Source organism: Microtus pennsylvanicus, chromosome 4 (assembly GCF_037038515.1).
Source record: "Microtus pennsylvanicus isolate mMicPen1 chromosome 4, mMicPen1.hap1, whole genome shotgun sequence".
Classification (NCBI taxonomy): domain Eukaryota; kingdom Metazoa; phylum Chordata; class Mammalia; order Rodentia; family Cricetidae; genus Microtus; species Microtus pennsylvanicus.
The window spans coordinates 116,908,683-117,050,170 of NC_134582.1; the positions used below are offsets into that span (position 1 = coordinate 116,908,683).

At 42.3% G+C, this 141,488-nt stretch overlaps 1 protein-coding gene across 4 annotated transcripts; it reads right to left on the reverse strand.

The window, feature by feature from the left end:
* Positions 1-7,099: 7,099 nt before the first annotated feature.
* Larp4b (La ribonucleoprotein 4B) lies at positions 7,100-83,095 on the reverse strand. Of its 4 annotated transcripts, XM_075970259.1 has the most exons (18): positions 82,955-83,095; positions 53,930-54,048; positions 51,933-51,992; positions 41,232-41,379; positions 40,638-40,778; positions 34,986-35,064; positions 33,335-33,471; positions 31,751-31,854; positions 29,070-29,180; positions 28,088-28,141; positions 27,758-27,967; positions 22,368-22,474; positions 21,794-22,045; positions 16,300-16,345; positions 15,525-15,689; positions 13,156-13,280; positions 12,954-13,062; positions 7,100-10,807 (listed from the first exon to the last, which is right to left on the reverse strand). In XM_075970259.1, the coding sequence occupies exons 2-18, from the start codon at positions 54,008-54,010 to the stop codon at positions 10,520-10,522; spliced, it is 2,217 nt and encodes a 738-aa protein (XP_075826374.1). In that variant the 5' UTR covers positions 54,011-54,048; positions 82,955-83,095; the 3' UTR covers positions 7,100-10,519. The 4 variants fall into 4 exon arrangements, with proteins under 4 accessions (XP_075826374.1, XP_075826372.1, XP_075826373.1 ...); XM_075970260.1 differs by lacking the exon at positions 21,794-22,045 and having other exon boundaries at positions 7,601-10,807; XM_075970257.1 differs by lacking the exons at positions 51,933-51,992; positions 53,930-54,048; positions 82,955-83,095 and adding an exon at positions 46,547-49,732.
* Between the last annotated feature and the right edge of the window lie 58,393 nt (positions 83,096-141,488).

Sequence of the window (141,488 nt, forward strand, 5' to 3'; positions counted from 1 at the left end):
CATGAAGCCCTAGGGCCAAGCCCTAGCACCACAGAGAATTTGCATGGTGCCCCAAGCCTACAACCCCAGCACTCACGAGGATTTGAAGTTCAAGGTCATTTTCAATTAGTGAGTTAGAGGTCAGGCTAGTTTTGGACACAGAAGACCCTGCCCTTGCTCCCCGCCCCAAGAAAAACAACCAAATCAAACAAACAAACAAAAACCCACCACCCACCAATGTTAAGCAAAACGAAACAAAAACCAAACCTGTTTCATATTGATGCAAGTTGACATCAGTGAGGTTTAGCCTGCTGAAGAGGAGGAAATATTTTGAGATCAATTTCATCAGCTTCTTATGTTTGATTCTGGTTACCGTGATGATATAGTCCATGATGGGGGGCAGGGAGTCATTACAGCAGGAGCAGGAGGCAGCTGGTCACCCTGCACCCATAGTTAGGAAACAGTGAACAAAAGGGAGGCTTAAACCTCCAGGCCTGCCCCCAGGAGGAACCTACTTCCTCCAGCGAGGTTCCACCTCCTAAAGACTCCAAACCACCACCAGCTGGGAACTAAGGGTTCAAATGAGTCTGAAGGAGAATTCCATATTCAAACCGCAACACCATGGGTGCCTCACATGCTAGAAGAAGATGGTTAAGTGGCTGATAACTTTGGGAATCCCGGTCAAAAGCAAATTAAGAAGGAGATAAGTTTAAATTATGAAAAGTAACTTAAACAGAGTAAACAAAGTAACTAACAGAACAGCGTGGCCCCTGGGCCTCTGTGAAGGGCACTGCCACACAGAGTGAGGGCATTTGGACTAAGGAGTTGGCAGTTCAGAGGCTTTGCTATGGAGCAATTTGGTGAGTTTGAGGAAGAGGAAGTGATAGTGTGGATGCAGAAGGGCTAAGTGGTCGGAGACGGAGTCAGATGCAGGTGGCGGACAACTCCCACCTGCCTATGCTGCCATGAGGGCCCGAGGAGCTGAAGCCAGCAGCCCACACAGCAGGATTCAGACCGCAAGGGGGATCCTTGGGCTGCTGGGAGGAGCAGGGAACTGGAGACCATTTAAAGGCACTTGCGAGAGACTGTGCTGAACACAGGTGAAACATCTGAGTGTTTTCTGGAACTCGTGACTCGCTTGCCCAAGACAGAGCAGAAATGGCTCAGGATGTCTCAGGGTTTTGAGTGAGTGATTAAGGATATCAGAGGAAATGATGCTTTGGAGGCAGAAGTTATAGAGAATGGGCCCTACTTTGGGAGTATTATGTCAGGAGTATGCTGAATCCAACTAGGCATGCCAAGTAAGAAGCTCAACACCACCAGTCTGGCAGCCGGAGGGCTGGTGGGATGGGGACACTGGAGAATTTCAGATATCTACTCTGGACACTCCAGTACAGCCCTGGTTTGGGTTTCTATTGCTGCGATGAAACAGCATGACCAAAAAGCAAGTTGGGGAGGAAAGGGTTAATTTGGCTCACACTTCAGCATCGCTGTTCATTACTGAAGGAAAAAGTCAGGACAGGAACTCAACCAGGGAAGAATCCTGGAGGCAGGAGCTGATGCAGAGGTCACCGAGGGGGAGTGTTGCTTACTGACTTGCTCAGACTGCTTTCTTAGAGAATTCAGGACCACCAGCCCAGAGATGGCCCCACCCACCGTGAGCTGGGCCCGTCCCCACTGATCACTAACTAAGAAAATGCCTTACAGCTGGATCTTCTGGAGGCATTTTCTCAACTGAGGTTCCCTCCTTTCAGATAGTTCTAGTGTGTGTGTCAAGTTGACATTACCAACCATCACAGTTGCTCTTCTTTTTTTCTTTTTTATAAGACTAGATTTTATTTTTTTTTAAATAATTTATTCTATGTGCACTAGTGTTTGACGTGCATGCGTGTCCGTGTGAAGGTATCAGATCCCGTGGAATTGAAGTTACAGACAGTTGTGAGCTGCCATGTGGTTGCTGAGAATTGAACTCAGGACCTCTGGAAGAGCAGCCAGTGATCTTAAGCCACTGAGCCATCTCTCCAGCCCCTTGCCCTTTTATCTTAATGTGCTCAAAGCCCCTACTGGCCCTATGTGGTCCAAAAGTCCATTTTCCTAACAGCAGGGATCAGTCCCAACTCTGACCAATGAACTAGGTGTGCAGTCTGCTGGCAACTCTTCTTGAGCTCAAAAAACCGTGGAAAAGGCTGTCCTCCCTCTAGACGGTGGCATGCGTACTCGTCCTACCTCAAACTGCTGCAGCGTTTCTGCTGCCTGCAGAAGCTGACCTGATGGTGGCACGTCAGGGCTGTGGAGAGCATATGTCCCTGAGGCCATCACTGGTCTTCTTCAGAGACACAAGGTGCTGCTGCCCACACAGGTGCAGGCTGAGAGTTTTCAGGTTGGGGCATTCATGATTATGGAATGATAAGTCCTGTGATTGAATACAATCACAGGTATGAGCCTGGGAAGATTACCTAGTAAGACAGTGCAGACACAGAGGATCCTGTAACGATTGGACTTGGGGGACGGGGAGAGTCCAGCAGTGGACTCTGGAGGAAGGGGGGTGGATGTTAAGCTGAGAAAGTCTGAGGACTCGGGGCACCAAGATGTTTCTATCCTTTGTCCTTGGATGTGATCCTCAATACTTACGTTCTATGGGAAAACTCGGGAGAGTAGGACCCATCCACTCATCTCTTCCGAGAAACCTAGTTACAGATTGTTTGGCCTGGGTAAGATGTCTACACCTGCCAGAGGATCACAATCCAACCTCCGTCAAACGGGCTGGGTGAGAACGGTTTCATTAAGAAAAGGCCTTGGGAGTGCCATACCCCGAGCCAGACACGTGGAATGCATTCTGCCTTTGGGAGCCTGTTAACATGCAGACTCTAAAGTCAACCATGTCTTCTGCACTAGCTTGGCTCGGGGTTTTGCGATGTCAGAGTCTTCTGTTTCTTCAAGTTCTATTAAATACTAGGCCCTGTCTTCAAGATGGCTGTTCGTAGTCTCTGCCATTCTAATCTTAAACTTAGTTCAGGAGACAGATCCTTCCAAAGCTCCTGCACGTCATGTGATGTCCCTGACAGGTGGTTATGGGCTCACCCTAAAGCAAGCAGAGTAGCCAGGGGAGTGCAGAGTGTGGCTTGTGAGCAAGCACTCTGAAGACAGTGGACAGTGGTCAGTGAGCCTGAGGAACGACGCTGGGGTGAGGTAACGAACCGGTGTGTGTGTGTGTGTGTGTGTATGTGTGTGTGTGTGTGCGCACGCGCGCTAGCTAGGAGAGAGAGGGGCTCCAAATGCTTACAATGACTTCTCAATGGCCCCAGGAAGTAGTCAGTTAAAATCTTACTTACAAAAAAAAATAATAATAATAATGCCGCCCACGGGTGATGGTGCACCCCTTTAATCCCAGCACTCGGGAGGCAGAGGCAGGAGATCTCTGTGAGTTCAAGGCCAGCCTGGTCTACAAGAGCTAGTTCCAGGACAGGCTCCAAAGCTACAGAGTAAATCCTGTCTCAAAAAACAAAACACCCCCCCCCCCAAATGCAGCAGGTTGACAGGGATCACACCATGAATTAGAGACTACCCAGGAGAGCCTACCTGGCAAAGGTAACTTGATGGGCTGCATTCATGACTCCTAGGTATGAATTTAGAATCAGTAAATTATAACACGCAGAAATGCAAGAAGAAAAAAGGAAGGCAGACCATGGTCTGGGGAGATGGCTCAGCAGGTAAGGGAAATTGCCACCAAACCTGAGTTTAATCTCTGGGACTCAACTGGTGGAAATAGAGAATTGTCCTCTACCTTCTGTGCCCACTTCCCAAATAAATAAATGTGAAATATTAACAATAATGATGATGATAGTATTAAATGAAAAAACCAACAGGAAGCAGAAAGCAATGGGAGTAGAGAAATGCCAATCACTGTAATTATAAATGTGCTAGGAACAGCAGGCAAAAGACAGGAAATGGCGGGATAGAACAAACACAGTCATTACATCCCATCTACAAGCAAGTCATTTCAAATACGATGGTACAGGTGGGTTAAAAAATAAAAAAGGAAACAGTGTGCCATATAAACGTGGGGGGGGGGGAAGACACACAGAATTGGTGAATTAGTATCAAATAAAGCAAATTCTGAGCAAAGGAAATTTCCAGGGGTCCAGGAGGGGGATCCTTTCACAATAGAGGGGTGGATCCAGCAAACCTAAACACGTGCACATCAGGTAACAGAGGTTCAAAAAACTATAAAGCAAAAGCCTACCTATGCTGCAAGAGAAAATAGCAAACACGGGGCCAGGCATATATGTTACTACAGCTGTTACTCCACCTACAGCGAGAGACAGAACCAGACAGATATGTCAGCGAGGACAAAGAACCAGCCACCCTCTTATCCCAGAGGATACAACCTTTACAAGGGGACCACAAGAGCTGTAACAGCCCTCACATGCTTCCAAGAGGACCAAAAGCATCATGTCCTCTGGCTATAATGGAATCATTTTAACAGTCTGAAACAGGAAGGCAACAGGACAATCCCCAGCTAGGTGGAAGCTGAATTACACATTCCTAAATGACCCACAGTACAAAGGGGACACCAAACACATACAGAACTAGGGTGCAACCGGAAGGAAGCTACCGCTTACATTAGAAAACAAGCCCCTGAGCCAATAACCCCAAACCTTGAGCAGGAAGAGGAGCAAGATGAACCCAAAGCAAACAAGAGGAAAGGAAGACAAGCTTCCCCACTGCAGCCAAAGCCTGCTGGCTCTCAACAGCTGCCCGCGTACTTGGCGAACATGCCAATAGCACCTCACGCCTCATGTTTACAGCAGGCCAGCAGAAGGCTGGCTGTGTCCTAACTTTGCAAATTCGGCTCTGGTACTTCTCTTGATGTGGACTCCAGTGGTCCTGGAAGCAATGGCCACAGAGCAGGCTCTGTGCAGGAAGGTACTGGGTTCTGCACTGTTTTCCAATTCTGTCACCAGGAAAAAGCCTGCCCTCTCAGCCATTATTAGGTTGGGTGGGCCTATCGAGAGACCGCTGACAATTAAATAGGAGCCCTCCCTGCACACCGTTGGGTAGTGACTTCTAGGGAGCTGGGTCTTCCCCTCAGTGTAGGCCTCAACAGCCCAAATTCTGTTTGGAAGGAGGCCATGCTCTGAGCTTGCTTTCCCCACCCTCTACTTCTGTTCTCTCTGCTGTCTGCTGGTTTTCTCGAGACTTCACAGCTCAATCCTTAGAATAAGATGTAAACCCAATGCTTCCGTGTCAGGACACATCATAGGTCTGAAGAATTACAAACAGGCCAATACCAAATCCCAAGTCACTAAGATGCTAAGCGCTACAGAACAGATGTGTCTTCTATAGTAGTCCTTCATTCTCCAGACCATCATCCAAACTGGTCCAACCAGGCCTCTTTGGTGGTCCTGGGATGGAGCCAGACAACGAGTTTTAGCAAATGTTCTTCCTACGGCCAAGCTGAGGACACACTTAAGTACTATGGGGTTGCCACAGCCAGCCTTCCTTAGCTCAGGACACTCTTCTGCCATCGTGACCCCATGGTTCAGTTCCAACAGGACCACCCCAGTCTCCCCTCCTTCCAGTTTCATGAAGGCAGGGCTCAGCTTATCTGGCCGAGCAACCTAGGCCAAATGAAACCTTTCCTGAGAGCACAGAATCTATAAGCACTGGACCTAGTGGGGACCCTTTCTTCTCTGAGTTCCCTTTCTACAGCCCCTGGTGAAGCAGGAAAAGTCCATAGCCTTGACTCTTCAGTGGGCTCATAGTTTACCTGGCTCAGGAACTGCTTGGGTCCAGTCAGCTGTCTACGGTGCCACTTTTTTTTTTTTAAGTCTAATGTTACAATTCTCTAAACTAAATCCTCTAGCATGGCAGAGGGGTAGGAAATACTTGATACCTCCCAGTATCCATCCACTCGTTTAGCCTGGTTTATGGACACAGGGCCATCTAGAATAAAGACCGCATTTTCAGCCTCACGGTGCTACTTCTGTCAGCTGTTTTCTCCAGCGGTTAGGGAAAGGATCTTTAAGATTAGGAGAAAGCGAGGATGAGCTAGTTAATTTCAAACTTCTCTGTGTATGCACAAGGTTTGGTTCAGAGCTAGCGGGTCACCAGAACCACCCAGCCATAACTAGCAGGCAGTCCACAGGGCTGTGATAATCCCGTGAATTACTGAGCTTTGTCGAGGGTAAAGCTTCGTTACAAGGCACAGCAAACTAAGTCACACACCAACTATTTATTTATTTATTTTTTTGGTTTTTCGAGACAGGGTTTCTCTGTAACTTTGTGGAGTCTGTCCTGGAACTAGCTCTGTAGACCAGGCTGGTCTCAAACTCACAGAGATCCGCCTGCCTCTGCCTCCTGAGTGCTGGAATTAAAGGCGTGCACCACCATCGCCCGGCCCACACACCAGCTCTTTCTAAATTCCTAAGGCCAGGCTGTACACACAATCAGCACACACTAAGGTAAGTACTGAGTACCTTCCTACTCAGTTACACACAGCATTCGGAGAACAGGAAGTAGGACGGAGCTTCTCGTGGACGGAAAACTGCCTTCAGGGGACACACCCACCTGAACATGGGGTGAGCTGCAGAACACAAACTCTTGGGAATATGTCTATTAAAGGGAATGGTGTCACGGAAACAGAAAGAGCGAGGTTAGGTGGACTGAGGTGCATGTAAGTGGTCACATAAGGGAATAAAGGACATCACAAACCTGGGGAAATAACTCACAGTTGAGAACCTGGAAGCTGTGTGGTGGTGCACGCTCAATCCCAGCGCTCTGAGTTCCAGACCACCCTGGTCTACACAGCTAGTTTCAGGCCAGTCTCAAAAGAAACAAAGACACACCGGAGTGGCTAGAGAGATGACTCAGTAGTTAGTACTTGTTGCTTTCCCAGAGGACCTGGGTTCTGCTCCTTGCACCAATAGGCTGTGGGTGGCCAACTTATGTGAGGGGCTGGAAGACTTTAAAACCTCAACTAGATTTGGGCCCCTGTTTATCATCCTTATGCAGAGTGATGGGAATATAGAGTGAAGCAAGCAAACAAACAAACAAACAAAAATCTTAAAAAAAATGTATTCTTGAAGAAAATTTTAATTTAAAAGAATCAAAAGAAAAATTGAACAGTGCCTAAATCTTTTATTTTTCATAACCTACATTTTTCAAATTAGACAGTTTTACACTGAATGACACAAAAGGAAACTTAAATTACCAATAGTTTACATGTAAGCTTGATTCCAGTCTTAATGAAAAGAAGAACAGAAACAGAAACCCTCAGGCAAGCTTCCACGTTACACTCCCGTGCTGGGACTCGCAGCTGTTAGCGCTCCTGGAATCTTCGATTGTCTGTTGCTTTCCGTATAACAGGCTACAAAGCACACAAACCCACAACTACAGCTCACTGAAGGGGACACAACGACATGTATGCACCATCAGTCGCCTGCTGTGACACACTGAACCAGTTCTTCAATATCAACTGCAGAAACCCTATTACAGCAATGTAAGACTTTTTTTTCCTTTTTTTTATTTTTATTTTTATTTTTGCCACCCACCAGTGGCAACCAGTGATGCAATGACAGGAAGATCCACAGAGACACCATGACACTGACTACTGAGAGAGGGATCACTTGAAATCCAGGTCTGGTGAAATGGGGCCAGATTCCTATTCCATATTTCCATATGATAATTAAGTATCATCACACAATTTTACAAGTTAAAAATGTCATTGTGACTGGTATCTCTGATTCTACACCTTGAGATACTGAAAGGAATGAGTAAACTTAAAAAATAGATTATGAAAAGCACGTATCACGCTTGCTGTGTGTGACATGGCAAGAGTCTGCATGCACCCGACAGTTTCCTATTGTGGTAACTCCATTGTTTTCTGAGTGGAGAACCTCAGCCATCAGGAAGCCTCTGCTTTGACAATACGCAGATATTTGGCATATCACCTTTGCTTCCTGAAAAAGAGTGCTATTTTAAAAAAAAAAAATCACATCTGAGCAAGGCTTTAGTTCCTGGTGCCAGGCTGTCACTGGCTAAGCAGTGATTATAGTGTCCCAACCTCGTGCACATGCCCCCCTGCCCTTGCATGCGGCCACTGAGCCTTACACTTCCAGCCAGCAGACAGCAAGCACCCCCAGCTGGCTCTGCCACTCACGCTTCCTGCTGCAGTGCTCAGCCTTGGAGAAAGGACTTCTCATTAAAAATCAGGGCTCCTCTGCGAGAGCACCCTCAGGGATAAGGGAAGCTGATCGTACTCTGGCCCCCCTTCCAGTAAAGCTGTGATGTGAAGGACCTGGGGACTCAGGTTTGCCTTTCCAGAGAGACAGTATCTGCTAGTGTGGGTTCAAAAGGCTGGTTGTTTCTTCTTCTTCATCTTCTTTTTTTGTCAGTGATCTGACATCTACAAGGAAGTTCATCCTATGTTCCTTTCACAGGCATCTGAAAGAGCACTGAGTATACTCCTATGTAACTGAATGACAGTTGCTCTCAAGGAAATGGTCACATGCATCAGGCATCTTTGCCTCTGGCAGGATAAATCACTTAGCAAAGTATGATTTTAATTAGTACATTTCTGTTTTTTACTTTCATCGGAAGATCCTGCCAGTCTCTGCTCTCCATACTCTCCTTCAAAACCTTTAAACTTCAGATATGATCAGTATGCACTTACATACTTTTTAAGAGTATGAAAACATCCAAAGGCTTTTAATAAGACTTTCCATTTCCCTTTTGCAGCAAAGAGGCAAAATCAGTTCAACACACCAGTATAAGGGGAAAAGAAAAACCTTAACAAATTAAAATAATACTCAAACCACAACATTTAGTTTATCTACATCCAGCTCAACAGTAACATTTATAATATATCAATAATTTTTATCAGATTCTTCTTTGTAGGGTACCTTTCTCATATGCTCTGATTATTTACACTGTACAGGCAGAGCACACTCCCAAGTGCACAGACTTAACACAGTAGCGACTATTTGCACTTACAGGATTTTTCAACAGTCTGAAAAAAGATCACTTGTTGAAGCTCTGTAAGGTATGTTACAAAAACCACTGGAGTTCTTGTACAACAGTATGCGTACTCAGCAAAACCACCACCAGGAGATCGATCCGCACAGCCACTCCCACCAACCCAGGGGCCGGTCTCCGTGAGCTCTAAGCTGTCTTATACAAAAGTTAAGGCAAAGTCATTTTCAAGTTTAAATAAAATTCAAGTCTTTAAATATTGGATGGAAATAATTTTTTTCCTTAAAAAAAAAAAAGAAAAAAAAAACAAAACAACCTTCAGTCTTATTAAATAGCATTTTGTGGAATAAGCTGTATGGTTACACTTAGCAGGAAATATTTTAATGTCTGCTGCTTAGAATACTTAAAGAAAAATTTTAGGCATTTTAAAACAAAATAATTTATCTGTAACTTTATTATAAACTCACTAACTTTACTGCACTCTTGTTCTTCACAAGTGCAGCACTTCTTAGAAAGAATCAACAAGACCCTCGTCTTGGAGGTCAAAAGAGCAAGGATTCTGTCCTCCACTAGTCAGAGGGGAGACCACAAACACCACTCTCTCACGGCTAGAGACTTCTAAATTCATGTGCCGATGCAGAGGTACAGGAAGACATCCACACAGAGCCGGTTAAGACATGACTCTCCAGCAAGAACGTGGGGGAACATCAACAGAGCAGGCACTCGAGGCTGGGAGCCAGGCAGCCTGCTCACAGGGACCAAAACATCATGGTACAACTTCATGGTATGATGTCAGTGGGCAACAGAGATTCTAGTTTCATCTAGGTGCTATTCACAATGTGCTTTGAATTTATTTTACATAATAGCCACTTGGAACTGGAGTGAGAAGCTGGTTACTTGCTCGCAGGACATCAAAACTCAAAGGTTCAGTTCTTTCTAGGGTGCTCTTTGTAGGTTCATTCTGCTCACTAGGCCAAAAAGAACTGTATATACATATGTATCTTTTTAAAGCTAGAATTTCCTGTTAACTAACGGTTTAGATGAAAACACAGCTCCTGTGCCAGTATGTCAGGCCCTGACATTGCCAGTCCCTTGCTCTGTGAGGCCAAGGCTGCCCCTGCTTGCGCTATCAGCCCTCATCCATCTGTTGGGGACACCCTACCCATTTGCACTTGCAGACCAGTTGTTTAAAAAAAAAAATGAAGTAGCGTAGTTCCCTTAATTTAGAAAAACTCATATATAGCTTGCATTCAGAGCCACGTGGAGGCTTAATAAAAAATATCCATTTGTTAGGATAAATACATTTTCTATCCTGAAAAACAGACTTCTGCGTCACCTCCAGTTAAGCACCAACCTAAAATAAGGTTTATATTATATAATTAAATCCTGAAAAATAGATTCTTTTTTTAAGAGGGGAAATCCAACTCACAGAAGGAAAATAACTTGCAGGCAACCCATGGGCCTCACAGACACTGCAAGCTCCTAACCAGCGGCTCATTCTGTACTGAGTGGGAGAGCTTCGTTTGTGGTGAATAGAGCTCTTCCAGACCCTCCCAGCATCCAGCTTTCACTGAGGAGACTTTGGGGGAGTGTTCTGTTCCCTGTTCAGACGCTTCCCGGCAGCTGGAGGCGAAGGTCGGCGCCCAGGCTGCCTCCTCTGATCTTTGGGGGCCCCAGGAGTGGACTTGAGGGCAGGGGGCTCTCTGTATCTCTCCACAGGTTCAGCAAGCTTCTTCTCCTCCTTCCCACAGGCGACAGTGTTCGGCTTTTGTTCTTTTGGGGGTTGTAATGGGGAAGAAGGTGGCTCTTTACTTGTTCTCTGACAAATCTCTGCATAACTGGGCTTCCGCAATTCCTGGAAACATAAAATGTGGGATTATGGGTACAAAATAGCAGGGATGGTAGTTCCTTCAGAGATGAGCAACATAAAATCAAATTTTAGTTTTTAGTATAAAATTCTATCTTCATTGGTATTTTCACTTTTAAAACGTTCACAAAATTCATTACTTTTGTCATGTCCATGGCAGCTAGTGACCACCATCAAAGCTCTGGCCACTAGCACTGTGGACAAGTGTAGAGGATCAAGAATTCTCACTATGATAAAGCAAATTGTGGTAGTTTGAATGTAATTGGCCCCAATAAGTTCACAGGGAGTGGCACTAGTAGGAGGTCTAGCCTTGTTGGAGGAAGTGTGTCACTGTGGGAACAGGCTCTGGGATCTCTATGCTCAAGCTTCGCCTAGATCAGTTCACTTCCTGTTACCTTCAGATAAACATGTAGGGCTCTTAGCTCCTTTTCCAGCACCAGTCTGCCTGCACACTGCCATGACCTGCCACGGTGAGAACAGACTCAACTGTAAGCCACCCAGTTAAATGTTTTCCTTGATCAGAGTTGCTGTGGTCATCACATGTCTTCTTCACAGCAACAGAAACCCGAGCTAAGACACAGCTATCAGTCCAGTTCTAGGACTTGATGACTGTGTCAGTGTGGGGCTGGAGTCTGCAGAGTCTGAAACTACTCTGGAAAGGGGAAGGTGACTGAAGAGGAATAATATAACAGTGCTGGCTCCTGGAGGAGAGGAGTCTGAACCATGAATGGATTTCCTTGAATTATGTTAGATTTTGGCTTTTTGTTTGTTTAGGTGCTATAAATCTAAATTTCTGTTAAAAGAAAATACTTTGAAAACATACATTCATTTTTCGAAGCTAATCATGTTTTTTGGATAGAGTTTGGTTTTTCATTTTGGTTAAAATGAAACAAATCACTCCCTTTCCTTGCAGTGCACTTTCCCTACCAAGACACACAGAGCTGACAATGGCTAACAGACACAAAGGCCCAGCAAGGAAATGGTGAGCCAACTCTGCCCCCAGCATGAAGCCTTTAGGCATTCTTGAGAAATATGGTGGCCTAAGAGGCTAAAGGAGGGAAAATAGGCACAAACCCTGCTTCCCTTGACCCAAGACTGGACATCTGCAAGTGCTCTGCTTACACGGAATGAGCTAAGATGGTGTGACAGGGTGGTCCTGTGACTCTTATTCAATCATTTATTGAAATAGTATCTTATGGAGTGCAGGCTAGCCACAGTACGTGACATGGGCTTTAACTATTTACTTACTTACTTATTTATTTATTTATTTATTTATTTATTTATTTATTTATTTATTTATTATGTATGCAATATTCGGTCTGTATGTCTGCAGGCCAGAAGAGGGCACCAGACCTCATTACAGATGGTTGTGAGCCACCATGTGGTTGCCGGGAATTGAACTCAGGACCTTTGGAAGAGCAGGCAATGCTCTTAACCACTGAGCCATCTCTCCAGCCCGGGCTTTAACTCTTGATCCCCGGCTTCCACCTTCTGAGATGCAGTCTTACTGAGTATGGCCCTTACACAGAGCTTGTGGAAATTCCATCTTCCTGCTTCTGCCTCCCAAGTCTTGGGATTACAGGTGTGTGCCTTCAAAACTAGTGCAATTTTAACGTAAAGACTTACCTCAGCACCAAGCTGAGAAGATGCTAGGTCATCAAGGACAGAGACTACTAAATCTGAGGACTCGCTGCCTCACTCACTATGTATCCCTAAGCTGGCTGCACCTTGCTATGTAAACCAGGGGCGTCAAACTTGTAGTCACTGTCCTGCTCTGTCTCCCAAGCACTGGAACTAGAGGTCTGAGCCACCACACGTGGCAGAAACACTGGGATGTCAACAGGGCAAGAGGACACCAAGTTGCTCTTTTCAGTCATTCTGCTTAACTATTTTTCATACATATGACATACACAGTAAATGAAGAAAATGATTGAACTCCACCACACAGGACAGAGTTGGGGCCTTGTTATTATCCGAGAGATCCCACACTGACACAGAAAGGCTCAGTGACGTGGTACAGAGAAATGAAGGCACACACAAATGACAATCAATCAAATTAGGATGACTAAAGATAGGCCGAGGCAGGACATACACAGAATGCCCGAGTGCCGGGCAAGGCAGGCGAAAAACTTACTGTTGCTGCTCCATTAACCTGCACTGATTTGCATGCGGTTGTAGTAGGGGTAGAAGGGAGTCTGTCCGCACTGTGGGAGTCCCTCTGCTTTTCTGCCACCTTGGGATCCCTGTGAAAATGCCAGCTGGTTTAACAATCACATGTAACATAACAGGTCACCCCACCTGTACATGGCAGAGGCAGGTAGAACACAGATACTTACTCAGGTAAATGGACTGGAGAAGGGGAACGTTCAAACGCTGCTGTCACAGCACAGGGCGCTGGCATGGAAGGCTCTCTGGGGACCACTACAGGAACAGTATTTGTGCTTGCATCTGCACTGAGGTTCTGAAAATCATTAAGTAGCAGTTTACGAGTTGTCAGATCTTTGCCTAAGGAGTTAAGAGTCTAACCATTAAAACCATGGTGATCTCTAACCCATCTGGAGAGCCTCCTTCCCAACCCCTGAGTGACTGATACTGAATGGTGTCTTCACCCTTGAAGCCAACAGAACCAATAGTATCCTACCAACAAACTGCCAAGCCCCAGCAGAAAGACATAGGAGAAGAAGCCCCTAACAACATAACAACTACATTTTGAGATTGTTATCTGCTGGACAGCACTCAGTCTTCTTGCTCTCAGCAAATGCATGGTAGTTATCCATAAGCTTGTCTTCTTAAGTGCACAGTTACCAAACATACCATACTCATCTGACATGTCAGGGCTCCCCCTAGCAGGGACAAGACAGTACACTATGATTCACTCTTGTCACTAGTACAAAACAAAAACTGACACAGATATCCACACCTACATAATCTGAGTGCCTGGTGCTGGGCTGAAGACACACATCCACAAGAGCTCTCACCTGAACTACAGACCACCATGGAAGCAGGTGTGCAATCCTGCTTTAGCCAACTTAACAGGCAAGTCACTAAGCTAAGACCTGAGAGAATGAGAAATTATTCCATCAACGACTTTCTCAGTACAGCAATAATTCATACAAGCTTACTCATGGTATGCCATTAACCCAGTATGTGATTTTAGGGCAAGTAAATGGTTATAAGTTTAAATATAAAAAGATAAAATTTACTAACTGCCTTTCTTTTCAAAGCATATCAGTTCAAAGGTAAAATGAAGTATCTGGAGGTGCACTTGGGGAGAATGGCACAGTTTAGACCCCTGTTTGGGGATGGGGTGGGGAGTTAACCAGAGACTGAGATTCTGCTGGGTTGAGGACCAGAGGTTCTTATGACTGCTCAAATGAAAGGAACCTAGCTTACTGAAACACAGGGCAGCCAATGACTTCCTATTTGTAACAGCATGCTCAGATCCAACATATGTTCAACTCTGCCTCTATGTAAACACAGACACATACGACACACTTTACAAAGAGTCACAATCCTATGTCAAGTCCTGGTACATTTTTGCAGATGTACCATCCCTGGCAGCAGTGTAGGCTGTGTAACTCGGCCACAACCCAGTACAGCCTTTCAGAAAGCACAGAAACTCAAGTGCATTCAAAGCAGCGACTGCTAGGATCCTTTTACCAATCATTCAAGAAGACCATAACTTGAAAACGAGACTTCATAACTGTTGGAATGCATAATTCTCTGTTTTATAGGACAATTGGAACTTACTAATGTGGACATTAAGATCTGTAATTTCTAAGACAGCCCAATTCTAACATGCGACACTTACTAGATAATATAGAAGAATCTTGGAAAATATAGTTTCCATGGCTAAAAAAAGAGCAGCAATTACCATCTCTCAACACGAAACCTTTACTAAACTCTTTACCTGACCTTAGTCTCAAGATACTGTATTCAGCAAAGTCATCGCCCTAACTACTGTGGTGTGGTGCCCCGGCACCTCAAGGCAGATGTATGATCTGATGTACAGCCACAGCTGACAACTGTAGCAGAAGGAATACCTGGACCAGGACCAGGACTACTCTACAAGACCACCCCTACCCCAGCACTTAGTCACACTTTAGTAACTAGGCAGAAAGTCATTTCTCTGCATGTCCCATAATCTTTAAATACTGATGCTGGCAGGGGAACAAATCCCACTTCCAACCTGTGTAGCTAACTAAGTGTATTGCAGGAACCCTGGAAAGGAATTTCTCTGAACTTTAGTAGTTCACCTAAGACTAGCAGTGATGACTACCACAGTGCAACCTTGTGGTAGCCTAGAGTTTGCATGAAATCACCAGACCACAACAAAGTAACTCTAAGCTTCTTGCTACTTACACTATGTAGATTCCCAAAAAACCTGTCTTATTTCTGGTGTAATTCAGATTCCTGTGTCTCATTCTGTGTTTTGCGAAACAAAAAAAAGCTTTAAACTTTTGTCAACAACAAAAATTAATCTAAGCATCTGTACAGCACAGGTCCACAGTAGCCTCAGCAGATAGCATGAGAAGGACGGCTTGACCCTGGCTCCAGCACGTGACCAATGCAAATCACCCAAACCTCACACCTCCCTCAATTATTTTCTCCTTTTAATGTGTGTGAAGAACCTGAGCCAGGTCCCTGCACAAAGTCAGTGCTCAGAAAACGTCGACACACGTTACGGCTGTGACACATAGCTTACTCTTTCTTTAGGAGATCCTATGATCAAGCTGGAAAGCCTGTTTTCAAACAAGTCCTCTGCCTTCAAATTGCCTGCAGCTCCAGGTAACGGGGGGAAGTTGGACAGACCCAGTTCGAAGCTCGGTGATGGAGGCTTTGGTGGTGTTGGAGATTGAGTCTGACTGCTCTGCAACACAAGGACACCCCAGAAAGTCACACAGTGTGGAGACAAGGGCAGCACAGAACGCAGCAAAGGATCTTCCAGCTCTCATCTGTGTGAAACGTCTATAAGTGTTGCACGAGTCATTTCTGGGTTCACCTAACTTGAAATTTAGGCCATTAAAGTTTTGTGCAATGTTCCTCCTCCTATCTTAGTCTTAATCCACAGAATTAACTCTCATGCTTGCTTATTATTAGACTTAAATGTCTTGTAAAAATGAGCATTCGGAGCTAGAGATGGTTCAGTGAACAAGGTTGCTTGCTTTGTGAACAAAAGGACCCAAGTTCAAATTCCTAACACTCAAGTAAAAAAATAAACACGGCAATGTGTCTGGAACCCCAGCACTGATGGGCAGAGACAGGATGATCACAGGAGCTCACTGGCAGCCAGCCTACCTGAACAGTGGGCTTCAGTGCTCTAAGAGACGATAAGCTGCAGGCTGATGAGACACCTGAAGTCTCCTTCTGGCTCTTATGTTATCTAAGTGTATGGGTTCACATGAGTGCACACAGGCAGACACATAGAAGATGCATGTGAGCGCACGCGCATACACACACACACAACTTTATGTACTCACTGTAAACTTCTCTTCTCTTTTCTTCCGATAACCAAAGGAATTTTTCCTAGGAGTAGAAAGCAAAAAAAACATTATTTTTATTCAAAACAGTATGCATCAATTCAGTCAGTCTTTAATATTTTTAATCTTTCATGAATAAATTGATTCTAAAAGTCAGCTTTAAAAGGACAATCAAAACCCAGGCCTCAAAAAAAAAAAAAAAAAACAACCCAGGCCTCATAGTACATGCCCATAAGCTCTATATTGGGGTGGCTGAGGCAGAGAGATTACGAGCGTATGGTCAGCCTGCATTAGATCATTTAACAAGATGGTTTTACTGTCTTAAACAAAAGTATTAACAACAAAAATTCAAATGTTGAGAGTACATCATTAAGTTAGATATTCAGACATTTAATAAAAAATAATTTTTCTAAAACTTATCTACTGGCTACTTAGAATTTTTAAGATTTGAATGTTTAAATGTCCCTTCAGCTGGAATGATAAGATATATATACAAAATCTGACATCAAATTATAGGTGAGCAATTTAAAATATGAGTCAAAAACTATGATTATTCCTTACTGCAAAAGTCACAAAAGAACCTCTAAACCCTGAGAGGTCCCTAAACCCAGGCTTGCCTTCCTTATCAACAGCAGTCAGACCCAGGGCAGCAAGGCTGGGGGGCTGTGCCCTGCAGCACTAACTACAGTGAGCACAGAATCAGTATTTACAACACCCTGGATAGGTCCATGTGGTCTAACAAGCCACACATAAATCTCAACATGCAATTTCATTTTTGTTTATCCTTTCTATCATTTTAACTGAAGAGACTCCCCAAAAGCTATGCATTATATAAACTTAAAATGAATTTGAACATTATTAACTACTTTATTTGTAGAAAATTTAAGAAAATGCTTTGGCTTAGGTGTAGGTCCTATTAATTAGAAGAAGAGGTTTGAGGGAAGCTCTAGGATACAATATCTGGAGGGGAGCCAGGCTGTCTCTGGTAGAAAATTGACTCTCCTTCTGCTGAGCTAGCCTAGTGGGGTTAAACCCCTGAGCACAGAGGAGGTATCAGGCCATAAAGGCGGGCATGAGCAGCGACCTTCAACCTTCTGGAACAGGCCCCTCAGTCCCATAATGGCCAGGCCTCTGGGCACGTGGGTAAGAGATGAACTTGTCTGGTATGGCGCAGGCACTGTCTTAAGTCACCAGGAAGGCTCCACTGCAGGTGTCTGTCCACTAGTACCAACACCATCTGACAACAGTGTCCCTGTCAGTGGGGCCCACAGAATGCACGACTGTCCTGATAGCACCTCGACAGCCCACTAGGAGCCTACGGGTGCAGCAATCCTATGTAGTGATAAGACGTCTGGAACACGCTATCAGTGCCCCTCCCTTGACTGCAGAGTGAAGAGAGCCGAAGGACTGATGCTCACAGTGGATGATCTGTTGTAGCAGAGACATGGTTTCAGCACCATACAGTTTGTACCTGGGATACTGGGCACTCACATTTTGAACCCCACATGGGGATACTTCTGCTTTGTGATCTAAGACAGGTTCAAACGACATAATTTTAAGATTGCTACCTGGCATTTGGGGCTTTTCACTATACTGACCTTGGCATGCAGAAAAGTAGCAGATACATGACTGAAGCCTTGAAGGTTCTACAGCAACAGAAAAAGCTAATGGGAAACAGACCCTCAAGGACACGCAGTGGAAGAGGAAATGTGAACTCTGCCAAAGAAGGAACTAGATCACCCCTCCTGTTTCTAAATAGGCTCTCTGGACACAGGCCATGCGCTGCAGAGAGAGGAAGCTACACACCAATCCTGGTTTTACCAGTCCATGGTTCAGAAACAAGGACTGAAAGCTACACACGTTCATGGTTCAACATGCGCACACTCCTGTGTTAGATGAGTGAGGTGCTCCAAGTCCTTACGCAGATTGAGAAGACAGCGAGAGTCCTCACTAGGACAAAGCCTGGTCTTCCTGTTCCAGTGGCTTCCTGGAAGCCTAGACACTGCTGCGAGACTGACAGCGACTATGCCACCAAAGAGAGGCGGGTTAACAAGACACTATCATGTCTCAGTCCTACCTTTTTATTTCACTTTTTAAATTGGCTGGGATTTTGTAAACTCTGCTTTTCCTCTGACAGGAGGCTTTGTTAAGCTTTTATTAACAAGGGTTAAAAGGACATGTGAACTCACCCTTCAGCTCACACTCTTTACACTGCACCCGGTGAACCCAGGAGGTCTCTGGCCCAGGCTCCCTATTCTTAAGATTAAGCTTTTAAGAATCTAAGCATGACTCTTGGGTTTGTAGCTGATACCTGATGCCACTATCTCTGTGTTATTCAATGCTCCCCCTTTGAATTCTCAGTTTCCAGTAACTGATTTGGTATAAAAATGGCTGGTGTAAGGTCTACTAAGCCATGGGTGCCTGTAGCCTGTCTCAGAACCTACCACAGCCCCAAACATGTTGGCACCATCTGTAACAGGAATTGTAACCCTCACTCAAACTGGCCACAGTATTCTCTGAGACTGGGTCCAATGGATAGCAGGTTCCCTCTTTTTAATGCTGCGAGGGTTGCAAGAGGCAAGGAAGCTGTAAATGCTGACAGAGGCTGGCTTCAAAATTCTTCAAATTAAACTTTCCAACTGCATTAAAAGCAAAGAGATGCTCTCCCTCCTTTTCTACTGATATCCTTCAGGGTTACTAGCTTTTACAAGTGGACGCTCCAGTCAAGCAAACATTTCCACAATACTGAATGAATTATACAGGGGCTTACAAGTGTCTAAGTGAAAAGAAGAGCCATATGTCTTTCTCTTTAAAATCTAGAAATGACTAAGCTGAGTGAAGAAGACATGTCAGAGCAGAGAAGCTGAACCCACCACACCATCAGCCAGTGAACACATGAACGACAAGAGAGCTCGCTGAGCTTCCTGCTGGTAGAGAGGATGTTCCAGTGACCCTCACTCAAACCGGCCACAGTATTCTCTGAGACTGGGTCCAATGGATAGCAGGTTCCCTCTTTTTAATGCTGCGAGGATTGCAAGAGGCAAGGAAGCTGTAGATGCTGACAGAGGATGGCACATGACATGCAGGAAAAAAGCACCTTCGTTACACCTGAGCACAAGTGAAGTAGCAGGCACTGAGGCAGAGGCTGCCGTGAGGTAACCAGGAGACCCAGCAGCCATCACCTGTGGAGGGCCGCAGGGAAGTCAATGCCTAGCACTGAAGCATCAATGGACTCGCTGATGCTCTACCAGGGACTAATGTAGCTAGTGACTATTACAACATGGTGACTGAATATTTTAAGAAAGTATTGAAAATATGTTACTCAAAGTAAAAGATTCCTTTCAGATTACTATTATTTGCTACTAATGCATCTGGCCACTCACGAGTTCCACAACAAGATTAATATTAATGTTCACAAAAAGTAACACAATATGCATTCTGTAGTCACGGGCCAAAAAATAATTTCAACTTCTACATCTTACTGTTTAAGAAATACATTACATAGGTGCTAGGGAGATAGTCAGTCATAAAATGCTTATTGCCCAAGCCTGAAAACTTGAGTTTGAGCCTCAGGACCCACATTTTTAAAAGCCAGCACTGGGACTAAGGAGATGTTCACTTTTTAAACTGCCTGTAATGAACGCATGAGGACCTGAGTTTGGCTCTCTAGAACACACAAAAGCCAAGTGCGGCGGCTGCATCTCTAACTCCAGTCCACACGGGGAACAGGTATAGATCCTGGAACTTCACAGGCCAGCAAAGTCTGCTCAAAAGACCCTGTTTCAAAAAACAAGGTAGGAGAAAAAGACGGCTGGCATCGTCTCTGGCCTTGACACAAGCATCATCCAAACATCACAGATTCTCAAAAATAAAAATGCCAAGTAGACACGCTTACAGTACTGGCATTGCAGTATTCAGGAAAGGGGAACGCTGGAGTCAACCAGCTTGGCCTAATGGTGAGCTCCAGTTCAATGGCAGACACTGTTCTCAAAATGAAGGTACATGGGACTTGAGAAGCAAGACCCAAAGTTTATAAACGTAATACACGTAGCCTGTTTACCCCACTAATAAAATAGGAAATTACATTTCATGGACAACAGTGACATTTCTGGAAAGGACCCACCACTGCAGGTGCTGTTAAAATGCCTGTGATCAACGGGAAGAGGTCAAGACAGCAACATTTTGGGCTTCAGTGAGCCTCAATAGCTTTCTCACTGTGACCTTCAATGGCTGAGGGGCTGTTTCGCACACAAGTGAAAAGACAGTTTCTTGAGGTAGATCTACTGCTGCCCCTGTCAGTGGTGTGTATGGACAACAAGAGGCTGAGACTACAGCTGGGTGATAGGCAACAGCAGGGGGTGAGAGGTTTGGCTTCCAATATACAAATTCTGTGAGTAAAATAAACAGCAGTGTATGCTTTGTAAAGCAAAGAAAAAAGGCACTAGTGTCTTATTCTTGGGCCTTGCACACCCATCCCAACCGTTAGCACCCCAAGTCACTCAGCACACTAAAATAAAAAACTTTGCCGTGACCCCTGCTTTAATGTGGTAGCCTAGACCCAAACCTAGATAGGCCGAGGTTCTTGGCCAGCACCTGTCAGAGGGCAATCCTGACAGGCTTTACCGTATGAGCAGCCGGCCTAGTCAACACTGGGTAGGGTGCAAACTCTGAGTCCCACCTGTGTCTTTTCTAATCTCACCTCTTTGGAGGAATGGCAGAAGACAAGACAGCAAGCAAGAAAGAAGGAAGTGCACTAGAGGTCCCAGGGAGAAGGAAGTGGAAGCACAGTAGTTCACATTCACAGCATATGGAAAGAGCCCTAGCTAACAAGAAGCACCAAGGAACTATCTGCCCAAGGATGGAAATGATGTGACCAATGGCACTGCTTCACAACAGCAGCTTCTGTTTATGAGTACGTTTAGTAAAAATGAAATTTAAATGCTGGTTTGCCTGGCTACCAAACTCTTGCATCTGCTGACTATATCCCATTGCCACCTCAATCCTATTTTACTTATTTTTGTGGAGCACTAGGCATTGAAATAAGACCTTGTTTATACTGAGTAAGCACTCTATGGTGAGCTACAAGCTTAGCCCTTCTCACTACCAGCTGTAAAGAGAGCAAGGCTAGGAATCTGTGGGACACACCTTGGAGGCTCCCTCTGTTAAAGGCAGCGACCTAAAAAGCCAGGGCTAACAGCCAAGGTGAGACTGCAGGCAGGACGAGCAGAGATTAGACACTGTACAGCCCCTACATGCCAGCTGCAGTGTTATGAAAGAAAATGTTATGCTTTTAAGACAAAACAAAACACGGAAGTCTCTGCTCTAAAACCCACTACCCTGAGGAATTGAGAAGCCTTTGATGTTTACAGCCTTCTATTTAATTTTCTGAAGTGTATTAGGATATGATTATAAAACATCTAAATTAAAATGTGAAATATTAGTAGTTCATGATAGGTACATAATATCTGCTTGACAAAATATGCGAGTGACTTACCTTCCTCTCCCTAACCCAGGAGAGGATTCAAGACTACTTGGCTCCACACGCCCAGTTCCAATCTCTCTCTTGGCATAAGCTGAAGGGTTTTGTATTCGTGTTCTAGTTTGCCCTGCTTGCCTCGTCTGTGGACTCCGGACACCATTAATTAATCGATCTGCAGTGAAGTTAAATATTGAAGGACTTTCTAGCAGCCCAGGCCCTCTCTCTGTACTAGGAATCGCATGGCGCAGATGAGACTTACTAGGATTCCTGCAAATGAGATGTTTGTATATGCTGAGTTATAAAGCAATCAAGGAGTATAGAATGAGCATGCTAATGTGAAATATGTATGTCAAGATCTGCTTCCTACTTAGTAAACACATGGTAAACGTTGTCCCCCAAGCCAGAATCTGCTCCTTACTACTAGCAGCCAGCTTTGGGGTTGAGCCTTTCTATACAATTATATATTATATAATTTATATGATTACAGTTTTAAGCTTCAGGAAATTTCATCTCTGTTGTCCCTCATTACAAATAACCCGGAACAGTGAAAATGAAGGTCGCGAGCATCGGAAACATCCTGGGAACTTGCCTGCTTCTAGGAGGATATTGTCTGAGTGATGTCAGAGGAGACGCTGCAGGTTTGAAGGTCGGAGATGTAAACCCATTTATAAATCCAGTACTTGGAAATGGAGTTACCTGAATTCATTAACAAAAAACAGGCATGTAAAAACATAAGACACGAGACACTTCAATTGGATTTACAATTGTATCTTGGGTAAACCAGATCATGTCTTCCTCTTGCCAGAGGTGTTAATTCCATGTTATGCTTAAAAATAACTGCAGGGTAAGGAAAAACAAGATTATTACAAAATGCAACGCCTAGTGAGCATTCAAGCCAGAGCTAGTGCTAAATATTTTCTCCCTATCTCCTTAGGTAATCCTTATAGTAATCAAATGAGAACACCATAGAACAGAACCTTGCCCAAACTCACATGGGAGTCCTGAATACAGGCATTGCTGATGATGCTTAAACTAAGTTAACTAGGGTTACTACCACCAGCCTGGCAAGACATGATGATCCTTTATTCTGAATAACCTTAACACAATTCAAAGAGCTCAACGTTAGAAGTTCTCACATACTTATTGCTCTTAACCATGCAGGTATCACTCCCACAGCCTTTGGCAGGGATTTCTTTTCTCTCCCGCTCTCTCTCTTTAGGGTTTACTTTTGTGCAAGACTTGCTGTAAACAGCATCCTATTTTTAGACTATAAATTTTTTTCCCCAAGTAATTAAAGTGGCACAGAACATATAAATATAATAATATAAATAAAGTTCACAAGAAAATAACAGGCCATAATGACCTTAAAAGTTTAAAAGCTTAAGTATAGGATTTTAAGTACCATGCAACAGTTTTTAAAATCTTGAAACATAAAAATAGGGTAAAACTCAGTGTGGAGGGCTCAGTGGCCCCAGTGCATACACAGGTATCACCACGTGACTTCGACACTTGGATACCAAAGGGATCCCTCCTGAGAGTTGTCCTCTGTCCTCTAGAGTTCACCTGTCCTGGCATGTATGTAGCTGGACATGGCATGCACGGAGCACACACACACTCACACACACTTTAAAGGTGAAGGAGAGGCTAACTCCACACTCCTGCTGTTGCACATGGGCTTAGAATAATCATAACAATAGTAATTACAAAATTACAAGATGGAAGGGTGAGAGCACTAACTTTTTGGCTTCTGGGGGCATGTGGTTTCAAATGTTCTCCAAGTAAATGACATTATTTCCAAGAAACTTAGTTGCTTGGGGCCTTCCAGTCTCTATGAATGTTCACTAACATGAAAGAAATAAGCACAGGTTCCTACATAGCTGGAACATGTGAAGACAAAAGGGTGGGAGACCCCAGCAGTTCTTTTCAGCACTAACTGGAAAGCAGAAGCTCTATTAAAATGGGCATTGGAGCTAGAGCATCATTCCCTGATTACAAAATTTTAAGTAACAAAAGAAAACATTTAACAGTTGTCAAGGAAGATCCACTCCCTAACAAAACTCCACAGTCCATGAAAATTACAGTGCTTAAAAAATATTTCCCAGTTACACAACAGACAGGGGATTAACATCTTTGAAGAAATCTAAAATTAAACACCAAACCCCAAATCATTCAGCTAATAAATGGACTAATGAACTGAACTCTCAGTTCTGAGAGGAAACACAGATAGCCAGTAAATACTTAAAAACACCCAGCAGCCTAAGCTACCAAGGAAATGCAAAAACAGATTCTTACCCTGGCCAGAAGGGTTACCACCAAGATATGAACAAAGACAAATGCCAGTGAGGACAGGAAGTAGGGAGCTCTAACTGACTGTTAGTGGGAATACAGATGGAAATCAGAATGGAGGGCTCTCAATAAACTTAGAATACCGCATGACACAGCTGTATCTTGGATATTACATATCTATGTTTACTGCTGCTCTACTATAACAGTCAGGAAACAGAACTATCCTATAAGTGAAGCAAACCAAACTTAAGACAGAAACCATGCTTCCTTTAATATCTGAAACCTAGATTTGGGGATCGGGACAGTAGGTAGGTGCGGGGCAGAGACATGAAACTAGAAGGCAGCTCATGAGAGTAGGAAGGGCTTTAAGAGGGAAAAGAGATTTAACATGCCAACACAGAGCAGGTGAGATGATCTGAAGGAAGGAAGGAAACCAGCCAGAGAGGAGAAAGTGGTGGTGGGAGGGTCAGTAGAGAAGAGAGATTAATGATAACAAAGTATAATAATACACAGGCCCCAAAATGCAGTAATAAACCCATTACACTTTGTTGGCTAACTTAAAAGTTAAGGGGAAAAAAATACAACCCACTAGAAAAGCCACTTAATCCAGACCAAAGTTTTGGAGACTTTAAATCTGGTAAAACCAGCCAGGTGATGGTTGCCCACACCTTTAATCCCAGCAGAGGCAGGTAGATCTCTGAGCTCAAGACCAGCCTGGCCTACACAGTGAGTTCCAAGATAGCCAAGGATATACAGAGAACCTGACTCAAAAAACAAAAACACAACTGGCAAAACCAAAAGATTAGTTTAAATTTGGAATTTTACATAATACCTATCTCAGAAAAGGGCCTGGATAGGAAGGCCTAAGTAAAACAACAGTGGCTGACTGAGGACCCCAAGAGAGGCATCTAGACAGTATGACAGAGGGCGACAGAGTGACCCACTGCAGCGTCACCTGGGGAAGAGCACTAGCAGGAGGAGGCAGAGCTCCACTCCAGATCTCTTCTGATGCTCCTGGGAAAGGGAACACCACGGCCAAGGGTCCCTGTTCATACAAAGCACACTACGGGAAAGGCATCTTTCCTTCTCATCAGAAATCACTCTATAGTGACAGGCACATCTTCCCTTCTATCAGCCTACACAGCTGTGCGTTCCCATCCATGTACACTGGTACTCAATCAGATCTGCCTTGGCCTCCTTCACCTCTTCTTCCCCTCTTTTTCCATGCTGGTTTCTCCCTCTAGAATAGAATTTCTTCTATATTCGCATCTTTAAAGAAATATAGACCTTTATAGCCCAAATGTATGAGAGAAAACACATGGTATTTGTCTGAATGTAACATTATTTTGCTTAATGTGATGATCAATCCATTTTCTTGCAAATAATGTGTTTTATTCTTTCTATTTATATTCTGAATAATATTCCATTGTGTGTGTATATCCATATCCTTTACCTACTCACTCATTGATTCCCAAGCCCTGTGCACCACAACAAAAATAAATGTGCAGCTATCTTTGTCTGTAGATTTTTATTTCACTGGATGTATGCCACCGGTGATATAACTAGATTCTATGACAGTTCAACTTTTTTTCTTTGCAGAATCTACATACTGATTTCCACAGTGGCTACAGTAATTTACATTCCTAGCAACTATGTACGAGGAATCCTTTTTCCCAGCATCTTCACCAGTAGATCAGCATGCCATTATCTCCTTCATGATAGAGTCTCAATGTAGTTTTTAATTGCATTTATTTCATGGCTAAGAAAGTTGAGCAATCTTTCATTCATATATATATATATATATATATATATATATATATATATATATATGAAATATAGCACATGACCATATTTATACTATGTGTACTATTGTGAAAGACATATCTATACTTGGGGGTTTATGTGCCACAGCACACATATGAAGGTCAGAGATCTTTGTAAAGCCAGGTATCTTCTTCTAAATGGCATGTATTTAGAGGCTCAAACTTGTGCTGCCTGCCTGGCTTGTGCAAGTAATTTGCCAATTACTTATTTGTTCTTCTGGTGTTTAATTTTTTAGTTCTTCGTGTATCTGGGAATTAAGCCTTTGTTGGATCCCAGTACAGACTGTCTTTACCATGGGGAATTGCTTCTTTGCTGTGTAGAAGCTTTTAAATGTGAAAAAACCCTGTTTGTCTACTCTTTCTGTTGTGTTCTATCTGAGTCACTGGAGTCCGACTTAGACAGTTTTTCCTTATGTCTCCATGTATTTTCCTCTGGCCATTTCAAAATTTTGGAGATAGACATAATTTTGAATTTTAGTATTGATATACCAAACATTTTTTTACTACAGGGGTTCTAGACCTGGGGGGAGGGGAGTGATATTGGTCTCATTGAGAACTCCTTTCTAACTCTGCCTGTCCTGCACACAGCTAAAGAGCTACCTTTAAAAAAATGGAGTATGTTCTCACTTCTTAACTCAAACGTTCTAGATTACTTCCTACAAGGTCCAGGTAGAAGTCCATGTGTCTATAGGGACTCTCTCTCATAAGGGCAACTTACTACCTGTGCCCCCAGTTATCTGCTCTACTCAGAAATAAAAGTTCATCTGTAGAGACCTGGCTGCTTTTGCACACAAACGCTATCCTCAGAGCTTCCTTTCTTTGACCCTTCTCGTAAGTTTACATGAACATGAAACCAGGTTAAGTGACAACACAATACTCTTCAGTCTTTGCTCTAGGTTTAAAGCCTCTTTCTGATTGTATCTGCTTTTGCAGTAGCAGCTCCTGGGCATACTCATTTTTTCACATTTATCCTCATATTTCAAGACCCACATTTTCAAGTCTGAACAAGTGTCTCAAGTTCCCGCTTCTCTATATTGCCACTGCTTGCCTGCCAGTGAACAGTATTATCTCCAGCTGATCCTGAGACCCTCCACTTGTTCTCTGATCTGGTCCACAGCCACATCCTGGACATGAACTCTTCCAAAGCTAATCCCTTGATTTCTGCACTCTGACCATTATCTTCTATGCATCCTCTCTTACCTTTATTACATCCAAATCTCTTACGCAAACCTACAGACCTTTCTAACTGGGACCGCTCATTTTCAAGAAATTTTACTACACAAGGTTAATTTTTTGTGTCCTACCTCACTAAATTAATGAATCCAAACCAACTTTCTTGGAATCCATAGAGCAAAGCTGGAGAAAAATGACTGTATGCATTATAAACTTATGAATTTCAAACACAAACCTTAACAAAGGCCAAAAATTAATCATGTTACCTAACCCTGAGAACAAAATGGTTTGAGAACAAAAATGGTTTTGTGAGAGAGAGCACTTGCCCTGCTTTCCTGGACTGTTGGGAATCCTCCATGACAGAGATCCTCATGTCATGTCCTTCTGTTCAGGACAACAGTTAGCCTCCAACTGGTAGTCTTTACAGCACTGTGTCGCAGAGAGAATATGACAGGAGGCAGGAAGGCAAGGATCACAGGATCGATGTTTTTCACTGCACAAGACTCTATCCTTATTCCCTAATTAAATTTAAAATCTACACCATAATCCCCATGTCTGGATACTAAGCAAACTGTAGGCACCTGGTTCTCTTACTAGATTGGGATTTTAAACTTTCAAAGTGCCTAGTACAAAATCTAAAATGTGAGTCTCTGTTAAGTAAATTAAAAAAAAAAAAAAGCGAAGGAAAAAGACTTACCAAGGGTGGATCGAGATAACTATGTGTTGTTGACCACGTCTGGGGGGCAATCAGGCCGTACAGAGGGAACTGCTGCTGGGGGCTGTACACTGGAGGTAAGTAAAAGGACGTAGCATAGCGCTGCTGCGTGTAAAGGTTCATGTCCAGAGGTCTAAATCCATTCTTTGGCAAAAAAGTGTTTATCGCTATTGCCTTTGCTTTTATCCGTGCCTGTTTGGAGACATTTAAGTTCCAATTATAACATTTAAGAATGCTGATCAGATAAAAAAAAAAAAAGGAGGAGGAGAAGGAGGAGAAGAAGAAGAAGCAATAAGCAATGGTCTTACTTACCCTAATTGGCTTTCCTTGAAAAGTTCTGACTTCTTCTCGAAGGTATTTGTAAGCCTAGGGGTAAGATCATCCAAAAGACCATTTTGTCAACTTTGTAAATTAACTTTATAGCTCAAATAATCATATGTATGAGTGACTACAGCAGACAGGTTCCAAAAGGGTGACTGATTCCTGGTACCCTTTCAGACACAGATCCCTAAAAATATCCTTATTATGGTACCTGAACCCCCAAATTATTGCAAAATTTTTAAATATTTAAATATAATTTTATAAGTATTAATAAATATCATATGAGCCTCCCCAAGCAACAAACTAAGACTCCTGATCTAGAAACAAAAAAGGAATGCCTCCTCCCTCATGTTAATCCCAATTTGAAACTGGGATTATGTAGTATAGGAAAGGAAGTGCTTGAAAGGAAAGAAAAAGACTGAACTATTCGAGCCATTATTACTATATAGCTCCATGCTCATCTGCAAATTAAATCTTTATCAAGCCCCGACTTCATGCAGAGGCTCCTGTTTCTCTTGTGCTCACCTCTCCGATTCCCCAGGTAAGCTGCAAGGATGCACCACACGGTGCTTCTTCCCTTTTGCTCTTTCAGGTTTTTCTGTATTTTTTTTTCTTCTAAGTCTGATCGCACAGCTTAACATTCATACTTGCTGGTATGTTTTCCCTAAATCAGATACCTCCTCTAAGAGCACAAAACTTCAATACCTTTAAAAGCACCTGGCTACACAATAGATGCCCTTCACAGGTCAGGGGTAGGTTAAAATTTTCCCACTTTTCTCTTCTCAGATCTGAGACCAGATCTGATTTCCTGAGACTGTTTCCTCACATACACTAAAGAAGTAATGTGACATGCTTTCGGTAGTGCCACAGAAATACACCTGTGGGTTCCTAGAGGCTCAGCATCCTAACTTCTGCTATGTATTCACTGATGGTAAACTATGTACTTCAAAGGCTGGCAAAGGAATGCACTTACCTGCTGTGCATCAGCTTCTGTTTCAAAGGTAATAAACCAATTATCATTATAGGCAAATTCACAGTTTATAAATTTTGGTAAATTATCTCCTTTAAATAGTGCTTCTACTTCCTATAAGAAACAAAGAAAGTTAGAAATTAGTCCTCACTTTCGCTACTTCTGGTCCTCATCAAATTAGGGGGCAAAGGTATTCCCATGCTACGCTGCAGCGATGGTGCAGCTCTGTCCCTCTTTCAGAAACACCGCAGGGAGCACCGCAGGATCACATGCCACAGAGGAAGTCATTACCGACAGCTTTCCCTCCTCACAAGGAACTGGAATATGAACAGTAAGGGCCGGGGATGTAGCTGGCTTGGTAGCATGCCTTGCCTAGCGCACAAGAAGTCCTGGGTTTGATCCCCAGGAGCACATAAACTGAACATTGTCGTACATGTCTGTAATTCTAACACTCAAGGTGGAAGCAGAACAGTCAAGTTCAGGGCCACTTGGGGTACATGAATCCTTACCAGAAGAGGGGGAGGAAGAAAATAGTGTTTATCAGTAGGCTGATAAACACACAATTTTATTTTAAAAGATAGCTTGAAAAACAAAAATGTTAGCTGAACTTTTGTTTCTGGCCAAACCTGAACTAGATTTACAGTCCCGGATAGAACAAGTGGAAAGATAAAACATGTGCTATAGGCTTTTTAAACACCTGGCATTAACAGGCTGGGAGCCTTCCCTGAGAGAACATGAATAGAGTGGGCCAACAGTGCCCAGCCTAGGGTTTCCAGGTCGCAGGATGGGCAAGTCTCCAGAGCTTTGTGGAGGGTTCTCTCTAGGCCACTGGCCAGAAACTAAACAACTAAAATGGCCAGGCAGAATAACCCTACAGCCAGCTCACTGGGCAGTCAGAGTGGCAAACCTCAGCTCAGAGAACAGAGAGCAAGTGAACAAGAGTGCGCCTGCGCCCGTAGGAAAGCCGCTCTCAGCCACTTTACAAATGTGCTGAGAGCAAAGTGGCGCCAAATAATTTCTTGCCTGTGTTTTGGAGCTGGGAATCTTGCTGTTTGGCTCAGAATAGCCTGGACTCCTAGGCTTAAATAACCTTTCCTGCCTTAGACGTGAGTAGCTGGGACTACATGTGCACACCACACAGAGGATCTTAACTGCATCTCAGAATATCTACTGGAATTCAAAACTGTTCAGTACCTAGTAAAGTAATAATCACATAGAGAAACAAAAAGTTGGGCTATAATGAGAAAGATCAATCAGATTAACCTTATAATAAAACAAATGGCAATGTTAATAGACAAGAACAGCGGAATCGTTACTGAAAGTCCATCTCAGAGGCCCAGGAAGGGGAAGCTTGAGAGTGATCACCTTCAAAGCTATGCATGATACTATCTATAACCAAACTGCTTAAACAAAGATACAACCTTCCAAGAACCAGAGAAAAAGATGTGTAATGGGGAGGAACAAAGGAAAAAGGAACCAGAGAAAAAGATGTGTAATGGGGAGGAACAAAGGAAAAAGGAACCAGAGAAAAAGATATGTAATGGGCAGGAACAAAGGAAAACGCTGACAGGTGTTTTTCAGCAGAAACAATGCAGATTAGAAGAGAACAATGTGATTAAAATACAGGAATCAAAAACACTCCAATCCTGAAACGTAATCAAGCCAAAACAAAACAAAACAAATAAAAGGGGGGAAAAAAAGAGAAAAGAAAACAAAATCCCATAAAACAAAACTTCAAAAACCAAAATCAAAAACCAAACCAAAACAAACACCCTTTAATGAGTTCCAAATCAGGATTCTCTCAAACACACTAAAGTTGAAAAAAAGGTTTTTCAGTACCAATATGTGTCCTGAAAGTGTGTATCATAATTTATCTCAAAGGAATTAGGCAAAAAGACAAAGAGAACCTGACAGAAAGGTCAGAGACAGAATTGCCCAACCTTCAGACATTGCAACAAAGCAAACAGCATCAACCAGGTTCAAAAACCAAACACAAACATAAAATTCTCATCCCATTTTAAGTTTATGGTTTTGTGTTAGATGGCATCCTAGTTACCACATACTGCATGCAGGTGGTGGGCTGCAGACCAGACACGCCTGAAAGCACTAAAGATAGTAAATATCAGGGCCAATCATGGTGGCACAAACCTAAAATACTAGCATTCAGGTGGGTAAGGCAGATCATGAGTTAAAGCCCTTAAAAATGAGACCTTGCCTCTAAATAACCAAACTAAACCAATCACCCAACCAAAAAGAGTTATACCTACGGAGACAAAACAAACAAAAATCCCAAGCCCAAACAAACAAGAACAGCAAAACAACAGAAGCAAACAAAACAAACTAAAAATGATAAAGAGCGAGCAACATCATATACTCTCCCCACCTAGTACTCTTATTTCTTAACCCATTCAATCTTCAATTTCAAACTCCTGAAATATGCAAACCCTATTATTTTTTAAAATTTAAATATATAGAGGAATCCTGAGACCAAAAGGCATGGCAGTTATTCTTCCTACAAGTGAATCACACTGTAATTATTAGTGTATACACCCTGGGAAAACGTTGTTTCTGTGAACAGTTTTTCTCAAGCCCTTTCAAAAACATGAAATACACATGTCAACAGATGCCAACAACAACACCATCTCAGGACAATGTCAAGTACCACAAGTAGAGGGATGACTTACTTCCACAGGGGTAGACTCAGATATTTCACGCAATATTACTATGCACCGGTTTTGATTTGGCCTTACTTTCTCTCCTTTCTCATCCACTTGGACTAAAGGTAATGCTGTGAAGAAAAAAAAATGATAAAAACACACACATTACATGATACTCCAACAGTATATATGAGCGCTCATCAGAGAAACCCGTACACATGACAAATTATTAAAATGTTCAAAACCAACCAACACAAGCTACCAAACCGTTTAAACCCATCTAGAATGTTGAATTTTCAAAATGAAGGAACATGTTAATCTAAAAGATCCTGCAAGAGCTACCAAATATACACAAAGAGGTGATGGTTTGTAGATCAAACAGATGAAATACTAAAAGTGCTAGCCATAGGGTTAATGGTTTTCTCCTTCCTACAGTAAAATCTGACAGCTCTGTCAAATACCCAAGAATAACTCAATAAACAGACTTAGTGTAGTATGGACAGACAGAGCCAAGTTGATGGTTCTTTAAACTAGATCGGATGGAATTAAACCCAGCTACACTCCTCACGTCTATATTCTAAACGGCAATACTGGAAAGTAAACTACTGCCTTAGGAAATGTCATTTAATACTTCAAATTCCTACTGATCATTATGCTTCAGTCTTCAGCTTTTTGTATAAAGAGAGAAAAACAAAAAATTTTATTTGTGACTAGAAAATCCAATTAAAAGGTTGACAAAATGGCTCAATCAGGTAAAGGCACTAAGCGCTCAAGCCCATTGACCAGAGATCAATCCCCAAAACTCATCCCAAACTTTGTCCTGACCTCCATGTAGCACAGTGGCACATACAAACACCCCCCCCCCATGATAAATTTTAAAAGACATCCAACAAAGCTCTAATGGAAGATATCTAAAGCTCTTTTAATAATACTATTAAGTCCAATGCACACAAGAAAACTTTTCAGACAACTGTCTCATCAATGCATAGGGAAAGGGCAGCATAGACAAACACACACACACACACACACAAAGAGGATAGTTTGTGAGAGAAGACTTTCATTCAGACACGGTAATGTCCAAACATACAAACATTTGCAAGCAATATGGCTGTGCTGGCCTATGCGGCACACTGCACAACATATTCTTTGTGAAGAGCCACTGTATACAGCTGTGCCGCATCCACAGCACTTCCAAGGAAAAAAACAGGAAAAATCGTTCACCTGGAATTTGTAGTTTGAGTACAGAAAATGAATTTTTATAATGAAAAACAATTTGACTTAAAAGGAACGCAACATATCACAGCAAAGTCTGTAAAGAAGGACTCATACAAATACAGCACAATTTTGATACAAAAGGTAACACTGTATCCCTAAAGCACTTATAGTGCTTACTGTGGAGTGTTTAAACATTCACATTATGTGTCAAATTTCCAAGAAACAGCTTCATTCACAATAGTTAAGGAAAAAAAAAATCATAGTATTTCATCAAAACTTAAGTGCCACAAAGGTACCCATAAGTCTATCTGATGGCTTCTGGTGAAGAGGTTTCTAGTAAGACAGATAATGTGAAGACAACAACAATCTTTTCACTTTAAATAGGCATCTACTTACATCTTAGCACTTCAACAATCAAATCCACATCAGTACTCAGTTTCTTGATGTGGTCAAGGTTAGCTACCGTTGTAATTGGCACATACTGGTCACTATCCATCTGGGAGATAAGATACATGTCGCTAGCGAGATTCTCCCTGTTGAAAGAAAGCAAACTCTTTTAACTAATATTTCTTTAAAAGAAGTTTCACCAGAGGTATCAATGTGGTGTGGGACAGGTTTGGGGTGAGAGCGGAGTCTAAACTCCATCTGATACTTGCTCATTTGATGCAATCAAAAGTAGCCAGTGGATTAATTCTTGTAAAATGCAGTTATAGCCAGGCATGGTGGCACATGCTTTTAATCCTAGCACTTGGGAGGCAGGTGTAGGTGAATCTCTCTCTTATTTGGACACCAGCTTTGTCTACAGAGCAAGTTCCAGGGCAGCCAGAGCGACACAAAGAAACCCTGTCACAAGAACCAAAGTAAAACAAAAAAATGCAGCTATAGCTCACCTTTGTTCTGGACAGTATTTGAGCAATTTATTAAAAATTGCACATTTTTTTCCAATAAGGAAATCCAGCTAAAAGCCACAAGAAATATAAAAAGGTTAAAATGAAGTTAGTGCCCCAAATGCACCATAAAGTCTGGACACATGTTAGAGGCACTGCAGATTGGCTCTGGCATCTAGGTGCCATAGGTAACAAGAAGGAAAAAGGATCAGCACCGTCAGTCAGGGCAGAAGGTACAGCACACCACCAGCAATTAGGAAAAGGTTCCTGGCATGTGGGCCAAAGAAAATGCTTCCTGCAAATTCTCATGAAAAAGACTATGTGTAATGTAACACAGAAAATCTCAAAACACCACAAAACTAAAATACAGTAATGGGTTGCTAGGCCTTTTTACAGTGTCTCTCAGTGAAGGTCAAACAGTCAGAGTAACTCACTTGAGAGGAAACGGCTTATCTCTTGACTCAGGTGACAACACTTACAGCTATGGGAGGACTACACCAAGGTTTATGAATGGCAGGGAGCTGGGCTTCACAATTTGGGACTCATTTTTACACCATACCATTTGCTAAAACTCAGTACTGTATTAAGTCATGATGAGAAAAAGGAAGAAAGGAGGCCCAGGCATTGTTCATTCATCTTAAACAGGAACTCTTGGTGTCCTCAGAGCTACAGGGGACTTCACCTGTGGCTAGTTACCTACCTTCTTACTCAAACCCATCCACACGTCTACTAACTGAAAGGTTCATCACTACTTTAAAGGTTCTACTACATTTTTCAACAACAACAAAATGTCATTTAAGGTAAACAAAGTCAAACATATACCTAAATGTGGGCAATATATGCAAACAAACCAGCCCGCTACAGCAGTATTTTGGCCATTTATCTGAAGGCTCTTATGGAGGACTCATTTATGGCATATTGCGCTTATGCAACAATCCATAGTGAAGTCTAGACAATCGTCACCAAAATGGATCTGAGGCAAACTCTTCGGCATCCCTGGCCTGAGGGTCATCACCAGTTCTCTATAAAACTTCTGGTGAATAAACAGGCATGAAATTAGTTAGTTATAAACATACTACTATGAAAACTCACATTTGTGGCCATAACCAGTGTGTAATACAAGAAATATTAGGCATTAAAAAAATTACAAACAGCCTTACCTAGATAAACAAAATTCCAATGTTTTTTTAAGCACTTCCCGAGGGTCTTCCTGGCTTTCTGGTTGAGACTCATTTCCTCCTATATAGAAGAAATAAACAACTCAGAAAAAAATAGCTTAAAATTTACCAAGCAGTTAATTCAGTACAGCACTCCTGTGTTCTTGCCTGTGTACATGCACAGTAATATGAAAAATGCTATTTTACCTATGAGAAAAAAGTAAACTGTGAAAAACAAAACCAAATCATTTCTCCTAAAACAGAAGTTAAGAAAACAAAGATTGAATTTCATTAACAAAGTTTAACAGCAATTTTGTCAACACAGGCTTCCTTGGTGTTTTGCTTTACTTCAAAAAGGATTTTTCAGGTAACAGACAAGAATACTGACTGACTCTAAATAACAGCACAATATAAAGAAAAGAATCAGAACAAAGAAATGATAAATACAGGCAAAACTTAACCACCCCAGATAGAAATAAATAAAAAGGAAGGGCTGTAGATTGTTGACACACTGGCCATCTGGACTAAACTCTATGGGAGAATCCTCATGAGAAGACACCAAAGAAATCAGATTCTCAGACACAAAACTCTTTCTACATCAAAAACAAAAAACAAACCAGCTCAAGAAAGATGTCTGCTGGCTGTGTAGGTATTTATGTGTATGGGGTCACAGACATCAGCAGGAGAGGCAGTGGCCTCTGGCAGAGTGAAGTCGAGTTTGGGCTGAAGGCCCCTGCCACCCTTAGCTCTCAGGATACCTTATGAACTACTCTTTAATATCACAGAGATGAAAGGGATTGGATAAGTAAAGAGTGCTTGTACATATGTCAGCCAAGTGAACACAAAAGACACTTGTATTCTAAAAGTCAAGGTTAAAGACCATGACAAAGCAACGACAAAGCAGGAGAATTCAGAAGAGACAGTTGAAAACAGTGTTACTGAGCTTCCACAAAATCCATCTTCACCAGCAAAACGGAATTAAACTGCTAAAATAACCAAGGAACAAAATAAACAAGACCATAAGACCTGGAAGTGAAAAAATGACATGTCAATCCTTGATCTGGAGGCTTGCCCTGGTTATCTCATTTAAATTTGTTTTCCATTCTCCAAATTGAAGAGATATTTATTTGTTACAGGAATTGAGAATTCAGCCTAAATGAAGCAAGGCCTCTGTTCTCAAGTGGCCAACATTCCATTGAGAGAGGCAGACAATGGACAGCTAAAGGAGCCACTGCCGGCATAATGAGACTGAAGTGACCCAGAGGAAAACAGCCTGGGCAAGCGGCCAGAGCAGCACAGTGCTGCCCCACATGGAAGGTGCTATCTGAAGCAATGGAGGAAAGTGGAAGTCAAGTTCTAGGCAAAAGCCCTGAGAGTCAGAGTCAACAGACAGACAGTGAAGTCACAGCAGGATAATTGGAGGTTAACACAATCACTGAGGGTAGACGACCATTCAGGACTCAAACCACCGTAGCCAGGTAAGGAAGACAAAAGGTCTGCCACTTAGCCCGGGGGCATTTTAACCTTCCTCTCTGAAGCAATAGGAAAGCCAATGGCTACAGAGAGATGTGTCTGAAGGCCCATGATGACTACCATGTGGGAAGTAGAGAGGGCAAGAGAAGAAAATTATTTAGTGGTGTGAAGGAATCACCAACTAAAAATGACACAGGGGTTGGAGAGATAGTTTAGTTGGTATGTGCCTGTTGTGCAGGCCGATGAGGACTCGAGTTCACTCTCCCACACCCACAAAACTAAACTGAGTGTGATGGTACCCATTTTCCCAACACTGGCTGGGTGGAGATGGGGATGGAACAAAGACAGGCAGATCCTTGGAACTTTCTGCCAACTATTGCAGCCTAATACTCAGACCCCACTGAGAAACCTGGAATGACTTCTTCCTGAAGAACAACACTGGGGGTAGGCTTCTAGTCATATGTACACGTGCAAGACATACTCATACATACTCATACAGACACACAAAACAGACATTTTAAAAACCAGGGTGAGATATAGCTCATTGGTGGAGTGCTCCCAAGATTTTAGAGGCCTAAGGTTCAATCACCAGTACTACAAGGGAAAAAAAAAGAAGGAAACAAAAAGAAGATCTAGTCAGAATAAGGTTTTTAAAAAGAACTGGATAAATGCAATTACCAAACTGTAAAGACAACTATGTGTAACCTTTTTGTTGAAATGACTGGATAAACTGGGCTTTGCTGGAATAATTCAGGGTAAAATAGTAGTGAGCCATATAAGCACATAGAGGGACCACAAATGCATATTACTAAGCAGAAGCGGTGAAGCTCAAAAGGCAAGCAACTCAAGGAATGATTTCCCTCTGGTACCCTGAAAAAGGTTACAAAGACAAACAAAACTAATTCCCTAAACAAAACAACAACAAAAACAAAAACAATGACTGCCCAGGGCTGGGGAAGAGGAATTGATACAGAAAACACAGCAGTCTGCTTTGACTGTGAGATTGTCCATGATATTACACACTGACAACAAATGTTGTTATATGCTTGAAATGTAGAATACCAAAAAGCAAACCTAATATAAATTATAAACCATGGGCTTTGGGTGATAACGATGTTTCTATACAGGCTCATCAGTTGTAAACACAACACTCTGGGGAGTGATAGTGACGGGGGGGGGGGGGGGACACGGGACGGGGGGGGACTACACAGTGTGTGGGCAAGCACATAAGGAAACTATGCTGGATTTTCTGTTCCATTTTGATATGAATTAAAAACCGCATCTTTAAGGGCGGTGATGGCATGCGCCTTTAATCCCAGCACTTGGGAGGTAGAGGCAGGTGGATCTCTGAGTTCGAGGCCAGCCTGGTCTACAGAGTGAATTTCAGGACAGGCTTTAAAAATACAGAGAAACCCTTTCTCAAAAAACCAAAACAAAAATAAACAACAAAACCCAAAACAAAACAATAACACTCTTTTAAAAAAAAAGTAATATCTTTCCTAAAAACTATGGAGTCCCTGTACCCTAAATAAGACATCTACATCACACCTTCCAAGGCTCAGGTAACATAGCTGAAGATGGAGGGTAGGAATATAATCGCCAGAGGTTGGGGAAGAGTGCTGCCAAACAGTGACATGCACCTCACTGCAGCTGTGGTGACAAAATTGAGCCTGTTATCATTTCATTTGCTATGAGTAGGGGAGTGAAATTCATGCAGCTATCCCAAGTGTTAACAGGTACTGGGAGAAGGACTATTTCTTTGGTAATACAGCCACTGATAAGCTACCAATGTCCCAGTGACAAGCCTCAACTCATGTTCAGGAAGTGAGCCTAATTAAACCCAGCAGGTAAGACTCACAGTTTGTTTTTTTGTTTTTCAAGACAGGGATTCTCTGTATAATGGCCCTGACTATCCTAGAACTCACTCTGTAGACCAGGCGGGCCTCGAACTCAGAGATCCACCTGCATCTGCCTTCTGAGTGCTGGGATTAAAGTCATGTGGCACTACTGCCAGGCTAAGAATGACATCTTAAAAGAACAAAGATTCTTGAGACCATTAGTCATGGAAATTCAAGCTTAATCACAGTGAGCTCTGCTAGCTGCTTCCTTGGAGAGAGCGTCTGACTGAGCTCCTGGGAAATCTGGGCCCACTGCAGTGGAGAGCGGCTTCACAGTTCCTCTCCTTACCCTTCCCTTCCTTTGGTTTCACTCCCCAGTGTAGGGCGTTGAATCCAGGACATATGCTAGCATTTTACAGACAGATTCAAGTTTTGTAGATCACACCAGACACAAACCTGCAGACAAGGAACCGCTTTCTTGCCATTACCTATAAGCGTTTCACATCAGCATACACCCTGGCTTCCAAAGAGAATTAAAGTATTTCTGCTTTTCCTTCCAAAAATAGCTTTAAATACCCCTTTTACAAAGAATAAACTTTTTATAATTTACACTTTCTAGACATGTTCACCATTCCCTTGTTTTGGCATCAAAAAATCAGCTTCAGTATCACTCTTCTCCATTCCAATGTGCTGTCACTTCCATGTCGGTAACCAGTTAGTGCTGGGTAACAAGGAGGAGCTGATCAAAGCAAATTGCTACATGCTGGTGAACCCTTGCTTATATGGAGGTTTAAATCACTTAAATTCAAGAAGGCTGATTCACATTTACCTCTCAGAAAGCAGCATGGTTTGACTTTTTTCTTTATAAATTCTTACCTTATTCATTTGAGCAGATTTTTTTCATATTTAAAAAAATTATTTTTATTTTATTTTTAATTTTGTTATTTTTGATTGTTTGGGAATTTTATACCATGTACCCCAATCCCACTCATCTCCCAGTCCCTATGTATCTGCCCCTCCAACCTGCAGCACCCCCCTAAGAAAGTCAAAAAAAAAAGATGAATAGTAATAGAAAAGAAAAAGAAAACTATTTCGCTCCTCCACCTTTCCCACTTCTTTATCCTAGTGGCATTGGGAAGCTGCTGTCTATCACAGTTCACCCCTCTGTCCAAACAGTTTTACTTGCAAATGCTCATTGTGTCACTGGAGAGGTTCAAGGCCTCTGGCCTTGGTCCACCATCAATACTGGACCCCCAGTGACATTCCTCTCAGATGTCTTGCTGTTGCCTGGAGTCACGGAGATCCTGCAGCTCTGGTTCCGCAGCATCCCTTCATACACTCCAGTAGTCCAAAGGGGTAGATATTGGGGTATGCCCTGGATGTGTGCCATGTGTGCCTGGGTGGCAGCTGACTTGGTTAGTCCAGGCCACAGGGACAGTTCCTCTAGGGTGAAGGGCAGAGCCAGCTCTCTGGGACAGGGTGAGGTGGGACAAGCTTTCCCAAGGGTGTGTGAGAGGAGCTCTATTAGGGGCGGGGGCAGCTTTCCCCTGAAAGTTGATCACAGATTTAAAGCAGAAGGTTTGACCATAATTTAAGAGACCCAGTGTTTACAAAACACATTTCCCACTTAAGTGACAATGCTGAGTTTTGTCATTATCTGAGAGTCTTAAACTAAATGTAGTTTCTGTGGATCATTATGTTCCACACAGCAGAAGCCTGCATCTTCCCATCTGCCGACTCCATTTCCTGATCTTCCTGTCTGCTAACTTCATTTCCTGCTCACTAAGGTAAGGCTTCCCTATACTTCCAAATGCTGACAGAGAGCAAGGCAGACTGAGACAGGACTTGATTTAAAACTTGAGGCAATTACACACTGCAACAATAAGAAACAAAAATAAGAAAGGAAAAAATGTACTCAACAGGTAACTCCCCAAGTTTCTTCCTTTCTTCCTGACACTCACTGCACTGACAAGGGGACACAGTTCAAATCTTCTGGCTTCCCAGACTCTGCAGTGAAATTTCAATTGCCTTCATTTACCACTGTATTCTCAGCCCATCCGACCTGTCTAACCTTCCTCAGTCCAAACACTAACTCTCCATCTCTGTCCATCTGGACACTTCACCCTGTAAACACCCTCGTGCATCTCATAACTCGATGCCATTTGTCCCAGAAGCTAACTGATAATCTCCAGCACACCTTCCTCTCCAGAGTCTCATTTCTGAATCCACCAGTTTCAAGGAACACTAAAAGGAGGCAATGAAAAATACATTGTTTAAAGACAGAGTAAGAAACTAAAGCATAAAAATTAACATAAGTGAAACCAAATCCATAAAGTAGGCTTACCTGTCTCATTACTTTCAGGCAAAGGTTCGTACTCTGAATGGTCCAGAGCCAGAGTGCTCATGTCTGTCTGTTCTGCCTCCGGTAAGTCCGCGAGTGCCGCATTCTCATGACTTTTGTCTCCATCGCCATTGGCATCCAATCCTAGAATTACAATTTTATCCCAAAAGGCCATGTTAGAAGAATAACTTTCTCTTAAAATAAAGCTTACATTAGTGGCTACTCAAAGTTTTTTAATTGGATTATAAAAACTCCCAAGGATCTAAGTCAGTGGTCTTCAACCTTCCTAATACCATGACCCTTTAATACAGTTCCTCATCTTGTGGTGTTCCCCAACCATAAAATTACTTCATTGCTACCTCATAACTATAATTTTGCTATTGTTTTGAATCTCTAATGTAAATATCTGTGTTTTCCGATAATCTTAGGTGGTTGTTTGACCCCCAAAGGGGCAGCAACTCACAGGTTGAGGGCTGCTGCTCTAAATATTACCACAAACCCGGGCACAAATATGACTGGATAAGATAGGTTAAAATGTTAAGGAAGGCAAAGGTTTAAAAGCAGACTGCTCCAGGTTTAAGCAGGCTCGCTACTCACCCTGCTGGTCACAGTCTGCAGGATGGCCAGGGGCCTCCTCCCACGCGGCATCCACACCAACAGCTGCACTACTCGCTTCCAAACGGAACATATGAGTCCCCCATACTTTTGCATTAGGATTTAGCTCTGAAACTTTAGTTGTTGGGACCTAGAAAAGATTTAAACACACACACATATAGATATGTATATCCTAAGTTCAACCAAATGCTGTTTTGTTAGTTTATAATTTAAAAAAAACATAAATTAATGTTAAGAGAATATAGGCTTAAAGGGCTAACCTAGCTAGTCACACACACCTTTGGGATGAAATGAGGATCAAAAAAAAAAAAAAAAAACCAAACCAAACCAAACCAACAACGAAAAATGTAGTCAGCCATCCTTACAAGGCCGCTACGCACTGCAAATTACAGACTCCTTCATCTCACCAAGCTCAGTCTCAACTGTGTAACTGACTTCCCCTACGACCTAACACAAATCCCAATTTATAGATTTACAAATTCAATACAATGTAGATGGAAACATCTTAATTAGAAAGTTCCAAGCACATAAACGAGAGAGAAAAACTAAAGCTCCTCCTAACAGCTAAGGCAGGAAACACCATACACTCTCAGCAGAGCTACTGGCTCCCATTCCTGAGAGAAGCCTCCTTATCACCTCGGTGCCTTCACAGCAACTCCTGGAGCGACTACAGGTGGCTGCAGGTGATGTTGACCCTTCTAATCTAGGGCTCTCACCTGTGCTAACATCACTGGGGCTTGAGTCCAGCATCCCACTGACAGCTGTGCAGTTATTTAATCTCTAGAAACATCACCTGACAGTGTGGTGCTGGTCTCACTTTCTAAAGTGAACAGGAGTCTTTCTCGTCCTTCCTTCTCTCTCTCTTTTCTTTCCTCTCCCTCTCTTTTTCTTCCTTTCTTTCCTCTTTCTTATTTATTCATTTATTGTTTTTTTTTCTCTGCACAGGGTTTTCTGTATAGTCCTGGCTGTCCTGGAACTCAATCTGTGGACCAGACTGTCTTTGAACTCAAGAGATTCGCCCACCTCTGCCTCTGAAGTGCTGGGATTGAAGGCGTGCGTCACCATCATCTGGTAGGATTTTTCATTTTTTTTGGTGGTGGATAATTGCATAAAAGTATTTGGTAGTGAAATGTAAAATCCAATGTGAAGCTCCACAGGTTCTGAATGGCTATTCTAAACTGAATGAAAGTTCACTGAGGTTTATAGACCTAGGTTCTAAAACTGCATGATGGGTTTATTTGCAGGTACTTTTAATTTTTTTAAAAAAAGAAATTCAGATATTCATAATAAAAAATAATGTGATGGAGCTACTGGCTAAAGGCACTCAGCACGAAGCTTGGTTCCCATAGAGCACACGTTAAAGCATTAGCTCACTGGTTACAATGACAACAATAGCATCTGATGCTGGAGACTTCGAAGATTTCCAGCTCAGAGTATCAGAGTACTCTTATAGGACCTTAGGTCATGTTCAATTCCAGACACAGCTGCTTACTGTTTCTAATACACCAGCACTTCTGTACTTCAGTCCAGTTTGTCTAGCATACTTTGATTTCCTTTCTGACTACTTGTATAAACTTTTAGATTAAGCCCAATTCTCTTCCCAGTACCACAAATCACAAAATCAAGCTTTCCCATTCCAGTTTCATTCACTATATTAACAGAGTCTCTTGTCACATGCACATGCTATACATTTTTTAAGTTCCTAATACCAACTAATGTTAATCACTTCCATTTTTAGTACCTTTTGCAGCAGACTAGCATGAACAATATATGTTCTGTAGTTTATAAAGACAGATTTCATGGCTTCCTGGCTGTGGAGTGCCCACAAGCAGCACTCAGAGTTATTATAGCATGGCATGGTTAGTCTTCCATGTGTCTCCACCTGGACTGTGTCTGTGGTCTATGTAACTCTTAGGTGGCAAACACCAGACACACTTTGCTTACCACTGTGTTGCTAATATCCAGCAGTATTTAGAACATAGTAGAAAAGTACTTGGGAAATATGCTGAATGAATACTTAACAAAGTAACAGCACAAGAAATATACATTTTCCACAAAACGACATGGTTTTAGCTCACATATGACTCAGACCCTACTGTTAAAAAATTATTTTTTAAGATTTATTATGTATACAACATTCTGCCTTCATGTATGCCTGCATGCCAGGAGAGGGCGCCAGATCTCATTACAGATGGTTGTGAGCCACCATGTGGTTGCGAGGAATTGAACTCAGGACCTCTGGAAGAGCAGCCAGTGAGTGCTCTTTAACCTCTGAGCCATCCCTCCAGCCCCCTGGTAAGAAATTATTACATCTTAGATACTGAAGTGATGGCTCAGTGGTTAAGCATATGCCACTCTTTCAGAACATCCAGGTTCGATTCGCAGTACTCACAGAACAGCTAACAACCGTGTGTGTGTGTGTGTGTGTGTGTCTTCAGTTCCAAAGGATCTGACACTTTCTTCTGGCCTTCTTAGACACTACACTTACACGGTGCAGGCATACATTCAGGCAAAACACCTATACACATAAAATAAACAAATCTTTAAGTGGGGGGACCTGGGGAAATGGCACAGTGGTTAAGAGCACATGTTGCTCTTGCAGAGGACTAGAGTTTGGTCTATGTGGTAGCTCACGACCTCTTCTTACTCAAGTCCAGGGAAACCGAAGACCTCTTCTGACCTTCCTTAGCACCAGGTACACACATGTTACATAGATACATGAAGGCAAAATATTCATGCACATAAAATAATAAAACAAATCAATCTAAGTAAGAATTTGCCAGGTGATGGTGGTGCACACCTATAATTCCAGTCCTTGGGAGGCAGAGGCAAATAAATCTCTGAGTTCAAGGCTAGCCTGGTCTACAGAGCAAGTTTCAGGATAGCCAGGATGACACATAAAAAAAAAAAAAAAAAAAAAACAGAAAACTTTTAAAAAGGAAAAAATCATTATTCTTTAAGCAGCTATACATTCAAGCCAGCTATGACTTTTGAATGCTACACAATTTTGAGTGGTTAACTAGGATTCAGTAATAACAACAGAGATCTTACATCCTGCATTCTTACTACAATCAGAACAAGCCTAACAGGCAAGTATCACCAGCACCCCCTTTCACAAGAAAACTAAGACCAAGAAAAGTTAAATAATCTGCCAATGGTAACGATGGTAGTTAGGAAATTGTGCTCTAATTTAAGCAAACACAAAACATTCAAGAACTGACTTCTCAAAATTCACATAAAAATATTTTTATTAAAGAACAACCTGCTATTATTTACTTAAAACATGGTGTATGAAACTCGTGAAGGATTATAAGAATCCTAGTTTAATCTGCCTGGCTCAATGAGCCACAATTCCCCCCCACCCCACACACACACACTGAAAATTTGTGGGTTGGAAACAGTTATTAAAACCAGAAGCAAGCTGACCTTAGCTGCCACATTCTAAAGTGATTGTACCTAGAAAGTCAACACTGCTTCTCTCTGAAGGATGAGGCATCCCACCAGCAGGTTCTGGTGTGCTGTACATTCAAAACACTATGCTTTTCTTAAAAAAGCACTGACTCACAAATTTTTATTTTACAGATGTACTATAGAATGGTCTTGCCAACAGGATATTGAACAGAAACTAGAGGAGTGTCAGAGAGGAAAAAGTAGATGGGAAAACTAGAATAGGTGAGATAATGGAGTAAAGAGTTGGGAACACCTCAGGAAAGACTGAATTCTGAGTCACAACAATGCTATCTCTGCAGAGATACAGCAGCCCAATATAAAGTTACTTCTATAATACCTATAACAAGATTCTTAAATTAAGTTTTGAAAGTTAAGGCCAACACATTAAACACAGTAATACCAGACATCAGTATACTGCTTAGACATAATCTCACAATTGAAAAGCCAATTTAATACAGAAAGCATGCATCTTGCATAAAGCCACAAGGAAAAAGACAGCACTCAGTCTGTACTCTGCATAAATGTACAAAGCAGTTAGCAATTGCTAGTCGCTACTAATTGTGCACATTTAAATAAAAGATTCTTTGTATATTATCTTAAAAGTTTAATTGTTTATAGAGTTTTGTCCTCTCCAACTACTTAAGGAGACAAAGGACTGTGAAGGTTAACTTTTCTGGTAACATTCCCAAATGTGGGTACAAGAGCAATGTGAGCATGGAGAAAAGGCAGGCAAGACCAATTACATGACCTGCTGAGTCCCGTTTTACAACTCTCTCCTTAGTATTTGACTGAAATCTATCTCCTTCCTATTACCAACAGCTTTTCTTAATGATTCCATAAAAATCACTACAAATAAACTACTGGCTGAATAAAGAAAAAAAATCTTTTTTTTTCAGGCCAGGCTTGAAAAGAGATCTACAGATTCAACAAGTCACACATCAAAACTATTTGGGGGAACATCCTGTATACCTACTAAACACATACAATCCTTTTCTTGCTAGTTCCCTAAACAACACAGTATAGCAATTATTCCACAGCTCTTACATGGTATCCAATATTTTAAGTATTCTAGAATAATATCAAGTATGCAGGAGAATACATATAGATTATATGCAAATACAGTAGTGTCTCACAAAAGGGACTTTTATCATTAATAATTTTGGTATCCATAAGCTCTTGGAACCAATCTCCTGCAGATAAAAAGGGATGAGTATATGTCTAACACTTCGGTGCACCTGTATAATGAGCAAGATTGGTTTTCTGTTGCTGAATAATATAAGCATTCACTACAGATCTAGAAAGATGCTCAAGTTAGCTACCCAACATCAGTAGCAAAGCTTCTTCCAAACCACTGAGGTTGGTACACAGGTGGTTTTGACTGACACTAAGCTTTTAGGGCAGTTACAAGTAGCAAACTTTCTGCCTTAGACACAGTATAAAAAGAAGACACACTTGAAATATATTTGTGTTTTGTAAGTATAACATGTTGTCAGTGACTTTAAATACTTGCTGAAACTCCTCCTACTGTCCATCTGACCTCTCAAAAGGGTAAGGGACACTAAGCAAAACAGTATCCGTACAAAAAGGTCTGCACAATGCTGTGTGGGGTAATTAGTGGGGCATGCTTTAGCACCAACAGTTAACGCAGTTTAAACTCTGGTTTAAATATACCAATTAATAATATATATTTCTCATTTGAAAAAGGTTAAATTGATGCTTCATGCATTCACAGTCTTACAAATGCATCCAGACTGCCTACAACCTAAATTAACTAATTTTCATAAACACAATCAGATGGTAAAGATTGCATGAGCACGACACAACAAACACTGACACAGCATACTTACTAACTGTCCACCTCTATTCTGCCATTCCCAAACAACACCATCCTCTGACACTGGCAGTGGATAAGGGGTCTGTTCCAATGAAAATGAAGTATTTCCTAAGTACGGGAGCTTATTTTGCAGATTCTCATTAAATATTTGTGCATCTTCTGTCATGTTTTCTGTGGCTGTGTTAGCCCAGAGAAAGCCCACTTGATATCTACCACACCCACCTGTCAGTTCTTCCGAAAGTGCCTGACTTGCTAGCCCTGCTGTTGGGTAATAGGAAAATTTATTCAAACAACGAATATAAAACTCTTCTGGGATCCTGTGCCAATCCATTTCTGAGGAATTTTCAGACACATTTAGGATGTCCTCTGTTGGTGATGCGACACAGTCACCACTTGGCACTGCACACTCTTTACTGTCTGCTGGGATGGCAGGAACTGCCTGGAGAGTATCCCTGGGAATAGCTGCAGGCACATCCACTTGTATACAGTCAACACCAAAAAAAGAGGAATATCCCTCAGAAGCGTTGCATAATGCCATTTTCTTAAAAGTCACCTCAGAGTTTTTTGAAAACTGCATCTCTCCATTTAAAGTGGATTCTTTAAGGGTAGATTTGGCATGTCTTCTTTTTGTCCGACGTGGGCCTAAGCAGTCAATGCTGTTAGGATCAATACTGTCCTTATCCAAACAAAGTCTCTCTTTCTCTTCTTTGCATGTTAGTTTTTGTTTGCTCAATTCTGATGCATTGTTACCAAAGGCTCTAGAAACTTCTTTAACCGATTCAGACTTAATGAAATGCAGTTCTGAGCTTTTGTCACTATTAACCCACTCTGCTTCATGGGACACTGGACTGGGATATAAAGGTGGTACAGCAGTATGGTCTGGGTATTCATTCACTCCATCTGTTTTGTAACTATTTTCAATTTGATTAGTTTCACAATCAGGATCTGCTGCTACGTCGGAACCAATACAAGTTACTGTGCTTCCACGGAGCACAACTTTACATTTAGGAACACTTGTTTCCCACTGAAAGATTGTTTTAGCATCTGACTCGGCATTTTCTATGTCCTCCTCACTGATCTCTCTATAATTAGCCCTCTGTTGTTCCTTTTCAGCCTTTTCTAGTGCACAGAGCCCACTGGATTGGTTGTGTACTGCACCAACAGAGCTCTTCACATGCACTTCATCTCCTGTGTTATTATGGAGGACTGTTTCCCTTGCTTCAGTGTCAGGACAGGGGAAAATGAAAGCAGGGGGTGTTTCTGGGTCCTCAAGAGGTCTGGAGTGATCATAAGACTTGTCACTTGGCATTCTTTGTGGAAGTCCAAGCTTCAGCAGATCTGTCGTCTGGACCACCCCTTCTGTGTCTGGTTCACATTCCACTTGAGTTAGATTACAGGTCTCTGTCTGAGCCTTTTCTGTCCTACTACCTACACAGAGGTCTGCTTGATACCAACATTTCAACTCCCTATTGCCAAGGCTCTCAGTCTCTAAAATACTCATTCTATCTTCATCTTGGTAAGTGGAACCATTTTCAGAACACAAGAACATCTCACCTCTGTTTGCCAGTTGGATCCTTTCAGTTTCCAGACTGCTATCTCTCGGGTTCTCCTTCATCTGCACTGGCTCCCGGTGGGGTATGGGATTAGGACCTTCAGGTTTGCTCAAGGTAACTTCTCTGAGATTAACATGAACTGGGAGATATTCATTGACTAAACTCTCTGAAACTAACCTTTTGGGGCTTAAATTAATCTTATCTAGACCAAAGGAAAGGATCCTACCTGGACTGTTAACACTGATGTGAAAATAATCATTGTCCTCTAGTAGCTTTTCAGAGTCGTGCTCTCTTTCTGTTTTAGAGTTTAAACTTTGGCCAGCACTAACTGTTGTAGCCTCAGGTTCACCATTCCCATCAACATATGAAATGTCATTAAGTAAATTAACAAGTGAATCATCCACCTGACTTCCTACTCCTGAAGCACTGCTCTCTCTTTCTTCAGATACAGCACGCGGACACTTTAATGAGTCACTGCCTATGTTAATATTTAATTCAGGGAGTAGGCCAGTATTATGTAATGTACTATGTTCTGTGTGATCTTTAGGGAATTTGGCATAAACTTTTGCCCTCAGAGACTCAGCTTGCAGGTCACTGATGTGTGCTTCATCAGATGGTTCACAGTCCACCAAAATAGCCAAACTACATTCACTTTTCTCGCTAAATGCTTCTTTTGTTTCACAGGGGCATAGGTTATCCTGGGGTAACAGTTCTTCATCCTGCACCTTTAATTCTCCTGCCCTCTGTACAGTATTTGAGGCAGCACATTCTTCCCTGTTAGCTACAGGCCAATCCACTTGGAAAACTTCATAAGTAACAGCTGAATGACATTCTTCTGCAGCTGCTCCATACATGGGAGTGTACTGTTCTTCGTCCATGTTCAAGGACTCCGGATCTATAGCACAAATACTGTAAAATTTGCTCTCCCTTGAATTCTTACAATGTTTGTCACCAACACAAAAAAGGCTTTTATTTTGCAACTCTCCAGCAGATACATCTACAGAGTTATTCTTATTAAAACTACTTATTTGAACATTTAGAACTTTTTCTTTGTCTATTAAAGAGTTTTTACAAGTGGCCAGGTAACACTGCAGATGGTCACTTAGACAAGTTTCCTCCTGCTGATCAGAAGGCATGGGCACATGTGAGAAAGGCTGGTCATCTTCAGAACAAGCCTGTCCGTCACTACTCATACACAGGGGGTCACTGACAATCTCAGAATTCTCTTCAATAACAACAGTATCTAAATTCTTGTCACCCTCATCTAAATTTTCAGACCCATGAAAGAACTCAAATGTGGAAGAGGAATTAGAATTCAGTGACTGCTTTGATCTATGATCCTGTCCGTGCCCAGACCTTGTAAAAACTCTAGTCCACACAGTGACACCAGCGGCTGCTCGGCTGGGTCCATTTTCAACATTGTGAAGCTCCTCACCTTCAAGGGTATCAAATAATGAAGATAAAGTTTTACTTATCTTGTTCTCCGGTTTCTTCTCTTCCACAGATTTTTGTAACAGGCCAATTTTCTCATTGTCACTATCACTACTTAATTCTTTGCTGAAGCAACAGCCCATATCGAAAGTTCAAAAACGCACATCACAATGCTTGTCCTTTTCTGAGCTTCTACAAATACGTCTCACACTAACTTGCTATCATTTCTGAAAAGAAGCCAACACACAGTACCAAAAATAACTCCTTGCACAGCAGTCACATGCTACTGCCACTCAAATCCAAATCCTAATGACAACAGAGCCCTGCCTGGCATTCATCAGACTCCTTGTGCTGAAATCCAAATGGCACATGGAATGTAAAGGTACAGAACAGCAGGGGAAACAGAAACATATATGTGCATAAATTTAATTCTAAAAACAACTAATTATTAGCACAGCCAGAAGAAATTTCAAAATTCTGGTCTTTTTTTTCCCCCAAGTATTTCAGTATCTCCTAGATTTTATTTCATAAGACAGTAGTCACCGAAGAATTTCCTTTAAAGAAAACAATACCAGGAACTTAAACACTTACAGTTACCAGTCTGCAAGGGGACACAGTGGGTAAGGGTACTTGCTGTGCAAACCTAATAACTTGAGTTCAACGCCCAGATGGAACATCTGACCTGCACATGTTTGCTCTGGAACAGGTGCACTTGCACTCTTACGCACATACACACGCGCGTGCACATGCAATAATGAAATTTTTTTTGAAAAATTCTACATTTTACAGCTACTTAAAAGTTTAATCTTGCTAGGCTACTGGCATACACCTTTAATCACAGCACTCAGAAGGCAGAGGTAGGAGGACCTTTGTGAGTCTGAGGCCAGCCTGGTCAACAAAGCTACACAGAGAAACCATCTCGAAAAACAAACAAACAAAAAAACCTCTCTCTCTCTCTCTCTCTCTCTCTCTCTCTCTCTCTCTCTCTCTCTCTCTCTCTCTCTCTCATATATATATATATTTAGCATTATATACTGCTAAAAATATTTAACCTGTAAGATACTGTGCTAAAAGCAGACAGTTGTTATTTTGTTTCTTTATTTAGGTTTTTTTGAGACAGGGTTTCCCAGTAGCTATGAAACCAGTCCTGGAACTCACTCTGTAGATCTTGAACTCACAGAGATCCACCTGCCTCTGCCTCCCAAGTGCTGAGAATAAAGGCGTGCCCCACCACCGCCCAGCTCAGTTGTCATTTTTAAACAAAAAAAGTATTGGCTATTTTCAGACCATCACGCTTTCTGACTGTGAGCCTACTATTCAGTATGTAGATACGTAGTAATTAAACATTCACTCAGACACAGTGTCATCAAAAGGGGTGGGTGGGGTGGGGTGCAGGAGGTTAAACCTTTTATAAGTCCAGCAACCACTCTACCACCAAGCTACATCCCAAGACAGTTCCTTTGGTTTAGTTCTCTTATCTTGTTATCTTTAAGTAATTTTAAAAAATTATTTCTGATTGGGCCAGTAGGATGGCTTAGTGAATAAAGACAGTGGCTGCCAAGCCTGACAATTCAAGTTTGACCCCTGAGATCAACACTGCGAAGGGAGAGAACTGACTCCCCCAATTTGTCCTCTGACCTCTACACACACACTATGACGTGTGTACACATATACATAGAAGGAATAATTAAATATAATGAAATGCTTAAGATCATTCTGACATAGTTCAGGCTTTATTGAATTGTCTAGAGTTTAGTGCCTAAGAAGAATCAAGTTCCCATATTACAATTAGAAAAGACTTGGCACTTCTCAGAAAAACAAGCACTTCTACTAATATTGCTTGTCCTTACCCATCTCTCTCAAACAGCATCTCTGCTCATTTATGCTGAAATGCAACAGAATCAACAACTGAAAATGGCCCTGAGGCCAAAGTAATTCCACTAGGAACACTGACTGGGGCAACTTGGCTGCAGAAAAGCAGTAGGAGTTAGACCTTGAACTCTTGCTTCTCTAGTGCTAAGATGACAATCATTGGCCGCCACACCCAGTAAGTCTCTCCTTACACGTGAGGCAAATCTTCTATCAACAGAGTTATATATTCAGTCTATGTCCTTATTCTGTTATTATTTAGAATTTGACTTGCGTACTCTAAAAAATCAATTACATTAGCTAAATTCAGACGAACTGAAAACACTGTCAAGAATACTTGAGAATAAATGTATCTGACACTTCCATTGTGAAAAAGAGACAAAATCAACACTTAAAACATTCAAGGCACATTGTCAAATGTGTCCTCCTTTTGACAAACCTAAACATTTTTCTAGTTCTTTTTACAATACATATTTGGGATAATGCCATATCTGGCAATCTTGACTGTGGCTAGACAATCTGTTATAAATCTAGAAAACAAATTACCTGAGTCAAAGCTGGGATGGAACTTGTTTGAGAAGTGGTTTGCGATATAGGACCATTCATCTGTAAAATTGAAAACATAAAAAACTTCATCATTCTAACATAAAGAAAACATAATTTCAAACCATATTAAGAAGCAAAACCAAACCCACGGGGGGGGGGGGAATGCATGTCTTTACATTGCAAAAAAAAAATTATGAATAATTATATTCAAAAGAAGAGAGAAGCTTTAAAATGAAGTACCAAGTGAAATTTCTGATAGTTTCAACAGGGGTGATTTTAAAAAGCTACTTTTCCCAACACTACTTAGAACTTTAAATATTATTGTTTGACAGGATTAAATTTGTTATTGTTTTGGTTTTTGAGACAAGGTTTCTCTGTGTAGCTCTGGCTATCCTGGAACTCACTCTGTAGATCATGCTGGCCTGGAACTCATAGAGATTCATCTACCTGTGCCTCCTGAGTATCCTGGGATTAAAGGTGTGCACTATCACTACTCAGCTAGGATTAAAAGTTTTAAAAAATTAATTATTTATAAGTCCATTGCATGCAAGTATATGCACTTGGGCGCAGGTGCCCTCAGAGGCCACTGGATGGCCTGAAGCTGCAGTTATAGTAAGAGGCTATGAGCTACTGGGGGGGGGGGGGGTGCCAGGAACTCTAAACATTGAGCCATCTTTCTAAACCAGGATTAAAATTCAAAGGTAGCCAAAACAACAAGTATAATAAAAATCCTAATTAACTTTACTATAATATAATACTATATTAGTGTGGGTGTTTAGTTTTTAGAGCTATTTTATATGTATCTGAATGTTCTGCCTGGATGCCTGGTACCCATGGGGGTCAAAAGAGGGGTCAAGTCCCCTGGAACTGGAGTTATAGATGGTTGTTGAGTCATGATGTGGATGCTGGGAACCAAACCCAGGTACCCTGCAAGAGCAACAAGTGCTCTTAATGATGGAGCCATGTCTCCAGCCCACGTCTTTTTTCATTATTTTATTTCTTATTATTTGTATGTATGTTAGATGTATGTTTACAACATGTGTCTGAGTGTGTGGGGCGCGGAAGAGGTGCCACAGTGTGCATATGAAGTGAAAGAACCACTTTCACTGGTTCTCTCCTTCCACTGTGGAATATGGGAATCTAATTTAGATTTTCAGGCTTGTGGGACACTGCTTTTACTCATTTACTGGCCCCCGAACTGCATTTTCTTAATACAAAGTTTTAAGTATCTAAAGTTACAGGTGTCTATTGTTTTCTGTATCTAGTGCTGTGGTTCTCAGCATGTGAGTCATGACCCCTTTTGGGTTGCTTATCAGACATCTACATTATGATTCATAACAGTTATGAAGTAGCAACAAAAACATTTCATGGTTGGGGGTCACCACAACATGAGGAACTGTATTAAAGGGTCACAGCTTTATGAAGGTTGAGAACTACTGACCCAGTACTTTTAGTTTCTGCCACTAAATAAAAAAAGTATTTTTTAAAGATGAAAAGGGTTGTCTGAAATATTAGAGCTTGCTATTTGAGGGAACTGCAGAATAAAAACATAGGAAGTAGAATTTCCTTCACTACTTTCTCAACTATATCATAAAACAAGCTTTCCTTTAAAAACAGGTCACAAAGCCCTCATTCCTGAGTGCATCCAGTTTGTTACTAAAGACAAGAATGACACACACAGTGCTAAGACAAACCTGAGCAGGCCTAAGTTCCCGCTAACAACATCCTATCACACCACCCTTGTACAAGTGTGCTTTTGTTTTCAGACTTAGCAGAGTTTGCTCTGTCTGTCTTTACTGCTAACTCACTGCTAAATAAATGTTTCTCTAGGTGTAGGGATCTCAGCCAGAACACTGGATGAGTAAGAAGTCCTTTTGCCTCTGTACGACTTACTCGATACACTTGTTCTAAGAGTCAAAGTTCAGTGTAGAGTTCTTTATCAGAAAAAGAGATGGATGCCTGTGCCCTTGGGCTTCCCTCTTTCCAGCAGCACCTACCAGATGAGAGCTGTCCTTGCCCTCCTGGACTCGCTGTGCCTGCGGTTCAGCCACAACTTTAGCGTCCTGATCAGAAGTCATGGGCTCCACTGGAGAAGTATAATGCCAACCTCAGGACGCTGGAGAATGACAAGGAGTGAAAGGGTCACTTAAGAAGCACCAGTTTTTGTTGTTTTATTTTTGAGATGGTCTAACTCTGTAACCCAAGCAAGCCTGGAACTTACTATATAGTCCAGGTTGCCTCCAACTCACTGGAACCCTTCTGCCTCAGTTTCCCCAATGCTGGGATCCCAAATGTGAGCCACTATACCCAGCACTTTGACTAATTTTTCTTAAACTACTAAGTCTAAAAATACTTCTAAAATATCTGTTCACCCTTCTGGATCCCAAATAGTTTAGAAACAACTGCCCAGAAAATTCATGTTATTCACTGAGGCCTTAGCAAGCTTCTCCTTCAAACCAACCAGGTGAAACTGAAATCAGAAAACTTGGAAACTGTGTGCCACATGAAAAAGCCCAGGAATTCATCTTAAAATCTAAAATTAAGGGGTTAATATTCAAGGCACACGAGTTCAAGAGTAAAAACCAAATAAACTAATTTCAAAATGGCCAAAGAATGTAAGTACCCACCCCCCATCAATGGAGAATGACAAGCATACTTAGACATTCAAATACCTCACTAATCATCAGGGAAAGGCTAATTAAAACCACAAAAAGTACCACCATGCACCTGTTAGGACAGTTCTAAAAAGACAAGCGCTAACAAGTGTTGACATGGGTGTGGAGAACAGAGAATGCTGCTGGAAGGACTGTATGGCCATTATTGAAAATGGTAGAGAGGTTTCTCAAAACTTTAAAAATAAAACTACTACACTACATGATCCAGCAATTCCATTTTTTGGTATCCATCCAAAGGAAAAGCAGTAAGTTCCTCCTGAAGACAGCTATGCCCACTGCAGTATCACTCACACTAGCCAAGGAAGAGAATCCCCAGCAGATGAAGGAAAAGGGGAAGGAGGGAAGGAGTCTTGTTTGCTGAACATAATGAACAGATAAACCTGGAAGACATCTGGCTAAGGAAAACTAAAGCAAGCACTGGAAGTTGAACACTGTATGAATTCACTTACAAATACAATACAATCCTAGTCAAACACACACAGAGAGAAATAGAGAATGGTAGTTTTCAGGGAATGGGAAGGAAAGAGAAGATAGGAAGTCACAGGTCAAAGGGCACAACAATGCAGTGATTGAGGATGATGAGGTCTCCTGATCTAATACAACACAGGGCTGGCAATTCTTGTGCACAGAAGTCTGCTATGAAAGTATATTTCATATGCTCTTGATGTACACTTAACTAACATGAGGTGACTGATTATAAGAGCCATTTCACATGTATACCTCAGGTAAGTATATATTAAGAAACTAGAAAACCACGGAATCCACTAATGCTAAAAACAGAAATTATTTTTATGAATCCCAAATTTTTATCTTATAGTTTTTGAATGGTCGCACTGATTTACTTTCATCAACAACAGTTGTGGTCAGGGATGCAGAGCAAAGGCATGAGAATAGTGAGTCTGACCAGTATGGTCTATACAGCAAGTTCCAGGCAAGCCGGAGCTACATTAAAGAGTAACTGCAAAGGAAGTGATTTCACTAGAAAGAAACTGGAAACATTTCAGTACAGTTGTACAAACACTAGAGGATTCGGGAAACACTCTCTCATCTAACTTTCAAAAATGACTTAGGAAGAGACAACTTTCATGACTTTTATTGTGAGGATTCCTAAACGTTTAGTTCTAAATTGAAGATTAATGCTTCACAAATAAGATAAAGAGTTCAATGTGGGCTAGATACCTTTTCAGTTACTTCTGAAAACAATTACCAGAAGGTCAAGGGGGGGGGGAATACAAAAGTAAGTAACTTGTTTTTTTTTCATTAAATATTCATGCAGGTTTTTTCACTTATTACTATTTTAAGCTATTAACCATTACAAAGTAATAAGTTTGATCACAACATCTTCACACACCTCATTACACTTCAACCTCATTCATTCCCCTCTCCCACTATTCCCTCCCATGTCCAGTACCCTCCAATTGGGTCCTCTCTCTTCTCCTAATATTCCATTTTCCTATTTCCCATCTCCCTAAGATCTCTTCATGTCCTCTCATGATCCTCTTTTTAGTTTGTGACTATACACACACACACACACACACACACACACACACACACACACACACGCACAAACACAGAAGGGAGAGGGAAGGGAAGGGATTTTGAATGTAGGTTCCATAGGAAAGTGGTGATACCAGGTGTGAGATCCTCGAGAATTAGAGTTAAAGTTGTGAGCTGCCACGTGGAGGCTGGGAATTGAACTTGAATCCTCAGGTCAGCCAATGCTCACAAATCCCTCAGCAATCTCTCCAGCTCCATTATTTGCTTCCTTAGTGAGAGGCATTCTGACGGGGAGGAGATAGAATCTCAAAATGGCTATAAGTGCATTACCCAACAGCTAAGGATGTTGAAGGGTTTTTTTTGCCTCTATAATTTTCTCCCTATTCTCAAACACCTGGTTCTAATTTCTAATACTTTAATTAATGGAATTATTAGATTATCAAAAGCAATTTCAGCCAGGCATTTAATCCCAAAACTTGGGACATGAGACAGAAAGATCTACAAAGCAAGCTCCAGACCAGCTAGGGCTGCATAACGAGATCCTGCCTCGAAAGAGAAATGAAATTTAAAAAAAGGATTTATTTATTTATTATGTACACAGTGTTTAGACTCCATGTATGCCTGCAGGCCAGAAGAGGGCACCAGATCTCATTACAGATGGTTGTGAGCCACCATGTGGTTACTGGGAATTGAACTCAGGACCTCAGGAAGAGCAGTCAGTGCTCTGAACCTCTGAGCCATCTGTCCAGCCCCGAGAAATGAAATTTCAAAACAGGTAACAAGCAGCCCCAGGAGAAGGATAGTGTTAGAACATATGTGCTATGAGGCTGGCAGGGGAACACCAGGGCGTACAAAGTTTTAAGAAGGAAATAAGGAAACAGGAGAGGGTTGGGGAGAGGTCAGCCAAAACTAAGGATCTATGAAAAAGCCTTAAGGAAAACTGATACTTGGTAAACCAGTTTATAAATAAGGGATTGAACTGAGGTATCCTGCATGGGCAGATAATCTGAATCCCAGAAGCCATAGGTTATTAAATGAAGAGTCCAGCGACTCTACCTTCCCTCTCCCCAGCTACTACTCCCTGCCAAGTAGTTCATCAGGAAGACCTGAGAACACTAATCAGGAGAGGAAACTGCCGCAGTGGCTGACGGCTCACCAGACTAGATAGCCTTATTGCTGAAGACATTAAATGGTCCAGTTGTAGGCCATAGAGAAATCAAACTGGAACTGAGATTTTAAAAAAAAATGCCACGGGGTTTTGATCCTACTTAATGTGCTGGCTTGGTGGGAGCCTAGCCAGTTTGGATGTTCACCTTCCTTGATATGGACGGAGGGGGAAGGACCTAGGACTTACCACTGGGCAGGGAACCCTGACTGCTCTTTGGACTGGAGAGGGAGAGGGAGAGGAGTGGGGGGAGGGGGAGAAGGGTGGGAGGAGGGGGAGAGGAGTGGGGGGAGGGGGAGGGAAATGGGAGGCTCGGAGGAGGTGGAAATTTTTTTTTATTCTCCTTTTATCTAAAAAAAAAAAAATATTGCCATAGAATACAACCTTCTCAGCCCCTGATAAATGGAAAACACCTGAATATCAATAAACAGATTAATGGGTAAGAAAAAAAAAAGCTACCACCTCACCGGGCAGTGGTGGTGCCTGCCTTTAACATAGCACTTGGGAGGCAGAGGCAGGCGGATCTCTGTGAGTTCGAGGCCAGCCTGGTCTACAAGAGGTAGTTCCAGGACAGGCTCCAAAGCCACAGAGAAACCCTGTCTCGAAAAACCAAAAAACTTCCTCCCTGAAGGCTAGCCTTCACAGTGCCAGAACAGGCTATGCAGGCTTCTAGGGGAGAATTATCACCAAGCCTTACTTTGAGGTGGGTCCTGCATGGTATATTATCAAAGAGTTAGGCAGGGTGTGTCCCACAAGCACGAAAGAGGTACATCTGCTACGAGAGTAACCAATTTCATTCTGGCTGATACTGAGACCCACTCCTCTGGGTGGGGGAGTAGGCAGGTATTCACTTCTGGTCTCATTAACTCTGGTCAAAAGCCGGGACCATGGAAGCCATAGGCCCTGGTGAAGAACTACTGCTATTTCAATAGAGACATGATATGCCCAACAATTTGCCTTCTAAATAATTAGGCTTGTGTCCAAGAGCTGTCAACTTTGGCCTGAGAAACTTCTGATGCAGTGGCAGCTGTAACTGCTGCACACTCAGCCATAAATGGGACAACTACAATCACCTACCCCAAGGCTGTAAGAACCAAAACAAAATGTTTTCGAATGTTCTCTGTTGGGCATGACACAGCCACTACACTTTTGAGCCCACAACGGCTATGATTATGGTAAAAGATTGGGGCCATCAACCTGCCATAGCAGGGGAGCTCATGAGGCCCCATGACCCCCTAAGATTGTAGCTCAAGCTGGCTTTGACCCTGCTACATAGTCAAATGACTCTAAACTTTTGACTCTACTGCCTCCATTTTATGCTGTGCTAGAAGTTGAACCCAGGACCTTGAGCATGCTAGACAGGTATTCTGCCACCTTAGCTACAACCCCAGCCCTAAACATAAGCATTATAAAAGTTATGTATGTAGATTATTCTGAATCACCTGAGCAAGGAAAAACTACTTAGCACTCCTCCATCCACCATCCCCCAAAACCTAGTAAAGGTGGAGAGGGCAGCTCTGTTTTAAGTGTGTGGGTATGTATGCACATGGAGGCCAGAGAAGAATATCAAGTGCCTTGCTGTATCACTCTTTGTCTTACATCCTTGAGACAGCCTCTCCAAAATTTGGAGGCCGAATGACAGCTGACCCTAGTCTCTAGCACCTCTTATCTCTAGCACCCACAATGCTGGGGTTACAGATGTCCACTGTTTTATGAGTACCTAAGACTTATTCAGGTCCTCATGTTTGTGCAGCAAGTGTTACTGAACCATCTCCCTAGGCCAATGAGGTCCATTTTGAAGGGCAGATTTTAGGTATATAAAACACTACAGGTCTGAGTTTCAGAGAATGTGGTGAGTAGAAGCTGTGTCTTGAGTTGTAGTGAATGATAAGAATCAGAGTAACAAGGAACACTTTCAAAGAATTAGAGTAAAATAGGAAGCCCAAGGGGCAGTGATGGGACAGCTGAAGTGTGCAAAGGCAGAAGGATGCAAAAGGAAGCAGTACAGCATCCAGTGTGCAATCAGGGAGTGGGCAAGGTAGTCCCATCTAAACCTGATAACCTCAGCCCGAGAGCAGGGAATGGATCAACCTCTGGAGACCCTGTCTACAGCTCTGCTGCTGCAGGAGCTCAATCCTGAAGCCCTAGACTATGGCTTTATCTTATAAAGCATACAAGTTCCCCTGTATAGATCTCAGTGCTGTTTGTTTCCCTCATTTCCAAAGCACTTGAGAGTAAGTCTCAGAGTACAGTTTGGGGGCCTGGGAGAGGAGGGGAGAATCTGCCCAGCTCACAGGCTCTAGAGCTAAGTGTGGCCACCAGGGGCTCCTGGCACATAAATAAGAGAAGCTACTAAAGTGAAGACTGAAGCGACAGCCGCTTGACACCATCTAGCATGTGCTCAGTATCAACATAAATTGTAGAGTCTCCAAGTTTAACTGACGCCACCCACCATGAGAATCCAATTTTGGAGAACCCAGAGAAAAACTACTCCTACAGGCCTTTTGGCTTTTCTTTCCGTTTTACTATACTTTGAATAATATTTTAACTTTTAGAGCTATTTTTCCCACTTTCTTAATTTATCTAATCCTTTATTTTCATTATTGTGCTAACTTAAAAACTCTTCCTTCCTCTTTTATTTATCTTAGTTATGCTTCCTAAGGTCCCTCTCTATTTACTTTCCTCACCTTTAACTGAAACCACTTTAATTTCACAGCATATGCATACATTATTGTTGTCACTTTCTGTTCCACAGACATTATGGGCTTTAATTGACTTTAACTGTGTTTCTGTACCTTGTACAGTTTGGTTTTTGCTGTTACAGTACTTTATTTTCTTCTCTGAATGGTACTGAGGATTGAGTAGGCTGCTTGAAGTTGGGATGATGGTTCAGTCAACAAGGTACTTAGTACTGAGGATGATTTCAGATCCCCAGCATCCACATAAAAAGTTAGGTGCAGGGGTTGGAGAGATGGCACAGTGGTTAAGAGCACTGACTGCTCTTCCAAAGGACCTGGGTTCAATTTCAAACACCCACATGGCAGCTCACAACTGTCTGAAGATCCAGTTGCAGGGGATCTGACACTTTCACACCAATGCACATAAAATAAAGTTAAACCATAAAAAATATTTAAAAACAAAACAAAACACAATGATACTTTTAAAAAAAAGTCAGGTGCAGTCCCACCATTGGGGAGGCAGCAACAGGAAGAAGATCTGCCTGAGGCTTGCTGTCTAGCTACTCTAGTCTAACATTGAAACTCGGGTTCAATCAGAGATTCTGTCTCAAAAAAAAAAAAGTTGATAAGACACTTAATGTTGCCCCCCTTTGGCTTCCACACATACATATAAATGTGCACGTATGCACACTTATGTGTATGTACACAAATACACACCACATAACGCATACATACACAAGCAAAGACTAAGTTGCTCAGAAGACAAAAGGGACTAGAGATGTAGGGTTAAATTCCCAGCACTCCATAAACTAGGTGTGGTGCTATCACCCTTTAATACAACTCAGAAGATGGAGGCAGAAGGATTTGGAGTTCAAGGTCATCCTCAGCTGTTTGGGGCCAAATGAGTAAGTGAGACTCAACATTTAAAAAAAAAAAGTTACAGGGCCATTAACATCAAGCAGGTTGATTTTTTTTTCCTCACAGAAATTCTTTATGAGATGAACCTGGAACATTTTACTATGAAAATAAAGAATCTATTCAAGATAAATGGGGTCACACTTCAAGAACACTAAAGACATAGCAGAAGTGGTCTTGACTGTATATAAAATATGGTATATAAAAATCCCTGAAGGTTAAACATATCACCTCTATAGAGCTTGCCTCTGGAGTCTGCTAGGGTACCAATTCATTACCCTAAATATTAGTGAGGGAAATCATGCACTTCACCTCCCCTAGATGAATCACATTTCATGACAAAATAGTTACCAAAGGAAGAAAAGCCTTAGTTAATGGAGAACGAGTTATTTTAAATGAAAATATTCAAAATTTAGTGTTGGGTACAGTGACATCAGGACTGTAATTTCAGCATTCAGGAGTCTGAGGCCAGAAGACCGAACTCCAAGTCAGCCCAGACAGACGACATGAGCCAGACTAGAAAACAAACAAAACCCCACCAACAATGGAGACATCTCACAGGAGGAGCGGGGTGGATAAATTTTTTGACTGCATAGCTGATGAAAATTTTATAAATGGCAAATAAAATACTGACTGGGGATATTTTTCAGTCTTGTCATAGGAACTTCAGGCATTATTTTCTTTGTGGACAACAGTAGCATCTGTGAAACACTTTTTTAGAAATAAGACAAAACCATGATATTTAATCAAATTTCTAGATCTGACTCCCTATTTAAAGAGAATACTGAAGAAATTCATATCAAATAAGCAAAGCCATCAGCTAAATCCAAAATGTGGAACAAGAAAATGACCTCATTTCTATAAAAGTACAACACATTTATTTTATAAGGGGAGAAAAACATACAAACTACAAAAACTTCCACCAAAATAATCTAGTGTGATGTGAGAACTGTTGAGATTTTGAGTCAAACTGAATTTAAAATTTCATCTTGGATATAGAAAAAAAACAGTGCACAGATAAAAATGATACTACAGAATGGTAGTGATTTTAGTGAATTCAATCAAGAGGTTCCAGTTCTGTCTATTTAAAATGGCCTTGCCAATAAGAGACATAAACCAAAATCTTTTATTCATTGATTATGGTGAAACTACTCCAACAGACATAGTTACTTAGAAGGCCAAGTTGGGAGGGTAACCTGAGGGTTCAAGACCAACCTTGACTACAGTCAAAGACTTATCCTATAATAAGGATGGAATGAAATACACATATACATCTATATTGCAGTTCGAATGTAAAAAGTTCCCCTATAGACTAATGTATTTATAAACACTTGGTCCCAAGCAGGTGGCACGGTTTTGAAAGGTTATGCAACCTCAGGAGGTGGAGTCATGCTGGAGGAAATGAGTCAATGGGAGCAGGTCTTGGGATTTTATAGCTCAGCCCCATTTACTGTACCCTCTCTGCTTCCTAACCTAGGATGCTTATGACTGATCTACCTCCTGATACTACTACTGTGCCTTTCTAACCAAGAATTTATGGCCTCAAGCTCAAGCCAGAAAATCTTGCCTTCCTTTACTTGTTAGGCAGTTTGTTACAGAAATGGGCAAAGTTATAGAATCTGAATTTTGTTTTTTAAATATACTAGTAAAGTTTAAAAGAGGGGGGGAACAAAACCACAGGATGGCAGCAGCTGAAACCCGCTAGACAAGTCAACTGAGTGAGGGTCCTAATACTGTCCTTTTATCTTTATGTATTTAAATCTAAAAAGAAAAAAATAAGCACACACGTATAACTTGGATGTATTACTGATACTCACTTAAAACAGCATGTTTATTTATGCTTAAAATGTGTCCTGATGAAATAAAACACATAAACCATTTTATGAACAATGATTGTGCTGGCTTTAGCCATAAATGGAAATAAGACATTTAACTACAGAAAAGCAGAAACTAGTACAATCAATTGCATCTTTTAAGAATTGACAAAACCTACAAAAGGAAAAAAAAGCACCATATAAAACGATAAACAATAAAATTCTATTTTTAAAATTAACATCTTTTTAATTATTTAAAAAACAAAAGAAACTAGAAAGAAACCAAGAGATTAACAATGTATGATTGAAGTTATACTTCTTATATACTGCAGAGAAATGAACACTGTAGCAAGGATACAACAGTACAACTCAGCCCACTGATGCTTTCTTCAGTATCACTAAAAACAAATGGCCAACTGCAGTGCTGGCCAAGTACTCTACTCTACCATCAGTATCTATACAATGACTTTAGTATGAAGTTTACTAAGGTCTCTTCTCAGTCTCATGACTGGGACCAATAAGTTCAGGGTTGGAACACAAGGGTAAAGACAAAATTCTACTATACGGGCAGTTACTCAAAGAATCCAACTTTTAGAATAAAAAATAAAGTTAAATGAGGGGCCAATGAGTAGCACTTGAGCACAGACTCAGGACTTGCGCTTGATTCTGGGATCTCACAGGGTGACAGAAAAGAAAGCACTCCAGAGGGCTGTCCTCACTTTGAATGCACCCTGACATGGGTGGGGGCCTGTGGACTCGCACACACAAACACAAGCATATACATATGTACACACATAAAAAGAAATTTTGCAAGTTAGAAAGAAACAGTAATGAATATTCAACTAGAAGTAAACAAATTTCCCTGAATAAGAAAAATAGGCCTTCAGACCTGCTTTAGGTACTGTTTGAATCCCTCAGGAAATCAATTTTAAAAGTCAAATTGTTCTTAGACTTTGACCTCTTTGAAACTAAATAAATTTGGGGTGGATGGGATTGTCAAAGCAGCTAATAATGAGTTACTAAAACACACCTGCAGGATTTGGGGGCTAGAAAAAGGCTCTTAGTGACATTCACTTTCTATTTCAAGAGCTGTAAGAAAGTGAGACAGGATAGGAACTGGAATGTCTCATTCATTTGTTCCGTGCTGCTAGATCCTATTCTCTCACAGCTGTTAGCATCACTCTGACATCTTGGAAATATGCATTTTAGCTTTATACACACAAAAGTAATTGTGGACTCCTCAGGGGCAGCAACTGTTTTTGTTTACCTCATACAGATTACAAACAGAATTCATCTTCAGTAGAGGAAGTATTTACAGATCTAAGGACTACTATCTCCAGGAAGGCTGCAACTCTAGCTTTTTTCAGACTTAGTGTCTCTATAATAGCCTCTTCAACGAGTATTCTAATAGTAAATGTGCCACTCAAAGGTACTGGCAGATAAGAGTAATGAATTCAATCTCAGTTCACTCCTTGTTTGATTGTACATCTACACTGGCACCCAGTACTGGCACACTCCTAAGCAGATGCCACCAGCAAACTGATTATTTTAAATTTCTTTATGCATACACACCTGTGCTTCTACTGAAAACGCCAATGATGGGAAAATTGTGATTTTTATTTATTTTTGCCTGCATGTATGCCTGTGTGAGGGTGCCAGATTCCCTGGAACTGAAGAGAGTTGTGAGCTGCCATATGGGTGCAGGGAACTGAACCCAGATGCTTTGGAAGGGCAGCCAGTGCTCTTAACTGCAGAGCCATCTCTCTAGCTAAGAAGGGTTTGATTCCTCCCCAACCCTCAAAGACAAGATTTCTCTGTATAGTCCTGGCTATTCTAGAACTTGCTCTGTAGACCAGGATAGTCTCAAATTCAGAGATCCACCTGCCTCTTCCTCCCGAGTGCTCCACCTTTATGGGTGTGTTTTATTGTTTTGTTTTTTATAGTTTGAGTTGTTTTTGCTGTTGATAAAATTAGACAGGGTTAATAAAACCAGACACAAGATACAACAATTTATTAGCAAAATCTGACTGGAAAGATATCTATTCACAAGAAATATATCAAAATTTTACTTTTAGATGTTACAGCAATAAAAAAATCTAATTTAGAATTTATGTATTAATCATATATAGACACAGTTTAATAGTTACAACTGCTTTTATATCATACTAGCTGTCAGGTCCCAGAGAAACCCGGGACCAGTCTCACTCAGTACCCACGGCTCCTCCCAGCACTTACCATCCTGCCACCTATCCTAAACCTCTCCAGCCCAGAGGCTGGGCTTTCATTTTCCCAGCTTCTAAGTGCTATATACTCAGTCATTTTGGTTACATGCCCTTTGGGGCTCTTGGCCTCTTGGTTCATGGCTCCTCTCTTGATCCACTTGGTCTCTCTTCTCTTCCTCTCTCACCCTATTCCCCATAGCTTGGTTCAGTCTGACTGTTCTCTCCTTTCTATCTACAATAAAACCCTTCTCATCAACTATACCCAGAAAGAGTCACGCCCTCATTTTCATTCACTAACTTCTACAGAGGACACTTAAATGGAAACATTTTAGCTGGCATTCTTATTAATATAAAACAAAACAAACAAACAAACCTGAGAGTTTGGGTCATCTCATTAGGTAACCTAGGGAAGATGTTATTTTACTCATTAATATTCTGACATGAAAGATTCCTATCTTTCATTTTGCATGTGGCTGTAATGGAATTTAAATGGCCCTGGAATTTTACTTCCAAAAAGTTACAGCATGCAGTCAATCACAGCCTGGCAAAATGCAGACCTTCTTGCACTATCCTGTACTAGTCCTTTTCCACTAAACATGAGAAGTTGTTTCTATAAACTCTTCACACAATTTCACAAAAGTAAAAGCCAAGCAGAAAAGGAGACAACCACATTAGGATTATTGTTCTAAAATGCAGACTTGGTTGATTTATATATATCTTCCTTTGCCACTAAGGAAACTCAGGAAAATCAGAAAAAGCTATAGTAGTTACTTGGAGTCTCTGCAGGGTTCAAGACAACAAACCTAATTATTTTAACTAACTTAAACTGGGAGAGCATAAGACGAAAAAGGTTAATGGAAACGTTAAAGAAATCCTTATGAAAAGTTAGCCATCTAACTAATATATATTGGGGGAATCTAGGCTTAATGTCCCAAGACTTTCAAAGTCTCACCTAACAACAGTCAGTATGCCATCATTTTCTTGACTAATTCAACTGTGCCTGGCTGGCTTATCTGTGCTTTCTTCCATCCCTGCATAGATGTCTGCTGCTCGGTCCTGTTCATTTGTTGTCAAGCTACTGCAATTCAATTTGTGTGTCTCTGCTTACTCAAGCCATCTCTTTATAGAAGATGTGCATAAGATGATACCTACCTGTCATCTAGCTCTTAGGAGGTGGAGACAGGAATATCCCAAGTTAGAGGATAGTCTGGACTACATACATGGCTAGACCATGTCTCAAACAAAACAAAGTGTATAGAGAATCCAAAGAAAGATAAGAATAATTTTGCAACAATTCAGATGTACTGAAATTGTCCTGACAAAAAGCAGGGCTGCCTAGTTCCAATCTTTTCTATTGTTTGCGCCCTAAAAACTGCATCCATGTACTCCCTCCTCTCTTGGCAGTTTGCTAACTTTTGAGACTACTGACACTCCCCATACAAATAAAATCTTCACCCATCTACATTTGAAAAGAAAATTTGTTTCATGGAATTCAGAACCAGTGGCCCAACACAGAAGACCTTCAAGATCCAGATATCCTCTTAAGAAATCTATCATGGAAGGAAGCCGGGCGATGGTGGCGCACGCCTTTAATCCCAGCACTCGGGAGGCAGAGGCAGGCGGATCTCTGTGAGTTCAAGACCAGCCTGGTCTACAAAGCTAGTTCCAGGACAGGCTCCAAAGCCACAGAGAAACCCTGTCTCGAAAAACAAAACAAAACAAAAAAATCTATCATGGAGAACTCATCATTTAATTGTTGAACGGGAAAAAAAATTTTATTCATTTCACCTCTGTCTTCAAAGACTGCACATCATATCCTATTACCCATTCAAATATAGATTTCTGCCCCTTATGGGGGATACAATTTCTCAAACATGAGTCTGCACTCTATATAACACATTAAGTGATTAGTTTAAAAAACAAAAAACATCCAGGCAGTGGTTGCACATGCCTTTAATTCCAGGAGAGGCAAGTGATACTGAGTTCAAGGTCCACAGAGCAAGTTCCAGGACAGCCAAGCCAGGAAACCCTGGCTGAAAAAAACCAAAACAATAAATGAATGAATGCAAGAAAACAGTATTTACTTCTTTATCCTAAGGAAGGCTAATTGCTTAAAAACTAAAATGATCCCGTTTCCTAGACTATTCAATCAAAACCTCACTTTGGGGAAAAAAAGATAACTTCTAATCTGTATTAATCAGCCAATAAATGCAATAGCAAGAGTATCTGTAATGTGTAATGAAGGGCAGTGAAACCCAGCAGGCAATGCATGTCTAGAGGGCAACATTTGCTGATGACAAAGCAGGGGGCGTTACAGAATGGCAACTGCTCCTGTTCAAAGCCCTAACCTAAAGCCCTTACTGTATTTCCTCAAGTCTTGTTACACAAACATTCAAGTCACTTTCCTTAAAAACTAAAAGCCAAAGAATGAGCTGAGGGTGAGGCATACCTGTAGTTCCAGTTTTGGTTGGGAGGTGGGAGCAGGAGGATTACTTTGAGCCCTAGTGTTGAAGGCCACCCTGGATAACAAAACAAGACTGTACCTCACAACTGAATAAGAGAAATGAATAAACAAATAACTTATTTAACAGCATAATAATTGCTGATAAACCATCTTATGATATATAAAATACAGCCTTCTTTCTCAAATTTAATATTTTTGTGTATACATAAAATATGTAGCCAGGCAATGGTGGCACACGCCTTAAATCCCAGCACTCAGGAGGCAGAGGCAGGCTGATCTCTGTGAGTTTGAGGCCAGCCTGGTCTACAGAGTGAGTTCCAGGACTACCAGAAACTCTGCCTTAAAAATAAATAAATAAGGGGCTGGAGAGATGGCTCAGCGGTTGAGAGCAATGCCTGTTCTTCCAAAGGTCCTGAGTTCAATTCCCAGCAACCACATGGTGGCTCACAACCATCTGTAATGAGGTCTGGTGCCCTCTCCTGCCCTGCAGGCATACACACAGACAAAATATTGTATACATAATAAACAAATATTAAAAAAACTCTTCTATTTAAAAAATAAATAAGTGCATACAAATAATAAAAGTATATAAATAAAATATGGTATCTATGTTTAATATTTTAGTAAAAGAAAACTAGTTCCTAGCAATTATAATCCCATATTGCTTCTGAAAAAAAAATCACACCTCATAAATGAAGACAAGGTGCCTAAATATAGCCTGGATATGACAGCTTTTAGAAAAAGAAAGAAAAACACGAAAATGAATGGGGTTTTGTTCCCAGAAGTTACTACATTAAAAAGGTTTTGCAGAAAAGCCAAACAACCAACTTAAGGTTCAATGGCTCTATATACTAGTTCCCTACCTATGATCTGGATCCCATTTCCTGTCTTTCCTCATCTTCAACATTTCCCCTGTAAACTGTTTCAAAAAGCCTGGGGCTAGAGAGATGGCTCAATCGTTATGAGCACTTGCAGAGGACCTGGGTTTAGTTTTCAGCACCCACATAGCAGCTTATAAGATCTTTTAGCCTCCAATGGCACCAGGCACACATTCAGTGCACAGACATATGCTCAGGAAAAAAACACTCATACATAGAAAAATAAGTCACCTTTTATAAAAATAATTCAATATTGACTCAAAAGACAAAAAAACTGTGACGTGAGGAGGAGAAGCCAACCCAGACTGGATGACCTCATGACCTTGCTCCTGGGAGCCAGTCTAGGGACTGTTTTCCAGACATATGCTTTCCACAACCTGCTCTTGTCTCTAGCCTCACCAGCATTTAACAGTCTCCCCACTGTAACGCTGGATGGATCTCTCAGCAGCACAGCACAGCCCAACTGTGAGGCTGCTGCTCTGCCTTCTCCCCTCTGGCACAGTGCTTCTGCTTCTGCAGCTACTCTTTCTCAACCACCCTGAAATGTTCTTCCTGTGTGCTAAGCAGAGTAAGAAGCTCTGTATCCCATGCAATTGAAAGGAACTGCAAAAAGCAAATAGGTAATTTCAAAAATTAATGTGTGCATACTTAAAACTTAAATGTATTTCTTCTTTTGATACTCGCCATAGATCCGGTCCCTCTATCAATGTTCTCTCTCACATAGGCCAGAATACATCATTTATTTTGTCACTGGTTCTTTAAAGCATATCTACTACATGAAAACAACCTAAATACAAAATGTTTATAGAAGGATTATTCTATAGTGTGTGTGTGTCTCTGTGCATATACACAACCTTTCGTGTCACCCTCAAAAACGATTCAGAAGCCACTTCACTCAAGACAGGGATTGGAACCTGCCAAGCAGGTCAGGCTGACTAGGCAGTGAACCTACTGATTCTCCTGTCTCTGCCTCCCCAAAGCTGGGCTTACCAGTACAGCACCATCCAGCTTTTCTTTTTCTATATATTTACTTTACCTTGTACGTGATAATGTTTTGCTGGTATATATATGTGTATCAAGTACATGCCTAATAATCTCCCTGGAACTGGTCTTACGCATGGTTGTGTGGATGCTGGGAACAGAAACCAGGTTGTCTTCTGCAAGAGCAACAAATACTCTTAACTGCTAAGCCAACTCTTCTCCAGTTCCCAACTTTTCTTTATGAACGCTACTTCCCCCGACCCACCATTACAAACATTTATCATTTCTTAGTGAATAAAAACACTCAAAATTCTTCTCTTGGCCTTTTGATTTCCAAGACATAGTATTCATTTACAGTAAGTAAATTATGTAACTGCACTAACATAAGGATCGATGTGAAAGCAGGTAACTCAGCTGGGAGAAAAGCACCTGCCAAAGAAAAGTACCAGCCACAGCGCAGAGCATTCTGCAGGTGCCTAAGGTTTCGCAGGAAGAGTGCCGAATCTGGGGAATGCCACCGGGAACTATGTTGCTCTGGAACTCTCTGCTTCTCCTTGTGCTCACTTTTCACAAGGCCAGTTAACAACCATATGCTAAATTTCAAGGCAGCTATCTAGTCAAGACATAGTGAAATTGTTATGATCTAACAAATTCCTATATATTAATTGTTTAAAGTCATTAGCCCCATGGCCCTTTTAAAACATAAAAATAGATAATCCCTATTTCAAGTACATGCAAACCACTGCCAATCAAAACCTTGCAAATAAGCGGGTGTGGTGGTGCAACCAGAGGCAGATGGACCTCTATGAGTTTGAGAGAAGCCTTGTCTTAAAAAACAAAAAAAGGCCTGCAAATTAACTGGTATTATCTCTTCTCAAATAAGGCTCATTCCTACATTCCATGTCACTAAATCTTCAGAAAGCCGTATCTGTGAAATAAATTACTACTCTAACGTCTTAAGTTTTTTTACACCTAGGATTTCACCAGGCAAGCTGGCCTTCCTTAAGCATGGGCCTCCTCAGTTCATTTCAAACTCTCTAGTCTGTCCTCCGGATGAAGTAGAAATAAACATAGCTATTTGGGTTTTACTTTTCTTCCTCCCAACAAGGTCTGTGTTTTGTTATTTTATAGTAGCCCTTTTACCCTGGAATATAGCACAAATTATGGTCATCCCACCAACTCCAAAATTTTGTCACAGGGAAAGGCACTGCCTGTGCCTGCCTGGCTTTCTTGCTCACCATGGTGCTCCTAACACAGTACCTACTAAAGCAGAATCCCATTAAGTGTGTGTCTAATAACTCTTTTTTGTGACAATAAATGTGAGAAGAATTGCCTAGCAATTAAGATAGAAAGCACAAGAAATGAGATGACTCCAAGTAAAACCTTCATTCCAAATGATGGGTTACTCACAAAAGATGGTATTTCTAAGTTAGGATAAAATTACCCTGAGTAAATTTTCATTTTCATTTTAGTCTCTAGATTTAGTATGTGTACATACAAGAATGCACTTGAGATCTGAGAGTTTACATATAAAATTAAAGACATTAAAAATTAATTTAATATTAAAACAACAAATCACTAAGAAGTGTCTGAATGGCAAACACATACTATGTAAATTATTTGTATGGGAGAGGCAGGTAAAACCATTGTTTTAGAAATCTTCTCCAAACTTAATGAACTCTCTCACTGGAAAACATTTAATATAAATGTCCAATACCTAAGCCAGAAACCTGCAAATACATTTTAGCCTTTTCTTAAATAAGCTTCATTTCTACATTCCAATTGTCACTAAACTCTTCAGAAAAATCATCATCTGTGAACCAAATATACTACTCCAAATTCTTAGAACCCTTCAGAGTGAACAAAGGCTAAAAAGTCTGACTAGGAGTTGTGCTCCACGAAGGCATGATGAGCACCAACTGGGAACTGGACTCCATCCCTACCAGGCACAACAACCTCACTCACCTGGGTTTTCTCATCAACAGCACATCTTAGATCAACAGACATCTTAGAACATAGAGGCAATGCAGTACCAGGCACACAACTTGCTTTAGGACACCTAGTCATGACTATTCCTGAGAAACAACAGCTAGACTCAAAAATTCTGAAGCATCAAACTGTTCACAAAGTCACAGCATCAAACTGGTCTTCAAGTATCAAGCTTTACAACTGCAGACACTTTAAAGTTTCCCAAAGTAACAGTGTAAATGGTACTATTAAAACATAATGGATATTCTTTCTCTGCAGAATAGCCAATGTATAGAAGTGATACAACATTTAAAAAAAAAACAAGTTCAGAAATAGACTCAGAATCAAATCTCATTTTGGCTTAGTACTTTAAAAGATCTGAAAGTGGGTTATAACTCAGGGCATTTAGGATTACACTCCCTTTCCAGTGGGTAATATAGTTACATAGTAAGTTTTAAGCACGCAGAGAATCCATACCAGTATTAATTCTAATTAGCTGTAAGGGTGTGGCTCAGAGGCAGAGTACTTGCCTACCACATGAGAGGACCTGAGCTCAACCTTTAGGACCACAAGTCAGTTTTGTTTGCTTTAGAGAGAGAGAGAGAGAGAGAGAGAGAGAGAGAGAGAGAGAGAGAGAGAGAGAGAGAGAGAAGCTTGGTAAAACTGCTCAGCAACACTGATGTTTAGCTACTTTTTAGTAAGTTAAATGAACTTATTCAGTACTATTCAGTGGTATATACCTCCAGTTTTAATGATAACATTAAACATTCTCATTAGAGCTGATCTTGTTACGTTGAACACACCAGCCTTGAAGGTGAAATCCTTCCAACTGTTCTTCCTGAGACCTAGGATTATAGAGGGGGACTACCCCATCTAGAGCCTGCATGTCTGATGTAAGCCCAGATACACATTATGTGTCTTCTGGATCCACGGTACTGCACAACACTAGCTCTTTGCAAGAGGGAGTATTGTCATCATGAGTTTAAAGTATGAAACTAGAAAACGAGATCGTTTTCTGTCCTTCCTGAACTAGATAACACAAAGTAAACTGTCTTGTGGCCTTTAAACAGTCCCAAACTATAAAACAGGTGTTTTGAAGAATGCAAATATATCAATAGCTGTCTTCTGAATTATAAGACAAGTACATTGTTCTGAGTGTGAGCTGTTGCAAGTATTCAACTCTTTAATTTTGTGGGGAAACTATTGTTAAACTGAGATCCAGATACATACCAGTTGTTTTGCTTGAACACAGCAAACTAGACTACAGCAAAGCTTTTCACAAATAAATAAATATTTAAAAAATCTCCTTCCCTCTGAGTCTCTTTTTGGGCCATGGATGTTGGACATAGTGGTACACATCTTTAATTACAGCACTAGGGAGGCAGAAGCAGGGGCATCTCTGTGAGCTTAAGGCCAGCCAAGAGATACAGAGTGAAACTGCAGGCAAATCTCTGAGTTCGAGGTCAGCCTGGTCTACCGAGTGAGTTCCAGGACAACCAGGGATACAGAGAAACCCTGTCTTGAAAAACCAAAACCAGACAAACAAGCAAACAACAATTTACACACACAAATACAAGATGTGACAATGGACCTTGGGGCCCATAGATAGATAGGCTCCAATGTTAGTACCAAGGATACTAAAATGAACATCTGTATGAATGCTTTAGTAAGAAAACCATGCCGGGCGGTGGTGGCGCACGCCTTTAATCCCAGCACTCGGGAGGCAGAGGCAGGTGGATCTCTGTGAGTTCGAGACCAGCCTGGTCTACAAGAGCTAGTTCCAGGACAGGCTCCAAAGCCACAGAGAAACCCTGTCTCGAAAAACCAAAAAAAAAAAAAAAAAAAAAAAAAAAGAAAACCATGTAATTTTAGTTACTTTAATTACTCTTTCTTAAAGGTGAATTATAATCATCTGTCTATATTATACAAATTGGAAAGTTCTAATTACAAAATATATTACTACCTCCCTATCTGAATCAAGGTTTCTGGTTCTAAAATGACAAAATCCTTAATTTTCCTTGAATACAGTCATGTACTACATAACATTTAAGACAAGGATAATGCAAACATAATGGTGGCCCTATACATTACAATGGAGCTTAAAATGTGGGGCAGGGAATGGGGGCTGGAGAAATAACTCACTGAGTAAGAATACTTGATGCTTGTGGTAGTCTGAGTGTAACTGATCCCCATAATCTCATAGGGAGTGGCATTACTGGGAGGTGTGGCTTTGTTGGAGTGGGTATGGCCATGTTGGAGGAAGTGTGTCACTGTAGGGCAGGCTTTAAGGTTTCCTATGCTCAGGATACCATCCAGTGTCTCAAGTTGACTTCCTGTTACCTGCAAGTCATAGGCCTCTCAGCTATTTACTCCAGCACCATATCTGCCTGCATGCTGTCATGCTCCCCATCATGATACTGGACTGAACCTCTAAAACTGGAAATGAGCATTAGATGTTTTTTTGTTGTTTTGTTTTTTGTTTAGAGTTGCCATGGTCATGGTGTCTCTTCACAGCAATAAAAACCCTAGGACAATGCTCTTGCAAAAGCCTGGAGTTTGATTCCCAGAACACATATCAAGAGACTCACAACTGTCTGTTAACTCCGACTCCAAAGGATCTGACATGCTCTCTCTGGCTTCTATGGGCACCTGCACTCACATGTACAAACCCTCCCACCACCCCACCCCCTGACACACAATAGGTAAATAAAAAATAAGAATTCCAACTGCCTACTACTGCTGTAGCTGTTGCAACATATCTAATATCTAGTTGCAACGTATTACTCACCATTGTAGCAATGCTGATAGGAACAAACCTACTGCGCTGCCAGGTATGTAAAAACACGTGCAATAATGTACAGATAATACTCAATAATAACCATAAATGACCCTTATTAGTTTATTTATTTATCATGTTAAACTTTTATTGTTTGGATATACCATTTATTAAAAAATATTCCTATAAAACAGCATGCCATATTGTGTGGGCGGCATTATTACAAATCTCTCCGCGTAAACCTTGACTACATCAAAAGGCTATGTGAAGTGACTAGCCTATCCTGTCTGTGTTAAGCATTCTAAGGTATTCAATATATTCCCAATAATTAAATGGCCTAACTGCATTTCAGAATCTATCCCCATCATAAGCAACAAATAGAATTACTTTGACCATTTTGAAAGCTTCAAGAATCTGTTTTAGGGCTAGAAAGATGGTGCTTAAGATTAAGAAAATAGTACTGATCTTCCAGAGAACCAGAGTTCCATTCCCAGTACCCACATGAGGCAGTTCACAACTGCCTGTAGCCTATAGTTTCAATTCTAGGTAGATCCAATACCTCTGGCTTCCCTAGCCACTCACCCATTACCCCTGTAAAAATAATGCAAATAAATCTTTAATAAAATAATCTGCTGTTAAAAGTAAAATGTTTCTTTAAAACTCTGCAAGAGAAATAAAGTTAATGTTTTCATCAATGTCAAGGCTCATTTTACAGGCTCACAAGTGTTCTGACTGAGCACTACAACTAAGTGCAATGAGCCTGGGCTGGGTCCACACTGGGGAAGAGGCAGAAGACCAGGAGCTGGATGAGGACCAGTCTCAACTCCATATCTAGACTCTGAAATGCAGTGAGTTAGTCCTGATTCTGCCACTAACCAGCTAGCTGTATTTCTAAGAGCAACTTCTGTGGACTTCAGAGTCTTCAGAGCTCTAAAACCCCATGATGAGATGCTGCTTCCCTGGTGATTGACAACTAGTTATCAAATCTCAACTGACAAATGAGTGTAGACTAAAACTCAAAATCTCAGAAAATAACTGTACTACCTCAAAGTGGTATGAATTTTTACCTAACACTATATGAGCATCTAGTAATTCCAGACAGGTAACAATGACATTAATAAAAACAAAATACTTCATGAACTGGACTAAAGCTTATTAAATGCTATGGTAATCCTAAACACTTAGTAGCTATTCTTTACAATAAACTTATTCAATTTCACCTCCACACACTCAATTGAAAACTGGAAGTTAAATGATTCAGCATTCTTGCCTCCCCCATAAAACTAGGAGCTGATATAATTTTGGAGTCTTTAACAGATCTGCAAAAATATCTGTATAGTTTTTTACCTTCAGTGTAACCTCATGTGTTTCATGAAAAACATATAACATATATTATAACCCACCACAATAACAAGTACTTTAAATATTCTGAAAGACACAGTACGCTAAGAGTATTCCTGAGTTTGGGTGAAACCCACTAAAATACAATCTTCTAAATTGCAAGGCATTCCATAGAAACAGTTCAAATTTCCCATGTCATAGAGATTGAAATTCTATGATCCTGATTGCTTCCAGCACTTTGGGTTGGGTTTTGGCAATTCTAGTTTCTACCTCTAATTTTTTATGTTTAGGTTTAACTCGCTCAAAGTTAGTCAGTCCTGAAGGATAATTTCAATAGAAGAGGTTTAAGTTCATTATATAGAAAAGAGTAAGAGAAACTATGAAAAAGTGCAGAACATACAATAATCATTGGGGACACAACTTCCTGTATTTTCTCCTATGATTCTCTCCCTCTCTAATGGTATAAAGAAGCAAATATTGCTGGCTCACCAATTACTCATATACACAGCTGTCTGTTCTGTGTACTCCAATTGACCTTGTTGTTAAAGAGCAACACTAAGCAGGGTGGTGGTGGCACACACCTGTAACTCCTGCACTGGGGAGGCAGAGGCAGGCAGACGTCTGTGAGTTCAAGGCCAACCTGGTTTACAAGAGCTAATTCCAGGACAGGCTCCAAAGCTACAGAGAAACCCTGACTCAACCCCCCCCCCCCAAAGAAACACTAATTTGCATTCTGGCAATGGTAACAATAACTGGAGAAGTATGGGTGTCAGTCACTAAGGTTAACAGGACTTACTGATCATGCTAGTTAGTTTGAGCTGAGAGTAAAACCAAGCACCCACATAAGTAGACAGAATTCATGTGACACACTAACAAAATTAAAATACTACAGATTGTCTTTTACACACTTTTACCGCCTAAAAGCATAAAAGAAAACGTTTTTAGCTTTCTGAGTTTAAAAGCAAACTTTTCCAACAGGACTTTAAATCTACTTTTAAAAGGTTTTGGTTACACATCAGTTAATTGGTGAAGACAATGGACTTACATCCCATTAAAGTCCTTCAGAAAGGAGATCTTTCTGATCCCTTGTAAGGAAGAAGTACCACCTGTTCTCCAACTAGACAAAACTTTTCCCTCTTTGCAGACCCTAGTTACAAAATAACGAAGAATAACTTTACAGGTTACTGTTACTGACTAAAGCATAGGTGCTTAACTGGGATATAAATCTCAACAACAAAACATAAGGATACAATGTAAACAACAAGGAAAGGAGGGCCCAAAAAATTATCATCAAGACTTTAGGGACTAGAAAAGCTGTGTGTGAGAGAGAAAGGGGGGGGGGGTTTCTCATATAGCCCAGGCCTTGAACTCCTGCTCATTCTGCCTCCAATTCCCAAGTACTGGGATTACAGGTGTTTATAGAAAGGTTGTACAAGGTATTATTTAAAATGAATATTGAAACTGTTCAGAAAGAGTAACAATCACTGAAGCCACCTGTAAGTTTATATCAAGTTGGCCAAAGTGTTTGCATCCTGTATTGTGTATTGCATCAACCCACAATAAAAACACAAAGCTTCATGAAATGTGACAAGATGTTCCCATTTTTCAGAGATGTTACTTAAAAGAATGTTAATCAGTTTGCTCTGATAAAATCTGAACTTTCTAAACCTGCATCCTTTTTTTGGGTGTTGGTTGCACATGCTTTAATCCCAGTACTTGGGAGGCAAAGCTTGGTGGAGCTCTGAGTTCAAGGCCAGTCTGGTCTACAAATAAATTCCAGAACAATCCAGAGCTGTACAGAGAAGCCCTGTCTCGAAAAACAACAACAATTTTGTACAACAAAAACTAAAGCAAGGTATACTTTTCATTTATACAGGAACTGGGCCTTTTCAACTATGACCAAGAGAAGAATAAGTAGGGATTGTGCCTTGCCACTGAGTATAATTCTATCTGTGCATTCATTTCTGCCTCTTTCATATCGCTTTCCATAAAGCAGAACAAGTATTTCTTAAAATGTTTTCATTTTGTTGTCTTTATTTATGTATGGCATACTTGTGGTAGAGTAAAACTTCCAGGAAATGTTTTGCCCTTTTAATCCTCTGGGATAAGGGGGGTCAAATGAACCGTTTGTGAGCTCGGTGGCAAGCATCTTTAACTTGCTCAGCTATCTTACCAACCTCGGAACAATTATTTTTAAAAGGCAATCCAGATCATGTAATTCACTACTTAAAAACCTTCCAAGTGTTTCCTGATATTCTCAGAATAAACAACAAAATTCTAAACCTACAAGGGACATCCTAGGCCCTCTAAGGCCAGCTCCTACCTACTTCTTCCAGCTCTTTCACCTCATTGAGTCATTTCTACATTAATTTATCACAAGCTCTTTGTTCCTGCCCATGTCAGGGTCACTGCAACATTATTCTCTTTGCTGAAAGGGCTACTCTCGTCTCCTGTCTTCTCTCAGTACGTCCCTCCAGGTACACATCCCTGACCTATGAACACCGAGTTTTACACTGTGTTAAGTGTCTATGTGCCTGCCTTAGTGGACACCAGGTACAGCCAAAAGAAGACCAGACATTTGCTTATTCACCATCACAAGGCTGGGATTTATTAAATTTCTCAGGGAGCTAGAGGTAAAACTCTAGAGCATTTTGGGATGCATAGGGTTTAATTCCTAGCACCACAGAAAAGGGGAGGGGGAGGGGGGAGGGAGGGAGGACTAAAACCAAATCATTCTGGCACATTATGTGTCTCCTGGGATCTGGGTTCATAACAATGTATTATTAATTAATGTTTTATTAAACAGACAAAATCCCCTGTATAATTCATGGAAGTTAGAGTAAAGACACAGAGCACAAATAAATAATGAGCATGGCATGTTATAGTGCCATAAGAATGATGAAAAAAATACATCAAGAAAAGGAAATAAAAAAAGCCTAAGGCAGACATGACATAATACACAATGACAAACTGTAACTATCAAGGAAGTATGTAGCTGTCACCAGTATCTGAATGCCAGGGTACATGACGTTAAATAGAATATTACATTATAAGTACATTAGAAAAACTATAATTGCTTTGGGTTTTGTTAAGATATAATGTAATTTTAAAGCAAAATATAGAAAGCAAAAAAAAAAAAGTCTACCAAAAGGGGAGATGTTTAAAGACCAAAGGCAATAAAATTTAAGATCCCATAGTTAAATTACTGTGCCTAAGATACGTTATGCAATAAGTACAGCTATGAAAAGTCAGCTAAAACTTTGTAAAAGTAACACTAGAAGAAACTTAGTAATGTATCCTTTTTAGGTGTGTACTTTTGTTAAGAGACACAGACAAATACATGATCAGTAATTTCTTTTACACAAATGGGAGATGTTCCTAGCCCTGCTTCCATCCTCAGCACTTCAGGCCTTGAACTGGACAAAAAGATTGTAAATGTAAGAGGCCTTCCCCACAAAAAGTGTCCCTAAGTAAACTGTGTACTCAATAGATAAAGGAACACTCAGGGTGCTGCAGCAAGGGAGAAGCACTCAGTCTAAATTCAGAAACCGAGGCAACGATGCCTAAAGAGCCATCTTACCAGTATTAAATAACTAGGCAAAACTTTAAAAATGTCTTGGGGAGGGGCATCCAATTTCAAGCAAAAACACTACCAAGAGTCAAGGCAGCATACTGTGGGGAAAGGGAGGCACAGAGGGCAGGAAGGCCTAGATGATCTTGGAGAAGCGAATGGAGACAAAATGGGTTCACAGTGGACAAGATATGGAGCTTAGGACAGTACTGATAAATGTCTAGGAAAGGCCAAGCAACCAGGATGTGCCTGAAAGGCAGCATCTGGAGGGAGATGAGCAGAGCAGCTTGCGTGAACACAGAAGTATTTTAATCAAGCAAATAAGAATCATCCTGATTAACAAACTTTAAGGAAGAATTAGCATACAAACTTCAAAAGGCTATTTTCAATAATAACTGAGTCTTGTATCAGCAGATATTAAACTCCCTTTAAAAATAATGAGGCAGCATATTTCCCATTTGTGTTAAGTATGAAATATTTTCAATACCACAATGCCTAGGCCTGAGAAGCTAAGGTGATAGGGACGGCAAGAAAAAAAGATCATGAAACCAGCAGCATCACTCCAATGCAAATCCTTCAAGATTAAAATAGGGGTCATGCCAGCTTTAACAAAAAGTGGTGCAAAGATAGACTTTATAAGGGGCACAGAGGCAAGAGGTGGGGGCAGGGGCAAGGAATGGAAAGGAAGGAAGCATAGCTAAGCTAATAATTTTCCCTGTTCCTAAGGAAGACATCTATACATGGGAAAAAATAAAGCAGCTTTTAAGTCTCAACATTAAGGGGAAATATTTCCAAGTTGGAATTTATTTTCCTTCTCTTCTGGTTTTGCTTCTGCTTTCACATGTATTTATTTATTGTGTTAGAAGGTAACTTGGTTCTCTCCTACCATATGGGTTCTGAGGACTGAACTCAGGTCAACAGGCTGGATAGCAAGAGTCCTTAGTGGCTGAGCCACCTCACAAGGCCCCTCCCTTTTCTTAAGGGAATCTAGAGGCTTACTATTCCAATTCCATGCCCTAATAAGAAAATTCATTTCTAATTAAGGTAACCGCAGAGAACAGCAGCTCCAAAGACATTAACAAGTCTAACAATCAAGAGCAAACTAGCTGGCATGGTGGTACAGGCTTGTAATCACAAGTACTGTAAGACTGAGGCAGGAAGATAGGAAGCTCAAAACCTGTGGGCAGCTTTGTGGGACTTGTGCCTTAATATATATATTTATATGTATATATTATATATAAATTTATTTTTAAACGTGGGCCGGGGATGTACATCAGTGTTGGAGTGCTTACTTGGCATAATCAAGTTCCAGGGTTCAATCCTCTGTACTGCCAAATAAATCAGAGCAGAACATTTAAACTAAACTGAGGTCTCATGAATTCAACCCTCAGAAAGAAGTGGACTCACTGTGTACTCTCAAATTAGCCTACAAAGAAAAAACAAAAAACAAACAGATTTCTTCACATGACAAAAGAAAATAAAGTGCAGCATTAACCCTTTTCAATGAAGGCTCAACTTCGTCATTTGCATTTTCTTCCTCCCATTAGAAAAAGTTGAAATGGTTCAATGGCAGCAATTATAAAAGGACCCGGGAACTTTCCTGCTTCTACAATCTGATATTAAGGAAGGAATATCCCTTAAACTTGAGTGTCTACAGGAGCACTGCATGTGTTAGGAAAGTACACACAAACTCCGCCTTCAACTCTAGGGGCAAGAGCAAAAGGAATTTACAACAATTAACCCACGCAGCACTTTCCCAATCCCAAAGACCATCACACCTTACTAAAAGTGGAAGACCTAGATTATAAGCCTAGTTCCCATTGTTGATAGACGCATGAATGCCCCATGACACAGAAACAACAGTGACAGGAGTGTGTCAGTCATTTCTGCTCGGTAACATCAACCAAGTCTAAAGTTTGCAAATCTTGTTGCAAATCTGAGTAGTTGCAGCAACTTGAAGGCATTGTGCGTTTTAGAATTAGCCTTTCGGTAACTTGTGAATACTTCTTCAGGAAAACAGGTAGCTAAGTGAAATATTTGTTTCAGCAGAGTTCAAATGTATCTTTGTCAAATTTTGTGCATAGTTAGGGAAGGCAGTAAATTCAATTCTTTAAATCTCAGGTATTTTTTTTTTTACAAAATGGGCAAGCCCCCAACCCAGAACATTAAATATAAATTGCTGCTACTTAATTTCAGCTATTCTTCTACAGAATGTAGTAATATGAACGCTAGCAAACTTGTACACCCGTATAATCATCTATTTTCTCTCTGAATCCTACTCAAATATAGTATAGCTCCTTTCTCCAAATTTACATTCTGATTCAGAACCTGTCTTCTACACCAGATACATGTGAACAATAAATTACAGTTGACAGCTGTAAGGTAGAATATTAAAAAGAGCAATTCAGTAACAAAAACAGCAAAACAGCCAATATTCACATGCTTGAGTTACATCAGTCTCATGAGGCTTTTATAGATGAGAAACTCAGCCACCAAGAAGGTAACTTCTAATGACTAAGAAGTCAAGCCATTTTTATTCATGTAAATAAGTCAATCGAGCCACATTAGTTGTCCAAAATACAAGATAAAATATATTTCTAAATAGTGTTAAGTTTTAAGGAGAAATGTACAGCTGAAAAATAAACCTTCAGGAAGCATTTCACTTTAGCGACTCCAGCAAACCTCCTGAAGTTATTTCTTGTATAGCTTGATTACAAAACTGCCTTTTGGTATTTAAGCACGGAGGAAAAGTCACAACCATTTCAACTTCTGTAAATTAGCCCTGAGATGTTCATAAGAGAGCCAATCAGGCTGGGGGAGTATGGAAACTACACACTAAACATACTATCTGATCACACAAAAAGTGAACATTACTCTTCTTTTCTCTTGTGGTCTTGCAAACGTCATCTCAAAACAAATCGCATTTTATATATTCAACTCAATTTGAAAAGGAGAGTAGCTAAATACCCTAAAATAAACACTGTAGTTACTACTGCCTCTATTAAAAACTCCCTCCGTTAACTGTACTAGAAACTAATTCCACTGCAGCCATGGGAAGCCCTCTTCTCTTGTTTATTCAGTTACGGAAAGCTTCAAAGTTCCAGTTTATGATTAAGACAAAGTATTACATGGCCAACAATAAGGTCTCAAATGGAAATAAAAATTAAGATCATTTTCACATTTCTAGTCAGTCCAAATTCAAGGCTACTTTATACCAAAAACTAAGGGAGAAACAGGATTACATTCACTAAATACGCAATGACCTCAACTCAAAACAAACTTAAGGCTCTATTATACACCGCTGAGAAGCAGGTGGTAAGAGGTTCCTGGCCTGTACCCATGAGTCTTCACACTGATTTTTAATTTTTTTTTTTAACTGTTTCAAAGTCGGCCTTGCTCAAGTCTATCCTGTGGAAGGGGAAAAGGTAGCAGCATTCCAAACACACAGTCGAGCAACAGGATCCTAACTTCCTGGTTCTAAAGGAATGCGATTCCCTAATGAGCCATCTCTCCCCGCAGCACCAAGCGCGGCTGTCTGGCCGGTCTCCGGCGGGACCGAGGGGGGCGAGGCCACGGCGCCGCACTGCGGGTCCCCGGCGCCCGCCGGCTCGACCTCGGGGCGCTGGTGGCCTGCGACCCCCCCCCCCCCGAGCCCATACTCCTTGGGTTGCATGGGCAAACCCACACAGGCTAAGGGGACGCGGCCTCGGGGACAACTCTGCACACGTCTCACTCCGCTCCAGTCCTCTCCAGCCAGGGCCGTGTCAGTCGGCTCCGACCCCGGCCCGCAGGTTCTCCCAGGTCCAGCCTAACCTGGGCCGCCCAGGCCACAGTCCGGTCTGCCCTGCCGGCCCCTCCACGGCCCTGCCCCTCCTCTCTCTCCGTCCTCCCCAGCGCCGGCCCCCGCCGGGCCCCGGCCCTGTGCCGTCCCTCCTCGGCTGGGCCCAGCCCTGCCCGCCACTGGCCCAGTCCCTCCGGGAAGATGGCGGCCCAGTGACAGGCTGGTGCAGGCGCGGGTCCGAGCACGGGGCGCGGAAGAGAGGCCGCCCCGTCGGTGGCCGAAGACGGCCCGCTCACCTGTCAGCCGCCCGCCCCGCCCGACCGGCCGCCCGCGGGCTCGTCGCCGCAGCCCCGGTGCCCGGCGACCGCGCAAAACACGCGGGGACGGCCGAGGAGGGAGACGGCAAGAAGAGGCGGCACGGCCGGGCCGGGCCGGAGACAGCAAAGAAGAGCGGGCGCGGGCTTGGCAGCGGCGGCAACTGATCCTTCCCCTTTCGGGCCCGAAAATGTCTCAACCTCGAGACTCCAGATCCCCAACGCTCCTTCCCGTTCGCATGAGAACACACAGCTCCCACTTCCGGGGCCCTGCGGAAGTCCCACCCCCGCGCGGCCCCGCGCCCTACCCCGGCGCCCTCACCCACCCGGCCCGCCGACTGGAGTTTGGCGCCCGGGAGAGTCTCGCGTCATGGAGACGCGGCGTGGCGATTGGCTCAGAGGACTCGAGTCCGCCCTTCTACTTCCCCCAGCCTCTCCGCGAGCACCCATCTCGCGGCATCTGTGATTGGCGCGTGCGCGCACGGCAGCGACCCCGCCCCGCCCCGCCCCGAGCTGCTGCGCGCGCCGCACGTCCCGTCTCTCCCCGCCCATTCTGCAAGCCCCGCCCTGGAGCTCCCTGAGCACCCAAGCTTGTAACTAGTTAAGTGTAGGGCTCCTAAGTGAGTGCTGGAGCCTCCCCGGCTGGCAGCGTCCTGAGAGCGAAAACCCCCGCTCCCACCCGCTGCGTCCAGGACCTCGAACACACCTCCACACACCTCTACAGCCTCCGGGAATACTGTGGGACAAGAGTGATTCGGAAGAGCTAAAAAAAAAAAAAAAAAGAAAACCAAACCTAGTCTTGTCGTTTCCCGGATAATTGAGAATACTGATATCTTGGCCTTACCAATTTTTTATAAATATAAAAACCCAAAACGATGTTGCATTTACTTAAAACTTGCTGCCTGCTTCTTGCATTTTGAGCCAGTTGGATTCTTTCTATAAGTCACTATTCGAAGTTGTACGAGTTTTTCCCCTTTGAAAAGGCTCTATTGGAATTATATCCATGGTTGCTGTGTGCCCGCTCTGCACATAGGTTTCATTTAGCATTTGAATATTATTCAAATGCTGAAGAGTCTACATTTTAGAAGGCTTCTTGAACTCTCATGTATTGGGTCTTTTGTGGGAGTTTGTTCTCTTCTGCCCTGTGGGTCTTGTGGCTCAAACTCTGATGTTTGGACTTCAGACCAAAAGCCTTTACCAACAGAACCATCTCACCCACCCCTTTTAGAAGGCACTGTTGCTTTAAGAATACTTGCAATGAGCTGGGCGGTGGTGGCACATGCCTTTAATCCCAACATCCCGGAGGCAAAGCAGGCGGATCTCTGTGAGTTCGAGGCCAGCCTGGACTACAAGAGCTAGTTCCAAGACAGGCTCCAAAGCTACAGAGAAACCCTTCTTGAAAAACCAAAAAAAAAAAAAAAGAATACTTGTAATGTAACATACTTGTAGACCCATTTCTTCTTGTGGTGGTTTGAATGAAAATGGCCTCCTCAGGCTCATAGGGAGTGACACTATAGGAGCTTTGCCTAATTGGAAGAAGTGTGTCACTAGGGGTTGGACTTTGAATTTCAAATGTTCAAGCCAGGCTCAGTGTCACTCTCTTCTTGCTGTGTGCTGATCCAGATGTAGAACTCTCAGCTACCTGTCTAGCACCATGTCTGCCTGCATCTCACCATACTTCCAGCCATGATGAGAAGACTAAACCTTTGAACTGTAATCCAGCCCCTACTAAATGCTTCCCTTTATAACAGCTGCTGTGGTCATGGTGTCTTTCACGGCAGCAGAAACCCTAACGAAGACACTTCTTCAAAGACCAGATCTCATTATTTAACACAGGCTGGGGTTCAACTCACTTTGATTCTCTTGCCTCCTACCTCCCAAGCGACAGAAGTACTGCCTGGCATTGCTGTGCCCTACTCATAGATGTGTTTCTAAAGATAATAAAGTGCTTAAGAGTGAGATTTCCTCTGGTACTGGATAGCATATAGAGCATTAATATTATTCAAGCCTTCGCTTCCATAGTAGTTCTGCCTGTTGTTACACTCCAGGGTTTTTGTTGTCAGAGCAATGCAACCAGAACACTACCAGACTACCAACAGGCATTTCCTCTGTCTTTTCAATAAAGATCTTCGTGGCTTGAAGCACGATTAATAAAATCTCAGAGAGAGAAATTGGGGCTCAACCTGAAGACTTGAAAAGCAAAGTAAAGCAACCAACCATTGGCTCTTACCTTGACCTCGGTCAGAAAATGGCAGTCCTTCCTCCAGGAATCTTACAATGAGACTGTGTCTGAGAGGTGCCTTCTTCCCGTTTTATATTCCTCTCTAGTTCTAGGATTAAAGGCGTGTACCTCTGGGATTAAAGGCATGTACTACCCGGGATTAAAGGTGTATGTTATTGCAGAATCGTCTGTAAGACTGACCAGTGTGGCTGTTTTTCTCTCTGAACTTCAGGCAATGAAGATAAATGAAATATCACTACAGTGCTTCCCTGTTGTCTTTCCTACAGGATAACATTCAAGTACTAGTAAAAATAGCCTATTTCAACCTAAGGGGGCCCTTAATGAAAGTCAAGTCAGTGTTTAACATGTAGTTTTTCCTATAAAGCCACACCACCTGGGATGTGGCAGAGTGCTCACCTGACATGTGGAAGGCCCTGGCTTCCATTCCTAGCAAGGAGGGGGAAAGAAAGAGAGAAAAAGACAGACAGACAGACAGACAGACAGAAAAAAATAATCCAGGCCTATGGGTATAAACATAAATATTCAGAAGTTAATTTGACAGTATGATCATTTAGCAAAATAGTATTTGCAGATTCTAGCCCATGGCCTATGATCTCCCTAGCCATGGGAGATCACCAGCATTAAAGTACAGGCATGACATTCTCTCTGCAGGAATAGGGCTGAAATCCAATCAGAAGCTGTTAGTGCCCCCGTCTAATAGCTATGCCATTATTGGATCAGTGGGCATATCTTGCTCGGTAAGTTATTATTGCAGCAGGTAAGTCCAGTGCTAGCTAAGATCCTTGATGTCTTTCCTCCCCCCAGAAGCTTGCATACTACCCTAGCCAACTAAGAGGAAGTTTCCATATTGGTTTGACACTGATTTCTCTATGTCCTGTAGCCTAACTGTGTGGTGTCTTCAGTAATAGGATATTACCTTGCAATTATGTTGGGTAACCAAGGGCAATGGCAGTTACCATGTTGCTTTGGAGACCACTGGGGTCTTCCTAGCCAATGACTCATAAGGAGGCATCCCATGTCTTGTAATGAGATTTTCATTTAATAACCCATATCTTGTAGATACAACACTGTCCACTCACATGGGGTAATTATGTTCAACCTTTTTGTTTGTTTGTTTGTTTGTTTGTTTTGACAGAGCTTCTCTGTGTAGCCCTGTCTGTCCTGGAACTCACTCTGTAGATCAGGCTGGCCTCAAACTCAGAGATCTGCTTGTGGCTGTCTCCCAAGTGCTGGAATTAAAGGCATATGCCTTCAGCATCAAACCAAAATCAATCTCTCCCCACCCCCACCCCCTCTCTCTCTCCTGTTGCATGGAGGCCACTTGTTGGTTCCCAGCTGCTCAGCCTCCCGAAATAACCACACAAGACTATATTAATTAAATCATTGCTTGGACCATTAGCTCTAGCTTCTTATTGGCTAACTCTTACATATAAATTTAGCCCATTTCTATTCATCTATGTACTACCACGTGGCTGTGGCTTACTGGCTAAAGTTCCGGCGTCTGTCTCTGGTGGGGCTACATGGCTTTTCTCTGAATTCCACCCTTCTTTTTCTTAGCATTCAGTTTAGTTTTCCCCACCTAACTCTGTTCTTTATTAACCAATGGTAATCACAACATACAGAGGGAAATCTCACATCATTCTCCCTCTCTTAAAATTGTATTTTGAAATTATCTTATTAACTAGTGAGTTTTTTTTTTTTTTTTTTTTTTGGTTTTTCGAGACAGGGTTTCTCTGTGGCTTTGGAGCCTGTCCTGGAACTAGCTCTGTAGACCAGGCTGGTCTCGAACTCACAGAGATCCGCCTACCTCTGCCTCCCGAGTGCTGGGATTAAAGGCGTGCGCCACCATCGCCCGGCTAACTAGTGAGTTTTCATAAGACCTTTAATTTTTCTTTTCTTTTTGTTTGTTTTTGTTTTCCAAGACAGGGTTTCTCTATATAGTCCTGGCTGTCCTGGAACTCTCTTTGTAGAACAGGTTGGCCTCAAACTCAGAGATCCACTGCCTCCTGAGTGCTGGGATTAAAGGAGTGGGCTACCAGGCTTAGCACAAGACTTTTACTTTCTAATTTGGACATGGTGGCCTATTCCTGTAATCACAACACTCAGAAGATTAAAAAAGGAGGATCTCAAGTTTGAAGCCAGTCTAGATTTTGCTGTTAGTTCAAGGATAATCTGGGCTAAAGAATGAGGCACTCCATTGGGCGATGGTGGCACACGCCTTTAATCCCAGCACTAGGGAGGCAGAGGCAGGCGGATCTCTGTGAGTTCGAGGCCAGCCTGGTCTACAAGAGCTAGTTCCAGGACGGGAACCAAAAGCTACGGAGAAACCTGTCTCGAAAATAAATTAAACAACAACAACAAAAAAGAATGAGGCCCTATCTCAAAACAAACTATAAATTCTAATTATTTTGAGCTACTCATTGTCTATCAATTAAACAAATATTTACTAAGATCTTCTCCTGCTTTGAGAGACTCTATTGAATTCTGGGCAAAGGAGAATTAATACCGAAGAGAAAGTAACAAATAAGTAGGAAAGGGGGGTGTAGGAGTTAGGAGAGCAGGATCTCAGACAACTTGGGAAGGAGTCAGGAGTGATAGATATCCCAAGGCTGGAGACAGAGTGGAGGGGGTGCTCACAAGACTTCCTCGTAGAATGAGCACTAGTTAGGAAGGTAGAGACAGGCCAGTCCTGTTCAGTGAGTCAAGACTTTATTATGAGGTGAAGAGGAGCCCTTAGAAGCTTTAGTAAGATATGCCGCAGAGTTTCTCCTACCACAAAAGGGATCAAAATAGAAACACAATAAAGAACTGGCTTAGTCAAATTAGGCGGAAGTATCAAAATGAATGACAGTCATATATTAGAATATGTTAGATTTTTAAAAAATGCATTAGTTCATACAGCTACTAGGGTGTGTTTGTGTGTGTAAAAATAATAGAAATGATGAGAAAAAAGAAATTTCTTCTTTACAGTAGAATACTGGTTAAAAAATGAAGAAGAAATTGTTTTTAAAAATCAGCCTTGCTGCCACTATCATGGAATTTATGATGGCCACAAATGGCTGGAGTGAACGGAAGTTTATTGAGGCAGAGGTTATATATGCCATTTCAATGCTTATTAATTTCAAAGCAAAAGAACATCTTGAAGTTGATAAATGTGTAGGCTCCTTCAAGCCAGCAATAATGGCTTTCTGAATGACCTCAGTTGCTTCCCATGTGACTATTTCAGTCATGTGAGAGTCATGCCCCAAACACACAGACTAATGATTAGATCAAATGAGCAAGCTTATGTGTTGAGTGTTGCTGAAGCTGTGTGTGATTGACACACAGAGATTCAAAAATCTCTTCTCCCTGCTTTTTTGCATGTTTTATTTCCTCATGATTATCAAAATATAAGAATGATATGAAGGGTTTTAATTTCTTTTTTTAAAACTTTATTAACTTTATTTCATGTGCATTGTAGTTACAGACACTGCGAGCTGCCATGTGGTTGCTGGGAATTGAACCCAGGCCCTCTGGAGGAGCAGTCAGTGCTCTTAACCACTGAGCCATCTCACCAGCACAAGTTTTAATTTCTTATTGATGGCCCATGAAGATGTGATACTCAAAACACAGTCCAAGAAATGAAGGAGTACCTATCCTACAATTTCCCCGACTCCCTCGCTGAGGAACAAAGCAGCCCAGGGAAGGCCTCTGAGTCTTGCATCATCATAGGATGCTGAAGATATGTACAGTGGAGCTGAATGGGTGAGCACAGAACTAGGAAGAAGAGAGTCCCAGAAGGGGCAGTAGGATGGCCTGGGAGAGAGCAGCAACCACAGATGAAGGAAGCTATGAACGAGGGCCCACAGTGGGGACTTAGGATGTGTACCATCATAGAATCCTGGAAAGAGGGACCATATTTGGGAGAATCAAGTCCCCCCGCCATGTGTGCGTGCGTGTGTGTGTGTCTGTGTCTGTGTCTGTCTGTCTATATGAATGCAATGTAGTGTATGAGCTTGTACAGGTACATACACCCACACAAGCACATGTGGGGGCTATCAGGGTCCTGTTCTGTCACTCTTCACTTTATTTCTCTGAGACAGGGTCTCCCACTGAACCTGGAGCTAGCCTGGCAGTCAGCAAGGCCCAGAGATTCTCTTGTCTCTACCTCCCACAGCACTGCCAATGCATCTGTGCCTGCAGTCGCGCTGAACCATCTTTCCAGCTCCTCTAGAAAGATAAGAAACCTTGCTGTTCCGCATGCTTTTGAATACCCAGGGAATGATGTATTTACAGAAACCCATGGGGAAGACCTAGGCTGCTCTAGCAATGCTTCAGCTTGGGTTTGTGTCTTCTTTGAATGTAAATTATTTTCTATGGACCAGACCCCAACATAAACTATCTCTCTCTGGACTGGCGTGAAGGCTCGGAAATAAAGATACAACTCACATGGCTTTATCAGGAGGGAGATTCTCAGTGGTCCCTCATGAAGTCCTGAGTTCACATCCTGAAGAATTCCTCCTGCTTTATTCTCTAAACAGTCTTTATACCAAAACATAAACTGAGTGGAAAATACACCAGCATTCTGTTTTTTAGGTAACCAGGTAATTGTCTTTTAGTCACGTCCACAACTACCTGTGTGCTCTGTCTGCTAGCTGGCATGTAGGCTTGAATCGGCATCTCTATCAGGCATCCTCCAAATTACAAAGAAAGGAGCAAAACAACATCCTGACCTTTTGTTAGGTTGTGACAGCCTGTCTGGATGGCTACATGATCATCCTCAGATACTGACTATGGCTTTAGAGTCTAGCTGCCATATCAAATAGAAATAAGGGCCTATATGCCCCCCTTCAAAACAGCACCACTGTCTGGCAGACAGGTCCTGAAAACATGAACCTGGAGGCATTCAAACCCTGACACCATCATAGTACTACTGGTCTATACCTGGGCATGAAATGGTCACTAGGCCCAAGGAAAGACCCATTTTACCTGTTTGCCTGCCTGGTTGAGGCTCTCACAAAGAGAAGAGTGAGTTGGTAAGATTCAAGACATTCTGGAGGGATTCCCAGTTGGGGATTCACTACTTCAGGCAGAGAACCTGACATCATATGACATATATATTATATGACGTAATATGACGTATATTAGTTACTTTTTTTGTGGTTGAGATAAACACGATAAGCAAAAACAACTTATGGAAGAATGAATTTATTTTGGTTTACTGTTTCCAAGGGAGAGTCCATAATGGCAGGAAGGCCCGGCAGCGGGCAGGTGCGGCGGGAAGCTAAGAGACCACATTTCCAAACCAAGTGCAAAGAGCAAACCGAGTGGGACTATAAACTTCCAAGTCTGCCCCAATGAAGCACTTCCTCCAGCAAGGCTACACCCACTAATCTCCCAGACAAATCACCAGGGGACCAAGTATTAGAATACTTGAACCCATGAGAGACATTTTTTTTTCATTTAAACTAGATATTAGGTATATATGTAAGTGTATTACCCTGAGAAATTCCTGGAGATCTGACAACATGGTCACAGTTTTAACCCAGCAACAACAGACACTGAACTTCTTAAGAACTAAGGAGAATTCCTTTATGGGAAAAGGTTCAATGTACAGAGCTCATTGCCTGTATTCGCAGCGCTGAATTCCACCTGGCAAACACTGGTTCTTCCTATTCTCTTCCCATTGCTCCCAGTCAGCCCACTTTCCACTTAACCTTCCCTATACCCACAGACCTTCCACCATACTAGAATTTATCCCAAGCCTCTGCGGAAGCAAGAAATGGTGCCTAGGTCCCTCCCAACCATCACCTTGGGTGAGAAATACAGTCACCTCTGAGAAGGAAGGTGTCCTAGCAAATTCTCCTAAGAGTTGCTTCAGAAAATGGATGCACATACCCAATTCACAGACTGGATGGCACTTCACTGGGTAAAAATGTTTCCCAGGAGGTCTGTGAAGGGAAAGCCAAACTACAACAGGCTCCATTACTTTTTAGCTTTTTTTGTTTTGGTGTGTGTGTGTGTGTGTGTGTGTGTGTGTGTGTGTGTGCTCATGTGTGTATGAAGGTAAGCATGGGCATGGAGGCCAGACACCAATCTCTGGTGGCATAACTAGCTCATCTGCATCACTGGTTTTTGCAGGTTCTCTGTGAGCGGCTTCTATTTTTAACATTATCCAGTAATGAATCCAGTTGACCTGGAAAGTGAATCATTTTCTTCTCTTTCCTGAATTCCATGGAGACACCTATTTTCGTTTCTTTGCTTTGTCAACATTATAACCTCAGATACCACGTAATACAGTCGAGTGGAATAGTCTTCCACACGTCACCTACATTACAGTTGTATCTTCCTCCAGGCATATTCTAGTCACTTTGGCTAGACTCAAAGGCAATTTCCTAAATCCTCTTTGTGAAGCATTTGAAGCCCATCAGTCACATGCTGCCTGCCAGTCAACAGCAGGAGTCCCAGAGGGAGACGGGGAATCCAGCCTCCTCATCTTCACTCTTTCCTTCAATTTCTTTTTTAGATTTTTTTGGACTTTCATACTTGTTTGTGTGGATGTGTTTGTGTGTGTGTTCTGACCTGAGTAATTAAAATGCACAAGCCAAGCCAAGCTGATAATTCCCTCCTGGAGCACAATCCTCTGCTTTCGAAGGTCGGCTTTGAAACTCTCCTCAGAAACGGGGGCCTAATTGTATGTTAGTCAATTATGGTCTCATCATTAATTTGGATTTTTTATCTGAGTAAGCTCATTAATATTTCCGTCTTTAATGATAAGAACTGCAAACACAAACGCCTTTAGGGACCAGATAGCGAATGTCAGTGTAGGGACCGGCTAGAGTGAGCTAATAGTGAGTGGTGAGCGATCCCATGGCTAACAACGGAAGGGATGTGTGCCCAAGGAGGAGGTGCCCATATTCACTTCCACAAATGCGGATGCTCACCCGGTGACTCATGCCTGTAGTTCCAGCAATCTCTGAGGGAGAGGTAGAACTATAATATGTTATGTTATACAAAACAAAACAAACGAAAGCAAAGAACAAATGCACAAACTTCCATGTTGGCAAAGGGGTCAAGTGACCCAGAGATCAAGATCTTGGCTAAAGACAGTTTTTTCAGAAACCCAGAAAGAAAAAGAAGTCATAGCATCAAGGGTTGAGCATGGGCTCACAAGAGAGTTTTAGGACTGCAAAGACCTGAACACAAAGAATATGGAGAATGTTACAACAGAAGGCAAAATGACAACGACCACGCCTCTTCACTCTGATTGTCCAACTTAATATTGTTGAAGAAGTCATTTGCAGTTTCTACCAAGACCGGATGTTTCCAGCAACCCAAAGTACTTCTATTAGTAATTATGAATACTGTAGACCAAGCTCCTGGAAAACACGAGATCTATTTTGTATATAACATTTCCTGTATTCAAAATGGCACTAGGAAGTAATTCACCACAATATTGCAAGAAAGGAAAGTGAAACTCAAATACCAAAACAATCTATCCGAGATTCCCTTATAGGGAAATGGAAAGTTAAACCAGAATGCCAGAGTCTGAGCGTTTTCCATCGCCCCCTTTCTGGGTCCTTTGTACTATGCCTGCAGAAAGGAGGCCCTGCTACAGTGTGACATTTCACGTTTCCTTCAGTGGAAATTTCCTTTTTCTTCTTCTTTCTTTCTTCTTTTGTTATAAACTTTGCTTAACACAGCCAAGTGGAAGACAAATAGTTTTCTATATAAAGTAGCAATCAGACTTATTCTATTGCTCTCTGGTAGTTTGGTCATATTGTGCTATCGCAGCCCAGAGAAGAATAGCTTCTGCTTCCGCTGAAGAAAGAAATGTGGGTTCAGCTCTGGTTACACAACTTGTGCTCAATGAAGACGAGAGCCTTTTGAAACTTAATGGAAATCAGAATTCTTTCGGTTGCGAGAGCTCGAACCTCTCACCACTTCTTAGGAACTTTGGTTAAATCCAAGCAAACATCCCTCCCTGTCTTGTTGCAGCCCTGACTTTCCCCACCCAGGGTTATTCAGTGCCTATAATTTAGTGCCCTCATTCTTATCTTGAGTCCTGCCTTGTTAAGGAATTCACAGCAGGGGCTGGAGAGAGGGCTCAGCAGTTAAGAATACTTGCTGCCCCTGGAGAGCTCCCCTCCCCATGGCTTCTCACAGCACCCCTGACATCCTCTTTCCAGTCTCCTCAGGCACCGGGCACACATGTGATACATATACATATACGCAAGCAAAACATTCATACACGTAAAGTAAGAATAAATAAACTTTTTTTGAAAAGGGAGCTCATGACCAACTTTGTTTTTAACGACAGGGTCCTTGATTATCAGACGTACTAAGAGCATTCCTCCACTGCTTGAAATGCTCTGTCTATTTTTGCTTTAATTTATATTCTCTGTGTTAAGTGTATTTGAAAACACTTTCAAATGTTTGTTAATATTTTCTACTTCCCTTCACAGCTTAAATCCAGACTTTATGTTTTTTTAGAACTTCATACATGAACACTACATCTCAGTCACTCCTGCTCTTCCCTCCCCCATTTCCTCCCTTGCTCCCCCTCCAAAATTCATCACCTCTTCTTACTTATTATTGTTATGTATGTATATATAGTGTGCACATATATAGGCATGCATGTCTATACAACACGCTGAGTCCATTTAGGCCTACTCATGTGTATCTGTGTTCAGGGCTGACCACTTGGGATTGGACATCCTATTCAAGAACTTGTCCCTGGAGAAAACTGATTGTCCTTCTGTCAAGACGTTGGTCACCTATCACTCTTCATTTAGGGGAGGGCCTTGTGGGACTTCCCATCCACACTGGCATTTAACCGATGTTGTTGTTATTCCGGGCTTGTCGAGTGCTCATGGCTGCTTTCCCTTGTCCTGTCACGTTCCCTTGTCTAGGGGACACTAGCAGCAGGCACCTGATTCTCCGACCCTTACAATCTTCTGTGCTGTTTCCTGAGCTTTAGGGGTGTGTGTTACATTGCTGATGTATCAGTCAGGGTTGGACATCCTTCTTGAACATTTGCTCTTTGTAGTTTTACCTACTGTGGATCTCTGTCATTATCTCCAGCTGTGGCAAAAAGAAGCTTCAGGCCCAGATTTTTTTTTTTAAACAAGCACTGGACAGAAACAGTTTAGAAATGAAAGAGATGGGGAACAGTTATGCTGATGGAACAAACCTGTAGAAAAAGCAAGGAGGCAGTTACAGAGCAGGTGGGGGTGAGTAAGGTAGCTAGAAGAATATTTACTTGCTGGCCTGAAGAACTCAATTATGAAAGAGAAAAAGTCTTTATGGGTATTATATGATCTCTGGAACTTTCCCAAATTTATTGATTCCTTTTTTTTTTATTTTTTATTTTATTTTGGTTTTCCAAGACAGGGTTTCTCTGTGGCGGCTTTGGAGACTGTCCTGGAACTAGCTCTTGTAGACCAGACTGCCAGACTGGCCTCCAACTCACAGACATCCTCCTGCCTCTGCCTCCCGAGTGCTGGGATTAAAGGCGTGTGCCACCATCGCCCGGCATGATTCTTTTTGTTTTTAAACATATTTTTTGTTGATTCTTTGGGAATCTATGTAGGCTTTGGTGGCAACACAGACAGACCACAGACACGGTCCTCAGCAACAGCCTGGGCCTGGACATCAGCGTGGCCCCAGGTGGCAGCATAGGTCACTCAGATTAGCGTGGCCAGAATGGCAGCGCGGCCCTCAAACACCTGCATGGCCTCAGGCGGAGAGCCAGACCCCAGGCACCAGAATAGCCGTCAGTGTTAAGAGAAGCGACAGATTCCCGGTGCAAGTAGGGCTATTGACCCAGACGTGGCCCTCAGCAGTAGCCCAGGCCGGATGTCACTGTGGCCTCGGGTGGCAAGCAAGCCGCCCACATGAGCCTGTTGTTCCTCACCGCCTTCACTTCTTCGGTTCCACCTCTTTCCACAGCACATGAAATGGTCTGCTTCTCTTCCTCTCCCATTTCTCCACCGTATATTTGCTCATCATAGATGGCGCCTAACTGCCCAGTGCTGCAGGACCTGTGGAAGTCTTTAGTCAGCCAGGGCCATGAGGACCCAGGCAGGCCTGTGGATCTCTTCCAACCGCCTGGGCCCAAGTTCAATTTGATTCTTAATCACCACTGCATCAGCCGGGCGGTGGTGGCGCACGCCTTTAATCCCAGCACTTGGGAGGCATAGGCAGGTGGATCTCTGTGAGTTCGAGACCAGCCTGGTCTACAACTAGTTCCAGGACAGGCTCCAAAACCAGAGAAAAACCCTGTCTCGAAAAAGCAAAAAAAAAGGCCGGGCGGTGGTGGCGCACGCCTTTAATCTCATCATTCGGGAGGCAGAGGCAGGCGGATCTCTGAGAGTTCGAGGCCAGCCTGGTCTACAAGAGCTAGTTCCAGGACAGGCTCCAAAAGCTACAGAGAAACCCTGTCTCGAAAAAACCAAAAAAGAGAAAAAAAAAAAAAAAAAAAGAAAAAGCAAAAAAAGAAAAAAAAATCACCACTGCATCATAGCATGCTGAGATAAAGAAAAAAAATAAAAAAGAAACACTTTAATTTTTATAAAATTTTTTTACTTCCTAAAGATTCAAGAATCTTTCCTCTTGATATATGTATATGTATATCTATATATATATATATCACGCTTTTCTCTAGGCAACCTAGATTGGCCTCAAACCTATTATCTTCCTGCCTCAGCCTGATAAATGCTGGGATTACAGGCATGTCTTACCACCCTCACTCTTTAATTCTTTTTTTTTTTTCGAGACAGGGTTTCTCTGTAGCTTTTGGTTCCTGTCCTGGAACTAGCTCTTGTAGACCAGGCTGGCCTCGATCTCACAGAGATCCGCCTGCCTCTGCCTCCCGAGTGCTGGGATTAAAGGCGTGCGCCACCACCGCCCGGCTTTAATTCTTTATTTTAAAATTGGTATGTGGAGCATGTGAGCACGTGCGTGTGTGTGGAGGCCAGAGTCGATGCTTGGCATCTCCACCTTATTTTGAAACAGAGTCGCTCATTGCATCTGGAGTTCCCGGTCCCGCAGGACTGGTGGTCACTGCAAACTGCAGTGGTCTTCGTTTCTGCTGCTCACATGCTGGGATTGTACAGCATCGGGTGTGGAAAAATTCACTCAGGTCCTCGTGCTTCTGTGACAGGCACTTTACCAACTGAGCCATGTTCTAAGCCTCTATAGTCCTCCTTTTGCTTGCATTTTCTATATTCTTAATCACAAAGGCTTGCTTTAAAATGAAAGCATATACTTTTGGGTTGTCAGAGAAGGGAATAACTGTCGTGTTTAGAAGTAAATACACAATTAGACAAAAGGACCAGAAGGTGTGAAAGTCAGGTGCCTCCATAGAGACAAAACTGTGTGTGTAAACATAGCAGATGGGGATTTATTAGGGGATTTATTATAGTAGCTAAGAAGTCCCATGACAGGCACAACAGGTCAAGCTGGATGCTGTGGGATGTATGTTTGAGGCCCAAACCCTGAGAATCTGGCGAGGAGGCTGCTGGCAAGGGTTGTGGAGTCCAAAGACCAGGGTGTCAACCTTCTGAGGCACTCAGTATAGCAGATCAGTGGCCTCGTGTGTCTGTTCTCTCTGGTCCTCTGGCTGACTGGTACCTACACACACTGAGGACAGGTTTTTCCCTACTGACACAGTCTCCTGTTCACCTCTTACAACACGCCGTAGACACACCTCAAATAGTGCTGCGTCAGAATTCTTAGTAGTACTCCATCCAGCCAAAAGCACAATAAAGTCGGTCAGCACAGAAGGTGAGCAAATTACTTTGCTGCTTATTTTCAAGGTAATTAACGTGGTTGTTGCCACAGTTAGATAAACAATCCTAGGGAGAGCACCCTTCCTTTGAACTCTCTCATCTACTCTGGTGACAGAATTGGAGCATTTCAAATGCAGAGCCTAGGGCCTTGGGATCTCCATTTCTGCCCATACATTTTTGCAGTTTTCTGGTCTTGTTTTTTCAAGACAAGGGCTGTGTATCCCTATCCTGGTACTTGTTCTGTAGACCAGGCTGGCCTCAAACTCAGAGATCCGTCTGTACCTCTACTTCCTGAGTGCTGGGATTACAAGCGTGTGCTACCTCTGCCCGGCCACATTTTTGGTTTATTTATTATTATTATGTTTTTTTGTAGTTGCATGACATGTGTGTTTGCCATGGCATACACGCGTGCGCGCGCGCGCGCGTGTGTGTGTAAAACTTTGTGGAGTTGGTTCTATCCTGAGTTCTAGGGATCAAGCTCGGGTTCTCAGGCAGAAAATGCCTGACCCACTGAGCCTTATCACTGGCCCCTATTGCTAACTTTTGTCTACTTATTTAACTGTTTTATATCTTATTTTTTCATTTGTTGAATAAAATAATTGAATTAGAAACTGCACTATGGCTAAGGAAGGCTAATACAGTTGTCTTATTTTTTTAACTTCAAAACAATTTTCTCTTTAAGGAATAAAAATAAATGAGCAATGAGGAGTTAGGTTCAAGATGACAAAGAAAAAGAGTAAGGGCCTAATGCTGACTCTGAACCATTGTATCTGCTATCCTCCAGAGCAAACAGCACAGACTGGAAAGGAAGCAAGAACCAGCATCATCAATCAACTGAAGAATCATCTATCTCAGCAGGTCCTGCCAAGTCTTCACAACCAATGAGTGGAAGTCTTGTTTTCTTTCTTCCAGGCATAGAGAAATCATGGCTGTACTGTGTGAGCAGTGCAAACGGCAAATGAAGAACTTCCCAAGTAGCAGGACAGGCGAGTGGCCCACATACTCTAAGGAAGGCATCGGACACAACCCCAGTTAGTGTGGGGGCACGGCACTGTTCTAGGAACAAGGAAAGACCTATCATAACCTGGAAGGGAACAGTGTGTTCTCTGGCCCCAAAAGCAGGAATGAAGAAATACCAGAGTTCTTACATGTGATAAGTGAGGCCTTCTTTAAATAAAAAAAAAAAGCTCCCTAAATCATGATGTTAATTGAGCTTTTAAAAAATTAATAAAGCAAATAAAACTTGTTTCACATGCATTCTAGTGAGACGTTTGGCAATGTGACCATGGTCTTGGGACCTCACAGGGCTGCACAGAAGATACCAAGAGCAAGGCCTTCTGTTCCTGAGCAGGGCACGCTCCTGGGACAAGCTTCATGCAGTCCTTACCCCAAACTCCAAATACAGGGGCACATAGCTTTGGTTTGTTTTTTTTTTTAAATGAAAATTTTGATCCTGAGATGGCTATAATTTATATACATTTGTGACAAATGATGCAGAGAGACCCTTCTAACCAGCGAGACAACAGTTTGCACTGTTGGAGTTCAATGTCATAACGAGGCTAAGGCAGAAAGCATCTCACGGCTGGCCCTACTTCCTCAGAGTCACCCATGTGCTCCCCAGCGACTTCCCCTTTGATCCTGAAAACCCCTTATTTATGGTCTTGGTGTTGTTTCCAGAATGTTCTGTAAGTGGACTTTTATATAAATTTAGACATAGGTGTCCTTCATCCAGTATAATATTCTGGAGATTAATTTATACCATGACATGAATAAGTAGGATTTTTCCCTTTTCACTGGAGAATACGGTTATGTAATATGGCTTAGTATTGTTTGATTAATCAGCCACTTGTTGAAGTACAACTGGGTGGTTTCCAGTGCAGGGCCATGACAAACAAAACTATCGGTCTTTGTGTATAGGTTTTGGTGTGGAACACAAACCTTTATTTCTCTGGGATAAATGCCAAGGTAGGAATTAATTATTGGGTTGTATATTTAACTTATTTTAAGTGGCCAAACTGTTTTCCATAGTGACCTTATCATTTTATGCTCCTACCAGCAATGTGTATGTGAATGACCTGATTTCTTCGTACCCTCATTCAACATTTGGTGTAACTATTCGTTACTTTAGCTATTCCCTTATTTCCCCGGTGCTGGAACTCAAACCTAGGGCCTGGAACACACTAGGCAAATGCTGTGCAGTGAGCTGCATCCTGGGATCTTCCGTCATTCTGATAGATGTGGTGATGCAGTGAGTTGTGGTTTTAATTTGCATTCCCTGGACTCGCTGTACCGAGGATCATTATGTTGAACACCTTCTCATATACTTACTTGCCAATGGATATCACCTTCAGTGAGACGTTTCTTCACTCTTTTTTTTTTTGCCTATTTTCTAACTGAACAGCCTTTTGCATTTTATATTTGAGCCTGCAATCCATCTTGATATGAGCAGACTGTTTATCTTTCTTTCAAAAATTGTTGTAGCTATTCTAGCATATGAGACAATTTTTTAATATTTATTTATTATGTATACAATATTCTGTCTGTGTGTATGCCTGCTCTCCAGAAGAGGGCACCATACCTTATTACAGATGGTTGTGAACCACCATGTGGTTGCTGGGAATTGAACTTAGGACCTTTGAAAGAGCAGGCAATGCTCTTAACCTCTGACCATCTCTCCAGCCCCGAGACATTTTTTGTTTGTTTTTCTTTTTTTGGTTTTTCGAGACAGGGTTTCTCTGTGGCTTTGGAGCCTGTCCTGGAACTAGCTCTGTAGACCAGGCTGGTCTCGAACTGAGACATTTTTTTTTAAATAATTAAGATAAACTTTTATATTTGGGTACACTGGCATTTCCTGTGGTAAATGTTCCAATTGATGGATATTGCATGCATCTTTGTTTGTTTAGATTTACTTTGATTCCTTTGCCATACACAGATCCTGTACATGTTTTGAGAGAGATATACCTATCATGTTTTTCAAGTGATTATAAATGTTGTATCATTAATTTTGTTTTTCATCATCAATACTATTGATTTTGCTGTGGCTTCTATGTGTCATGTTGCAAACTTACTAGTTATAGGAATTTGAGGTTGACTCCTTGGGATTTTCTGTGTAGGCAATCATGTAATCTGAAAATAGGAATCAATCACAATATCTCTATTTCTATCATCTCTACCTCTCTCCATCCCCCCCCTTCTCCTTCTTGGATGATTTTATTTCTTTCTCTTTTTTATTGCAATGGCTAAGACTCCCAACACTATATTGAATGAGCATGAATCCAGCAGCCCTGACGTCTTGATCTTGGAGGAAAGGCATTATGACATGAAGCACACTGCTAGTTGTAGATGTCTAGGATACTTCCATTTGTTTTCACTTTTTTGAAAAGTTTTATTTTTATTTTTTAATGTGAAGTACTATTAATTTTGTTAAATTTTTTTTGCATCAACTGATGTGATCCTTTGATATTTTTTCTTTTCTTGCCTTTTAATGTGGTAGATCACATTGCTTCATGAATTCCACTACTGAGTCAACCTTACAATCTTAGAGCAAATTTAAATATATTATTTTTATACATGCTAAACACCTAAATTCATCAGCAAGTTTGGTCTATAGGCCTTATCAGACTATTTATGCTGCTATTGTCTGGCTTTAATAATAAGGCAACACTGACTTCATTAACTATCCCCTTATATTTCCAAGAAAACAGTAAGTAGAATCAGCACCGGTCATTTAAATGCTGACAGGATGCTGATGTGAAACATCTGGGTCTAGAGATTTTTCTGTTTAGATTTAACTATTTCTATTATGAATTGTTTTTTAATAATTTGCATTTATTTTATTTCATGTGTCCCATTTCTTTTCAATTAAAAAAAAGTGACATAAAGACAATTCGTGCTCCCGTATCCCAGCTGGCACCGTGAGGGCAGCTGGATGCAGCCCTGAGTACCTGAGTCTCGCCGGCTGATGGACTGCTCCCAGCACAGGTGTGTTGACTCAGCTTTAGGGATAGGCTTCAGTCTCAGCTTCCCAGTTAACTCAGCCTTGTGAGAACCTGGCCTGGGTTGGTTGCCAGCCTCTCGCCCATCCCTGGGCCCCCTCCTTACTTGTTCCTGGAACTTCAGTGTTGCTTCCTGCACTTCCGAGAGTCTTCCACTGTTCATGTTAGCTGCCGTCACCCATTCTTGTTGTTCCCTTCCAGGAAGTGCATTTCTGTTTAATTCAAATCTGAACACTACACTCTAGACTATGGAACACCCTGGAGAGATCAACTCTATCACTCAGGTCAATAGCTTCTTTTGGGGACCCCTGGCTTCCTCTTCTTCACCTCTCACAGTCAAGGCTCTGCGGCTTCAGGTATATAAACTAAGCCAGCATGGATTTCAAACTATATATTTGACCAAGTTGCTGTGACTGAGGAGACTAAGGAACTCTTGGACCACCAAGACCAGTGACATTCTTGTTGGCCACATCTCCAAGTATCTCTATACATCCATAACTAAATATGAATATGGATGCCACCTCTTCAGGAAGGAGAATGGAGTGTTCTGCAATACAGCTCTTAGTCTCTTGAATATCAGTAATCTAAACTGTCCTCATTTCTTTACTGCACTCACATATCTAAATGGCATAGATAATTTATGCAGAGACAATTTCTTGTTTGCTCTTTTGTCTTGCTTTGCCTTGTTTTGTTGAGGCTAGGTTTCAAGTAGCACAGGCTGGACTCAACTTATTGTGTAGCCCAATATAACCTTCAACTTCTCATCCTCCTGCCTCCACCTCTTGAGAACTGAAGTTGAAGGTGTGTGCCACCATGCCCAGGTTTATGCATTGCTTGGGACTGAACCCTGGGCCTCCTGCATACTAGATAAACACTTTACCAATTAAACTATGTCCTAGCCCTTTTACATGTTTAATACCAACAACAGGGTTTTTAATCACAAAAAGCATATCAGATACATTTACTAGTATGAGTAAAGAAAGGAAAATGAATAATAGCCTTATAGGAAAATGATGGGCCTAATGATGACGGTAGAGGCTGCGAGAGCAGAACACTCCTTTCTCCTTCCTGAAGAGGTGGCATCCATATTCATATTTAGTTATGGATGTATAGAGATACTTGGAGATGTGGCCAACAAGAATGTCACTGGTCTTGGTGGTCCAAGAGTTCCTTAGTCTTCTCAGAGAAAGAGTTAACGAGGGGGCTGGAGAGATGGCTCAGTGGTTAAGAGCATTGCTTGATTTTCCAAAGGTCCTGAGTTCAATTCCCAGCAACCACATGGTGGCTCACAACCATCCGTAATGGGGTCTGGTGCCCTCTTCTGGCCTGCAGGCATACACACAGACAGAACACTGTATACATAATAAATAAATAAAATATTTTAAAAAAAGAGTTAACGAACTGATACAGAGGAAAATTTATGAAAAAATAAGCTTTCTGAAGGCAAAGAAAAAACTTCCTCAAAAAACAAAACAAAACCAACTGAGCTGCTGAGTGACCCAAACTCTTTAATGTTGGGGTCTTGTGGAATAAAAGCAAATGTTATGATGACTCTAAGCACAAAACTGGGAGCTGAGAGGAGTGGTTTGAGCAGATATGCATCTTTCACACCTAGAACGGTGATTTGGAAGGAGGTGCATGTATGCAGTGGCAGCCATAAAGGAAAGGTCCTAAGTCCTCCCCTGATCATTCAGATCCCTGTGGTGCATAGCTAACTTTCCCTAGAACACAGTGAGCAAAAAAGCATGATGCCCTGCACTGTGGTCCCAGGTAAGGCCATGGGATCAGGCTAGCTTATTATTCCTGTCTGCTTTCCTACTCACATCCAAAGCATTGGGGTTCTTATGGAAGCATTGATGACTACACTAGGCTGGGGTAAGCATTCACTTCATGGCTTCTGCTGCTTTGGGAGGAGGCTGCTACTTCTGAGATGCTGTTGTTCCTGTGAGCTATAGTTTCAGCAATTGTGAAACCAGGGAACAGACATGTTAATATGAATGGGATTACAGTTGGGAAGAAAACGAAGTTTTATATTTTATATGAGATAAATGCATTTTTGCCTTAGAACATCTCAACATTTCAATGAGGTCACATACTTCTTCTAAAACTGGAGCAAAGTAATGAGAAATGCCCGATATAATGATCCCAAAGCCACATTTACAGAGTCCTTCCATACAGCGTGGACTTTATCTTTTCTTAACATACACCCCAAAATGGTATCAAGAAAAAACAGAATTAGACACTTCCTCCGTGATGAGTAAGTAATGAGGTCCACTGTTAAGAGCCGTCTACCTGACAATGAAAACTCCAGAGCCAGGGATGATAGTGACCTTGGGGACTGCAGCAAAAGAATTAAGAGGTCAAGGCCAGCCTGGGTTATGCCAAAATAATAAATAACTAAACTATGAAAATTCCAGGAATGTTTTTCATGTTGCGTGTTTTCAGTTATTTGTCGTGTTTTGTTTCTGGTTTTTGGTTTGGTTTGGTTTTGGTTCAAGAAAATAGCTCTGTCCTGGCTTGTGGTCCATGCTGTTTTCTCAGAGAGGAAAGCAGTTCTGGAAGAGCCTCAGAGCTCGTGCTCTGTGTAGTCTTGCTGGACCCTGTGATCTGTCAATCTCCTCTGTCTGCACTCGCTCCACGCGCCACAGGCTATTTCCTCTTGTCAAAGAGCCTTGGGGCACCCTTGCCTCTGCCTGAGGCACACCTTCTGTCTGGCGAGGTAGCAGATAAACGACAGCTCAGGGAGAGAGTTCTGGGGCAAAGGTAAGGAAGGTGAGGTAGAGGAGGAAATCGCCTAGATAAAGACATTTTTGCCTGGACGTGGAATCTAGGGAGAAAATCTCTAGGCAGACGGTGCAGCATGTTAAAAAGTGAACTTCTAGTTAGTGAGAGAAGGCTAGACCAGGTGAAGGCGCGAGGGGGGAATAGGTTGGACAGTGAACAAATGCCTGTCCTGTAAGACCTAACATTTCATAGTAAAGTGTTTGGAGTTCACTCTGTATCACTAATTCATCAGCGGAGAGAATGAACTGATATGATTAGGAGCATCCTCACTTGGTTATTTCTTTAAAATAAACGACGAATTGAAATAAGCCAGTCGTTCTCAAACCCTAGATGATTTTACAGTGGTTATTTGGTGCTATCTGGAGATATATGAAGCTAAGGCAATGGTGAGCAGAGGGGAGGCCAGGAGCGAGGTTCACATCCTGCTCAGCACGGGATATTCTCTCTCCGTCTCATTCCTACAACAAGTATCAACAGAAGCGCTGCTGATAAACCTGTTGGTCAGGAAGGAAGCTGCCTGCGCTGTAGAGAGCTGCTGGAGGGAGAAACATGGGCTGTGGTTGATGCTAGAACCCAAAAGAATCAGAACAGAAGCGTGGAATGGGTAAGATTAGAAGATGGTCAGGAGAAGGACCAACCATTATTTCAGACTCCCTGGAAGGACTGACAATCATTCTCCCACTGTAAAACATGTTTATGACAGGGAAAGAGTTCTTAGGTTTAGGATTTTAGGCTTAGTTAGATTCTAATTTAGAGTTATTCTCATTAAAAAAGAAAATGACAGAAGACAAAGAAACAAAACATGGGCAGTGTCTCAGGCTTCACACCAGACCCAAACCGTAGCAGCCGCTATCTGAAAGCATTAGTTTTTCTGACATGTTTGCCTTGTAGCTGGGCTCTAGCATGTTCCTTGCTTTTTCCTTTTCCTTGCCCTCAGTGTCATCCTCTACTCTCGCCTGTTGACTAGTGGGGCTGTGATTTTAACCAAAGAGGGCATAGCCCAGTGTCCTGTGCCTTGCAGCCCAAGGAAGGAGCATTCTGGTCGGAAGCTGCTGAGTTTAGATGGAACAAAATTATAAGTTAAAGATGTTCTGAGTTAGACTCTGCTGCTTGAGCCTCTTGGCTGTAGGTGTAGCCTTGGGCACACAGATGGGAGCCCGATAAGTACTCTGCTACCATAACTATGTAGTTTGTAGTTTGTGGTACAAGGCGAGCTCCAAGCTGCCATTTATACCTAGCTGGAGGGTTTGGTGCCTGTATAATTTGATCTAATCCGTCAGAGTTCATGGGGTCATTAACAGTTCGGGAGTAGAAAGGCTGTCTGAGTCAGCTCCTGGAGCAGCTGTACAAAGAAGGCGCCAGTTTGGTGGGTAGACCAGAAACCTGGCTCAGAGCCTCCTCCCCTGCAGAGTGCTGTGTACTTTCCCCTCTCCTCCAAGGGCTGCTTGGCAGGCACCAGTGTATACAAAGTAAGGGACGCATATTTCAAGGACCAGCATGGGGAGAGAATTCTCAGCCAGCCAGTGCAGTCTGAGTCAAGTGGGATTAAGAGGGAGAAATGGAGGCCCAAGCTTCCAAGCAGCCTTATGCATTTTTATTTTGCCAGGGATTTCAAAGGAATGTGTGTGTGTGTGTGTGTGTGTGTGTATATATATGTATGTATATATATATATATTCAAAGGAATATATACAGACATACATACACACACGCATACACACATACATGACTGCAATTCCTGCAGTTTCAAGTTATTTTAACAGTCAAGATAATATTTTATTTATTTCCTATACAACTTAAAAAAGAAAGCATAAATTAGGCAAAAATTAAAGTCAGGAAGCCTGGAAAAGCTCTCGAAGAGCCATAGAGTTAGAAAATACAAAGTATCCATCCAAAGCAACAGATAAAAGATACATGTTGCTTGGGCAGCAGAATGTTTTGTTGAAAAGGCAATGGCCAAACCAGGTGTGGTGGCACATGCCTTTAATGCCAGCACTGGGGGGGGGGGGGGGCATGGACAGGTGGATCTTTGTGAGGTCGAGGCCAGCCTGATCTACAAAGAGAGTTTCAGGACTGCTAGGGCTGTTACACAGAGAAACCCTGTCTCAAAAATAAAGTTAAAAAGAAAGAAAGAAAAGGAAAGGCAGTGGCCTGACTGGGGAGACAGGTCAGCTGATAAAGCACTTGCCTTACAGAGCTTGAGGGCTTTAGTTTAATTCCCGGAACTAAGGCTTAGAAAGCTGGTCATGGTGGTGGGCAATTACTTGTAATTCTAGTGCTGGAAAGGTGGAGGCAGGTGACTTTCTAGAGCTTGCTGGTCAGCCCTCGCAGCCTACTTGGTGAGTGCTAGGCCAGCGAGACACACTGAGGAACAGTGAGGTTGACCTCTGCCCTCTATGTGTATCTGCTTCCACGTGTAGACATCTACAAATAACAGCTACCTGGAGATTAGGAACTTTCTCCCACTCCGCCATTTCCTCTTTGTAGTCAAATTCAGCACTGTCTGAGTGTCTCTATCACACTATTGTTTTTGACGCTGTTTAAATTTCTTGTCTCTTTTTAAAGTAAGCACCACTGTATCTGGGGTTGATTGCCCCACTTCTTCCCGTGGTTCTATTTCATGCTGTTATTTTTCCTTACTTAGACATCCCTGGAAATCTATTTGATTTTACATGAGAAAAATGAGGCTCTTGGCTCCATAGCTGACGTGCAGTTCCCGGGCAGTTGTGTGCGGCTCTGTTGTACCAGCTTCATTTATTTTTCTTCATTCTGGTCTGTTTTGAGAATGACTTGCCATTGGGCACATACAGCAACTGCAGGCCAAGATGAAACTATAAATAGATGAAGGCAGAGCAAAGATAATGCTGGAGCTTAGAGTATCAGCAGGAGAGTGTTTCTGGCTCGTGACGGAGTCAAGTCTATTTCAGTTCCATCTTCTTTCTCTTTGGTGTAGATAACTTGTCTCCAGGTGAATTCTATGGCCAGCAATTCACATCACGCTTCATTTTCATAGCCTGCTAGTGCTGCAAAGTATTCTTTGGACTCTACGGATAGAGAGCTCTATCCATAGCTAAGGGAAAGTCAAAGATGGTGTACAATGGAGCTAAGTTCAGAGACTTTAAATAGCAGTGTTGTTAGTCCATAGCTGCAAAACACCACACGTTTCCTTCAAGCAGCTTCCCTTGACAGCAAAAATACAAATGCATCTGCCCCAGAAGAGTGTGTGTAATGCTACGGTTTACTATTATGCTATAATTAAATGAAATGTCCCCGAAGGAAGTGAAACTTTGCGTGGCTGTCACAAAAATCCACGGTAAAGTATTTTCAGCAACTGGTGAGTCACTACCCTCCAGGAATAAATGGCTCAAGGCAGAAGATTGCACGAGACAGCCTCCTATAGAACTGTTTTCAGTGGTGCTGAATGCAGCTTGTTACAGATGGAAGGATCTCAGTTATGAATTGAGGCTTTCTCCAGGAGAGTTCTCTGCTGTCCATTTCTGTGTCTGAAGGGGGAGGCATTTCAGAGACATCTGTTCAGACGCACTGTTCAGGGTCCTCATATTACAAAGAAGTCCTCTCTCAAAGCTAATCCCTGTGTGGTGTCCAGAATAAGGCTACAAATGGTGTTTCCATTCCCAGCTGACTTACTGAATACAACTGAGGGTTAATCCTATGGCTTTGAAAAGTATCTTTGAATGCTAATTCCTACCAAGTATCAACCATCAATTCTGACTGTTGAACTCAGTGATAATGATGTTGTTTTAGGTGAATAAGCAAGTGATTTATTCACTTGTTTCGTGAGGGACATGAGTCGGTTGCTTAGTGCTAAAAATCCTAGCAATTCAATACGGTGATTCTCATTTTACAGGTAAGTAAACCAAGGTTCAGACAGAGTAAGCAGCTGTTAAGTTCACAATCAAGACAAGAACCCGGAAAGGGTCCCTTCTATCATGCTATATGGGCTTGCTTGCACGATAATCTGCAGATATCACTAGCACTGTCTAGGCCCTGAAGACAGAAGTGCCTGTGACTCAAGGAAGGATGTTGAGAGAATTTCCTTCTCCACATCCAGTCTCTCTCTCTCCTTCTCCACATCCAGTCTGTGTGTGTGTGTGTGTGTGTGTGTGTGTGTGTGTGTGTTGTGCCAGAGGACAACTCTGGGTGTCGTTCCTCAGTAGCCATCAACCTTGTCTCTTTGAGCCAGGGTCTCTCACTGGCCTGGAGCTCTTCTTAGCCATAAGACCCACGAATCCCCCTCTATTGTCCTCCCAATTGAGATCACAGGTGCATGCCGTTACACCCTCCTCTTTCAAAGTGGGTCCCATGGACTGAGCTCACGTCCTCGTGCATGCATGGCAAGTTAGCTATCTACCAGCCCCTACGTTCCTTTCTGTGAGCTGTGCTTGGATGTATATTCTCCTCCCCATTCCGTATTTGTCTCTGAGACTCTCTAGGTTGCCTTGCATGCACCCTGAAACTTGGCTACATTTCCTTTTCAATGACTGTGCTGCTTCCCTTGGCAGCTGTGCTCCTACAATTGTGACTGAACCTACCTGGTAAGGCCCTCCTCTTCATGGCTGCCAATAACACCCAGGTAATGAAGAAAACTTCAGGCAGCATAAAACAGGGAAGTGCGAGAAGAAAAAGGCACTTAAAGATGTTCAGCAACTGTCTTTCTTGAGACTACAGATCCTCTTGATGCACCATGTATTTTTGCCACAACAGCAAGATCCAAGGGGGCCAAGGTGCTGCTCTTTCATTTGGTCCTGAGCTGGGGCCTGCCTATGAATTATCATAAAAAGAACAAGGGACTGGCTTTCTCTCTGAACACAGCACTAGGACCACCTTGGAGGCAATGCTGACTTCCAGCTAAGCCTCATGAGACTTTTTGTTGTTGTTGGTAGAAACCCTATAGTTGTAAATCAAGTTGTTTGCTATCTTCTGATTAGGGAGTTCAGTTTCCTCTTTGTGCCCAGTGGCCTTTTCAGAGTGTGACACAGCTCTGCCTTCACTGTTCTCTGTGAAAAGGTATGTTCTTTTCAGCACCCTGTCTGTCTTCTGGCAGATACTTCACGTTATACTAGACTCATTTGTTTGTCTTCCAGTGAGATTTGTCATAACAAAAAGAGTGTTATTCAAAGTTGGAACACAAACGTTGGCAAAGTAAAGCTGCATTTTCACGTAGGACGTCTTAAAGAAAGAAAGCGCCCACTTGCTGAGGATAGGACCACTGCAAACAGGATCCTGTAGTGGGGAGAGACACAGAGGTCAGTTCCGCACACACGTGGGCAGTGGAGATATACAGCCGACAAGCACGTAGGGATCAGTGGCTGAAAAGTACTAAGATCAAGAGCAAGGGGGAGCTCTCTAAACTGTCCTGACAGCATCTTGGTGAAGGGCATCCTGACAACTCAGAGGGAATAGATATCACCTGGGGATGGTGGAGGATGACTCTAATCATGCTTTCGTATCATAAGCAGATGTCCAGAATGCTGGGCTGATGCTAAGCTTTGCTCAAAATGGCCTTCACAAACACGTACATGGAGGGCCTTACGGCCAGTTCAGAAGGATAAACAGTTTGGCTAAACAGAGATGCATGTCAGATATTTATGTATATAATTATCCAAAACAATGTTCTATAACCAATCATATGAAATATTAGCAAATATTAGCCATAAACCAGACTTCTGCTGAGTGGCATAATTGTCAGGCAGCAAAGAGCCTCAGCCACACAAGAACCCTGTGAAGGCTCAAGTCCAGGGTCAAGGTCAGGTAAGGCATTGTTGCGGATCCTTTGATTTCCACAATGGTCCCTTCCACGACCTGGCCGAGTTTCTACTAGTCAAGGACCCAGCAGGCCACTGAAGCCTTCAATTACTCTGAGAAGAAGCAGTACCTTTCCCACATTGCATACTTGCTGAAGAGGACCACAGTGCAGTGTGAAAGAAGCAGTGTATTTTAACATCAGTAACAGCTATGCTATGCTCTAATGTTGTTTTGATGAGTCAGTTTAAAGGGTTTTTCCTCACTAAATTATATATCCAAAAAGGAACATTTAGGGGTGGGGAGATGCTTTAGTTGTTAACATGTTGTCTTACAAGCTGGTGGGCCCATATGCCCAGAACCTGTCTCCTAGTATTAGGGAAACAGAGGCAGTCAGGTCTCTGGATCTCCCTGGCCAGCCAGTTCTGCTTACTTGTCAAATTCCAGGTCAGTAAGTAACCCTGTCTCAAAAGAAAAGGATAGATGGCAACAGAAAAATGACACTCAAGGTTGTGGCTTACACACACGCACACACACACACACACTCTCACACACACATACATGTTGTAGGAGCTGCGGTGGGCTGCGTTCCCGCACAGCTCCGCACGGCTGGCTTTACCCGAAATAATTACATGGAAACTGTATTCTTTTAAATACCGCTTGGCCCATTATATCTAGCCTTTTTTCGGCTAACTCTCGCACCTGGACTAGCCCATTTCTTATAATCTATGTAGCCCACGAGCTGGCTTACCAGGAATGATCTTAACCTGCATCTGCCTGGAATGGGAGAATCATGGTGACTCCCTGACTCAGCTTCTTTCTCCCAGCCTTCTGTTCTGTTTACTCCACCCACCTAAGGGTGGGCCTATCAAATGGGCCTAGTAGTTTCTTTATTGCTTAACCAATGAAATCAACAGATTGATATATGACACTCCCACATCACATACACACTCACACACACACACTCACACACACATACACACTCACACACACACACTCACACACACTCACACACACACTCACACTCACACACACACACACACTCACACACACACACAGAGCACACACACACTCACACACACAGAACACACACACACTCAGAGAGAGAGGGAGAGAGAGAGAGAGAGATTAATGAAGCTTCCATATTTTACACTCAGATATTTTTAATGTGTCTTCCTATAATCTCCTAAATTCTGCTGGCTAGTTTTATGTTAACTTGTCACAAACTAGTCATTTGAAAGGAGGGAACATAAAATGTCCAAATGCCTCCATAAGAATTGGTTGTAGAACAGTTTCTTAATTAGTGATTGACTGGGGAGGGCCCAGCCCACTGTGGGTGGTGCCATCCCTAGGATGGTGGTCCTTGGTTCTATGAGCAGGCTGAGCAAGCCATGATGAGGAAATGGGTACCCAGCATTCCTCCATCTGCATCAGCTTCTGCCTTCAGGTTCCTGCTCAGGTTGAGTTCTTACCTTACTTCCCTAAGTGGACTATGATTTGTCAGCCAAATAAACCCTCTCCTCCCTGAGTTGCTTTGGTTATGGTATTTCATCACAGTAATAATAACCCTGACTGAGACAAAGACCCATCAGTCTTGACGGATACAAACCATCCATGAACTAAGACCCCGATGTTTCTACGTTCAGTCCTGACACACCCTTACTCTGTACTTGGATGGCTTGTGGTTATCTCAAACCAGATGTGTTCAAAATAGAAGTCTCTACCTCTCACCTCCCCACCTACAACTCATATATCTCCAAAGTATCTACATCTGGCTGAGTAAAGTCCCCGTAGGCATGGTTGTTCAGAAACCTGGGATTTGAGTTCTGGCCTCATTTCCAGCAGCCACATCCGGCTTTCCACTCTGAGATATTCTGAAGCTGCCTCCAGCCACAGCATGTCCCATCTAGACGGATGCTGCAGCGGCTATCCTCCTGCCTTAGTTTTCTGAATACTGAGACTGTATCTGGCTTGGAGCTTCCCTTGTTCTTCCCCCTTTGTTTCCCATCTATTTCCTGCCCCCTTCTTTCCTCTTCCTTTCTCCCCTCCTTTCCTTCATCTGCTTTCCAGTGTTTCACTCTGTTGCCTAGACTGGCCTTGAACTCAAAATTCTATTTTAGGCCCTCAAATGCCTCGATTACAGGTTTATACTACCACGCCTGGCTCAGTCCTGGATTTTTCTGCTTATAAAAGTTATGCACGGGCCGGGTGGTGGTGGCGCACGCCTTTAATCCCAGCACTCGGGAGGCAGAGGCAGGTGGATCTCTGTGAGTTCGAGACCAGCCTGGTCTACAAGAGCTAGTTCCAGGACAGGCTCTAAAACCACAGAGAAACCCTGTCTAAAAAAACCAAAAAAAAAAAAAATACCGTGCATAACTTTTTTTGTGTGTGTGTGTGTGTTTTTTTTCTCCGTGGTTTTGGAGCCTGTCCTGGAACTAGCTCTTGTAGACCAGGCTGGTCTCGAACTCACAGAGATCCACCTGCCTCTGCCTCCCGAGTGCTGGGATTAAAGGCGTGCACCACCACTGCCCGGCTACGGTTTTTGATCACTAATATGGAAATTGTAGACAAGGTCAACACTTCCCATATTCCCACCACTAAGAAATAATTATCTGTATAAGTCCTTCTAATAATGCATATGTGGATATAAAGCGGCACTGTGATGCACAGGTAAGGTTTTGCACAGTAGTTTTCCTCTTTTGCAGATGAAATTCATGATTGTGTGTCCCTAAATATACCGAGTGGGCAGGGGTCTGCATGAACTATAATTCAGTAACAATTTCTCATCATAAGATGCTAGCGCTTCTTTCCAACCATTTAACCATTGGAGTTGATGCTTTGATGAGTGTCGTTGTAAATACACCTTTGTGCACACTCATAATTACTTTTACAAGGAACATTTCTGGGAGTCAAATTACTAGGTTATAAGTCATGCAGCCAATGAAATTGGTGTGTCTCCACTGGTATACTTTAGGAAAGTTATGCTAATTAAGAGCTCACCAGTCTTGAAAGTAGCTCTCTCCTTGAAGCTCCCACCCCCGGCCAGAAACACAGTGGGATCATGTTGTTGACTTTCCGTATTGAAAAGGAAAGCATCTCGCTGGAGAATTCATGGTTGCTCTAGATGATCACAAGTGTTTCTTGAGACTTAATCTGAGCTGCCTGTTTATCTTTTTTGCCTATTTTTCTGTGGGGGTTGATATTTTTATTTTGCTGTGAGTTCTTTGTACATGAAAAATCTTAAAAACGTGGAAAATGGTAGATGATGGGGTCTGTTTTCAAAATGCAGGGATAGTTATCAAAGGGTTGAAATGGGATCGGTTGATAGCTACCATGCCTGTGCTCCTGCTCTGAGGAAGTTGCCTTTCCAGTTCTAAAATGATAAGTTATTCAGATACAGACGATGCCCACAAGGAGAATGAGGTAAGACTAGACAGCTAAAGACAGGCTGTCAGGAGCATCCATGTTTTAAAAGGTACAGGTAGAGAATACAGGCTGACTGGGGCTGGAGAGATGGCTCAGTGGTTAAGGGCACTGGCTGCTCTTCCAAAGGACTGGGGTTCAATTCTTAGCACCCACATTGCAGCTCACAACTGTTTGTAACTCCAGCACCAGAAGATTCGAAACACTCACGCAGACATACATGCAGACAGAACACCAATGCACAGAACATGAAATAAATAAATCATTAAAAACAGGAATATCTGAGAATACAAATTGACAGTCCTAGACACGACCAGAAATTTCCCCAGGAACCAGTGTAGGGTGCTGTCATGGAAGGAAGAAGATGGATTTGTCAGATGTGGAAACAGCACTAAATGCAAAATAAATAGTAAGTGAGCTCAGGGCTTGTAGGAAGCCCCTGGGATTTGGTAAACAGGATGTCCTGGTATATCTGCTCACAGCTGTTTCAGTGGTGCAGGAGGAATGGAATGCAGAGGAGGAGTGTTGGATAACAATCACTGAGAACCCGGGACACCAGCCTGTGAGCTGATGGATGGTTACAACAGTCCTTTTTGCTCTGTTAGAGATAACTTGTGGCCAGCATTTGGCTGGCCCTTTGGGTATATGGTTTCTTCATGCTGAAGCCTGGACAGACTGTGGTATGTATCAAAGAGCATCTTGACTGCTGTGACTCAGGCTGTGGCCCACCCTTTTATGTCGTGATTTCTGACGTTTACTCGGAGCGACTGTGCAGCGCCTAGTTTCCATTCAGCAGGCTAAGCTGCTTTCTGGTGTTTTCCTGGACACCTGTAGTAGGCCTTGTTACATTTAAGCATTCTCTCTTGGACTGGGATATAACTTCGCTAGGAGAATGCTTGCCCGGCATACACAAAGCCCCAGCATTGTATAAACCAGTTGTGGTGGCGTGTGCCTGTAATCATGCACTTGGGAGCTGGAGGCAGGAGGATCAGAGATTCAAGGTACAGAGTAGATTTGAGGTTAGCTTGAGCTACATCGAACCCCATCTCAAAACAAAGTCTTCCTGAGTGATTAACATATCAAATTGTCTTAGAAGAACTAAGTTGCGATAGGGCCTGGGTTTGGAAGTATTCTTAGGGGTCAACTTCTGCTCAGTTTTGTAGGTGATTTTCAGGCGATGGTAGATGATGGTAGATGAAGCATCAAACACTAAAGAAAGGTAAACTGAAGAGCAATGAAAACCCAGGGTTATGATTATGATGCCTTTGGGGAACTATAGAAGAAAGACTGATACCTGGAATTAAATGTGTAAAGACAAGTATGGAAGAGAAGAAGAAACATGAAAAGAAAGCAGAGTTTTATGAAAAAAACCATCAAAGGAAGATTGATTCTGTTTAAGAAATAGCTTGAGGTAGGCAAAGTGTGATCTGTTTTTGAGACAGTGATGGTGAGTTGGGCGGCAACTGGCAATTTGTTCGTACAAGACAGACAGCTAGCAGCAGGCTTATTCGAATGAGCCCTATGACATGAGGATACCAAGCTGGAAGGAATCACAGGCCTGAGAAGAACTGTCTGAAGTTCTGGTTCTTAGGAAATCCTCTGCTTTTTTATGGTGACTTGAGGTTCACACCACACAGCCTTTGGAAGACAGGGGAAAAAAAAAGACTAGTTTCAGCTGGGTGGTGGTAGCACACGCCCTTAATCCCAGGCCTTGACAGGCAGAGACGAGCAGATCTGTGAGTTCAAGGCTAGCCTGGTCAACTGGGCGAATTCCAGGACAGGTTCCAAAACTGCACAGAGAAACCCTGTCTCAAAAAACAAAAACAAAAAAAGGACTAGTTTCTGAGAATATTGATGATTATTGGATGATAAACCAATTGGTAAGGCTTGTTTATTTGACGTCATCCCTAACTACTAAAAGACAAGGGCCTTCACCCTAGGTTGGTGGAAGAACATCAGAAAGGAGACAAAGCAGGATCTAGCAAAGTAGCCAGACTCACCCCAAGCTCATGAAGTGAACAGTCTGCTCAGAACAAAGCGATAAAAAAAGGCACAGTCTGCCAGGCTGCAGTCTGTCTTCTGTTTGTGTCTGAGTGCATCATTCCACAACATTGCAAGCTGCACACTGGATGGTGGGGTATGGGTAAAGGATGGGGAGTAAGAAACTCATGTGGCACTCTGATCTGGAGTGCCTGAACCCACTGGTGCAGGTGCAGGTGCAGGGTCAGACCCCAGGCCCTCTGCTTCCAACTCATTGTTGCTTTTCTGTGTCGACCTCTCTTCCAGTTGCATGGGATTTTCTTTACTGTTATAGTTAGCTTAATAGCTATTATGTTTTCTAGTTGTTGACATTATCACTGTTTCTTTTTGCATATGCGTGTGATGTCTGTGCATGTACACATGGATGTTGATATGTGTGTGGGCTCGTGTGTGTACAGAAGCCAGAGATGAATGTCAAGAGTCTTCCTCAGTTGTTCTCCATCTTATATACTGAGGCAGTCTCCCATGTAAACCCAGAATTTACTGACTGCATTAGTCTAGCTAGCTGTCTTGCTCTGAGGATCCCTTATCTCCATCTCCCTGCACTGGGAACCCAGGAGGCCATAATGCCTGCCTGGATTTTATATAGGTGCTGAGGATCTGAAATCCAGTCTTCACGCTTCCCAGACAAGCACTGTATCCAATGAGCATTTCCCTAGCCCCACTCTTTCTTTTTGCTTTGGACTCTTTTTCTGCTTTATTTGAGCTTTCATTTTATTTCTTCTCATGACTGGGGATTGACTTTATGGCTTCACTCACACTAGGCCATTAAAAATTTTACAAAACTAATTTTTTTCTTCTCTCTTAACATGTCAATACACTTCTTTAAATATTTTGTTTTTGGCTGTTACTTTCAAGTTTATGAAAGACATTCACAACTAATCTAAGCCTGTTTTCAAGTAGTACTGTGCCATCTAACTGGTGTTGGAGGGGGCGCTTGTTCGTCCAGGCCCCCCAGAACTGAAATAATCACACAGAAACCATATTATTTAAATCACTGCTCTAGTTTCTTATTGGCTAACTCTTACATACTAATTTAACCTATTTTTATTAATCTGTGTATTGCCACATTGTTGTGGCTTATGGGTTAAAGTTCTGGCGTCCATCTCTGGCGGGACTACATGGCTTCTCTCTGACTCTGCCCTTCTTTCTCCCAGCACTCAGTTTAGCTTTCCCCACCTAGCTCTGTTCCCCTATAGCTTGCTATAGACCCAAAGCAGTTCCTTTATTAACCAATGATATTCCCAGCATACAGAGGGGAATCCCACATCCCACTGATGGTACTGGTGGTACAACAGAGGTCTTCCAGTTCCTTCTCTTCTGGTCTAAAGTGCCCCTTCACTCATGTACGAGCGTCATTTTCTATCACATCATTACTGTAAGTTTTGTGAACGATGTTGAACTTCCTTCCTCTTCTCCTTCTTGGCAAAGCAGGCCTGTTGGCAACATATTTTCTCAGTTTTTGTTTGATGGGGGAAGTCTTTATCCTATACTCTCAAAGAATAATTTTACAGGACAAGAATGTCTACTTTGCTGTTTTTTCTCTGTCTGTCTTCTCTCTGCAATTATCATATAAAGTTCCATCTTCCTACCGGCAGTGCTCCAGAGCAGACCCTGCTCCAGCCAGCTACACTTTTTGAAGTTTTCCTGCTGGTTCAGCTTGAGGTTTTCATTTGTACTGTGAGCTCTGGCCCTTGATGGGTCCCAGAAGAACTGGTGAGTTTCTGTTTATTCAGTCTTTTTCTTGTCGTAAAGATGGGTGACAACTTCCAGGACTTTTTCACGGCAGACTGGACCACTGAGATTCTTTATTTGCCCGTAAAAAGTTAACCATATCTACTAAATATTGTATAGATTACCTTACTCAGCAATGGTACTAATTTTCATTTTTTAGTCTCTGTCATTTGAAACTCTTCTTCAGAAATAATCAAAAGAAAATTTGCAGTAACTAAAGCTTCCATTGTTCCATATTTACTGCCTGGGGCATAGATTTCTCACTGTTACCTCAATATTAATTTTCATTTAAAAATCTTCCTTTCTTGTTACCGGAAACCTAGGGAAAACGGCTACATTTCCGAACCTCTCACATAACCAATGTATCTGAACTTGGACCAATGGTATCTAAGTGGAATAGATTGAGCTTGGGCCATCATCTATCTGCCAGCTCCTCCACCCCTGCATCCCGTTTGAGCATAGGCCATGATCCTTTCCTCCATGCCGTTCATTCTCTCTATCACTTACTTAGTAAGTTCAGACCTTTATTATCAACTTGAATCATCAACATTACTTTCTGTTTTACTAGTATGAGTCAAATGCCAAATGGGAGAAGGGAGTGGAAAGGAAGTCAAATCCACACAGCTTGGTTACTAGAGAGATTCCTTCCTTCCTTCCTGCAATCCAGAATGTCCCCAACCCCTGCCCCAATCCGCTTCCTTTCTCTAATTGCTCTGGCTCTGGGTCAAACCCTGGGGCTTTGCTCAGGGCACTCAAAAGCTCTTCCACTAATCTCCTTTCCCAGACTGCCTTTCCTTCTTCTCTCACCTTTTTCTTTTTCCAGGTTACTGTTTCTCGGTGTGTTTTCTGGGAACCATCTGCCTCTCCTTGTTTGGGAAACTGATAAAATGCACATCAGCAGCCGGTGTTTCAGAGGTGCAGAATCAGAACCTCCACTGGGAGGTCTGGGATGTGCACGCCCTCTAATAGCTCTTAGGAGCGTTACAGCATTGTAAATCCTCTGGTGCTGAATGGGAACTTGGGAACAGAAAGCCGAACCAACCACCTAGCATTCACAAATTTAACCTAACAAAGAAGAAAAGATGTCTGCAATGACAATATCAGAGGAAACTTGGGAAGTTCTGCCAAACACCTCTAAGGAAGTAAAAATGTAGACGTCAAATGCAGTTGGTCTTCAGTGTCTGTATGTTCCGTGTCTGGGGATCCAACTGGCTTTGCATCAAAAATGTTAACACCAACAATATAATTGCACCTGTAACAAACACGTGCAGACCCCTTTCCTTGTTCTTATTCTCTAAGTCAGTGTAACAACTACTTACCCAGCACTGACACCTGCATTCCATGTACAGATGGAGACGGGGAGTGTGAGTTTACAGGAGGATGTGCCCAGGGTTCATGTGAAAACCACACTATTTAAATAAGAGATTTGAGAATCCATAGATCTCTCTCTCTCTCTCTCTCTCTCTCTCTCTCTCTCTCTCTCTCTCGGTATTCACAATACCAGTTCTTCCTAATAACAGAGGAATGATTGTCCATATAAACCTGGCTCTGTCAACAGCTTTGTTTTTGTTTAATTTTACATCCAGTTTTTCTTCCCTCCTCTCTTCCAAGCTCCCCACCCCCACCCCGCAATCCAGTCTGTTCCCCGCCCCTGCCCCAATACACTCCTTCATTTCTGTTCAGTAAAGGACAGGTCTCCCATGGATATCAACAAAATATGGCATATCAAGTGTAGTAAGACTAAGCACCTCCCCATGTATTAAAGCTGGGCAGAGTGACCCAGAATGAGGAATAGAGTCCCAAAAGCCAACTAAAGAGTCGGAGACAGCCCATGCTCCCACTGTTAGGAGCCCCACAAGAGGACCAAGTTACATAACTTTTAACATATATGGAGAGGGCCTAGGTCAGTCCCATGCAAGCCCCCTGCTTGTCAGTTCAGTTGAGACAACAGGGTTTTTTTGTTTGTTTGTTTTTTTTTTTTTTGGTTTTTCAAGACAGGGTTTCTCTGGTTTTGGAGCCTGTCCTGGAACTAGCTCTTGTAGACCAGGCTGGTCTCAAACTCACAGAGATCCACCTGCCTCTGCCTCTGCCTCTGCTGGGATTAAAGGCGTGTGCCACCACCGCCCGGCTGAGACAACAGTTTTTAAGTAGGCATTAATTGTGTTAATTTTTTAAAAAAAAATTTAGTAATAATAATTTAATTTCTTTCTTAAGAAAACATTGATTATAGATTAAAGCACAAGTCTCAGAAATCTGTGGGTTAGGGACAGGATAGATAAAAGACACTGAAGCCAGGATGCCAAATATTTTTGCAGCAAATATTCACTTTGTGATAATGGGAACTGGAACTCTGCGGCGTGAACCAGAGGCCTCGTTAATAGATAAGGTAGAGGTCAAAAGCTAAGTCAAGGTTAAAGGGCGTGGGCCACGGAACGCTGTGTTCAAGGTCCAAACCCAGAGTGACTCCTGGTTTCTAGGTGCCTGTGAGGTCAGCTCTGTGGGCACCATAACGAACAAAGGTGTTTCTGAAGAGAGGGTAACAGCTGCCAAGCTGTGTTGACAGTGGCAGAGGCTGCGGCTGCAGGGGAGAAGGAGCTCTCAGGCGGCAAGGGCTGTGGCTGTGGTGGGGGAGTGAGGATTGGCCAGAGCAGGCAGCTCTTAAAAGGGAATGGAAAGTATAAGTCACCACCATGGGAGAGAGCGCTTATTGGACACTCTGGGAAGGAGCATTACAAAAATACCAGCTCACATCTAGTGTGGACACATTGACAACGAAAAGTGACACCAAGCCGCTGTGTCCACTCTACATCCTTGGACGTCCATGCTGAGCCTCTGAGATGTGGACACCCATCCAGACAAGAAGAGGATGTAACTGGATCAGGCTGAATGGAAATTTGATGTGTCCCTTCCCAGGGACACTCTTTGGGTCCACTCGCAATAATGTGCAAAAGACAACCCATAGTAACAACTCCACACGAGTCCGGCTTGGGTGGCTGCATCATTGCAGCCTCTGTGCAGCTTGCATGCAGCTGTAACACCAAGAGTGTGTCCCCCACCACTTTCCTACTCCTATAACCTTGGGAAGGGACCTCATGGGTCTTGTTTCTTTTGAGTCTCATGAGCCCCCTTGATGCCCTGTGAAGGGAATATTTCAATCCAGAAGCAGAGATACAATACTTACTGTCAGTGCTCCACATCCATTTGTCTCCTTTCTTGCAGATTTTTCTTCCTTTATAGAACGCGTCCTCCTCTTCATGCCTTCTTGTGGTGAGCATGCCTAGAAGACTCTGACGTAAGGCCAAGTCAAGAAGTCCAAACTCAGCTGTGAGTTTCTCCTGTTGCTACATTGGTTTGGTGATATCTCCCAAAGGCATAAAACAGTGGTACTTATTCATTTCTGTGGCCCAGTGAAAGGTCAAGTTCTTCTCTTAACTCTGCTTTCTCTCTGACCTCACATTCTGCTGCTCTCTATCTTCCTGCCTCATGAAGTTCTGAGAACCTTAAACAGGTTACCCACACCCTCCTCCTCTTCCATGATTCTCTAGGATACTCCATACAGTGTCCTAGGGTCCTCCTCTTATTTCTTCTCCATTGTATATTTTTATGAGGCAGGATCTTAGGATGTAGCCTGTACTGGCTTGAACTCACAATCCTCCTGCCTCAGCCCCCTCATTACTGAGATTACAAGTGTGTGTCATTATGCCCCATACTACCCAAAATTTATTACTCAGCAGAATTACCTAATAAGGTTGAGCAGTCTCAAAGTGTTTACCTGTTATGTACCATTTCATGGGAAGTTTGCCAAGAATATGTTCTTAGTGAACAAGTGGGGAAAGCACACTGGGCTTGGGAAGGAGTGAATCAATCTAGCATGGGGAAGAGGGGAGAACCATGCTCAGGGTTACTAGGATGAACCTGGAGCCTAGTCCAGATATGAACCAGAATACAGGGTCAGGAGACCAAAACCAAGGAGATGGATTGGGCCGAGTCCCTGAAGAGTCTGTACAAAAGTCAGTTAAAAAGGACACTGATGTTCCTGGTAGAATTTAGGAATTGATTCCTATTAGGCTCACAGAAAGGCAATCAGTGGATACAAATGGTATTTCTCTTTCAAAAGAACAGAGTGTGGAAGAAAGAAAAATCATCTGCCACATAAAACTGAACAACCAAATATTTACGGTATCACAGGGTGACAGGGATGTATGTGCCTGTGAGGGTGTCTGTGTGAATGCATATGTACATTTGGTTCAGAGAAGCAGCCAGCAGTGAATAATTAACACTCCATTTTATGAAATGGATAGTATCCAAAAGAAAAAGAGCAAAAGTATATTTATTCAGAGCTGGTCACATTGTGCCCATCACTTCTCTGTTTGTGTCACTCCCTGCTGTGTTTTTCCATGTCCCCTTTGCTTTTCCTTCTCATGGCCCCTATAATGTTTAGGTATGGCTTCCTCGTGCTAGCTAGGGTCCACTGGTAGACAGGTATGCTAGTGTATTTATGTGCCTGGGCTTTCCCTAAGGACAAGATCAGTCAGATGCTGCCTCAGACAATAATAGGTAACCTTCTGTTGGGATGCTTCCAGAAAATTCTGTGTGATTGCTTTTACTTTATTTTTCTTCTGATGACAGGGTGTGTGTGTGTGTGTGTGTGTGTGTGTGTGTGTGTGAAATGCTATGTGTTAAGACAGTACTCTTTCCTTCACTCTTTTGGGTGATAATTCCCATTTTGTAAGCAGGAGTTAATTTGCTTTCTGTTATAAATGGTGTGAGTCACTGACAGCTCTCTGGGAGTGAGAAGCACAACACTGCTCATAGCTTACTTTATATGTAAGGGGTCTATCAGCTCACATACTAGGCAAACACTTTTTAAAAATGTTTTACCAAATGAAATATTCACTTTTATTCATTTTATGACTCGTGTACTTTCAGAGTATGGAGTTTATAAAGTTTATCATCTGAATTTTTCCCTTTGATATGCATTTTTCTATTTTTCTGGAGCAAATTTTCTTTTTTCTTTCTTTTTTTTTTTTTTTTTTTTTTTAGTTTTTCGAGACAGGGTTTCTCTGTAGCTTTGGAGCCTGTCCTGGCACTAGCTCTTGTAGACCAGGCTGGCCTCGAACTCACACATATCCGCCTGCCTCTGCCTCCCGAGTGCTGGGATTAAAGGCGTGCGCCACCACCGTCCGGCATCTGGAGCAAATTTTCAATGTACTACATTGTGTCTTCCTATACACATTTTCTGGCTCAGAAAGTACTCTAAAAATGAGTAGAAATTTGAAGTCAATACCCACTAAGATTCCTTCTGTTTCTGAGACCGTATAATCCTAATGGCATGAAAACCTCATTAACTTGAAACCTGGTAATTTGTAGTTTGTAATAGTCACACTGGGCTCAAGTTGTGGTGTGCTTTTGAGCTAATAAAAAGGCTTCCTAGGCAAGAAATGCTCCTGAAGATCAAATTGAGGTCAAAGACTATGATGTAACATGCAGATAATTTCTACAATTAAGTAGTTTCTTAGAGATCACTTTCAAGTCTATTCTTTAGTTAGCAGCTCCATCTTAGCATACTTTTGAAACTAAATCTGCTTGACTTCACTAATTCCATTAGCCTTTCCACCAAGTAGTCTAAATTGGTAGGGTTTATCATGTGCAGCTGTGGTAGTTTTAATGTAACTGGTCTCCATAATCTCATAGAGAGGGGCACTATTAGGAGATATGGCTTATTGGCCTGGGTATGGCCTTAGTAGAGAAAGTGTGTCACTGCGGGGGTGGGCCTTGAGGTTTACTATGCTCAGGATACTTGCCCAGTGTGTCAATCAACTTCCTATTGCCTACAAAATTTAGGACTCTCAGCTGTTCCAGCACCATGTCTGCATGCTGCCATGCTCCCTGTCATGATAATAATGGACTGAACCTCTGAAACTGTAAGCAAGCCCCATCAATTAAATGTTTGCATTTATAAAAGTTGCCATGGTCATGGAGTCTCTTCATAGCAATAAAAACCCTAACTAAGACAGCAGCCATTTAAAAAGATAGATATAGAAAGCTGATTTTAAGAGGTTCCTTCTAACCCAAAGAACACTAATACAAGTCCCTGAGATGGTCAAGCTAGTCAGATGCTGAGGACAGAAACCTGGCCTAGCTAGTCAGATGCTCCAAGTCTCACATGCTCAGAATGGACCATTGTGCTTGGTTTCACCTCTCCAAAAGCTGAAATCCCTTTGGCTACAAAGATGGCTGATAGAATGAAGACAGAACACTGGACAAGAATGACTTTTTTTTTCCCTTGGATCATGTGGTAGCAGTGGAAATGAGTCCTATGGTAACAGGAAAAGGCATTAGGGGAAAGTTATAGAGAACCACTAAGTCTAAGAACTTAGTCTAGTTTAGATGAGTATTCATTGGTGTTAACTGCCTAATGTCTGGAGAGAAAATGAATATCATCTTCAGTTTACCTGCTTCACAGAACAATGGCTACACCATAACTCCAATCTGCAATCTGTCTTTAGATATGACTATATTTTTAATCTTAGTTCCACATTTTTAAGAGAGACTTTGTGCAAACAGTAACAGGTTGAGATGGGAATAAAAAGAAAACTCTGGAAACTATGCTTTAAGAAGTATAATTGAAGGTTGAGAATAATTTCTGAATTTTGGAAATGATTTCAGACAAACATTATGTTCTGAAATATTTAAATTTTTAAAATGATTTCTGCCAGGCATGGTGGTTCATGCCTTTAATCCCAGCACTCAGGAAGGAGAGGCAGGAGGATCTCTGTGAGTTCGAGGCCAGTCTGGTCTATAAAGTAAGTTGGGACAGCTAGGGTTTTTACACAGAGAAATTCTATCTCAAAAACCAACCAAACAAACCAACAAACGCCCCCCCCCCAAACCTCGATGTATTAGTTACTCTTCTCACCAGTGTAGCCAAATACCCGAGAGAAGCAAAAGAAGAGGAATTTGTTTGGTTTGGAATTCCAAAGGCTCTGTCCGTGAGGATATAGTGTCTGGAACGGGTCAGCCAGTAGCAGCAGGAATTTGCAATGGTGTCTTCTCACAGGGTGTCAGATAGGAAGCAGACACAGACAGTGCGATGGCTGTTCTCGGTTGTTAACTTGACTACATCTGGAATTAACTAAAACCCAAATGACTGGGCACATCTGTGATGATTTTTTTTATCCTAATTAAAGCATTTGAAGTAGGAAAGCCTACTTTTAATCAAGATCTCTTGAGGTGGGAAGATCCACCTTTAATCTGGACCACACCTTCTCCTGGTAGCCCATATAAAGAACATTGAAGAAAGAAGCTCTCTTTCTTTGCTTGCTTGCTCTCACTAGTAATTCCATTTCTTCACTGGCATTAGAGCCTGCTTCTTTGGGAATCCAGTGTATACTGAAGACCAGCTCAGACATGCAGCCTTGCTGACTGAACAACTGGATTCTTAGGCCTTTTGTACATAGACAACCATTGTTGGATTAGTTAGACCTCAGTCTGTAAGCCATTCTAATAAATCTCACTATATGTGTGTGTATGTATATATCTCTGTGTGTGAATCTTTATCTCTATCTATCTATCTATCTATCTATCTATCTATCTATCTATCTATCAATCTATAGTTCTGTGCCTCTAGAGAACCATGACTACCACAGACAGGAATTGAGACCAGAGTATACCTCTTAAGGGCTCACCACCAATGACCCACCTCGGCCAGCCATACCCCAGGGACTGACAAAAGAGCTCCATCAGTTGGAGACCAGGAATGCAAACTCATTATCTGTGAGGCACATTTCAAATCCAGATCAGGACAACTAGGTATGGTGGTGAGTACTTGTGCTTGGTCTTCCTGCATTCCCCATTCTTGTCTTCCCTTCTACCCAAGCCCATTTCAATCAACTGAGATCAGATAATCCAACTGCTGAGGGTGGATTTGAAGAAGTGTGGTGGCAAAGCCTTCTTCTGCCTTTTAAAAAGGCTTAGAAAAAATGATTTCAAGTAGTGGGCTATAGAGAAAAGTGCTAATTTAAATTTTTTACTCTGTGTGTGTGTGTGTGTACGTGGTGTGCGGTATATATGAGTATGTGTGTAAGTCATGGATTATTTGCAAAATTCAGATCTCTCCTACCACTCTGTCTGTCCAAGGGACTAAACTTAGGTTGTCAGGCTTGGTACTTTACCTATGGGGCATCTCCTGGTTTGAATAGGGCTACTTTTTAGACTAAAGGGAAAACAGTATCCTGGGAGGACCTCGGAGCTCCATGCCTGTGGTATCCGCAGCTTGTACTCTCACAGCATTCGCAGTGGGATCTAGAAGGGCAGGGAGTTATGAACATTTCGGTGTAATAAGCATGGACTGACTGACAAAAGATCGGGGACAGACTCTGAATATCTGGCTCTGCATGGGCTTCTGGGACTTTCTCATTCACATGAGGCTACAGGCAAGTGGCTGGGACTCCAGTAATGACCCAGAGGGAGTAGTACTCTATCATCACTGCTGGGAAAGGGCTCTTTAATTTGAGTGTAAGCCGATTTAATGACATGATAATTTCTGGAATAGTACATATGAATAGCTCCAAGAAAGAGAGATCAATACATAAAAGGTTATAGAATTAGTATTTTAGTTAATACAAGGAATAAATTTCTGTTGAACCTCAGCAGCAATTGATTCAGTTGGGTTTGAGAGGAATGAGCTCCTGTCACAGAGCAGAAATTTGATATATAAGCCCCTCAGAAATGTGTTAAGGAAAATCTGGGTGATAGGTGGCATAAATGAGATTGATCTCTTCCACCCCTTAAATGCTGGGTTCCGTGATTTTCTAAATAGTTGAATACACTGGCAATGGGATGGCCGATCCAAGTAACCAGGAAATAGTGCCACAGGGAGGAAACATTCAGTCGGCCGTCCGTGTCATCACACTTCTTGCTGGATAACAGCTCAAGTGTTCGTTTTTCTCTGGCTCCTAGAGGAGGCAACACAACTCTTTTTCAAAGAGGGGGAGAAGGCAGCTGTGCAGCTTTGATTGTTCTCAGAGCTGGAAGTATGGCTTTTGTTTCCCCCTCTGATACCAAAGGAATGTGTTTTCTTGTGTTTTTGTGGTAACTACAAGACGAAACATCAAGAGAAGACATTTTAGCACCACTGCAGGGATTACAGGCGAAAGGAAAGGGAAGCAGGAACGGCGCAGAAAGAGTGGAAACATTCCAAACATCACTCCGAAGCCCGGCTGAAAGTTTTATGACAGGACATGTTAGTCGCCAAGGGTTGGACTTGGCTCCTTGGACCCGGGCTTGCTCTGCTGTATCAGATGCAATTGTCAGTATTTGCAAAAACCAATTAAAGTGGCATTAGCACACACACCTCGAGCTGCCCAAGCAGTGTTTCTTGCCCAGTACCTTTGGCAGTTTGTCAAACCCAGACAGAGCTTTAGAAAAGAATGATTTGGGCAAAAATTTCAGAGCAGGGGCTGGCAAGGGGGCTCAGTGGGTAAAAGCTTTTGTTGCCAAGTCTGGCAACTTGAGTTTCATCCCTTGGATCCACGTGGTAGAAGGAGAGGACTGACTGTACCTGGAAGGAGGCCCTATGACCACCACACATGCATGGTGGCACATACAGTATGTGTATAGTTGAAATACTGGACATTTACAAATACTGGATAACAGTATGGGAAACTGGTCTATCTCCCACCTCTTGTTAGGCAAAGGATGGGTTATGAAATGAGCTTTTTCACATCCTTAGCTTACTTTCTGGACTTTAGGCTGCAGTTTGACCCTATGCCAAAAGGCTCAGATCCTCATCACCTTGTCTTAGATTCTGGAGCATTGCTGGCTTTAGAGAGGCAGAGGCTCCACCCTTCCCTGTGCTCAGATCTTTGATTGTGATGCTTGATAGAATGAAGAGATTTGGTTAATTCATTTGCTTAACCTTTTTTGTTTTGTTTTGTTTTTTGTTTGTTTGCTTGGTTGGTTGTTTGGTTGGTTGGTTTTTCGAGACTGGGTTTCTCTGTAGCTTTGGAGCCTCTCCTGGAACTAGCTCTCATAGATGAGACTGGCCCTGAACTCAAAGGTCCACCTCCTGATCAGAGGAGAGAGCTGCCTCCTGAGTGCTGAGATTAAAGGTGTGCACCACCACCACCCAGCTGCTTAACTGGTTTTTGGGGAGCCTAGGCAGTTTGGATGCTCACCTTAGGAGACCTGGATAGAGGTGGGCGGTCCTTGGGCTTTCCACAGGTCAGGGAACCCTGATTGCTCTTCGAGCAGATGAGGGAGGGTGACTTGATCGGGGGAGGGGGAGGGAAATGGGAGGCGGTTGCGGGGAGGAGGCAGAAATCCTTAATAAATAAATAAATTTAAAAAAATGCTTAAAAAAATAAATAAATAAAGTATAGTTTTTGATTGGAGCCAGACTGGAAAGTGTTTGAGTTGAGTGGATTCCTTTGACATGGTTTTTACTTTGCATGACCATCCTTTAGTATGTAAATAATACTTCTCAGCATGTTTGTGGAATTAACTTTCCTGTGATCCAAGAAAGACTGTGATCCAAATGTTAATCAGAATCCTGAATCTCCTGTTGGCACCTCTATGTATTTACTTGTAACAGCTACCATTGACAAAGAACAAAACAAAACAAACAAACAAAAACTCTATTAAGTCAATTTAGTAAAAACCTCATATTCTAGATCTGACTACCCTTGATACCTGCCAAGGATCCTTATACCCACCACTCCTAAGCAATGTCTATGCCTCTTTGCCTGTCTTCAGCAAGAATTCTTCAAGGTCAGTGTGGTAGTTTGAATGTAATTGGCCTCCATAACTCACAGGGAGTGGCACTATTAGGAGATGTGGCTTTGTTGGAGTAGATATGGCCTTTTGTTGGAGAAAATGTGTCATTGTGGAGGTGGGCTTTGAGCTCCCATATATGCTTAAACCATACAGCAGTGTTCACTTTGGATCAGGATGTAGAATTCTCCAGCACCATGTCTGCCTGCATGACACCATACTCCCAGCTGCTATGCTCCCCACCATGATGAAAAGGGACTAAACCTCTGAAACTGTAAGCTGCCACCTCAAGTAAATGTTTTCCTTTATAAGAGTTGCCATAGTCATGGTATCTTTTCTTAGTCTTTTTCGTCTCCCTCTTGAAGAGGCAGCTTCTGCCTCTCCCCCACTTCTCCCCCTTCCCCCTTCTGTCTCTCCCTCTCTCTCTCTTTCCTCTCTCCCTCTCTCTCTGCTCTTCTCTCCTTCTCCCTCTTCCCTTCCATAACCCACAGAATAAATATCCAACCTTACTCTGCATGGCATACCTATCCATATCTCTGTCTCTTGCCCACCACAGTGTGCCTCCCTGCCCTGGATCAGTCACCGCTTGGGGGCCTGCAGCCATCCCTGCCTGGGACTGGCTGCTCTCAGGACCCACTGCAGCCTGCTGCCACTTGGGGACCTGCAGCGTTTCTGCTGCCTGCTTCTGCAGGGGATCCTGCAACATTTTTATTAATCCATTTCAGTGATAGACCTGACCATGGTTTTTTTTTAATAATATGGGCTTTAGGAGTTTGGGTTAGGAAAGTAGTGGAATGCTTTAAGCACCGCACAATGGGCCATACTAGTAGAACTATGGAAGACAATGGTGCTAACAGTTATTTGAACTGTGGGAGCCTGACTCAAGAGATTTCAGAGGAGAAGAATAGTAATATGTGACCTAGATTTAATTCTTGTGATAGGTTTATTAAAGAATGTGGCTGCCTTTTGCCCTTGTCCAAAAAAACTATGCCTCAGACTAAAGTGAGGAAATCTCAGTACAGCCTAGTATAGACTGTTCTGTGGTTATTAGTGGTAACTCTAATGAAGACTTATAATGGGAAGGAGCAAGCCCAGCAGAGTAAGTTACAAAATGTAAACTTTGAGAAGAAAAGGAGCATCAGGAAGTAGAATGGAGCTAAGTCCTGTATTCAAGGAGATAAACAGATTAAGAAATGGAATAAAGGGGGGCTGGAGAGATGGCTCAGTGGTTAAGAGCATTGCCTGCTCTTCCAAAGGTCCTGAGTTCAATTCCCAGCAACCACATGGTGGCTCACAACCATCTGTAAAGAGGTCTGGCGCCCTCTTCTGGCCTTCAGGCATACACACAGAATATTGTATACATAATAAATAAATAAATATTTAAAAAAAAAAGAAATGGAATAAAGGGAGTGGTGCCCTCATACAAGATCCCACCCAGCTAGATTTCCAACTTGTGGAAAAGAACTAAAGAAAAACTTAGAGACAGGTGTGGTGGGACACACCTTTAATCCAGCTCCAAAGGCAGAGGCTGACAGATCTTTGAGTTTGAGGCCAGCCTAGTATATAAAGTTCCAGGACAGCCAAGCTTAGGCAGTGAAGGAAACCACTGAAAAGCAGAAAGTTGGTGAAGATGTAATTGAACAAAGGAGCCATGCTCCAGCCCCAGAAAGCATTAGAAGTTGGCAACTTTGGCCATGTGGTTCTGGCTTTAGAGTCAAGAATAGATAGAAGAAAGCCGTATGAACCTTCCTCTGCAACTAAGGAAAGCTGCTGAGGTCAGATGTGTGCCAGGGATGCCCCTGCATGGAGGCCTAAAGAAACCATTGCATCAAGCTGTGAAGGTGAAGCCTGAATTGCCTTGGAGACAGGAGATATTGGAGATGCCAGAGTCATGGGATTCCTGCTGAGGAATCTCCATGCCCAAGAGAAAGAAGTGTGTTGCAGTCAACAAAGTTGAATGGAGTTGGAGAACTGAAGAGCTTTGACATCAGATGAAATACAGAGTTTGGAGTTTTCCCAGATGGTTTTGGTCTTGCATTGGTCCAGGATTTCCTTGCTGTGTTCCCTTCCCTGCATTTTGGAATGATAATTTATATACTGTGCCATTGTTGGACTCTAGCGTCCAAACACCGAGAAGGAGTCACCCCCAGAGACCATCTCACACACCACAGCCGATGCAAAAGCATGAGGATTTTATTAATTCTGTCATGACAGGGTCCCCCAGCATTCGGGAAGCCGAGGGACCTCGAATAGCGGGTACAGTCTACTTTTAAAGGGGCCACAGAAGCAAGGGGGGTTGTTCTTTGACTATTCTGATTGGCTTATTTGAAAGGGCTATTACCAATAATTGACTGGAGAGCTGTTGCCAGATCAGATGAGGTAAGAGGTCATTTTGACCCCGTTTCCCAGGGGACCGAACCAAAACATACGTATATGGGTAATTGTTCAGGAACTGAGTACGTGCGAGTGTAGCTGTTAGGTCCTTGGTTCCCAGGGGAGGAGGGGAAGCACTATGGCACAGAGGCTGAGAGGATTCAAAAATGGCTTCAGGATTGTCTTAAAGTCTTACACCATTATACGTTGGAAGTATGTGACCTGTCTTTTGGTCTAGATTTTATAGGGGATTACAGTTAAGATTGTATGAATCTCCGAAGAGATTTTGAACTTTGGACTTTTAAACATTGTTGAGACTGTGCTAGAGAATGGGGACTTTTGAACTTGGACTAAATGCATTTTGCATTATGCTATTGTTACAAGCTTATAGGGGCCAGGGAGATGAATGTGGTAGTTTGAATACAATTCACCATTAGGAAGTATGGCTTTGTTGGAGTAGGTGAGGTCCTGTTGGAGAAAGTATGTCACTGTGGAGGCAGGCTTTGAGGTCTCACGTATGCTCAAGTCACACCTACTGCCTCAGTTCACTTCTTAGTATCAAGATGTACAATTCTCCAGCACACGTCTGCCTGTATGCTGCCATACTTCCAGCCACCGTGCTCCCCGCCATGATGACAATGGACTCTGAAACTGAAACCTCTAGAATTGTAAGCTGAAACCTCAGTGAAAAGTTCTCCTTTATAAGAGTTGTCGTGGTCATGGTGTCTCTTCACAGCAATAGGAACCTTAGCTAGGTCCATTTATCTACAGCCTCCCTATCCTGATACTAGGAACTTTTCTATTCACAGGCATGGAACCTGCTTTCTTGATATACGTGACCACTACTAGCTTGTGCTATATTTAGAACTGGGCCAAGTCTCTCCCCTACTGTGAGACCACTCTGCAGCAGGGAGTAGTATCCCTGTACCTATCAGGAATGTCCTGAATAAAGTCTTCTTTATCTTGCTTCAATTTCTGTTTTTATTTTTGGGGTTTTTTTGTTGTTTTGTTTTTGCCTCAAATTCTTTGTTTTACCTTTGTGCTGATTTTAAAATGTTTTATATATTTCTTAGTTTACTGTGGAATAAATTTTCATAATATTGTTTTTGGAATGGAATGCTATAAATAGAGACTTAAGAACACTAAAGTATGCTGATTGGGCTTAAGGGAGACCACCAGTTTCAGGCATTCTGAATTCAGACTCTTGCTTGGGCACTTGCTAAACTCCTCATTTGTGAAGGCAAAACAGGAATAGGGTTGGTAGGATTAAATGGAACAAAAGGTTTGATATCATCAAGAGGACTGACATAGAGATGAACACGAGAGAGCAGAGGTGAGGTCTTTACACAGTGCCTAGTAGGACTAAGGATGCACGAAGAGTATACTGTAACATCACTATTGCTTGCCAGCGTCAATATGGACTCTTGAGCTTGTCGGGCCTGGATTTCACTGTAACTTCAACTACTTATCAAGGTGTCTGTAAAAGCTCCTCAGCCTTGATGAATCCACATTTTCTCATCTCTTAAGATGGTTGACATTGTCAATATGACAGGACTGAGAATCCCTTAGCAGACGATCCCCATGTTAGGAGTTTTTAGACTGGGCTACTTTAGGTGGGAGGACCCACCCTTAATTGACAGTATTCCATGTACTGAGGGCTGGACTGAATAAAAAGAAAAAAGTGCGTCGAGAACCAGTTTTCATTTTTACCAGATTCATGACTACATGTACAATGGTGGCCAGCAATGTGACTGCCTGCCTCATCTCCTGCATCCCTACTTTCCCTACCATGACAGACTACCCTCCAAACAAACCCTTACTTCATTAATTTGCACTTTTTAAAGGTATTTTGTCACAGCAACAAGAAAAACAACTAATACATCTACTAAGTATTAAGGAATAAAGTCTTTTTTATAGGAGTTTTTGAGATGTAATTATATAATATCATAAAAATCATTAGCCAAGAACTGAAGTTTATGAGATACTCAGCCATACTAATTCCATTCTCTTCTTCCACCCATGACAATATTTGCATTCATTCTTAGATCTGAAGTCAAAATCAAACATTACACTTGGAGACAGCAGATGACATTGGAATGTGCACAGCTTATGTCGTCATACTAATGGCATAGGTGACTCCTGGGCCCTAAGAATCATCTTTGTGAGCTGAAGTAACTCATGAGAGAGGCACTATCGTCAAATCCAGTGAGGAAGGACCACTGGGATCTGAAAAGTCAGCGTGGTCCTACAGCAGTCACCATGTGGTACAAATGCCCAGCATGGAGGAAGGCAGAAACTGCTTAGCATCAGGCAGACAGCTGTCTACTCTGAGAGGAAGCAGTCAGACGTGAGAACCCTGAGGGCAAGGATGGATAAAGACAGTCATAGGACTCTAGCCAAGCATGTTAGGGGTCAGGTCCAGCCCTAAGCAGGAGTCAGAGAACTTAGTAAATAAAAACAACAGAGGCCAGTGGAGCACAGAGAGCCTAGGGTTCAGGGTGTACCTCCCATATCTCCTTTCTTTCTCTGATCCTCTTCCCTCCTCCCACCTCTTCATTCACCTTTGTGGTTATCTTAGCTGGCCCCAAAGACTGATGTTAACACATTTTTGTCTAACTTACACATTCAACCTCCTGCTCACTGGAATGTCTCTCAAGCTTCTCAGTCGCAGCCAATGCTGAGTTCCACACACTTGTCATCATTCTCACCCTCTGAGCTCCCTGCATCACTTTCTTCCAGCCCAAATCACAGGGAATCCAGACTCCTTGTTTTCATAGACATCCCAGTACAGTTTTCAGCAGTATCCAGAGTTCCAGCATCTTCCTCCATACTGTGATCACTCTCTTCTTTGAGCTACTTAAACCAAGACCCAGAGCATACATCCTTTTCCAGAGTTCACCAGATAGCTCAGAAAGTGTCCAAGTGTGAAAATGCAGATATTCATACCAATTAGCCTCTCTTCACCACACAATTCTTCATTTAATAATAGAAATTGGCATGGTCATATTGTCTGGGTTAAATTCTTCTCATGTTCTTGTTTGTTGTTACTGGAAGGACAGGTGGCTAAGAGGTTTTAAAATGCTAAGAATAGAATAAAGGTCTCGAAAGTCATTTAAAAGAGCCTTTTATGTGCAATGAAAACACAAATTTATATATACTCCAAGAAGAAAGTTAAAATTGGAGTATTAGGAGATGTTGTGTTGGTTAAGAGTACTTGCAACCAAACCTGAGGGCCCAAGCTCATTCCTTAGGACCCATCTGGTAAAAAAAAAAAAAGAGAGAGAGAGAGAGAGAATCAACTCTTGGAAGTTGTTCTCCAATCTTCCCATGTGCATTCACACTTGCACACACACACACGTGTACTCAAACACAACACAATAAATGTGAAAATGTAACATTCTTCTAATAGTGGAAAGTATCAAAATAGCCTATTTTAAATGATCACAGAGTTTTCATACCACTTTCAAAATGTGGTGTTTAAAGGAGCCACCTGGATGCTAGGGATTTCAGTTGGGAGCACACTGTGAGCTGGAAGCATAGAAGACCAGGTCTAGGATTGGTCCCTGCTGGTATTGCCTTGCCTTTTCCAAGGACCAGCTTTCAGGGCCACTGACCAGTTCCCTGGGTCCTGCCCCTGACTCAGGACAAGAGTCAGACCCAGTTCAGAAGGTGGATTTAAAATTGGAGGGCTCCAGAGGAGAGCTCTACCTAACATATGGGTAGTTGGTTTTCCATGGTGACTACTTTCCTTTTCTGGCTCTGGAAGATTCCTATCATCACCTACAATCTCAGAGAAGGTGAAGTTCTTTATTCTTTTTGCTCTTTTGAGAGTCCCCTGTGTGTCTTGAGTGTATGTATGTATGGAGTAGATGTATGTGTAATCATGGCGTGGCCTAAGAAAGGTTCTCTATCCATTTTTCAACTATTTCCTTATGGATTTTCACCCAGAGAATAGGAGATTGAGCAGAGAACATTGTTCTTATTCAAGATACTATTTGGTTGGGAATTATTTATAGACACTATCTCTGAGATTTGCTGTTATTAGTTTGTCAAATATGATCTCTGTTTCTGTAGGAATGCTGAATAACAGCCACAGTGGCCTCTTCTCCACGATGACCCAAGGTTTCCATCTAAAGGTAATCATGGCTATATTGAATGAATGAATAGTACTGGAAACAGACTGCCTACAAAATGACTTGGAAGCCATTAGTGGCCTCTCTACCACCCTGGTAGCTTTCTAGAGGGTACTGGACAAAAACTTTGGTACCTGACTTAGTTAGGGTTTCCTATTTTTTTTTTTTTTTGGTTTTTTGAGACAGGGTTTCTCTCTGGCTTTGGAGCCTGTCCTGGAATTAGCTCTGTAGACCAGGCTGGTCTCGAACTCACAGAGATCCACCTGCCTCTGCCTCCCGAGTGCTGGGATTAAAGGTGTGCGCCACCATCGCCCAGCCTAGTTAGGGTTTCTATTGCTGTGAAGAGACACCATGACCACGGCAAATCTTATGGAATATCCCAAACTTTTCAGGATGTGAAGGATGTGAAGAGGAGTATTAACCATTGATTTATGGATGTTTACTTACTTCATTTGCCTCAAATATACTTTGATTCTCTGATGGCTCCACTGCCTGATTTACCCAAAAGATCCTAAGTAAATGAATGTCAATAGTTTCGGGCAATTGTTTGTTACTACCTTTAAAATCACAATAGTAGATGTGGCTCTGCCGACTGCCTTAATCCAAATCTTCAGTTCTGAGAAGAGAAATGTACAATTGAAAGGAGAGGGAACTACAGGTTTTCTTGGTACTTGTCCTGCTTTGCAGTCGAGTTTCCTTATGTGAGGCAGGTACTGCCAGTCCCTTGGCCTGGCTTTCTACTCCTCTTTTGGGTCAATGAGAAAACAGAGTGATAATGATGATAGGAAAACTAAAGACATGAAAGGGAGGTGTGGAAGACAAAAACATTAGTTTTAGTGTCAATTTAGCCCAGACAGAAGGTCAAACATTCTGAAGGCTTCTATGAAGGTCTTTGGGATGAAATTTAGAATATTGGCTGAATAAAGCAGACTGATTTCCATAACCGAGTTAGTCTCCTTGGATCAGCTGAAGAGCTGAGACTGGAAAAAATAGATTTCTCTATAGATAAGGAATACAGCTGGCAGATGCCCTTTGAACTTGAACTGCAGGTTTTGGACTTGCTATTCTGCAGCAATTTTCTTCTAAGCACCTACGATCCAGGAAGTTCTAAAGAAGGCTTACAGAGACTTGGGACATTTTAAAGGTAGGCAACTCCTTCAGATTCAGGAAGTAAATAACCCAGGAGTCTCAGGAAATCTTTGGAAAATGACCAGATATACAAGAACCCCTCCCCAAGGTTATATAGGCAGTAAAGACATGTTCAGTAGAGCCGAACTTGGCTGGGCAGTGGTGGTGCATGCCTTTAATCCCAGCACTCGGGAGGCAGAGGCAGGTGGATTTCTGTGAGTTCGAGGCCAGTCTGGTCTACAAGAGCTAGTTCCAAGACAGGATCCAAAGCTACAGAGAAACCCTGTCTCAAAAAAATAAAATAAAAGAATCCACCTTTCATGATCCATGACCCATGAAGGGGTGGGCTTTCAGGGATATAGCTGCCTTTGAGATATTTCTGCTTCTGTAGGTAACTCCTCATCCAACTTCTGTTTGTTTTTTTTTCTTTTTTTTTTTTGTTTTATTTTATTCATCCAACTTCTGTAAGTAACCCCAGTAAATTAATGGGTTCCCCAAGTTGGACTTCGCTGGTATCATTACTTTGCTCTTCTGTTGTCAGTTCCCTATCTGGGGTGGGTGGACATTTGTTCACATCTCAGGAACAGTCACACAGCACTTGTCCAGCCTAGATAATCTCATGGACCAACCTTCTTCAATCAATAAGTTACTCAATCAAACCAACATTCTACTTACGTCTCTCTCTTTATCTGTCTCCCTCTCTGATGCACACATATTATACATATCTTATTTGTTCTGTTTTACTGAAGAATCCTGGATAATTACAGACTTTGGTACCAAAAGATGGGGTGCTGGTTTAACCAGTACTCTGAGGTATAAAAGGCTTTGGATCTGGATTATGGGTAGAGGCTAGAAAAGTTTTGAGTTCCTTCTAACAAATCTCTAGAGCAGTAGTTCTTAACCTTCCTAATGCTGTGACCCTTTAACACAGTTTTGGTCGCTACTTAATAACTGTAATTTTTCTACTATTGTGAATTATAGTCTAAACATCCGAGAAGCAGGATATCTGATATGCGACACCTGTAGGAGGGTCAGTTGGCCCCAAAGGGTTGGTGACACTGAGAACCAGTGCCCCAGAGCGTCTTGAAGAAACTGGTAGTAGGAATATGGGTGTTACAGGTAATTCCAATGAGGTCTCAGAAATAAGCAGCACACTATTAGAAAACTGAGCATAAAGTGGCAAGGAACTTGGCTGAATTATATTCCAGAGTCTTTGTTGTTTATTTGGCTTTTTTGAGACAGGTTCTCACAAAACAGTTCCGGCTGGCCTGGGACCCAGGTTAGCCTTCCTGCCTCAGCCTCCTTAGTGATGTAATTACAGACATGAAAACCACACCCAGCTATAATTCTCAAGCCTTGCAGAAGGCAAATGTTAGTTCATCAACTAGGACATCTAGCAAAAGGTTGAAGGTATGGCTTTGTTTCTCCTTAATGACTGTTGCAAAATGTACGAGGAGAAGATACCTTACAGAATAAACTGTTAAGGAACTTGAAGATTTGGAAATTCTTCACCTATTCTTTGATTGGTCAAACTTTTCATCACTGTGATAAAATATCTCATACGTGTGACTTAAGAGAAAGAGATGAGCCTGGCAGTGGTGGCGCACGCCTTTAATTCCAGCACTTGGGAGGCAGAGGCAGGAGGATCTCTGTGAGTTCGAGGCCAGCCTGGTCTACAAGAGCTAGTTCCAGGACAGATTCCAAAGTTACAGAGAAACTCTGTCTCGAAGGGGGGGGGGGGATTGTGTCCACAGTGGTGGTCAGGAAGCATAGAGAAAATGGTTATGCCAATGGTTCCTGTCCTCTCTTCTCATTTATTCTGCTCGGGCCCCAGACTATCATGTTGTCTATATTAGAGGACAAATTGTAACCATCACAGATACACTCAAAGGTGTGCTGTACTAATTCCAAGATGACTCTCAATCCAGTTAAGATGATGACCCAAATTAACCATTACACCATGTTCTTCCCAAACTAAAAACTTGGCTGTGAGGGGCATGACTAAACAACAGTGAGCATGAACTCTGCTGTCTGCCATTTGGACTAAAGAGAGCAGAACTGTGTTCTAGTTTTCTTTCCTTCTGCTATGTTAAACACCATGACCAAAAGCAACTCAGAGAGGGAAAGGGTCATTACAACTCACAGGTTACAGCCTGTCATCTGGGAAGCCACGGCAGGAACTCAGTGCAAGAGCTTGAAACAGAAGCCATGAAGGAATGTTGTTCACAGGCTGGCTCCTGGTTTGCTCAGTTAGCTTTTCTTACAGCATATGCCCACTTGCCCAGAGATGGCACCACCCACAGTGGGCTGGACCCTCCTACATGAATTATCAGTTTTTTTAAATACCCTCTAGGCATGCCAACAGATCAATCTGATAGAGGTAATCCCTCAATTGAGGTTCCTTCTTCCCAGGCGTGCCAAGTCGATGAGCAAGATTATCCATCACATTGAGGGTTTTGCAACATGGAGCAAGAAAGTTAAGTAGCTATAAATATGCTTTATCCTTTAAGAAAAGGAAAGAAGAACACTAATGGTGACTCAGATGCTCACACACACAGAGGAAAACCATGTGGAAATAGGTAGCAACCAGGAAGGAGCATCACAAGTAACCAAAGCCACCTACACTTTGATCTTTTATTTCCAGATTTAGATTTTTGGGGAAATTGTTATTATGCCAAACCCATAGTTATTTTGTTTTGACAGCTTGCGTAGCTTCTCACAGTGAATGGCATTTGATGGGGATACAGACCCTTCCGTGCCATGAATAGACTGGAGCAGGACAGATGTTTAAGAAAGTGGTCCTAGAAGTCATCATGAAATTAGGAATATAAAACGTCCTTGAGATTGGAACAGGACATTGCTGAGCACAGCCAATAGACAGCGGTCTGCCAAGCTGAGTTGAGGGGTGGTTAATTTAAAGTTAAAGAACACTAAACCATGAAGCAAGAATTTATTCTTTGTCCTCACTGTTCAGTGAAGCAGTAAATGTGGGAACAAGACAGAAGTAAGTGTGTATGTGTGTGCGCTCACATACATGTGTACATACATGGGTAAAGAGGTCAGAGGAAGGCATCAAGTAACCTCTGACAGTAGGATCTCTTTCTGAACCTGGAGCTCATGGTGTCAGTGAGGATGGCAACTGGTGAACCCCAGCAATCCTGTCTCTTCCCCTCTCAGTGCCTGAGTTACAGGCATGTATGGGGCCACACCTAGCTTTTCACACGGGTGCTTGGCATAAGCACTCAACTTCTGTTCTATCTCACCAGGCCCAGAATTCTTATGTAATAAACAAGTTTATTAGATGATGGAAGTGATATGGGACAAGCAACCATGGACCATATTTAAAAATCTCTCTTCTTGCCCAACTTGACAAGTCTTTCAGTACTCTAGAAATGCTGAAAGCTGGAGACTTCCAAGAGCAGTGATTTAGTTCTTTGCTTTAGGAGAGAGGAAAATTAAAACACACAGAAACAGTACATGGTTCCTCTAGGAGGTGACAATAGCAATAACAGTGACAGCAGGCATCACTATCATCGTTCCCCTTCCGGTCTTACAGACTTCTTTAGTAAAGAACAAACCAAGTGGTCCATGCATAGAACAACAATGTCAAATGTGCCTGGAGCTGATGCTTTTGAGTGAAAAAGTAAAAGACTGTGAAGTATTTGTATCATATTTACCCTACTGAAACAGGAGCCAATGTTCAGGTGACATTGGACAGCCACTTAGTTAATGGTTATATGCAAGTCGTGTCCCGAGACTAAATTCACCCTTGCTGTTAACCTGTGATTCTTATAGTGCTGTGTGACCAAATGTAACAGGGGGATGAAGTTACCAGGATTCTTCATGAATATTCCACATTTCTGTCATTTTAAGAGTGCATGACTGAAAGCCAGGTGGTGGTGGTATAAGCCTTTATCCCAGCACTCGAGAGGCAGAGGCAGGCAGATCTCTGAGCTCAAGGCCAGCTTGGTCTACAAGAGCTTGTTCCAGGATAGACTCCAAAGCTACAGAGAAACCCTGTTTTGAAAAACAAAACAAAAAAGAGTAGGTGGCTAGAGAGATAACTCATTAGGTAAGAGCATATATCATTTTTGCAGATGACTGAGTTCAATTCCCAGCAACCACATAAGGTGATTCATAACTGCCTGAAAGTCCAACTCCGGGTATCTGATACCCTCTTTGGACCCTGTGGTATGACATGTACATATTTAACACACATATATATGCACAATTAAAAGTAAAATATCAGTTGGACATGGTAGTGCATACCTTTAATCCCGATGCTCAAGAGGCAGAGGCAGGATGATCTCTTTGAGTTCGAGGCCAGCCTGGTCTACACAGCGAGTTTCAGATCAGCCAGGGCTATTACACAGATACCCTGCCTCGAAAAAAATAAAAAGGAAGGAAGAAAGAAAGGAATGAAGAGAGAGAGAGAGAGAGAGAGAGAGAGAGAGAGAGAGAGAGAGAGAGAAAGAAAGAAAGAAAGAAAGAAAGAAAGAAAGAAAGAATAAGCCAAGAAAGCACCTGAGGTATAGAAGAGGCAAGAACCAGACCTAGTGTATTTAGAAAGTATGGGTGACATATGTAAGGGTTCCTTTCTTCTGTATGTCAGGCTAGAGACCACTAGTAGTGTTAGAGGGCCCCAAGGTAACCCTCCACAAATGATTCTCACATGAATTACTTGCATATAAACTGTTCTCCACAGGCTTATGGGTTGGACACTTGTTTCTGTTGGGAGGTGTTGGAAACCTCAGAAGGTGTGTCTAGCTGGATGAATAGTGAAATGTAACACTAGAGGTTATACTTCAGCTCCAGTTCCTCTCTATCTGCTTCCTTCCTGTCATGAGATGACTGGCCATTTTCACACTCTCCCACCACCACGGCATTCTGCCTCACCACAAGTCTGGACGTCAGTGGAGCCAAGGACTACAGATGGAAATCTCTGTTACCACGTGGTAAACTAAGCCTTTCTTCTCTGAAGTTTTTCTTTCAGGTATCTTGGTCACAGCAATTCAAAGGAGCTGACACATGAGCCCCATGATGTCCCCAGAGGTATCACCAGTGCTTGGGTAGATATCATGAACATTCTGACTCATTCTAAGAAAGGCTTCATTTTTGGATTATTCTGTCTTCCTTGTTTTACTGAGATTTTGAAGGGAAAAAAAGTTGCCAGCAACCATTTTCTTTCTCTCACACGGTCAGTGGGTTCTTATAACTCACTGGGTTCATTGTTGCTGACCATGGACAGGAGGCTGACATTTTTCCATGAACAAAGCATGAGTGTTTCTCAGTGATCGGTGTGTTGGTTTTGGATTGCAAGTTGAGATCTGACTCCAGTATACAAAATAAGGAAGAAATGGCATTGACAGAGAAGAATAACTTTGGATAGTGATGTTCCAAAAAGAGGTGATCATAAGACCTGTTTGTTCATTATTGCCAAAGGAGGTGGCACTGTGCATTGCTTCCTATTGTCTTCTTGATAACCATGGACTGACTGGAAAGAAGGGAGCTCTGCCAGTTCAAGGTGGGTTCGGCCCGATGACACTAAAAACATTTTGTTGTCTCAATTGACCTTCTTTAGAACTTCTGGGCAAGGTAATGCTAAGTGCCTAATCCTATATAAACCTTTGTCTTTCATTGTTACAATATTTTCCTTAGGGAAATGGATATTTGAACTTGGAAAGGGCAGATTTCCTTAAAGGAGGCACTTCTACTTCGTTCCTCTCAACTCATGAAGTGTAATCACCATCCCTAAGGGTTCATCCACTTCACAATCTCTGACAATAGAGAGCAACATGAGCTCAGAAATTTTCACCAGTGGCAACCAGGGAGCTCCTTGAGTAGTGTTATATCTAAATGTGCATTTCCTGTCTCTAAGATGTCAATCTGATTCAGGCATCGAGGAAACAGGAGTCAAGAGTCCTGTCATTGATCCTATCATGCATAGTTAGGGCAGCACCAGCCCTCTTGTCCCTCCACAACCAGAGGATGACAGAACGAGTTTTCCGTGGAGATGCTCCCCATCTGTATTCCACCTATGCATGACAACACTTCCACATTCTATCATAGGCCAGTACTCTCAATTTGATGGTACAGGACAGTGAACACAGGTACAGCCCAAGCAACCCAGGCCTTGGAAGCCATTAGTGTAACTTACACTGCCTTCTCAGCATGACGGATATCCAGGATGGCCTTCAAAGTCTCCAATATTCACTCTGCAGCAAGCATGGCAGGGAGAGGACTTGGGCTGCACCTCTCTCTGCTCCCCAGTGACTTCTACACACTCATACAAAATACCAGCAATATAGATTCCAAATATAGGTGATAGAAGTATGTGGGAAACACAAAAAAATACACAC

Excerpts from the sequence above, each read along its gene's own strand:
- Larp4b (XM_075970257.1), bottom strand. The coding sequence starts at position 49,660 with ATGGGCTGTTGCTTCAGCAAAGAATTAAGTAGTGATAGTGACAATGAG. Across the intron at positions 31,855-33,334 it reads GATTGTTGAAGTGCTAAGAT|CATTACCTTTAGTCCAAGTG; the intron begins GTAAGTAGATGC and ends TTTTCTTCACAG. Across the intron at positions 27,968-28,087 it reads TTCAAGGAAAGCCAATTAGG|GCACGGATAAAAGCAAAGGC; the intron begins GTAAGTAAGACC and ends GTCTCCAAACAG.